The following is a 135,634-nucleotide window of genomic DNA, read 5'->3' on the forward strand; positions in this document are numbered from 1 at the left end:
ATTTCGTCTCTCTTTTGGTAGCATTAGCAACAACACTGCACGTCCAAATTGTACACACTCTCGATCTTAGCTGCACGAAACAAAACAATCTGTCTGGAATTTGCGTAGAAATTTGGCTTCGCGAGTTCTTCCACTACTTTCCCCTATGAACGTCATCGTGACACTCTATCCACATACTCGAAACGAATTTTTCCCTCAATATCACACATATCCATATCCTACCCCAAAACCTTCAGATTCTGACCACGAGTTCTGACATTATCCAACCAATCTCTCGTTACCATATTCCACTGAATTCCACAGAAACACCAGACATCCGTGAAGACACCACCACTACGACAACAGTCACCACAGTCGCTAGCAAGAAAAAACACAAAAAGTCCAAATCAGAAAAAGTCCAACAGAAATCACACAAAGAAATCATCACCGAAACGATACATACAGAAGAAGACGAAAGCATTGCAATTGCAAAACAGAAAACACAAAAACAACTAAAGCCGCTCAAGCCACTGCTACCAAGTGAGGAAGAAATGCTCGACGAAATGGCCGTCGAGTTCCTTCGGTCGCCGACGCGTGAGACCAAGGAACTTCCGATTGGAATTGCGCAGATCATGAACCTACCGTCGTCACTGGACACGGTCACCAACATCGAGCGTAGCGAACCAATGCGCTCCAGTGCTTCGATAGAAATTGTTCCCCAGAAGTCCATGACTACTGAAGAGACTCTGATTTCTGAGAAAGAGTGCGACACCTTGCTACTGGACAGCAGTAAACTGTCCACAGTTCCCAAGTATAATCTGATAGGTCTTAACGAGTCGGTGCAAGTTTCTGAAGTTCTTACCGAAGAGCTTCCTCAAGAGACCCACGAGTCAAAACCAACGGCTCAGTTAGCCAAAACCGAACTTATCCCTACCCAGTCCCTGCAGGTTAGCGAATCGATGACACATGACAGTGCCTCCGAATTGCAGCCATTTTCAAGCGTACCCTCGAGTGCCAAGGTTGAACTGTACACTCATGATGCAAAGATTGTGCAGGAAACCATCAGTAACCAATCGGAAGAGAACTTGACTCTTCCGCAAGCTCCGATAGCCAGCAAAGCTCACGCCCAGGTACTCTCGAAAGAATCTGTCGAGATTACAGAGGTAAATCGCATCGAAAAAGAAGAAACGTTCGACGGTCACATCAAACTTCCCTCAGTTGTGCCCAAGTATCAGTTTTTGCCTTCAGAATCTATTCAAACCAGTGAAACCGTAGCAGAAGACAGTCCCAGTAAGTTCTACCCTGAACTTGCCGTCCCGACCGAAACTGCTCGTAAGGTTTTCGTCGAACAAAAATCCTACACAACTCACGTCCTGAACGCCCCTGAAAAGGAAGATGTTTACGTACCGGGACGTCTTCCGCCTCAACAAAAAGCAGACATTCTTCTGTACACAACCGAACCTCTTCAAATTGCCGAACAGCCAACTCAAGAACACGAAACAGAATTCTCCGCTGCGCTCAAACCTACCACTTGCACCGCTGTTGACACTCTTGCTACCCACGAAAGTCTCACCACTGAGACGATCAACGAAAACTATTGCACCAAACCCTTCGAAAGTGATACGTTTGAAACGAAAACTGCAACCGTTGACTTCCGCGAGCGGACTACGGTTTCGGTCTCGAACATTATCAGCAATGAAACCGAATCCGAACTGGCACCATTTGAGCAGGCATCATCCGCTCGAGCACTGCCATCATTGTCGACCCTCTCGATCGGCCAGTCAGAACTTCCATTTGTGCACGAGAAAGAAACGCAACACCTGGGAGTTCCGCGTCCAAACGAAGCTACAGCAGAATTCTCGTTGGAACCGATAGAGAATCTTGCAGTTACCGAAATTGAAACAGCCGACGCGGCTGGACGCTTCTCACCAGAAGCACAGGAACGTACCGAAACTGCCAGCACAGCTTATGTCCTCCAGCAGTCTCACGTTGTCTCCGCCGTACAGGCCAACGAAAAAGAGTACGAGTTCGAGGGAAAGACCGACCAGAAACCAGCCTTTGCCGAAACACAGCTCGACGTTCAGCATCAGCTCGAAGTGATCTCCCATCAAATCAGCGAACGAGAAACGCTCTTCCAAGCTCCTCAAATGCCTTCCGACCATGTTGCCAAATCAACTCCCACCGACATGTTAAAGACGGTACTCATCGAAGAAACACTGACCAACCTTTCTGCTGCTGAATTTGCGAATCCAATTCAAGATATTTCGGCTGCCCAAGTCAAGACCGACGAGCTTGAAGAGAAAGTTATTTCCGAAACAACGGTCTACGAAGGACTTCAAAGCTACGAAAAGCCGGCAATTCCCGAACAGAAAGTGGCAGACACACTGCTACAGCCAAATACAGAACTGGTTGTAACGGAGATTGTTACCGAACAGAGAGAGCATGAAGGTTATGATGTTCACGAAATTGCAAAAGATTATACCGCGCAAACCGTTCCCACTCATTCGCTCAAGAGTGTGCTTGTGGAGGAAACGATGGTTTCCGACAGTCTGGATCAAGTGAACGAACCTCAGCAAATGCACTCTCTTGCAACTGTCAAAGACGATAAACTCGAGGAAACAATAGTGTCTGAAACACTCGTTTTGGAAGGAACGCAACTGTATGTCAGCCCTGATATACCTGCAGCCAAATCAGTAGATTCGAGCATTGAGCCAAGAGAAGGACTTCTTGTAACGGAAATTGTGCCAGAAGTGAAAGAGCAGGAAGGAATAAAGCAAATGGAAGCTGCCAAAGACTATGTAGTTAGGCCAACTGCCACCGATGCCCTTAAATCTGTACTTATCGAAGAAATACAAGTTTCGAACATCACAGCTGAGCTAGTGAAACCAGATGTACCAACATCAGCAGCAACCGTACATAGCGATGAGCTAGAACAAACCACTGTCTCTGAGGCACTTATTTTAGAAGGAGTCAATCGACTACCAGAAGATGCTAAACCTCAAGAAAAGACTGCCGAAACATTGATAACACCCAACACTGAACTAACCATAATCGAAGTTGTTGCCGAACAAAAGGAACGGGAAGGCTTCGACGTACAAGAAATAGCCAAAGACTACGTTGCTCAGCAAGTTCCTGCACACACGTTAAAATCTGTGATAATCGAAACAACAGAGGCAAATGATTCGACGGCCGACATATCGAAACTGCAAATGAACGAATCGTCGGCTGTGATAAAGACCGATCAGTTTGAAGAGAAAATAATCAGCGAAACTATCATCTACGAAGATATCAAGAAACAAGAACCACATGATTACGATACCCGTCAAGCGGAACGTACCCTGTCACCAATTTCTGAACTGATCGTTACCGAAGTAGTCACCGAGCAGCGCGAAAAGGAAGGTCTTGATGTACAGCAAGTTGCAACTGACCACGTTATCAAAGCGGTTCCTACCCATTCGCTCAAATCAATTCTAGTGCAAGAAACGCTCGCATCGGATTCTGTAGAAGATGTCGTCAGCGAAACTCCACTTACAAATTTGGCCACTGTCAGGAACGATCAATTCGAGCAAACAACCGTTTCTGAAACGGTAGTCTATGAAGGCACCGAACTGGTACCAGAAGATCAAAAACCAGCTGAACGAACAGCAGACAAAATTCTACCACTGGTCAATGAGCTAATCGTTACAGAAATAGCTCCAGAAGAAAAAGAAAACGAAGGATTCTCTGCTGCTGATCTAGCCAAAGATCACGTGGCGAAATCAGTTCCTACTGATACTCTGAAATCGCTAACGATTGAAGAGGTTCTGGCAACGGAAAGCTCGGAAAAGTTTGAGCAAGTCGAAAACATAACGACCACCGCTTCCGTTAAAAGTGACCAGCATGAGCAAACTACAGTATCCGAGACAATGATCTTGGAAGATACAGCACAGTATGAAGCGGCACCAAAACCTGACGCGAAACTGGCCGAACGAGTAGTATCGCCTATTGACGAACTAATTGTGACGGAAGTAAATCCAGAACAAAAGGAACGGGAAGGATACGACGTTGCAGAGCTGGCACGAGAAAATGTTGCGCAAGCAGTTCCGTCGCACACCTTGAAGACCGTTGTCGTGGAGGAAGTTCAGCCCTCGGACAGCTTTGTCAAATTGGAAAAATGCAAAGATGAAAAAACATCCGCAGTTGTGAAAAGTGACGAATTTGAGCAAACTACCATCTCGGAGACAATCGTTTATGAAGCATCTCAACAATTGGTGGATAGTGAAAAACCGGCTTCAAAGAACGCACTTCCGGCATATCTTCCAAATACTGAAATCGTAGTAACCGAAGTCGTTGCTGAACAAAAAGAGAAAGAGGGTTACAGCGTGGAAGATGTAGCCAAAGATCATGTTGCGAAAACGGTCCCGTCTCATACACTTAAGTCCGTGCAGGTGCAGGAAACACTGTCGTCTGAGAATGTTGAAAAGTTTAATGAGGAAGCTGCGACAACTTCATCTGCCATATGTAAGGATGATACATTTGAAGAAACGCAAGTAAGAGAATTGGTTGTGCTTGAGTCCGTTGCCAAATATGACAAAGAGGAAAAACCTGACGAGAAAACAGCAGAACCAATTGTTACCCCAATCAGTGAACTGGTGGTGACAGAAGTAGTTGCTGAGCAAAGAGAAAGGGAAGGTTACAGCGTAGAGGAAATTGCAAAGGATCATACTGCAAAAATTGTATCGGATACAATGAAATCAATCACTGTTGAAGAAGTAATGCTGGCAGATGTTCTTGGAAAGGTTTTGGAAACACAATCTGACACGAAATTGGCTACTATTAGAAAAGATGAAATGGAAGAAACGACTACATCTGAGACGTACATTTTTGAAGGAATTCGCCACTATGTGCAGGAAAAACCTTCGGAAAAGGTGGCCGCTCCAAACGTAGAAGCCATCAGTGAGCTCGTAGTAACGGAGGTTATTACAGAGCAAAAGGAAAGTGAAGGGTACGATGTCAAAGAAATTGCTAGCAATTATGTAGCTAAGGAAGTGCCATCGCACATGCTGCGTTCTGTACAAGTAGAACAAGTACAGCCATCCGACGATGTTCAAGATATCCCGGTTCAAGAAAGTCAATCATTACATGCTAAGCCAATAAGTAGTGAAATTGAACAGAAAATAATCTCGGAAACTACTGTGCTCGAAAATATCGATACAATGGCTGACCAGCTAAAGCCAGAAAGAAAGTCAGCCGAAGCTACCTTCCAACCAAATACCGAACTTGTTGTTACCGAAGTAATCACCGAGCAGAGAGAAAAAGAAGGCTATAGTGTCGAAGACATTGCAAGCCAGCATGTAGCCAAGGCTGTTCCCTCACATTCACTAAAATCGATAATTGTGGAAGAAGTAGTAACTTCTAACACCACGGAAGACGTTACAGTCGCTGAGGATGGTTCAACAACAGCACACATAACGGAAGGTGAATTCGAGCAAACCACAGTTACGCAACAACTTATTTTGGAAAACTTAGGCCAACTAGAGAAGCAGGTGCAACCTGAAGAAAAAGAGGCAGTCCCATCGCTTCTACCCAACCAAGAGTTGGTTATTACAGAAGTAGTTTCCGAGCAAAAAGAAACGGAAGGGTACAGTGTGGATGAAATTTCTAAGAACTATTCAGCCAAACAGGTCCCTTCGCACACCTTAAAATCAATTACAGTGGAAGAAGTTCAGCTTGCCGATGCTACTGAAAACATCGAACAGCAAGAAACTGTAACAAGTTTGGCTGCCATTAGGAAGAATGAGTTCGAACAGACTACGGTTTCTGAAACATTGATATACGAAGGATTGGGTCATCAACCAGAGGGTATTGCACCGGAGCAAAAAATTGCGGATGTTACTTTACAACCAAACACTGAGTTGATTGTAACGGAAATTGTAACCGAGCAGAAAGAAAAAGATGGTTACGATGTACAGGAGATCGCTAAGGATTATGCTGCCAAACCGGTAACCGAAGGTTTGATGCGATCTCTAATTGTAGAAGAAGTTCAACCATCCGACCAGCTAGGCAAAGTAGAGCAGTCAACACTTGAACAGTCTGCAACAGCCAAGAAGGATCAGTATGAACAAACGATCGAAACAGAAACAATTGTATACGAGGGTATTGAAGGGATTCAAGATGCTGTACACCCTGATAAGAAGACTGCCGATGTGCTAGTGCAACCAAATGCTGAGCTTGTAGTTACTCAAGTTATCAGTGAACAACGCGAAAAGGAAGGTTTCAGCGTTGACGAGATTGCTAGAAACTTTGTTGCACAAGTGGCACCTGCCAAGACTTTGAAATCTGTCGTTATAGAAGAGGTTGAAGTAACGGAAGATGTTTCACACTTGGATATCCAAGAGCGAGCGCAACATTCCGCACTTTCTAGTAAAGATACATTCGAACAAACCACAATTACCGAAACATTAACCTACGAAGACGTAACAGATCAAAACCTCCAACAGTCACCGGAACAAAGAATAGCGGAGGCTAGCTTGGAACCTATTTCAGAAGTAACAGTAACAGAGGTAACAACCGAACAAAAAGCCGAAGATGGAATTAATATTACCGAGGCGGAAGCACACACAGCTAAACTTGTCCCAACCCAGGCACTTAAATCACTAAATGTAGAACAAGTACAACCAGTGCATGAAACATCGGAAGTTACGATCGAAAGTTCAAAGACATCCACAGCAACAGTTACAACGGACGAACTTTCGGTTACTTCTGTTTCGGAAACTACAGCATTCGAAGGAATCAAGGAATACACTGATAAAAATAATCTAGAGTTTTTCACTGCAAAACTTATACCAGCAGATGTGTTCAAATCCTTGACAATAGAGCAAATTCAGCCATTCCTTATCACTGGAAATGTGCCAGAAGAAGTTACCAAGCCCCAATCCGTGTCAGTCAGAACGGACGAGCAAGAACAAGTAGTAGCTTCTGAAACAACTGTGTTTGAATGCCTTAAAGACTTCATCGATAAATTGGAACAGGAAGAGCACAGTGCCAAATTAATAACCGGGGACATTCTAAAATCACTCACCATCGAACAAGTTATGCTGCTTCACCAAACAGGCGAGGCGGAGCAATTTATTGCAACCACCACTTCCGCTTTGATGAAAACTGATGAACGTGAAGAAACCACCGTCACCGAAGCCGTCATTTACGAGGCTCTTAAAGAACATCTGGGAACTTTCGTACCCGAAGGACAAACAGCTAAAGAAATCCCCTGCGATGCACTGAAATCGTTGAATGTACAGCAGATTCAACCACTCGATGAACTCAGCTACGTCACGCCCGACAAGCAAACAGTGTCATTAGCTACGCTCAAAACCGACGAACAAGAACAAGTAGTTACTTCGGAAGCTACTGTTTATGAGGCGTTGAAGGATTACGACGAAACCTTGACTATCGAACAACATCTGGCTAAGCGCGTGTTACCTTATGAACAAAAGCCATTATCAGTACAGCAAACCGAAACATTCATTGGAATTGGCGATGTACAAGCCGATGTTTACAAAACGTCGGAAGCAGACATTATCACTGATGAATTTGAACAGAAAACCATTTCGGAGGTTTCTGTTTACGAGGGCATATTCGAGGGTACCAAAATAGTTGAAATAGATGAAAAACACGCATCACCTGCATTTGACGGTTTAAAACTTCCCACAAAATCGGTAGTGGGCACGTCGGACGCTATCGAAGAATTATTATCCAAGCCGACAGTGCAAGCAGAAACTGCGATTGGCGCTTTTATTGAACAAAACATTGTGTCAAGAACAGAAACTGTTGTACACGACTCGTTAGGCCGGCTGAAAGATCAGGACGAAGTAGACACCAAACACGCAATTCCACAAGTATCGGATTTCCATGTGCCAACTCTTCTAGAAACAATTCCGAACGAAGCTCTCAATCAAATAGAGACCCCTGAGGCTGTTGTTGAAAGAAATGCGACAGTTGCGTTTAGCGATTTCATTGCTCCATTACAGTCCCATATCATATCTGCCGACACCACTGCACCTTTCGAAGAAATCATCGAGCCACGTAAGTTTGCCACAAAATCTATACAAGATGGCTTAAGAGCTGCCGAATGTATAGAAGTGTCAAGTAATGAACTAAACGACATCAATGTTCCAACTGAAGCCCCTCATGGACAGGCATCAGTTTCATTTACGACTAATATCATTGCAAATGTAACGGAAACAAGAACACACGAAAATGTAGATAACATAATTGTTACTAAAGAGCCAACAGAGCGGTTCGCAAAATTAACACAATCAATGTTTGATATGTACGAGGAGCTTACTCCGATAGTAAGAGAAGGTAAGTTTTACAAATGCCCAATATCAACCTTAAAAATACATGCCATAAAAAACATTCCAAACTCAATCAAAACAACAGTCAAACTCTAACAAAATAAAAACTTACATAACATTCCATACCATTTTACTCTACAGATGACACAACAACTGCAACACTCACACGAACAACCAAACAAGCACAACACAAAGCAACACAACAAGAACACGAAGAAGAAAAATCAGCAACAGAAACATCAACAAGAACACTACACTTACAAAACCAATGTGAAACACAGAGTGCGGAAGAAACGTGTATAAACTTGACAATAACTAAAACGAAAAAGAAAGAAAACATTAAACAAGAAGTCACAGTCCAGGAGCTTCCAGAGGAAGTCAAGGTGACTGAGATCATCACTGAGGAAGGCAAGCCCAAGAAGCAGATCACCAAGAAACGTGTCATCAAGAAAAAGACCGGAAAGAAGGAACAAGTTACGGAGATCGTCACTGTTCAAGAAGACGACCAGCTACCACAGACGACTGTGACTGTCACTGAATCTGAAGTGCCATTCGAGGAAGCTGTCGAGTTCCAGCCTCACAAGTTCGCTCCTCAAGAAGCCGTAGTCCAAGAGCTTCCAGAGGAAGTCAAGGTGACTGAAATCATCACTGAGGAAGGCCAGCCCAAGAAACAGATCACCAAGAAACGTGTCATCAAGAAAAAGACCGGAAAGAAGGAACAAGTTACGGAGATCGTCACTGTTCAAGAAGACGACCAGCTACCACAGACGACTGTGACTGTCACTGAATCTGATGTACCATTCGAGGAAGCTGTCGAGTTCCAGCCTCACAAGATCACTCCTCAAGAAGCCATAGTCCAAGAGCTTCCAGAGGAAGTCAAGGTGACTGAAATCATCACTGAGGAAGGCCAACCAAAGAAGCAGATCACCAAGAAACGTGTCATCAAGAAAAAGACCGGAAAGAAGGAACAAGTTACGGAGATCGTCACTGTTCAAGAAGACGACCAGCTACCACAGACGACTGTGACTGTCACTGAATCTGAAGTGCCATTCGAGGAAGCTGTCGAGTTCCAGCCTCACAAGTTCGCTCCTCAAGAAGCCGTAGTCCAAGAGCTTCCAGAGGAAGTCAAGGTGACTGAAATCATCACTGAGGAAGGCCAGCCCCAGAAACAGATCACCAAGAAACGTGTCATCAAGAAAAAGACCGGAAAGAAGGAACAAGTTACGGAGATCGTCACTGTTCAAGAAGACGACCAGCTACCACAGACGACTGTGACTGTCACTGAATCTGAAGTGCCATTCGAGGAAGCTGTCGAGTTCCAGCCTCACAAGATCATTCCTCAAGAAGCAGTAGTCCAAGAGCTTCCAGAGGAAGTCAAGGTGACTGAAATCATCACTGAGGAAGGCAAGCCCAAGAAACAGATCACCAAGAAACGTGTCATCAAGAAAAAGACCGGAAAGAAGGAACAAGTTACGGAGATCGTCACTGTTCAAGAAGACGACCAGCTACCACAGACGACTGTGACTGTCACTGAATCTGAAGTGCCATTCGAGGAAGCTGTCGAGTTCCAGCCTCACAAAATCACTCCTCAAGAAGCAGTAGTCCAAGAGCTTCCAGAGGAAGTCAAGGTGACTGAAATCATCACTGAGGAAGGCCGGCCCAAGAAACAGATCACCAAGAAACGTGTCATCAAGAAAAAGACCGGAAAGAAGGAACAAGTTACGGAGATCGTCACTGTTCAAGAAGACGACCAGCTACCACAGACGACTGTGACTGTCACTGAATCTGATGTAACATTCGAGGAAGCTGTCGAGTTCCAGCCTCACAAGATCACTCCTCAAGAAGCCGTAGTCCAAGAGCTTCCAGAGGAAGTCAAGGTGACTGAAATCATCACTGAGGAAGGCAAGCCCAAGAAACAGATCACCAAGAAACGTGTCATCAAGAAAAAGACCGGAAAGAAGGAACAAGTTACGGAGATCGTCACTGTTCAAGAAGACGACCAGCTACCACAGACGACTGTGACTGTCACTGAATCTGAAGTGCCATTCGAGGAAGCTGTCGAGTTCCAGCCTCACAAGTTCGCTCCTCAAGAAGCCGTAGTCCAAGAGCTTCCAGAGGAAGTCAAGGTGAAGGAAATCATAACTGAGGAAGGCAAACCCAAGAAGCAGATCACCAAGAAACGTGTCATCAAGAAAAAGACCGGAAAGAAGGAACAAGTTACGGAGATCGTCACTGTTCAAGAAGACGACCAGCTACCACAGACGACTGTGACTGTTACTGAATCTGATGTACCATTCGAGGAAGCTGTCGAGTTCCTGCCTCACAAAATCACTCCTCAAGAAGCAGTAGTCCAAGAGCTTCCAGAGGAAGTCAAGGTGACTGAAATCATCACTGAGGAAGGCAAGCCCAAGAAACAGATCACCAAGAAACGTGTCATCAAGAAAAAGACCGGAAAGAAGGAACAAGTTACGGAGATCGTCACTGTTCAAGAAGACGACCAGCTACCACAGACGACTGTGACTGTCACTGAATCTGAAGTGCCATTCGAGGAAGCTGTCGAGTTCCAGCCTCACAAGTTCGCTCCTCAAGAAGCCGTAGTCCAAGAGCTTCCAGAGGAAGTCAAGGTGACTGAAATCATCACTGAGGAAGGCAAACCCAAGAAGCAGATCACCAAAAAACGTGTCATCAAGAAAAAGACCGGAAAGAAGGAACAAGTTACGGAGATCGTCACTGTTCAAGAAGACGACCAGCTACCACAGACGACTGTGACTGTCACTGAATCTGAAGTGCCATTCGAGGAAGCTGTCGAGTTCCAGCCTCACAAGTTCGCTCTTCAAGAAGCCGTAGTCCAAGAGCTTCCAGAGGAAGTCAAGGTGACTGAAATCATCACTGAGGAAGGCAAACCCAAGAAGCAGATCACCAAAAAACGTGTCATCAAGAAAAAGACCGGAAAGAAGGAACAAGTTACGGAGATCGTCACTGTTCAAGAAGACGACCAGCTACCACAGACGACTGTGACTGTCACTGAATCTGAAGTGCCATTCGAGGAAGCTGTCGAGTTCCAGCCTCACAAGTTCGCTCCTCAAGAAGCCGTAGTCCAAGAGCTTCCAGAGGAAGTCAAGGTGAAGGAAATCATAACTGAGGAAGGCAAGCCCAAGAAGCAGATCACCAAAAAACGTGTCATCAAGAAAAATACCGGAAAGAAGGAACAAGTTACGGAGATCGTCACTGTTCAAGAAGACGACCAGCTACCACAGACGACTGTGACTGTTACTGAATCTGATGTACCATTCGAGGAAGCTGTCGAGTTCCTGCCTCACAAAATCACTCCTCAAGAAGCAGTAGTCCAAGAGCTTCCAGAGGAAGTCAAGGTGACTGAAATCATCACTGAGGAAGGCAAGCCCAAGAAACAGATCACCAAGAAACGTGTCATCAAGAAAAGACCGGAAAGAAGGAACAAGTTACGGAGATCGTCACTGTTCAAGAAGACGACCAGCTACCACAGACGACTGTGACTGTCACTGAATCTGAAGTGCCATTCGAGGAAGCTGTCGAGTTCCAGCCTCACAAGTTCGCTCCTCAAGAAGCCGTAGTCCAAGAGCTTCCAGAGGAAGTCAAGGTGACTGAAATCATCACTGAGGAAGGCAAACCCAAGAAGCAGATCACCAAAAAACGTGTCATCAAGAAAAAGACCGGAAAGAAGGAACAAGTTACGGAGATCGTCACTGTTCAAGAAGACGACCAGCTACCACAGACGACTGTGACTGTTACTGAATCTGATGTACCATTCGAGGAAGCTGTCGAGTTCCTGCCTCACAAAATCACTCCTCAAGAAGCAGTAGTCCAAGAGCTTCCAGAGGAAGTCAAGGTGACTGAAATCATCACTGAGGAAGGCAAGCCCAAGAAGCAGATCACCAAAAAACGTGTCATCAAGAAAAAGACCGGAAAGAAGGAACAAGTTACGGAGATCGTCACTGTTCAAGAAGACGACCAGCTACCACAGACGACTGTGACTGTTACTGAATCTGATGTACCATTCGAGGAAGCTGTCGAGTTCCTGCCTCACAAAATCACTCCTCAAGAAGCAGTAGTCCAAGAGCTTCCAGAGGAAGTCAAGGTGACTGAAATCATCACTGAGGAAGGCAAGCCCAAGAAACAGATCACCAAGAAACGTGTCATCAAGAAAAAGACCGGAAAGAAGGAACAAGTTACGGAGATCGTCACTGTTCAAGAAGACGACCAGCTACCACAGACGACTGTGACTGTTACTGAATCTGATGTACCATTCGAGGAAGCTGTCGAGTTCCTGCCTCACAAAATCACTCCTCAAGAAGCAGTAGTCCAAGAGCTTCCAGAGGAAGTCAAGGTGACTGAAATCATCACTGAGGAAGGCAAGCCCAAGAAACAGATCACCAAGAAACGTGTCATCAAGAAAAAGACCGGAAAGAAGGAACAAGTTACGGAGATCGTCACTGTTCAAGAAGACGACCAGCTACCACAGACGACTGTGACTGTCACTGAATCTGATGTACCATTCGAGGAAGCTGTCGAGTTCCTGCCTCACAAAATCACTCCTCAAGAAGCAGTAGTCCAAGAGCTTCCAGAGGAAGTCAAGGTGACTGAAATCATCACTGAGGAAGGCAAGCCCAAGAAACAGATCACCAAGAAACGTGTCATCAAGAAAAAGACCGGAAAGAAGGAACAAGTTACGGAGATCGTCACTGTTCAAGAAGACGACCAGCTACCACAGACGACTGTGACTGTCACTGAATCTGATGTACCATTCGAGGAAGCTGTCGAGTTCCTGCCTCACAAAATCACTCCTCAAGAAGCAGTAGTCCAAGAGCTTCCAGAGGAAGTCAAGGTGACTGAAATCATCACTGAGGAAGGCAAGCCCAAGAAACAGATCACCAAGAAACGTGTCATCAAGAAAAAGACCGGAAAGAAGGAACAAGTTACGGAGATCGTCACTGTTCAAGAAGACGACCAGCTACCACAGACGACTGTGACTGTCACTGAATCTGATGTACCATTCGAGGAAGCTGTCGAGTTCCTGCCTCACAAAATCACTCCTCAAGAAGCAGTAGTCCAAGAGCTTCCAGAGGAAGTCAAGGTGACTGAAATCATCACTGAGGAAGGCAAGCCCAAGAAACAGATCACCAAGAAACGTGTCATCAAGAAAAAGACCGGAAAGAAGGAACAAGTTACGGAGATCGTCACTGTTCAAGAAGACGACCAGCTACCACAGACGACTGTGACTGTCACTGAATCTGAAGTGCCATTCGAGGAAGCTGTCGAGTTCCAGCCTCACAAGATCATTCCTCAAGAAGCAGTAGTCCAAGAGCTTCCAGAGGAAGTCAAGGTGACTGAAATCATCACTGAGGAAGGCAAGCCCAAGAAACAGATCACCAAGAAACGTGTCATCAAGAAAAAGACCGGAAAGAAGGAACAAGTTACGGAGATCGTCACTGTTCAAGAAGACGACCAGCTACCACAGACGACCGTGACTGTTACTGAATCTGATGTACCATTCGAGGAAGCTGTCGAGTTCCTGCCTCACAAAATCACTCCTCAAGAAGCAGTAGTCCAAGAGCTTCCAGAGGAAGTCAAGGTGACTGAAATCATCACTGAGGAAGGCCAGCCCAAGAAACAGATCACCAAGAAACGTGTCATCAAGAAAAAGACCGGAAAGAAGGAACAAGTTACGGAGATCGTCACTGTTCAAGAAGACGACCAGCTACCACAGACGACTGTGACTGTCACTGAATCTGATGTACCATTCGAGGAAGCTGTCGAGTTCCTGCCTCACAAAATCACTCCTCAAGAAGCAGTAGTCCAAGAGCTTCCAGAGGAAGTCAAGGTGACTGAAATCATCACTGAGGAAGGCAAGCCCAAGAAGCAGATCACCAAGAAACGTGTCATCAAGAAAAAGACCGGAAAGAAGGAACAAGTTACGGAGATCGTCACTGTTCAAGAAGACGACCAGCTACCACAGACGACTGTGACTGTTACTGAATCTGAAGTGCCATTCGAGGAAGCTGTCGAGTTCCAGCCTCACAAGATCATTCCTCAAGAAGCAGTAGTCCAAGAGCTTCCAGAGGAAGTCAAGGTGACTGAAATCATCACTGAGGAAGGCAAGCCCAAGAAACAGATCACCAAGAAACGTGTCATCAAGAAAAAGACCGGAAAGAAGGAACAAGTTACGGAGATCGTCACTGTTCAAGAAGACGACCAGCTACCACAGACGACCGTGACTGTTACTGAATCTGATGTACCATTCGAGGAAGCTGTCGAGTTCCTGCCTCACAAAATCACTCCTCAAGAAGCAGTAGTCCAAGAGCTTCCAGAGGAAGTCAAGGTGACTGAAATCATCACTGAGGAAGGCCAGCCCAAGAAACAGATCACCAAGAAACGTGTCATCAAGAAAAAGACCGGAAAGAAGGAACAAGTTACGGAGATCGTCACTGTTCAAGAAGACGACCAGCTACCACAGACGACTGTGACTGTCACTGAATCTGATGTACCATTCGAGGAAGCTGTCGATTTCCTGCCTCACAAAATCACTCCTCAAGAAGCAGTAGTCCAAGAGCTTCCAGAGGAAGTCAAGGTGACTGAAATCATCACTGAGGAAGGCCAGCCCAAGAAACAGATCACCAAGAAACGTGTCATCAAGAAAAAGACCGGAAAGAAGGAACAAGTTACGGAGATCGTCACTGTTCAAGAAGACGACCAGCTACCACAGACGACTGTGACTGTCACTGAATCTGAAGTGCCATTCGAGGAAGCTGTCGAGTTCCTGCCTCACAAAATCACTCCTCAAGAAGCAGTAGTCCAAGAGCTTCCAGAGGAAGTCAAGGTGACTGAAATCATCACTGAGGAAGGCCAGCCCAAGAAACAGATCACCAAGAAACGTGTCATCAAGAAAAAGACCGGAAAGAAGGAACAAGTTACGGAGATCGTCACTGTTCAAGAAGACGACCAGCTACCACAGACGACTGTGACTGTCACTGAATCTGAAGTGCCATTCGAGGAAGCTGTCGATTTCCTGCCTCACAAAATCACTCCTCAAGAAGCAGTAGTCCAAGAGCTTCCAGAGGAAGTCAAGGTGACTGAAATCATCACTGAGGAAGGCCAGCCCAAGAAACAGATCACCAAGAAACGTGTCATCAAGAAAAAGACCGGAAAGAAGGAACAAGTTACGGAGATCGTCACTGTTCAAGAAGACGACCAGCTACCACAGACGACTGTGACTGTCACTGAATCTGATGTACCATTCGAGGAAGCTGTCGATTTCCTGCCTCACAAAATCACTCCTCAAGAAGCAGTAGTCCAAGAGCTTCCAGAGGAAGTCAAGGTGACTGAAATCATCACTGAGGAAGGCCAGCCCAAGAAACAGATCACCAAGAAACGTGTCATCAAGAAAAAGACCGGAAAGAAGGAACAAGTTACGGAGATCGTCACTGTTCAAGAAGACGACCAGCTACCACAGACGACTGTGACTGTTACTGAATCTGATGTACCATTCGAGGAAGCTGTCGAGTTCCTGCCTCACAAAATCACTCCTCAAGAAGCAGTAGTCCAAGAGCTTCCAGAGGAAGTCAAGGTGACTGAAATCATCACTGAGGAAGGCAAGCCCAAGAAACAGATCACCAAGAAACGTGTCATCAAGAAAAAGACCGGAAAGAAGGAACAAGTTACGGAGATCGTCACTGTTCAAGAAGACGACCAGCTACCACAGACGACTGTGACTGTCACTGAATCTGAAGTGCCATTCGAGGAAGCTGTCGAGTTCCTGCCTCACAAAATCACTCCTCAAGAAGCAGTAGTCCAAGAGCTTCCAGAGGAAGTCAAGGTGAAGGAAATCATCACTGAGGAAGGCCAGCCCAAGAAACAGATCACCAAGAAACGTGTCATCAAGAAAAAGACCGGAAAGAAGGAACAAGTTACGGAGATCGTCACTGTTCAAGAAGACGACCAGCTACCACAGACGACTGTGACTGTTACTGAATCTGATGTACCATTCGAGGAAGCTGTCGAGTTCCTGCCTCACAAAATCACTCCTCAAGAAGCAGTAGTCCAAGAGCTTCCAGAGGAAGTCAAGGTGACTGAAATCATCACTGAGGAAGGCAAGCCCAAGAAACAGATCACCAAGAAACGTGTCATCAAGAAAAAGACCGGAAAGAAGGAACAAGTTACGGAGATCGTCACTGTTCAAGAAGACGACCAGCTACCACAGACGACTGTGACTGTCACTGAATCTGAAGTGCCATTCGAGGAAGCTGTCGAGTTCCAGCCTCACAAGTTCGCTCCTCAAGAAGCCGTAGTCCAAGAGCTTCCAGAGGAAGTCAAGGTGACTGAAATCATCACTGAGGAAGGCCAACCCAAGAAGCAGATCACCAAGAAACGTGTCATCAAGAAAAAGACCGGAAAGAAGGAACAAGTTACGGAGATCGTCACTGTTCAAGAAGACGACCAGCTACCACAGACGACTGTGACTGTTACTGAATCTGAAGTGCCATTCGAGGAAGCTGTCGAGTTCCAGCCTCACAAGATCATTCCTCAAGAAGCAGTAGTCCAAGAGCTTCCAGAGGAAGTCAAGGTGACTGAAATCATCACTGAGGAAGGCCAACCCAAGAAGCAGATCACCAAGAAACGTGTCATCAAGAAAAAGACCGGAAAGAAGGAACAAGTTACGGAGATCGTCACTGTTCAAGAAGACGACCAGCTACCACAGACGACTGTGACTGTCACTGAATCTGAAGTGCCATTCGAGAAAGCTGTCGAGTTCCAGCCTGACAAATTCGCTCCTCAAGAAGCAGTAGTCCAAGAGCTTCCAGAGGAAGTCAAGGTGACTGAAATCATCACTGAGGAAGGCCAGCCCAAGAAGCAGATCACCAAGAAACGTGTCATCAAGAAAAAGACCGGAAAGAAGGAACAAGTTACGGAGATCGTCACTGTTCAAGAAGACGACCAGCTACCACAGACGACTGTGACTGTCACTGAATCTGAAGTGCCATTCGAGGAAGCTGTCGAGTTCCAGCCTCACAAGATCATTCCTCAAGAAGCAGTAGTCCAAGAGCTTCCAGAGGAAGTCAAGGTGACTGAAATCATCACTGAGGAAGGCCAACCCAAGAAGCAGATCACCAAGAAACGTGTCATCAAGAAAAAGACCGGAAAGAAGGAACAAGTTACGGAGATCGTCACTGTTCAAGAAGACGACCAGCTACCACAGACGACTGTGACTGTCACTGAATCTGAAGTGCCATTCGAGGAAGCTGTCGAGTTCCAGCCTCACAAGTTCGCTCCTCAAGAAGCCGTAGTCCAAGAGCTTCCAGAGGAAGTCAAGGTGACTGAAATCATCACTGAGGAAGGCAAGCCCAAGAAACAGATCACCAAGAAACGTGTCATCAAGAAAAAGACCGGAAAGAAGGAACAAGTTACGGAGATCGTCACTGTTCAAGAAGACGACCAGCTACCACAGACGACTGTGACTGTCACTGAATCTGAAGTGCCATTCGAGAAAGCTGTCGAGTTCCAGCCTGACAAATTCGCTCCTCAAGAAGCAGTAGTCCAAGAGCTTCCAGAGGAAGTCAAGGTGACTGAAATCATCACTGAGGAAGGCCAGCCCAAGAAGCAGATCACCAAGAAACGTGTCATCAAGAAAAAGACCGGAAAGAAGGAACAAGTTACGGAGATCGTCACTGTTCAAGAAGACGACCAGCTACCACAGACGACTGTGACTGTTACTGAATCTGAAGTGCCATTCGAGGAAGCTGTCAAGTTCCAGCCTCACAAGATCATTCCTCAAGAAGCAGTAGTCCAAGAGCTTCCAGAGGAAGTCAAGGTGACTGAAATCATCACTAAGGAAGGCCAACCCAAGAAGCAGATCACCAAGAAACGTGTCATCAAGAAAAAGACCGGAAAGAAGGAACAAGTTACGGAGATCGTCACTGTTCAAGAAGACGACCAGCTACCACAGACGACTGTGACTGTCACTGAATCTGAAGTGCCATTCGAGGAAGCTGTCGAGTTCCAGCCTCACAAGATCATTCCTCAAGAAGCAGTAGTCCAAGAGCTTCCAGAGGAAGTCAAGGTGACTGAAATCATCACTGAGGAAGGCCAGCCCAAGAAGCAGATCACCAAGAAACGTGTCATCAAGAAAAAGACCGGAAAGAAGGAACAAGTTACGGAGATCGTCACTGTTCAAGAAGACGACCAGCTACCACAGACGACTGTGACTGTCACTGAATCTGAAGTGCCATTCGAGGAAGCTGTCGAGTTCCAGCCTCACAAGATCATTCCTCAAGAAGCAGTAGTCCAAGAGCTTCCAGAGGAAGTCAAGGTGACTGAAATCATCACTAAGGAAGGCCAACCCAAGAAGCAGATCACCAAGAAACGTGTCATCAAGAAAAAGACCGGAAAGAAGGAACAAGTTACGGAGATCGTCACTGTTCAAGAAGACGACCAGCTACCACAGACGACTGTGACTGTCACTGAATCTGAAGTGCCATTCGAGGAAGCTGTCGAGTTCCAGCCTCACAAGATCATTCCTCAAGAAGCAGTAGTCCAAGAGCTTCCAGAGGAAGTCAAGGTGACTGAAATCATCACTGAGGAAGGCAAGCCCAAGAAGCAGATCACCAAGAAACGTGTCATCAAGAAAAAGACCGGAAAGAAAGAACAAGTTACGGAGATCGTCACTGTTCAAGAAGACGACCAGCTACCACAGACGACTGTGACTGTCACTGAATCTGAAGTGCCATTCGAGGAAGCTGTCGAGTTCCAGCCTCACAAGATCATTCCTCAAGAAGCAGTAGTCCAAGAGCTTCCAGAGGAAGTTAAGGTGACTGAAATCATCACTGAGGAAGGCCAACCAAAGAAGCAGATCACCAAGAAACGTGTCATCAAGAAAAAGACCGGAAAGAAGGAACAAGTTACGGAGATCGTCACTGTTCAAGAAGACGACCAGCTACCACAGACGACTGTGACTGTCACTGAATCTGAAGTGCCATTCGAGGAAGCTGTCGAGTTCCAGCCTCACAAGTTCGCTCCTCAAGAAGCCGTAGTCCAAGAGCTTCCAGAGGAAGTCAAGGTGACTGAAATCATCACTGAGGAAGGCAAGCCCAAGAAACAGATCACCAAGAAACGTGTCATCAAGAAAAAGACCGGAAAGAAGGAACAAGTTACGGAGATCGTCACTGTTCAAGAAGACGACCAGCTACCACAGACGACTGTGACTGTCACTGAATCTGAAGTGCCATTCGAGAAAGCTGTCGAGTTCCAGCCTGACAAATTCGCTCCTCAAGAAGCAGTAGTCCAAGAGCTTCCAGAGGAAGTCAAGGTGACTGAAATCATCACTGAGGAAGGCAAGCCCAAGAAGCAGATCACCAAGAAACGTGTCATCAAGAAAAAGACCGGAAAGAAGGAACAAGTTACGGAGATCGTCACTGTTCAAGAAGACGACCAGCTACCACAGACGACTGTGACTGTCACTGAATCTGAAGTGCCATTCGAGGAAGCTGTCGAGTTCCAGCCTCACAAGTTCGCTCCTCAAGAAGCCGTAGTCCAAGAGCTTCCAGAGGAAGTCAAGGTGACTGAAATCATCACTGAGGAAGGCAAGCCCAAGAAACAGATCACCAAGAAACGTGTCATCAAGAAAAAGACCGGAAAGAAGGAACAAGTTACGGAGATCGTCACTGTTCAAGAAGACGATCAGCTACCACAAACGACTGTGACTGTCACTGAATCTGAAATTCCGCAAATCGATGACAAATTTTTGAAAGAAATTTCTAATGTTCCCACTCTCAGCTCAACAACACCTACACAAACACCCACACATACACAAAACATTTCAACTGATACATGTGGTAAGATAAGACGCTTTGTAACATTTAACACATTGAATATTTCAATTACATGTAACACCTCAAACAATTTCGTTGTAGATGCTGACACACAAGAACATACAAGTCCCATATTCGTCACTACATTCGAAACATGCACAGACAACAAACAAACATACATCAAGTCAAAAAATAAAAAGGTTGTTAAAACAAAGGGTATGGTTGTGGAAGAAACATTAAGTGACGAGGAAATCACATTGATTCCACAGCCACTATCCGGAATATGTATAGAGGAGGTCGATGAGTCATACATGGAACCAGGTAGGACGACATATATCTTGATATTTATTTGTTTTCTGTTTCAATTTGTATTACTTCTGTTGAATTTGAAACATGTACAACCAATCATCTCACTGAATGTTCTCAATATTCGTACAGACTCTTCAACACCCTACAGTATACAGACAGAACCCGAAGAAACAGCCACGATAAGCCACGAACCTGATACAAAACATAAAAAATCCACGAAGAAACAAACACACACACTCATTCAAGAACAAATCGAAGAGACTCCAATAGAGCAAGTCGAGTCGCTTCAAGAAGATGACACCACCGCAGATGATGTTCAAACCAAAGTTGAGAAAACAAAACGCAGGGTTGTTAAAAAGAAAAAGGTCGACACTAGGGTAGATATTAGCGAAGCTACAACCTTTGATGATGGATTTATCGAGCCGTTGGTAACTGATTTGACTACTGCCGAGGTTGCACATGAATGGGATATTCCGCAAGACAATATTATGGAATCTATCCCAACTATTGTGGAACTTCCAGAACATATTGTAGTTACAGAAAATGATGAGGGTAGAAAAACGGTCACCAAAAAACGTGTTATAAAGAAGAAATCCGCCAACAGAGAAGAACTGGTAGAGGTAGTTACGGTTCAGGAAGAGGACAAAGCTCCTGAAACAACAATCACTGTAACGGAACAGGAAAGACCACAGCAGGAAGCAAGTTCTGAGGACAAACCGAAACTCAAAAAGAAGAAGATTACAAAGACGAAAGTCACAGATGATACAGATGATATCATTGAAAGGCTTCTTAATTTGGAGGTAGAGAAAACACAGTTGGAACAATACGAACGCATGGACTTTGAGTTGACCAAAAGACCAAAAACAACTGAAAAAATAACCATAGAAGAACATCCAGAGGAAATTACCACAGTGCAAACAACAGAAGGGGAAATCACTGTAAGAAAGAAGGTCGCTAAGAAAAAAATCGGCGGCAAAACTGAAATAAGAGAAACGGTTACGACTCATAGAGAACGTGAAGAACCGCAAACTGTTGAAACAATCACGGAAGAGTTCGCAGAGCAATTTGAACCCAACCAGTTTGAGTCAGAAGAAGCTTCAGTCGTAGAAGATGCGCCAGAACATGTCGACATCCAGGAGACAATTACAAGGACTGGGGAAGTTATTAGACGGAAAGTGTCAAAGAAAAAATCTCCAAAGAAGACGCCTGAAACAACCACCATTGTGGATGAAGAAGCTGACGAGCTGCTGTTGATACCGGTGCAGCCAGAGCAACCAGAGCAAATTTTCATCGAAGAGCTACCGGAGAAGGTGGAGGTTGTTGAAACTGTAAGCATCGAGGGAAAACCTAAAAAGCAGGTCACAAAAACAAGGATCATCAAAAAACGTACAGGTGATAAAGTAGAGGAGGTTCAGGTTGTTACCATTCAACAAGACGACAAACCAACAGAGACTACGGTTACATTGTCTGAAGAAACTGTGCCGATTGAACAGATAAGCAATGATGAGGTTCCAAAGTTAAAGCCCAAAAAGAAGAAAATCAAAACCGTGAAGAAAACAGGAGAAGATACAGATGACATTATCGAAAAACTGTTGAATTTGGAAGTGAAGAAGACAGAGCTTGAAAAATATGAAAGAGTAGAAATGGAGTTCAGAAGACCTTCGAAAATTGCAGAAGAATTCACTGTAGATGCAATGCAAGTGCAGCAAGCAATTGTCGAAGATCTGCCAGCAGAACATACAATTAAAATTATACCTGCAATCGAGAAACCAAAAAAGGTTGTTACTAAAAAACAAGTTATCAAGAAAAAGGTTGGCGATCAAGAGCAAACCATTGAAACCGTTACAGTGCAGGAAGAGGATGAAACTCCACAAACTACTGTCACGGAAGCTATGCAGCCTGAGGAATTCGAACCTGTGTATCCAGAAGAAGCAACTATTGAGCAGACATCAGAACTGCATGACGTTGTAGCCAAATCAATTAAAGCTAAGAAGAAGGGAAAGAAACCAGTCGAACAAATTGCCGAACCAGTGCAAGAACTAGAGTCGGAAATTGAACCTCTCCCAACGGAACCAATTCAGGTAGTTTTCGAAGAAATGCCGGAAACGGTTGAGGTAATAGATATAATTACCGAAGCAGGAAAACCGAAAAAGCAAACAAAGAAAACTAAAGTAATCAAGAAAAAGGTCGGTGATGAGGTGGAAGAGATACAAGTCGTTACACTGCAAGAAGATGACAAACCAGCTGAGACGACGATTACTGTTACTGAAGAAATATATGAGCCTGTTCTATCTAAAGAGACTTCATCAGATACACCAAAACTGAGGAAAAAGAAAATTAAAACTGTAAAGAAAAGCACGGATGATACTGATGATATTATCGAAAGATTATTGAATCTAGAGGTAAAGAAAACAGAGTTGGAACAGTACGAAAAAATCGATGTCGAATTTAAGCCACGTCGAAAAGCCATCGAGGAAACATCCGTTGAAGAATTCCCAGAAACTGTGGTAATTCAGCAAACCGAAGAAGGAACTGAAACTAAACAGACAGTTAAGCGAAAAGTGATCAAGAAAAAGATTGGCAAAAAAGAAGAAACAACTGAGGTTATAACAGTACAAACTGGTGAAGAAGCACCAACAACTACTGTAACTGTTACTGAGCAAGATATACCTTTGGAGGAGAGCGAAATATTCTTCAGCGAACCCCAGGAACCGCAGGAAGCCGCTATTATCGAACAATTACCGGAAGAAGTAAAGGTGACGGAAGTTATAACCGAGCAAGGAAAACCGAAAAAGCAGGTGACAAAGAAACGAACACTCAAGAAGAAAATTGGCGATAAGGTCGAAACAGTAGAGGTTACAACCATACAGGAGGATGGCAAAGAACCCGAGACAACGGTCACGATTTCAGAACAAGAAGTGGAACCAGAAATTCCAGATATTCGCGAAGCAGATCAACTCAGCCCAGCACTTGTCAGTAAGTCAGTGGAAAAACCAAAATCTAAAAAGAAAAAGGTTAAAATAATAAAGACTTCAGATACAGCAGATGACATAATCGAAAGATTGCTAAATCTGGAGGTGAAGAAAACAGAGTTAGAACAATATGAAAGAGTTGATGTCGAGTTCAAGAAAAAACCGAAACATGTTAAAGAGGAAACTATTCAGCAACCGCTCTCTGAAACAGCAGAAGTATCAGAAGTTACAATTGCTACATCAAAGATTAAAAAGGTGAAAAAACCTGCCGAAAAGAAGGAAATGCTAGAGCCCAGCGAAAATAAATTGGAAACTCCGAGTCTAGTTGAGATTGAAAAACTTGTTCCGACGGAGGAAGTCGAGGAAGAGAGGCCGGTAATACCATCCGTTGTAGAGGATATCGCTAAACTACTTCCTTCTGATACCGAAACCAAAAAAGTGATAAGTAAGAAAAAGGTTACTAAAAGGAAACCAGCTGACGAACAAGCTCAGTCAACAGAAACAGAAACGCAAGATATTATTTCTGAAGAATCAGTTACATTTGATGAACCCGAAAAGACTCTAGAGGAGCCAGCAGCTGTAGATGTACCGAGTTTCGATGAAACTGTAACAGAAATAACCATTACTGAACCTCAAAAGCAAGAAGCAATTATTGAGGAATACCAAGAAGAACACCTAACCTTCCAAGAGAAATCTATTAAACAGGAAAAGGAGAAAATACAAGCAGAAGAGGCAGTTGAATTGAAGAAAACTCAAAAGAAGATCAAGAAAAAGGTCAAAAAGTCAGAACAAAAAGACGAAGATGAGGAACTGGAGCGTTTGCTTAATCTTGAAATAGAGAAAACTGAGTTAGAAACTTATGAAAAGGTTGAACTAGAAGCTAAACCAAAACCAGAAAAGCAAAAACCAAAATTAGAGCCGATCAAAATTGAGCGTCGAGACCAGAAACCAACTAAACTGCAAATTACTGAACCGATAGAAGCACCGCAAACAGTAAAACTTAGGAAAACAAAACGCCCAGAAAAGAAGGAAATTGAAGAAACTGTAGTTCCAAAAGTTCTCCTGAGAAGCCGTATCATCAGAATAGAATTTCCTCCTGAGATTAGACACCCGGAAATCACAGAGCTGGTAACAAAGAAGGGAGTTGGTGAGCTGGCAAGAGCTGATGAAGAAGAAGAAAAAACCAAATTGAAGAAGATTAAGAAAATTAAAACTTCAAAACACACTGAGCTGGAATTAGAAAAACTAGAAATGCCAGAATTCGATGCCGATAAACCTCAAGTGCAGGACATTCCTGAGGAAAAGGGCACATACCAACGCAAACCAAAGGATAAGGTCGAGGAAGTTCATGAAGAAAAAACGATCAAGTTAGGAAAAGGAAAGGTTAAAATTGACGAGGCGGAAGAAGAAACTGTTAAACTGAAGAAAACACCCAGGAAGCAGAAAGAAGAAACCTCAGAAGATACAGACGCTGTGAAGAAGCCAAAACAAAAACCAGAAACGGTTGATGTTGAAGCAAAGCAGAGGCATATAGAAAAACCAACGTTCGAACCAACTGATATACCGGATGTAACAGTTGAGATCGAAAAGTACCAAAGACCGTCCCCAGAACCGGTGGAACCGGAAGAGGAAACGCCTAAGAAAAAGAAACGTCAAAAGAAGCCCAAAGAGCCGGAAGAGCCCGAAAAGCTCGAGCGACCCCTCGTTATGGGTAAAGGTAAAACTCCTGATGAAGTTCCCGAAGATGATGTGAAGTTCAGAATACCCTCATCTAAGAAACCTGAAGATGAGCCAGAAGAAATAAAACTGAAACCAATTTCTAAGCCAACAAGGGAGCCGACCGACACTGAAAATGAAGCGGATCGTGAGATGGGCCTTCCTACTTTTGCTGAAAAACCAGACGAACCAGAAGTAGAGGGTATAACGCTTGAAACCAAGAGGAAAAAGATTATCAAGAAGAAAACTCCCAAGCAAAAATCAGAAGATGAGCCAGTCGCTGAGCCAACAGTTGAAGAACCTGAAAAACTGGAATCAGTAGAAACAACAGCTCCTCTAGAGAATATTCAAACAGTATCACCTCAACAGGAACCTGAAGACATTTGGCAATCCATTCGAGAAATTCCAACGGAAGTGCAACTACCTGCAGAAGTGATTGTTGAACAGTTACCAATAGAAGAGAAACAACTAACAACTGTTGATGGAAATCAACAAATCATTACCAAGAAGGTTATAAAAAAGAAACAAAAAAATAAGGAAGAAATCATCGAAGTAGTAACTGTTCAGACCGGTGACCAGGCTCCTGAAACTACAGTTACTGTAAGCGAAATATCTCCTGAAGAACCGACCTTTGAAAGAGATCTACCACAACAACCCAAAATACGCGTTAAGAAAGTAAAAGTTCCCAGCAAAAAAGACGACATCGACAAGATTGTCCAAAAGTTGCTCGAACAAGAGATCACAAAAACGGAACTCGAAAAATATGAAAAGTTTGACTTTGAACCTTCGCAAAAGCCCCAAGCCGAACCACAACAAGTCGATACAGTTCAAATTAAAAAGCCCAAGAAAACAAAACAGAAAGAAGTCAAACAACATGAAACTATATCACTAGAAACACCAACAGATACATCAGAAACCCTAGAAATCATGCCGATTGAAACACAAACACCAGACACATTACACACATCCACTACCGAAGCACAACTGAGAATTAGTAAGTATTACAAGTCACATTTGAAAAACAAAAAAAAAAATCACATTAAAATATCGGTCAAATAAAATGTATATTACTAATGTAATCTTTTGTATAGGAAATTGCATGAAAAAAAAACTTTACTTTGATGTGGATTAACACTCATTTTCTCTCAATACAGGCGCCGACACAATCGAAATCAAAGAGGACGTATTTGAGACGAAAGAACTCGTAACGGAAGCACCTGCAGCTGAGGAGGTTGCCCCGGTTGAGATTGCAGAGGCTGCCGCCGAACAATCTGTTGTCCAACAGAAGCCGACGCTAGAGGCCGCCCCTAAAGAAGAGTTGTTTGAACAACTCGTAGAGGAAACATCCGTCGCTCCGGATCTACCGCTCGACAAGGTGGAAATCGAAGCCATCGAAGTTCCCGACGAAATCACTGGCAAGCTTTCGATCCTTGACAAGCCAACATTGACGGCAGCTGCCCGAGAGGAAACTTTCGAGCAACAGGTAGAAGAAACCGATAATGTGCCATCTCTTTCACTGGATGAGATTGTGCCGACAGCTGTTGACGTTGCTGACCAGGCCACCGAGAAGCCCAACATTCAAAGCAAACCACTGTTGGAAGCTGCTCCGGTTGAAGAACTTCTCGATCTTCCCGCCGAGGAAGCTGACGCTGTTGCATCGCTGTCTCTGGATGAGGTCCAGGTAGCGCCGGTCGACATTTTGGACCAGGCCACCGAGAAGCCGTACATTCAAAGCAAACCTCTGTTGGAAGCTGCCCCAGTTGAAGAACTTCTAGATCTTCCAGCCGAGGAAGCTGACACTGTTGCATCACTATCTCTGGATGAGGTCCAGGTAGCACCAGTCGACATTTTGGACCAGGCCACCGAGAAACCTCAGATAAGTCAAAAGCCAACGGTTACCGCAGCACCTGCTGAAGGATTGTTTGAAGCGACAGCAGAAGAAACTGAAGCAGCACCGTCTTTGTCTTTGGACAAAGTACAAGTGGCTCCAGTTGAGGAATCGCTTGCAGCGCCAACCGAGCAAGTTAAGGTAACGCCGGTAGCGGAGGTGCAGGTCGCTCCGGAACCGAAAAAGGTCAAAAAGGTGACCAAGGTGAAAAAGACCAAAAAGTCCCTCGATGATGACGAAGAGCTACAACGATTGCTTAACTTGGAAGTTGAGAAAACCGAGCTGGAGATGTACGAAAAGGTTGACATTGACGCCAAGCCGAAAGTGAAGCCGCAAAAGGGTGAGCTAGAGCATCTAGAACCTATCAAGATAGAACGAAAAGAACAAAAACCAATCAAACTTGAAATCACAGACACACCAGAACCACAAACAGTAAAATTGCGTAAAACCGTGTTGCCAGAGAAGAAAGAAATCGAAGAGGTCACTGTCCCGAAGGTATTACTGAAGAGTAGAATTGAACAGGTTCAGTATCCACCAGAGGCACAGAAGCCTCAAGTCGTCGAACTAGACATCAAGCGTGGCGTGGGCGAGCTCACTAGAACCGAAGAAGAGGAAGACGAACGTGAGGTTAAGAAAATCAAAAAGGTTAAGATTATTAAGAAAGAAAAGACCAAACTCGAAACTCTTGACATCGAGAAATTCGAAAAAGAGCCCACCGAAATTGAAGAGAAGGAAGAAGAGAAACCGAAATATCAACGACAGGTGAAGGAAAAACCAGAGGACGAAACAGACGAGAGAACTCTTGTCCTAGGTAAGGGAAAGCTTAAGAAGGATGAGGAAGAAATCGAGCAAGTTAAACTGAAGAAAATTCCAACAAAACCCAAAGAAGAAGAACAGGTCGAGGAAAAGCCCAAAAAGAAGAAGGAAGACAAGCCGGTTGAAGTCGATGAGGTCAAGAAACAAAGGCATGTAGAAAAACCAACCTTCACTCCTACCGACATTCCTGACGTTGAAACGGAACTCGAGCCATACGAAAAACCGGCTCCCGAGCCTAAAGAAAAGCCTACGAAGGAACCAAAGAAACCAAAGGTACCCAAGGAGCCGAAAGCACCCGAAGTACCAGAAGAGCCTGAACACAAAATTGTGCTAGGTAAAGGAAAACTTCCGGAGCCTGAACCAGAACCAGAGGTTAAGTTCCGTATTCCAGTAGGCAAGAAGCCTGAAGAGGAACCAGAAGAAATCAAACTCAAACCATTCAAGAAACCATCGCCAGAAAAGGAACCAACTGAGCGTGATGCTGATAGAGAAATGGCTTTGCCAGCACCCAAAGAATATCCAGACGAGCCTGAAGCGGATATTACAATCAAAAAGAAGAAAAAGAAGGTTCCAAAAGAACCTGAAGTACCAGCTCCAGTGGAAGAAGTTTCTGAACAGGTTCCAGTAAAGCCCGAAACAGTAAAGCCAGTCGATGTAACTCCGGAGACTCCCAAAGTTGAGGAACCGTTGCCGGAAGAGAAGGTAAAAATAACGAAACCGCTTCCAGTTGAACAACCAACCGAATCGGTTGTCCCGAAACCGGTGGAAGAGATCACTGGCGAGCTCCCAACTCAGATACTACCATCAGAAAAACCGACCGAGCTTGAAGTTGACAAACTGAAAGAAGCTGTAGTTGAACAACCGGAAATACACGAGGTTAAGGAAGAAAAGACCAAGAAGGTCGTCAAGAAGGTGAAAAAGCCCAAAGCTAAGCCTGAAGAAGATGACGCTCTTGAGCGGCTACTCAACCTAGAAATTGAGAAAACCCCACTTGAGGTTTATGAGAAGGTTGATTTGGAGCCTAAGTCGAAGGAAAAGCCTGCTCCAGAAGAAGTCCCAGTTGAAATAGCCAAGCCAGAAGTGGTCGAAGAAAAACCTAAGCCAAAACCAGAGCCCGAAGTCAAAATTGCAGAAATTGTTGAGCCTGAACCGACACCAGTTCTAGTGACAGAGGAAAAGCTCACAGAACAACCGACTACTGAAGAAGCTGTCCCTGCTGAAGTAACGGTGGATTTGGTCAAGGTTGTTGAAATAAAGCCTGTAGAAGTTAAACAGGACATTCCCAAAGAAGAAGAAAAACCGATTCCTTTGGAGCCCGAACAACCTCAAAAGAAACCAAAAGAAAAGAAGATCATAAAGACGGTTGTTAAGAAACCTAAGAAGGCCTCGATTGATGACGATGAACAACTACAGAGACTGCTGAATCTTGAAATTGAGAAAACCGAACTTGAGCAATATGAAAAGATCGACGTTGACTTTGCCAAGAAAACTAAAACCGTCGAAGAAGTGGAAGTTGTACAAAAGCCGCAAAAACCAGAGATTGAAGAAGTTCTTGAAGAAGTCGTGTTGAAACCAAAACCAAAAGAAAAGGTTGTTAAACCAGTCGAAGAAGAGGTAGAAGTTGCTTTCAAGATCCAAAGGAAACCAAAACTCGAAGATGAGCCTCAGGAGGTTGAAGAAAAGATCACTCTTAAACCTACTCCACAAAAACCGGAAGAAACAGTGTCGGTTGAAAGAATCATCAAAATTGAAGTTGAACGTTCCGAGCCAGTTACGATCGAGCCTGTTATTGAGGAAGCGGAAGATATAACAGTTGAGAGAGAAGATATTCCGACTGTTGAACCGCTTGTTGAAGAACCAGTGGATGAGGTTATTGCTCCCGAAGAAGTCGTACCAATACAGCCAATCGAAGAGGAAATTTCAGAAGCAGTACCCATCATCGAGGACGCTGTCATCGAAGTTCCGTCGGAAGAGATTGCACAGGTGGTAGAGTCCGTCCCAATTGAACCAATTGTTGAAGAACCAACACCAGTTGTCCCGGCTCGCAAGAAGTCTATCAAACCAGAACCGGCCCCTGCTCCTGTTGCCGTGGAAGAGAAACCTAAGGAAAAGCCCAAAAAGAAGACCGTGGTCAAAAAGAAGAAGCCAAGTCTGGATGACGATGCAGAACTTCAAAGACTTTTGAATCTAGAGATTGAAAAAACGGAACTGGAGCAATATGAAAAGGTTGATGTTGACTTCCGCAAGCGCGAGAAGGTCCGTGTTGTTGATCAACCGAAACCGCAACAGGGAGTCGAATCCACGGTAGAACCCGAGGAAACAGTTCAACTTAAACCGAGGAAGAAAAGTATTAAGCCTCAAGTAGAGACGATTGAGGAAACAGAAGTCGCGTTTAAATTGAAGCCTAAGAAAAAACCGGAGCCGGAAGAAGCGGTACAGGATGCAACTGTGACTTTGAGGAAAGAAAAACCAAAGGTGGTCGAAGAGACTGCCGTAGAGGAAATAATTACACTTCGACCAGTAGCACCGAAACCAGAAGATGTAGAAGATGTCGAAGAAGTTGTCAGGCTAAAATCTGAACCACAACCAACCACTTACGACGAAGCGGAAGCATCGCTGGAAATAATTCGCGAGGCGCCTCAGGAAGAGGTGAAACCTGTAGAGCCAAAGAAGGTTGAAAAGCCGAAAGTGAAAAAGGTGGTCAAGAAAAAGAAAGAAGATGACGTTGATGAAATCACGAGAAAGTTGTTGGAAATGGACATTCCAAAAACGGAACTTGAGAAATATGAAAAGATCGACATCGACATCACCAAGAAACCCAAAGAATCGGTCGAGGATGTTGTGGTTTCCAAGCGAAAGCCTAAACCAGTAGTTCAGGAAGAGGAGGAAGTAGAAGTTACTCAACAGTTGAAGCTTCGTAAAAAGCCCGAAGTTGCTCCCGAGCCTGAAGAAGCTGAGGCTACCTTCAAGGTTGCAAAGAAACCTGAACCCCAACCTGAGCCGGAGGATGTTGAGGCATCGCTAACTATTACAAAAGAACAGGAAGTTGAAGCTCCGAAAGAAGAAATTTCAGAGCACGTCGTCATTCGTAAGCAGCGTCCTCGGCCTAAGCCAGCCTTCCGTAGGGAAGTTCTGGACGAGGAGGAAGTACGCATCAAGAAGATCAAGAAGGTACGACAGCCACGACCAGTGTTTAAAGATGTCGAACCAGAAACCGTTACCTTCCAACCAAGACGTACCAAACACATTGAGGACATTGAACAGGAGTTTAAGATCCAGCTGGATTCGTATGCCAGGGAGGAGATTTCCATGACCGGTCGGGTGAAACTACCGGCGCCGTACAGTTACGGAGAAGAAACGGGCGAAGCGCACATAACCATCATCAAGGAAGTGGGCGATGACGATGAGGTTGTGTACGAAGTGATCTACAGCGACAGTGAGGTCGACGTTCAAGACGATTATGATAGGTATGACGAAGATTCAGAAAATGTGGTCTTTGAGCTTCGCAAACGCCGAGAAAAGCTTGAGGGTCTCATCGTTCATCATGAGGAGGAAATTTCTATCAACCTGGCGCGTCGCAAATCACAAGTCACACACGAAGAAGAATCATTCACACTGAAACAACAAAAGAAGTCTCTGGCTACATACTCTGAAGGTTTTTATCACTTTGCAGTATATTTTTCCCATTTGGCCTGATCTTCTTTACCAATAACAGATTTTTACAGAGTTTGATTTGGAGAATTAACATAAATGATTACTCTATCTATTTACTATTTCAACGAAAGAAAAAACATGATTTACACCAGTAAAAATCAAAACAAAACTTGACCACAACTACAATATACGCTTAAACACTACCTAAACCTGGCACTTTAACCGGAACCAAACAGGTTCAAAGGCCCAGCGAAGTGAACTTCTATCGCTACTCTATTCTATTACTTCTTTCCTAAAACTTTTCTGCGGATCTTATAACGTTCACTGCTGTAAATATAGGCTAATCTAATATTTTATAGCAACTTTACTTTTAAGCAAATAATCGGAGGATCTACTATTTTTCTTTATTCTCACTATATCCTTCTCAAGTTCTTCTGCACTCTATCTATCTATTCCTCCTGTGTAAATATTTTCCACTGACCTATTTCCGTCTGAACTTCGGTTACTAATGTTCTTCTTATCTTCTCTAACTCAAACTGAGTTTTTTAATTCTTTCTCTAAACAGGAATGATTTTTCACTATCCTAATATGGCCTGCGTTTGACCCTTCTATTTTGAACAAACACTTTTCTATTCTTCTACTATCCACTATCAATTATAACATTTCACCACCTTTCCAGACTATACTAGAAACGAGTTTTGTACACTGCAAATCCGATCACTATTGTACGAAGTATACTAATCTTTCTTTCGTTTTGTTCCATCCGAAAATTATCTTTCGATTCCCACAGAAACTGCTTCACTGAAGATTATTCGAGAAGGTAATGGTTGTATTTTTTATTACGTAAGATATTATTCATTAAAAACGTGTTATTTTTTACAGAAGAGGCAATCGAGATGTACTGTATTCAGTCGGTTGAAGCAGAAAACGAAGAAGCGCTTCATATGGTTGAAGGTGAAAAGGTGTACGTTATTGGTAAGCATCGGATTCGTTTCAGATGTTGGCCATAGTTATTTATCCTGTTTGTTTTTCAACAGATCGTACCAACTCCGAGTGGTGGTTCGTGAAGCGATCCTGGAGCGAGGAACGCGGATTCGTCCGTCGTGAGTTGCTCATGGACGCCGTCACCTATCCGCAGTACGTACAGAAGACCTTGAACGAAAAGATCGACAAGCTGCCCGTTTTCGAGAAGCCCGGACCGAGCGAGAAGCCACAAGCTCCGAAAATCATCGAAAAGCTTCAGCCCATCGGCACTCAGGATGGTTACACGGTTCAGTTCGAATGTAAGGTCGAAGGATATCCGAGACCGCAGATCACCTGGTTCCGACAGACTGCCGTGATCAAGACCTCACAGGACTTCCAGATTTACTACGATGACGACAACGTAGCAACGCTGATTATTCGTGAAGTGTTCCCAGAGGACGCTGGCACGTTCACATGTGTGGCTAAGAACATTGCCGGATTTGCAGCCAGCACTACCGAATTGACGGTTGATTCGCTCACTTCGGATCATGGTTCCGAGGTGGCAACGCTGTCCAGAAAGAGTATGTCCCGCGAATCTTCGTTGGCCGATATTCTGGAAGGTATCCCACCGACCTTCTCTCGTAAACCCAAGGCACAGTATGTTGACGCTGGATCGGATGTTTTGTTGGAATGTCGACTTGTCGCTATTCCCGAGCCCGATATCCAGTGGTTCTACAATGGAACCGAAATCAAGAGCAAAGATAACATGCAAGTTGTGGTTGAGTCCGATATGCACATGTATTGTACCGTGGTTCACATCCAAGGAATTGAGAAACAACAAGAAGGTTCATACCAGGTGATTGCTCGCAATCGTGAGGGTGAATCAGCATTGGACATTACCGTAAAGGTGAAGACCGGCGTGGACGAGCCACCACAAATTTTGGAACCACTCAAGAGTATGAGCATTCGTCAAGGTGAAACGGTCATGCTGACAACGCAGATCGTCGGTAATCCTACGCCCGAAGTTCAGTGGTACAAGAATGGAAAAGCACTCACAACTCCCACGCAGGTCGACAAGAACATGTATACGGTCACACTGCTTTCTCCAACTCACGAGAACGCTGGTGAATACACGGTCAAGGCAAAGAACGCCGCCGGTACTGTTGAAACAACTGCATCCCTCACAGTGGACGAATCCAACCTAGGAAATCCGCAGGCTCCACTGTTTTTGGAACGATTCGAAGAACAGAGTGTTACTCAAGGTGGCATCATCAAACTGCCAGCTAAGGTTTCAGGAAATCCCGTGCCGGAGATTTTGTGGCTGCGTAACAACAACACACTGCTGCCCTCGAAGAAGATCAAACAGGCATACGATGGCAAGAACATTGAGCTTACCATTACGAATGCCGACTCCGAGCAGGACACCGGAAACTACAAGTGTATCGCTTCCAACACGGTTGGCAAGGCTTCACACGGAGCTCGCGTAACCGTTGAAGTCGATAAGGTCACGTTTGTGAAAAAGCTGAAGAAGACGGTCACCGTTGAGGAGAGCAAGCCGGTCACGCTTGAGTGTGAAACATCGCATACGGTGTCCACCAAATGGTTCCACAACGGAAAGGAAATGAGCGGAATGGATCATCGTGTGATCGTTCAGGAAGGAAAGGTCCACAAGTTGGTCATTAAGAATCCGACGATCAAGGACACCGGTGTGTACAAGTGCACCGTGAAGGATCAGACAACGGAATGCAGCCTGACCGTTCTTGAAGCCAAGCCAGAATTCTTGCGCAAGTTGGAAGACGTGGAAACCAAGGAAAAGCAGAACGCCGTACTTGAGGTTGAAATTTCTTCGGAAACTGCCGATGTCACATGGTACAAGGAGGGCAAGAAGATTGTAGAACAGAAGGGCAAGTACGAATTCAGCAAGAAGGGTAAAACTCGTAGCTTGTTTGTGCGCAGTACTTCGGTGCACGATGAAGGCGAATACACTTGCACTCTGGCTGATCAAGAATGTACTGCTGAGGTGGTGGTCATTGAACTCCCACCAGAAATTATTACTCCATTGAAGGATGTAACCGTTGCACGTGGAGAGAATGCCGTCTTCGAGATCGAACTAACGAAAGGAGACGCTTTGGTCCGTTGGTACAGAAATGAAACGGAACTCTCGTTCAACGGTCACTACCAGTTGACCATCGATGGTAAACGACAAACTCTTAAGATTAACAAAACTGTCGATGATGATTCCGGTGTGTACAAGTGCGTTGTCGGCGATCAGCTGGCCACGGCTCGTCTAACTGTTGAAAAGCCACTGGTTGACTTCGTCAAGCGTCTACCGGAGGTAACGATCGCTACCAAAGAAACCGATGCGGTGTTTATCGTTGAGTTGTCTGAGTCTGCCGAAGTGAAATGGTTCAAGAACAACAAGCAGATTAAGGCATCCAGCAAGTACGAGCTGATCAGCGAGCAGAACGTCCGCAAACTGGTTGTGAAAAACGCTACCGAAGATGATGAGGAGGAGTACACGTGCACTATCGCCAACGTTAAGACTTCGTCGAAATTGAAAGTCGAGATCATAAAGGTGGCTCCGACGATCTTCGACGATACCCGTACGTACACGATCCGCAAGGAAGAGGACGTCACGTTCAACGTAAAGTTCAACGCCACACCGAAGCCCGAAGCCGAGTGGTACGTCAACGAGAAGCTGATTATTCCGTCGCCCCGTTACGTGTCCAAGGTGGGTGAAGAGACCGCCAGCTTGACCATCCGAAAGGTTGTCGAAAGCGACGCGGGAGAATATACCGTTCGGCTGGCGAACGAGTGCGGCGATGCGAGCGCGTCCTTCACGCTGATTGTCAAGAGTGAGTATGGGTGAGGGAGTGTGGCTTTGAACAGGGGTTTGAGTAAGGTTTATTGCATTACAGAACAACCAGCTGCTCCAGAAGCTCCGGAAGCTACTCGAATCACCGACGACTCGATCACGCTGTTCTGGAAGTCACCTGAGGATAATGGAAACAGTACAATCACCGAATACATTCTGGAGTATCAAGAAAAGAGCAAGAAGAAGTAAGATTGTAGCTGTAGGTACGCTTGCAACATAATACTGACAATATTTTCATTACAGATGGACCGAGATTACCAACATCACCGAGACAACTACGACAGTCACGAAGCTAACGAAGAATTCCGAATACACATTCCGGGTAACTGCTGTCAACGAAATTGGCAAGGGACCGGCATCGCCGAATTCACCATACTACAAGATTGCCGCCCCTATTCAGAAGGAAGCTCCAGTTGTCAGCGAGCATCTGAAGGACGTTTCCATTGGTTTGGATCAGACGATTACGCTGACCTGCGTCGTCAACGGGGTACCAACTCCTGAAGTGACATGGTATCGCAACGGAACGGTGCTGAAGGAGCGCACTATTACGTACGAGAATGGAGCTGCCAAATACGTCGTTAAGAAAACTACTACTGAGACGAGTGGTACTTACGTGTGTAAGGCTACGAACGAAGTCGGAAGTGTAGAGAGCAGCTGCCGTGTGGTGATCGAGGAGAAGCCTACAATTACCGTCGATAAGAAGCTGATTGTGCAGAAGTTGCGTGTCGGTGACGAGTACACTGTAGTTGCGAACATCACCGGATTCCCTGTGCCGGATATTCTGTGGTATCGCGAGGATGAAATCATTGCTTCTACTGCTGAACATCGCATCGAAACTACGGCGAGCACTTCGACTATCAAGTTTGCGTCGCTGGATCGTACAGATAGTGGAAAATACATTGTCGAAGCGGTAAATTCCGCCGGATCAACCAGTGTGGAATTGCAGCTGAAGGTGATCGACAAACCAAGCAAACCGGAAGGACCGATCGTAGTGAAGGAACTTAGTCCGGAGGCAGTTGTGATCGAGTGGAAACCACCGGCGGACGATGGTGGTCTGGAGATTTCCCAATACTCGATCGAGAAATGTGACGATACTAATAAGAACGCTTGGATTAAGGTTGCCGATGTGCAGAGGAACATCAAGTCGTACTGCATCCAGAAGTTGCTCGACTCAACTCAGTATCACTTCCGTGTGATCGCTCAGAACCCGATCGGTTGTTCGGAGCCACTGGAGAGTGCTACTATTACCGTGCAGGCCGTGATGGAACCTCCATCGCCTCCGCGAGGCCCGATCGAGACTTCGGGAATGACAAGCACGTCGTTCGAACTCATGTGGCAGCCGTCGGAGAACAATGGAGGCAGCAAGATCACCGAGTACATCGTTGAGTTCAAGGAATCGAAGAAGAAGGTTTGGAAGGTCATTGGAACCACCAACGGTAACGAGACCTCACTGCTGATCGAGAACCTGACGGCAAACCGTGCTTACGACTTTAAGATTTACGCCAAGAACAAAATCGGAACAAGCGAGGCGTTGCAGACGGAAGAGTCGATCGTTGCCGGAAGAGAAATCAGTAAGTTCCACATCCGGTGTATGCTACCTGTCGCTAACTTGCTTCTGTCCTGTGCTGAACTAACCCTTGTCGATGTCGAACTCTACTTAACACATACAATCACACTATGCGTTTAACATTCACTATTCTATCTCTCTGCACTATACTCAACTGTCCGAACCTCGGGCAGATCTTAACGTTTCCGACTTTCCAACTTTAAACTAGCAGCCCTGCGCGCGCGCTGTAGATTGTAAAACGTGTCACAAACTCACCTAAATGTAAACTCACAACACCGTATTCCCACCTCCACACTACTAGCACCACCCTCAGCGCCACGTAACCTGCGTATCGTCAACGTGACCAGCAAGAGCGTCAAACTCGAGTGGGAGCAGCCGGAAACGAACGGCGGCTCGGAGGTGACCGGTTACGTGGTCGAAAAACGGCTCACCACTGCCCAGCAGTGGACCAAGATTAAAACACTGGACGCCAACTGTCTCAGTTACAGCGTCGACAACCTGAAGGAAAAGTCTGAACTCGTGTTCCGGGTATTCGCCGAGAACGCGATCGGCCTGAGTTCGCCCGCGACCTCAGACACCGTTACACTGAAAACACATGCCAGTAAGATTCTCGATGTTCCACATAGTTGTTTCTGCTGTATTTTTTGTAGCTTGACCGTGCGAGCACGGAGCGGAGTACTGATTGCGTGTTTGCGTTTCTTTCACAGCGGTACCATCGCCACCCACGGGACCCCTGGAGGTGCGTTACCTGGGTCCCAACATCAACATTGTCGAGTGGGGTATTCCGGAATCCGACGGTGGTGCACCGTTGGAGGGCTACAGTATCGTCATCCGCAACGTTAAGAAGACCATGTGGATGGAGGTTGGCCACGTGGCCGCCGACTGCCAGTCGTTCAACATCAAGGATCTGGCCGAGGAAGAGGAGTATCTGATCCGAATTCTGGCCCACAACGAGGTCGGCGCCAGTGACCCGCTGGAGTCGGACGAGCCGTACAAGGTTCTGCCGGGAGGTGGTAAGTTGATGCCTATTCAGATATACGAACAACTCATTACTAACTATTTTGGTTCCGTAACAGCCCCGGAGGATACCCACGACGAGACGACTCGCGACTTTTCGGAACCGACGGCGACCAACACCTCGTCGTGGCTGAGGGAACACAACATGACCGCGGACATCCACAGCTACGCTCGGCACAAGCTGCTCCGGCGCGGCGAGTACTTCTTCAAGCTGTGGTTCAACGCGAAGAACCTGTTCAAGTAAAACATCCCGCGCGAACAATTCCTAGAACTTCAACTAGCTCAAGAGTTTTTTTTTACTACGTAAATACAAGAGAAGAGAGACAGATGTGTATATCTAGCAGAAAACACGCCAATATTTTAGCCTAATAAGACGATTTTGTACAGAAAAAAAAACACGGTTTGAAATTGTATGTAAATGTTACCCCCATAAATTTCAAGAATCTTCGCACTAAACCCACGCAATGCATACGACTACGATTTGTTTCATGTAACTGTGATACAGAAAGAGATTTTTTAAAATATGTAGAAAAATGTCGATGCCACGCAAGAGCAAGCATTGCAGTCACACAAAACACAACAACGAAAGAGTTTCACAAATCTACGACGAAGTTCGAGCGATTCCTCGGAAAAGCTCGACACCTTACACTAGAGTTCTGCTGAAGTTTCACAGAACCAGCGAATTATTTATACTATGTTTAGTTAGTAATGTTACACTGTTGTTGTACGGAGAAAGGATGAAGAAAACACATGCAAGATTCGTAACAGTTTGGGATTCTGCGGAACGGATCTCTCCGGTCATCGATCGGTCGCAGGTCAACGAAGCTTTCCCGGGGGACAATAAAAATATAGGTGCGTATATTGATCCGTCCCGGGCCCGGCGCGATCGGCTTCCGGAGGGGACGACTGCTGGCAGAAAGTTCCCGCAATCTGAGAGTACTGTTTACGACAAATTTTAATTTATTTGAACTATAGCCAAACGACTTTTTGTTTACCGTAGTGTGTTTTAAAGAAATAAATTGAATGCAAACAAAACATTTCTAAAGGACTGTGATATGATTCGAAGTTCCATAAACACCGACCACTTGAGTTTAAAAAAAGACTTGGAGAATGACTGACCGAGCCGAGTTTTATTGGACTAAAAAGATACGTTACCTCACCCTTTGCACAGTACATCTCTTACCTACGTCATTCACTTGTTGATGCTCTTAGTGTTGAACTTCCATGCAAGAGGAAATTGTTGCGTTGTAGACCACTTCCCTAACCCGGACGGGAACTTCGAGAATCTAAATGGGAATCATCACGTAGAACTTTTCGTTTTTCTGGATTGACACCGCATCAGAAATAGAGCCCTTACGTCAAAGTTCTTTGTCGACATTGACGAACTGTTCACTTACCTCACTAGACGCAATTACGTTGCGTCCGCTCCATCGCCCAACCTTTTCTGGTTCAAGTTCACGCCGCATCGCGCACGTGACAGGTGGCGCGTCGATCGGTCTGAAATCAACGAAAAAAAGTAATTACTCATTAGTACGATCGCATCTGCTCCGAAAATTAAGCTCTTCTTGGCTCATCTGCCCGAAAGCTCTCTCCGATTTCGTAGATCGCTCAGAAGCAGTTCACCTCAGAGTTCATCGCAATGAACTCTGCGCGGACGACCTAGCGTTGCATAAGTCGGTAAAACGAAATAACTATACTTGACAGCATAGCTCTGTGGCAATATGCACCGCGCAGAGAACGTGCAATACCGTCGCACAGACAAGTAGACAGTGACGTAAATTTTTTATCCTTTGAAAGAACGTGAAAATCTTTACAGTACAGTAGAAATGCGCGACAATGATTAATCTGTGCAGCGGTAATGTACCGCATAGCCAGCGAGTCTCATGACTCATAAGAAGAGCAAATTGGGCTCGCCCTAAGAAGAGCAGGTGCATTATGAGTTGTGAGCAGCAGAGTAAGGAGTCGGACGACAACCAGCGACCACGCTTAGTGACCACGATGGCGGCGACGAACGCCTATTAGGTAACACATGTACTGTACTTGTTTTGCTTTTCAAAACTATAACTTTTATTTTCATCGCACAACTGAAGGCATACATGGGGTTCATGGTGATGATGCCAGAAGCCTAAGTGAACACGGTGTAAAAAAGAAGTCGTCAACCAAATGTACAAGAGAATGGTACAAGCAGAGCGTTCGAGACGTTTACTCTAGGGTAGAGTGCTCAGCTCTAATGAGACAGTCAATGGCGTGTTACAAATGACACATTACCCTACACTCCTTTCAAAGTAATTCAGTGCGAGTAGGTTTGCGAGTAGTTCGACAAGCTGTTATTAATGTTGCACCCCTATATAACACCACAATAACGCTTGTTTTGGTTGGCCGGCGAAAGTGTTGAACCGGCCAGACAAGAATTACCGACAGTCTTCTAAGAGAGACACTTGAGTTGGTTTAGCTATAGTTGGAAACTCTGGCATTTAAGAGTTGCAGTGAAGCAGAGAGCGTCCATCGAAATGAGGGCACAGCTTCGATGTATTATTTAATGCAGCGCTTTGCACACATTGAAGAATGATTTACATTTGGATCATTTAATGAAAACATTGGCTGGAATACAATGTTAAGCATTGTTTGGGTGACAACAGATTAAAACATTCAAAATAAAATAGTCATTATTTTATGAATTTTTTTGTAGCATTGTAGGTACTCTGAAACCGAGAAGTCTATCTGATATAATCTGATCAGATTGTAGTATCCGACGATCATTTTACAACGGTTTGATAGCCGTGCGGGCGAGTTCGCAGTCCTTCGTGTTTTGTGGGTTCGAATCCTGCAAAATTGTTTTTTTTTTTTTTGTGTGCAGAAAAATGCACATTCCGCGTGAGATACTTTATGTTTTTGTCTCACAGTGGCGATGTGCATTAGGGTGCGTCACAAATGCAAAAAGTTGAGATAGATCGGATAGGCGGGCAGAAAATCATAGTTGCATATCCCTAGAAGCTCTCCTGAAAATTTCAGCCAATTTGGTTGAGAATTCGAGGTGCCCACTCGATTTCAAATTTGTATTGGATTTTGGACCCGTTAGTATGGGGAAAACGGTACTTTTTACATTTTATTCTCCTAAAAATCCAAATGTGTACCAATTTAAATTCTGAGCGAGGTATTTATAGATTTTTATATGGGGAACAACTTTGTAGAACATTGCGAAACGATCTGAGCGGATCTGGCTTAGTTATAAGTGGTTTAAGCTAAGTTGTATTTCCAGGGTCAACTCCAGGACTAAAGTATAGTCTTTTTATCTAAACGGTCACTATGATCAGACAAAATAAACTGCCTGACAGATGACGAATTTGTTTTTATTTGTTGGCAATTTTTGTGGATTCGGGTTGAAGTCGAGGTGAGTGTTGAAGCTTTTTCGAAGTAGTTCTGGACATTTTAACAACCAGTTCCTTCCTTCCTAGCCAATGTTGCCACCAAAGAAGATTACGGGTACCGGACCGTTACTTGGACCGGCGTGGAAGGAGATTCGAGTGAATCTGACTTGGGCGTAGGTTAGCCAGGACGGACGGTTCCCGAATACCGGTGGAGGCAAGCACAACAAGCCATCACCACAGGATGTGATGCCAAAACGCCAGAATCGAAGAGATTCGTGTGGCGCCAATCTCTGGACTAATCGGACGCAATTAGTGAAAGTTAGTGGCAAGGCGAAATTCAACAAAATATTCAATACGAACCAGAACCCGAATATGATTTTCAATGGCCAATGTTAAAGAAGCTCACGGGAACGGGCCGTGATGGAACGAAGAGACATAGACAGGAGTTCAGATTTTTCTAATTGTTTAAAGATAAATATACTAATTATAAGCTATGAATAAAATCAAACTTAGCAGTGTTTTATTGTGTAACTACATGTTATTGTCGAAAAATCTCTGCTTAAGCGAAGGCGTAACGCTTTGCATTTTGCGAATTTCTCTAGATCAACACATAATTTTTGATTTTTTTTTGGCAACATGGGCCAAAAACAGCGACAAAATACAATTCGTAACGCCTCCGAACAGAAAAAGGGTTATCTGTAGGCTGTTGAAAGTATTTTAAACTGCTTCCCACAATTTTGTCCACCAAGTTCATAATGTAGTCAGAGTGTGGACTTGATGGTGCAGTGAGAATTTGGTTTGTGATTGTGACGAATAATGTTACTTGTGCTTTCGTTATTCTGCAGGTTTTACTGCATCGGCCAAAATTTTATTTTATTTCATTAAATCACACAAAATCTTCAAACAAAACTAAAAAAAAGGAAATCTTGACGTGTTCTGCATTTGATTCTGTGGTGATGGCTTGTTGTGCTTGCCTCCACCGGTATTCGGGAACCGTCCGTCCTGGCTAACCTACGCCCAAGTCAGATTCACTCGAATCTCCTTCCACGCCGGTCCAAGTAACGGTCCGGTACCCGTAATCTTCTTTGGTGGCAACATTGGCTAGGAAGGAAGGAACTGGTTGTTAAAATGTCCAGAACTACTTCGAAAAAGCTTCAACACTCACCTCGACTTCAACTCGAATCCACAAAAATTGCCAACAAATAAAAACAAATTCGTCATCTGTCAGGCAGTTTATTTTGTCTGATCATAGTGACCGTTTAGATAAAAAGACTATACTTTAGTCCTGGAGTTGACCCTGGAAATACAACTTAGCTTAAACCACTTATAACTAAGCCAGATCCGCTCAGATCGTTTCGCAATGTTCTACAAAGTTGTTCCCCATATAAAAATCTATAAATACCTCGCTCAGAATTTAAATTGGTACACATTTGGATTTTTAGGAGAATAAAATGTAAAAAGTACCGTTTTCCCCATACTAACGGGTCCAAAATCCAATACAAATTTGAAATCGAGTGGGCACCTCGAATTCTCAACCAAATTGGCTGAAATTTTCAGGAGAGCTTCTAGAGATATGCAACTATGATTTTCTGCCCGCCTATCCGATCTAGCTCAACTTTTTGCATTTGTGACGCACCCTAATGTGCATGCTTTTGCTGACGATTTTACCATTTGATGAAATTCTTAAAAAAAATTATGAATAATTTTCAGGGTCTGTAATTCAGTATTACAAACAATAATGTCTAAAAAGAATGGATTTAGTAAATTTTCACAATGTTTTTTTATGCCATTTTTATTTTCATCGAAAAATGAATTTAAAAGTTTTGTATGGCAATATGTTCGAACTCCAGTATCAGATTTTTCACCCCAAATCAAGCCCCAAATTCTAGCACAAACAATGCCTTTTTAGATTCCGAAAACAAATAAACAAAATCAACAATTTACTATCAGTGACAAAAAGCCAAATAAAAATATTCACATCATTTTCCGTGTGCCGTAAACCGGGGAGAAATTGATAGGATGTCAATTTATTTTTGGAATATTTTTCAACTGGTAGGGGAACAGCATCTAATTCCAGCGTGCCTCTAATGTTGGCAGGTCAGAACTTTAACATGCAATTAAAGCTAATTAAAAGCGTTTTCAACTGAAATCGAGTGATAAATAGCTCAATAAGAAGTGAGCAAGCAAGTTTCTACCAAAAGTTTTGCAAAATTAGTTGTTTAAATAGTGAAAATCAGCAAATTGGATGGAGTTAGGAGCGAGAGCTTAACCTGCCAAAGATACGAGAATTTCCCCTAAGGTTTTTCTCAAGATTATTATTTTGAAAAACATGTACTGGGGGGTAGGCCATTAGGGTGTAATAAAAAAATCGATTTTCTAGCACAGCAATTTTTCAGTTCCTTTTGAGGTCCTAAACAACTCCCCAAAGTTTGAGAACGATTGGATTAGTCCTCACTTTGCGCAAAGCGATTCAATTTTCCATATAAATTTGTATGGGAAAAATCATTTTTTTTTGAATTTTGATACTAAAAAATCCACGTTTCACGCTTTCGCGCTATTCTAGAGCATACGAATATGAATGCGGTTTTGATATAGCGTGAAACGTGGATTTTTGAAAACTCAAAGTCCAAATAAATTGTTTTCTCCATACTAATTTCCATACAAAATTTAATCTCTTTGCGCAAAGTGGGGACTTAACCAATCGTTCCCAAAATTTGGGGTGTTGTTTAGGACCCCAAAGGAAAAGTTGCTGTGCTCACTAAATTTGGACAACTTTATTTTTGCCTTCCTCACCTTACTGAGGAAAGGCTATAAAATCACTCGAAAAATGAACTTCTTAATTTGACCTCGTAGACCCACCTTCACGTATACCTATCGACTCAGAATCAAATTCTGAGCAAATGTCTGTGTGTGTGTGTGTATAGGGATGTGGGTCTGTGCACCAAAAAATATGCACTCGATTATCTCAGCACTGGCTTAACCGATTTGGACCGTTTTGGTCTCATTCGATTCGTCTTGGGGTCCCATAAGTCCCTATTGAAAATTATGAAGTTTAGTAAAGTACTTCAAAAGTTATGCTAAAAAAACGATTTTGGCGTATGTCCGGAAGATTGTAAAAAGGGTGGTTTTTGTAAGAAACCCTGTCATGTTATACATTTTCAGAAAGGAATTAAAAAGACCTTTCCAATGAGCCTAAAACATCAAGGATCTGACAATCCTATCAAAAGTTATTAGCACTTAAGTGTTATTTATACACTTTTTGGAGGCCGGATCTCAGATATTTCAATGACAATGATGTCCGGGTCCATCATGCGACCCATCGTTAGTTAGATAATCGAAAGACCTTTCAAATGAGCCTAAAACATCAAGGATCTGACAATCCTATCAAAAGTTATTGGCACTTAAGTGTTATTTATACACTTTTGGAGGCCGGATCTCAGATATTTCAGTAAAATGATGTCCGGGTCTATCATGCGACCCATCGTTAGTTAGATAATCGAAAGACCTTTCAAATGAGCCTAAAACATCAAGGATCTGACAATCCTATCAAAAGTTATTAGCACTTAAGTGTTATTTATACACTTTTTGGAGGCCGGATCTCAGATATTTCAATGACAATGATGTCCGGGTCCATCATGCGACCCATCGTTAGTTAGATAATCGAAAGACCTTTCAAATGAGCCTAAAACATCAAGGATCTGACAACCCTATTAAAAGTTATTGGCACTTAAGTGTTATTTATACACTTTTTAGAGGTTTGATTTCAGATATTGTGATAAAAGTATTGTCTGAATCTTCCATGCGAACTATCGTTGGATAAGTTTTTTTTATCAGACCTTGCCGATGAGCCAGAAATATTGATGGTCTGCGAACCATATCAAAAGAAATGAGTAATAAAGTTGATTGGGAATGTTGCTATTTTTACTGAATGTATTGACTTTATGAATATGAGGAAGGCACCAACCACCTAAAGGTGGATTAAGTAACGTTTTTTCCATATAACCATATTACACCCTAGTAGGCCATACAAAGTCCATCCACTATTTTCGAAAAAAAAAGTTTTTTCAACAGTGTTAAAAAAGTGATTACGTAAAAAAAAATCTTAGTTTGAATTCCGGGGTGACTTTGACAGTCATAGTTTTTCTTGTTAACATCAGATTCAAGATGTTCTAACTTTATTTTACGTCAAATGTACCATCACTTGATGATATGGTTTTTAAGAAAAAAAAATCAATGTTTTTATTTAGTTAACTAAGTATAGAAGCTTTATAACAAAATATATACTTAAATTTTTGGTTAAATTGTGACAAAGTCAGAATTTTTCCTGGAAGTTGTTCAAATCTAGTTTTGTTTATAAATGGTCGATTTATATCTACACCCAAAATTCAGAATCGAGATAATCGTTCTCTCAAAATTTATTGAGGGCTCATTGCCAAAATCGATAGAATAATGGTACCAACTCACACCATCATAACAAATGAGTTCATTCGTTAGTTGAATCAATAAATCTCCAACAAGTGTCATACATCGACTTCTGACTTCTCCATGGTCACCAAGCTGTGGTGGCCGAGGCAGCTGAGTCATTGGATTGGTTTGTCAAAGGTCTCTGGTTCGATTCCCGTTGTCGACACTTTTGGTTTTTTGTTTGACGGATGAACTTTTTTTGCAAATGAACCTCGAGAGAATAGTTCTATCGCCCATCTCGAGCTGTGTTCTCTGCGTCCGTGAATGGTACCACTATTCTCTCGACTCGAGACCATCATTCTCTCGGACTAGCGCTGCCAGTTTTGGGTGTAAATTCGAAGCACGAATCAAATGTTTTCACATTTTATATGTTCAACTGAAAATGCCTATAAATTTGGATTTATTATTTCTCGAGCTTGGGAAGATTAAAATAACGCTATTCATCAACATATTCTTGATTAAAGTTAGCTAAAATTTTAAACTATTCAAAATGTTATGAAAAGTTCTTCTTAAGGTACTTTGAACACTTCTATACCACGGTCAGTGTGACTCCTTATAAGTCCGTACGTATTTAATTTGTGCTCTTCATTTTGCGGAAAAATCTCAAATTTATCACCCCGAGAGAAAAAATGCTCTTATCGATATGGTGTCTTCCGCAAAATTGTAGATTTTGGTTAGGCCTTTTCAAAAAAAAACTTTGAACAAATTTACCATTTTTTTATTTGACTTTCAGATCAAAAATAGAATTGCGCAAAATAATCGTGTTTAAATAAATCCCCATTTTTAGGAATGTTTAAAGTGACAAAAAGGTATGGCACAAGTTGGCCAAAATTCATTTGGCACAGCTTTTCAAAAAAAAAACTCATGTTTTTTTAAAAACATAGCAAAAGTCGATTTTTACGTGATTTCGAATGTATAAAATTTAAGAATCAAAAAGTAGTTTACATAAAATTTAAAAACCGAAAATCTTGTTGCTTACGTGACTTTAAATCACCTGTAGAAAGCATGACATCTCTGAAAATATTTTTTTCGGAAAAAATTGGCAATATAATTTAAATTATTTTTCAAATAAAAATGTTTTAAAAATGTTCAGATCAGCCTCAACATTTGAAAATGCCCGAAAATCTTTTTTTTTAAACCATATCAAAAGTTAGGGTTGACTAGAAAATTTGAAAATATTTTTATTAAAAAAGATCGAAAAATTTCAGGGTTGTTTCATTTTTTGACATTGAAAATCGGAAGCATATTCTGAGTTATCGTCTCTTAAAAATTTGACACTATTTTGATGATGTAGGGAAAATCTCGTTTTTTCTGTTTGCTTTTCCTTCAGAGGCTGTATCTCATCAATAGGGTTAGTGAAATTTCACGATTTCACGGACAGCGTGAAATCCGCGAAATTTGGCTTTTTCCGCGAAATTCCTTGAAATGTTATGTTTGTGCGAAAATGTAACGATTTTTCTCAAAATAATTAATCAAACTCAAAAAGGAATAAAAATAATTTTATGAACTACTGTAGAATTAAGCGAGTGAATATTCTGGTTTAATAGAGCACCGGATTTGAGTGATAGAAATGACAGTTCTCCCATAAGTAGAGTTAGTGAAATTTCACGATTTCGCGGACAGCGTGAAATTCGTGAAATTTGGGTTTTTCCGCGGAATCCCGTGAAATTTTATGTTCAATTGCTTATATAGGGTTAGTGAATTTTGACGATTCTGCGGAAGGGTGAAACATTCTTCAAATTTATCAATTTTCTCAAATCACTTTTTTTTTCAAATTACTTCATAATAAATATTTCAACCATAAAGACTATTTAATTAAATTTTATTAGTCTTCGTTTGATAAGCTTGATATGAACCATTTGAAGAATTATTAAAATTTTCAGTTTCTATAGAAACTAACTAAATTTAGTAATATTTTAATTCGCTGTAGTACAAATTTTACTGCTACACCCAAAGTTAAAGAGCGAGGGGATAGTCCTCACGAAAAGAAACGTGAGGAAAGTGCTATATTGCGAGAGTATAGTCCTCTCGCGTGTTTATTCGTTCATTGGAACAGTTCATCTTATGAGTGGCTTATATGGACAAACGACCGCCACTTAGTCACCGAACCATGGTGGCCCATACGGCAAAGGCACGGTTCAATATGCCGAAGGTCTTGGGTGCGAGTCTCGGTACCGGTACTTTTTTTTTTTGATAGATGAACTTTTTTGGAAAATGAACCATGAGTAAAGTACTCTCGGTAATTTCGGGATTTATCCTCTCCGTCCGCACACAGTACCATTTTACTACCGAATCGTGCTCTTTATCCTCTCGTATGCCGATGCCCAGTTCTGGGTGTATTTTATTTAAAATTTATGATTTCAAAAGAAATTGAAAAAATCAAGCTTTGTTTTGTTTAAAATAAAATGAAGAGTATTTTTAATCCTTGAACTCACCTTTTTTAAAACATTCAGATTTTTTTCTGAGTCCTGTTTTACATTTTTTTGTTTTCTGTTCTTATTTCTAATCTAATCTAATCTAATCAGACCCTAGTGCAGCCAATCTTTCGAAGGGATCCTGAAGAGTGCCTTAGGTTAGATGACGCCTAGCACTCTTCTTTTCATTTATTAACATTTGTAGTGCGCCATTGCATTAGAATGCATTGAAACATCACAAGCGTTAAAGCGGCCAGGCCTACTGCGTAAAGCCGTATCGCAGAGATGATTCGTAATTGGGTTGAGTTTGAGCACTGAGTGTTCGAGCAACAACACAATTCTGAATCGACAGGGGAGGAAGAAGCGTGGGAACACACCACCATACGCTCCGAGATTTGGTTGTATTCGTTGGGAGCACCATGCTAAGAAGGTTTGTTACTCCGGGCCCTCTGGGAAGGGACATTGTATTTCCACGAATGCCCTGGACACTATTTGCCGTGGTTATAGCGCCACAACTCGCTCATTTTTTGTTTTCTGTTCTTATTTTGAATAAAACTTTCGATTTCGTAACAATTTATAATATTTTTGCCTATGGATTTTAAATTTAGTTTTTTTAAAAAGAGAGATGAAAACCTTAAAAATTATTTTGAATGGTCTAAATGTTGAAGAAAATTTAAACTAATTTACATATTTTTGATGGACAAGATTGTTGAATCTTGCTTTGATATGAAATTCAATAAAATTCTAACTGATAAAATAGAAGCAAATCAGCCAAAACTTTTTAACCTTTTTTAGTTGAATATTAAAAAAGCAATTCAATAAATGAGAATACGCATGCTTTACATTTTGTTTCAAAATATAAATTGAGCCCATCCGTAAACCAAACGTTTTTTTTATAATCAGGACATTTTTTTTGTCACGTCCATGTCAGTTTATTGAAGAATAATATATAATGAAGCATAAAAAGTAGTTTCTGTGATTTAAACATAAGATTTTCAGAGTTATTTTAACGTTTTTCACGTTTCGCGAAATTTGGAAATTGAGGTCTCCGTGAAATTTGCTATTTTCGAGCGTGAAAAATCACTAAGCCTGCTCATCAACAATCGGTCCAATCTTCAATGTCTTTGAGTTAAATTTATCGGAAATTTTCTGATCTTTCCGAAGAAAATATTTACAGCTTTGTCATGACGTTAACACGTAAAAAATCGCGTTATCAACAAAAAACTTTATTTTTTTAAGTGGATATGATCCGAAAACAGTGCACGATATAAAATTCAAGGTTAAATACTTTTTGGCTGCAAATATAATTTTGCATCTACAAATCACTTCAAAATATGTTTTTAGAGTTATTTTCGACGCTTTTAAAAATCACGACCATTCTGAAAATTGGCAACACTACCAAATAAATTTTGACCAACTTTTGTCATAGCTTAAAACATGGCATTTTGTCAACTTAAAAATATCCAAAAATGAGATTTTTCAAAAATGGTTAGTTTACGCGAACCAACTTTATGAGCGAAAAGCCGATTTGTTTTTCAGAGTGTAACTATTTTTTCTGAGATTTCCTAAGATCTACACCTTCACCGAAGACATAAAATTAATCAAAAAATCAGATCTTAATCCGATCTTGGGTTGCAAATGTGTTTATGTTTGGACATGAAAGAAATGTATTAAGGACTCCTTACGCTAAGTTTTTTTTTTAAATTGTATTTCAAAGTTTCTTGAAAGTGTAATGCAAACCCAAGACTAACCTTGGCTCTTTCGTACCATTCACTGTAGTTGACTTACAACCCGCATGACAGATTATACCACTCACATCAACTTAGCGAATCAAGTATGCATGTAACTAATCTAAACACATACTAGCCCCAGCTACCAGAGTTCTTTAGCGTGCCACCTCGTACCACACCTTCTTTCTTGCAGTCAGGTCGATTACAGCGCAATACTCAACTCTGCTGCTGCTGTCCAACAAGCTCTAGAAGCTTTTGCGTCGACTCGACGCACACATCACCTCGCCAAGAGACCTGCTCGCGAGTGAAGCAACCAACCAGCCGGCTACTACTAAGCCAAACCGTCGTCGACTTGGTCATAACAACAAGTGAACCTCCAGCACGCCACCGCACCGCACTGCACAGCAGGTTCTCTCTCTCTCTGCTACAGCCCCGGCGGTTCGAGTCGACTCAGGTCCCACACCCCACGAACTTCAGTCAGTCTTGGTCCAGCATTCGAACAACAAACCACGCGACTTTAGGCTGGTCATCGATTTTCGGGTGTGTGTGTGTGTGTCTGTTTGTGATTTTTGATCCGCGAATAAGCAAGTTATGTAAGGGCTCGTCGATCGTCGTCCAGCGGACTTCAAGGAGACGAGACTCATTTGCGCGAAATCAACAATCGACGATTTGCGCGCGCGCGCCATCGCGATCGCGTACATTGAAATTAAGTAATCGCGGGTCTTACCCGAGGGTGTACGCTACCTGCTCCCTCCCCCTTCTTAAGTTGGCCAAGGTAGCAGTACCGCCTCGAGGTTCCACGGGAGCTTGGACGCAGCAGTACCCAACAAACGAGTTCCAGCTGCTCCAGGCGGCAGTGCGTTCGCAACAGCCGAAAAGTCGTAGCCCAGTAGACACCCTGCCCGCGGTGCTAGTTCTGGCGACCTCCGCAAAGTGTGATAGTGCAAAAAAAAGTTACGAAAGTTAAGATTAAGTGATCATCCGAACAAAAAAAAATGAAACCGTTGAGCCTGGTTCCGACGGCGGTTCTGATGGTGTTTGCCCTGCTGTCCAGCACCGACCACAGCGGGTCCTCGGTGAGGGCGCAGGAGCCACTGTTTGAGCTGCCGGTGCAGCTGATTGGCTTTCCCGTGATTATCCTGTCCGTGCGGTTGGCGAACTTTGCCAAGAAGCTCGCGTACTCGCTGAATCCAAGTAAGTTTAAGGGGGAATGGGGGAGCTTGACGATCGGTCGTAAGGGATCATCCACAAAAATTGAAAATTTTGTATGGAGAAAAAAGCCATTGAAGGAAGGAAGGGGTTACACATTTATAATTTAATACTAAGTGTTTAAGGGCAATCTCAAAAGACCTGGAAATTTTGGATTTTTTAGATCTAACAGAAATAGTATTCAGTCAAAGTAAAACAGCAAGGATTGATTTCGCGTTTTTGTATCTTAATGTTTGTAATACTTTAAATTTTAATTATTTAAAGAACGTTAAGAGCACAGTGGTTCTCTTTGATTTCGCAAATCAACTTTTCTCTTTTTTTTTATTTGGATTTGAGCGTTCAATTTCCCGTCCCGGGAATTCCCGGGATTTCCCGAAAAAAATATTTCCCGTTTCCCGAGAAATTTGTGAATTTTCGGGATTTCCCGTAATTTTTAAGCAAAAGTATAGATTTTCTCAACTTTTTGCATTTTTTTTTTAATTTTTTAAAAAAATATATATGAAGGAACTCAATTTTATTTTATTTTATTTCATTCAATTTACTGTTCACATTGAACTTATCAGTTCGTCTGAAAATTTCATATTAATTTATTTGCTGGGCAACACCAATTACGATTTTTTGGAATGATATATTTTTGGTATGTTTTTAAACGAATTTTATTAATTGATGTTATATCATTTGAAAATATGGTATCCCTTCCAGCCAAGATCAAAATTGAGATTTTTGTACGTTTTTGTTTACTATGACCACATTACATGAAAATTGAATTGAATTGTAGGGGATCCAACGCATCTTCTGTAACTTGAATTTCACTTAATCAGTTTATTTTTGGCTGCCGTTGCGAAAATAGAATTACGATGAACACTAAAACCCATTTTTCTCGGATATTATCCGCATTTTCAATATTGGTCAGTAGAGCTACCAAGGGCGTAAGAGGTTTAAATATGAAACTAATTAACTACTTTTTTGACTTTTCTTTTAATCAGAGTAATTTATTAGGCTGAATCATAAAAAAAAACTCATTAAAAAAACTACTTCGTATGATAAGGTACCAAAAAAAAAGCAAACATATTTCAAAACTCGCTGAAAATATTTGAAAACTTTGGGTTTAATTTGCATTAAAATGTCATTTCAAGTGAAAAGGCAGATTTTCAAGGTAAAATCAATGTGCATCTATTTATTCATGACCCAATATTTGTCATGAAAATCATATTTTCTGCATTATTTTTTCATTTAGACTTATTTATCAATATTATTCTTTGTCATATTCTCTCAAACTAGTCACAGAGACAAATTAAGAAACAATTTTGTGGTTTTGGAGCATGGGTTTATTTTATTCACTGTCCAAACAATGTGATTGAAAAAATAATACTTCCTATAAAAAAAACAATACTTGTTTGATATTTTGAAAGACAGCCTATTAATTTAGTAAATTTATGTATTTTCTTGAAGTTATATATATTTTTTATAAGAAGTACAAGGTATTAATTTACAACCAAGACTAACATTTCAAATGGGCCAAACATTCAATATTAGGCCCATTTAAAATGTAAGTCTTGGTTTGAAAAAGTTCAAAATATTTTTTTTTCGAAAAGATCGTCAAATTTCACGAATGTTTCATATTTTAACATTAAAAATCGGACCATGAGTTGCTGAGATATCGACATTAGAAAATAGTGGATTGTTTGGGAGAGACTTGGAAAACATCAATTTTCCTGTTTTTTAACCTTTGCATGGCAATATCTCAGCAACTAAGGGTCGTATCAACAAAGTTCAAAAAAGCAAAATATAGAGAATTTTACCAGCTTTTCAAAAATATTTTTTTCAAAAGTAGGCAAATATGTGCACTAATTTAAAAGATTAAAAACTGTGACTATTTTCAAAAAAGTCACCTAAAAATGGTTTTAATTTGAAAACGGTGCACTTAATAAAAATTTCACTAAAGTACTTTTTGATTGCAAATTTGATTTTACATCGAAAAATGAAGTTAATTTTTTTTAAAACAAATATTGATTCAAAAATTCATAACTCGGTCAAAGATTTTTTGCACATCCTAGAAATTTCTGAAAAGTTGGCATTTGATGTCCTCTAAAACATATAAAAAATAATATAGTGTTTTTCTGCAAATCAAGTTTTAGTGACAAAAAGTTAAATTAAAAATCAGCAAACAAAATTTTACCGTGTATCATTTTATTCCAGTGTAGTCTGTATCCATACCTAAAACTTTGCTGAAGACATCAAATCGATCAAAAAATCCTTCAAAAGATACAGGTTTTTGAATTTTCATACATCAGTTTTATATGGACAGCTGCCAAATTTGTATGGAAAATTATATGGACACAAACTTATGATAAAAAATGGCTTCTTTGGGCATACCGATGGCACCAAAAAAGTTTCAGCCGGATTAACAAATACAAAAATTAAAATTTAAGAAAAAAGACCGATTTCATAGAGGATTGCTCATTACTGTTTTTTTTCTTTTGTTAAGAATACAAACACTAAAGTTTATTATATTTAACTGAAACTTCATAGGTCTGTTAGGCTTTTATGTTGTTTTCAGCCATATTTGTTGAAAGCAAAATCCCTCTTTCATTATTTCGAGCCTAACATTTCATTAGGGAACAAAACCAAAAAGAGAAAATCGCTTGCAAAAAGTGGACAACTTGTTTCAATTCCTATTTAAAAAAGAAGCTTGACTGATAGTATTTTAACAAATGATACGATAAAACACACCATTATCCTCAACTCTGCTTGAATGCTTGATTTTCGCAATAAAACTCATAATTTAAAAAAAATCTCGTTATTGAGCCCTTTTAAATTTCCAACTGTTGTTCATAATGGGCCCTTTCTGAATGCAATTTCGAAGAGAACTAAAAGGGCACTAAAGCGCTGTCACCCGATTGTTGTTTTGAATGATGTTCATGGGCCCTTTTGTTTAGTTAGAAATAATGAGGAATCCAGCGGAAATTTTGATAATTGGTGAAGTTTTGTGATCGAATGGTGTAGATAAGGTATGTGAAACATAAAAATTCTTCAAAAGTGTACAGAACAGCAGCCGCGGGACCGTAACAAATAATGTATTTCGACGAAGTTTTTTCTGCAGAAATCCTTGGTGAAACGTAAATCAAACTTTGTTTTGAAGTGAATTAGTGTACTAGTGAAGTGAACAACTACGGAAAACTAACGAAAAAAAGGGCACAATTGAACTTTTTGTCTAGTTTGGAGTGAACATTGTTATGTGCCCTTTAGTGTTTGTGATTTTTTTCAATAGGAAATTGTTTGCTATCAATCTGAATCTAAGAGGGCATGTAGAGAATGTACAAATGAATGGAATAGTTGAACAATCCCGAATGTTTACGTTTTGGTTTTGTGCCCTAATGAAATGTTTTGCTCGATTTATATTTATCATTAGACTCACACCATGCATCAAAACCTAGACAAAAGTGGTGGAATGTCTATAATAAAAAAATGCCACAAAAAAAAACAAATATCAGTTCAGTTTGATATAAAAATAACAGTTTTCCTATGGTAAACCCGAGTCCACAATCGGATTATGGAGGCGGTTCACTTGAGGATTAGACAAAAATAAACTTTATTTTCAAAAGGCTTTTTTTCTGCATAAAAACAATTAATTGATGAAAACTATTCATAATTGTTCAAAAGACTTCCGATTTCATTATTCTGTACAAAGGGTTATGAAATGTTGCTTAACATATTGAAAACTTATGAAAAGTGCTCGTCGGCTCTACTAGGGTGTCCAGTAAAGGTTAAAATACCCTACCTCACTTTTTTTTATAAAATGCACCGTTTTTAAGTTAAAGCTATTTTTAGGTATACATTTCTGATTTAGTTTCGTTTTTTTAATACTTCTTGAAAGAAAAAAATATTTTTGAAATGCTGAGAAAAATTTATTTTTTTTTTTTCTCTGGAACTTTAAATATCGGGTAGTTAGTTTCTGAGATACAACCTCACAAAGAATTCGAATCGATGAAAATTATTTTTTAAATGTCTGCTAGCCTGTTATTTTAAACTGACGATATCTCGAAACTATTGGTCCGATTTTCTATAATGAAAAATAAACTTTTGCGAAATTCTCTGATCCTCTAAATAAAATGTTCCCTCATGCTCATGTTCATTCTCTGATTTTTTCAATAAACATAATTTTAAAATCAAGCTTTGCTTTTGAAACGTCTTCAAACAGATAAATTTCCAAATATCAAAGTTAAGCCCAAATTATGATTAGGCCGTTGCAAATATTTTTCAAAGTTTATGTCGCCCCCCCCCCCCCCCCTTCTTCAAAATTGGTTCGAAAAATCAGGGGTCAAAAAATATTTTTTCAAAAAAAATATCAAAATTTCAAGGGAAATAGAAGTCTAATCAACTGAGAACTGTTTGGACTATTTAAAAATATTTTGAACTTTTATGAAATTACATTGTACAGCACCGCAAAAACTTTTTTTCTCGCAAAAATAAAATTTTCATCAGTATTTAGAAATTTTGGAAATCAATGATTGCAAAACAACTAGACAGGTATATGATGCATTTTAAAACACTTTTTTCATTCAAATTTTGACACCGTGACCTGTAATTTATTTTTTTAGCTTTTTTTAATTTTTAAAATCTTAATCTGTTAAGGGACTACTTTTATTAGAGTGTAACAAAAATGACTTTTTGGCGGGCATTCAAGAGTTTGTTCCGGTGGGCTTACTAAGCCCAAATCCAAAATATGAGCTTGATTGGACGTAACAGGAGCTAGCTCTCCGCCCTTCAATTTTAAATGGGATTTAACCCGTAAGAAAGATTTTTTCAAAAATGTAACTTTTTGAGGCATTTTGGCCACTGAAGCGTTTATTTTCAACATCATTGGCGTGTAGGCCCAATCCTTGCGCATCTTTTGGTATATATAACATTGAAATTTGGAGCACCCTGAAGCTCGGTAAAGGCCTTCAAAGTTTGGCATTTTTTTTTTTTTGGAAAAATCGGCCCCGGCAAAATCAAATGGCGTCTAGGGCGTTACCAAAAGATGCGCAAGGATTGGGCCTACACGCCAATGATATTGAAAATAAACGCTTCAGTGGCCAAAATGCCTCAAAAAGTGACATCTTTGGAAAAATCTTTTTTTTACGAGTTAAATCCCATTTAAAATTGAAAGGGGGAGCGCCAGCTCCTGTTACGTCCAATCAAGCTCATATTTTGGATTTGGGCATAGTATGCCCACCGGAACAAACCCTTGAATGCCCGCCAAAAAGTCATTTTTGTTACATCCTAATTTTTATTTAAGTGAAATCATGGAAAATATGTTGGAAAGTGTCCATGTGGTTTATAAATTTTCCAGAATAGTTCTATCTCCAACCTAACACTTGACAGTCGACAAGTAAGGTGTTACTTCACGCATTGTTAACGCTACCAATAACCGGTACAAATTACCTACGATGGTCATAATATACCCTACACACAACGAGAAGAAGGAAAAAAAACTGCTACAATTGGGCCAAGGTGCCATGAAACCGAAAAATTCGTTGTCACTCTGGTGATCACGCCGCAAAGTCAACGAACGGCGCACCACCTTTCAGTTTCAGCCTCTTCAAGGTGGCGGAATCACGTACCCCTGGCCGTACTAACCCAAATTTCGTCCGTCGTTAAAAAAAAAACCTGTGCAAGGGAGGGTTCGAACGGCGAAAAGTGACCTCGTGCCACTTGCGAAAGTAAACAAGTTTTTTTTTAAAGCATCGTGCGGAGGCTGGACGAAGTGACGCGTTCCGTGGTGGAAAAGAAGCGACGAACCCCCTCCGCCCGCGCGTGCCGTTTCGAGCTCAATGTTAAACGTTCGTTGCATTTTCAACGGCTCAAAGAGCGCCAAATTGGCCTATAGAGGCGACGACGACGACGAGGATTATCTAACCACTCTCCGGTTCAGGTGAAACACCTCTTGGCGAGGCCAACCGGCGAAAAGTGCAGCAGCGTTGGAACAACGCGCGCAGATCACGTACGCCCCCCCAACTGTGGCGCGGAGTGGCCGCGTGCCGGGGTATGACGAAAAATCTGACGATCACGGTGACGAATGGATTTTCGAAGGGACGGAGGATTGTAGTGGGTCGCACACGTGGGGAATTTTTTATTGTGGTTTGAAGAGAACCAGTTGCAAGTCATAGTTTTTTTTAAGTTGTTTCAAATATTTTACATAGAGTTTACCAAGGGCAAAAACACGTAGAAATATTTTTTATTAAAAAGTTCAACTTATTTTTTTCAGATTTAACATTTTTCTGTATTAAGAGCGAGTCCATGAGCAAAGCATACCTATCTCGCATCGACCTCACCAATCTGCCTGAAATTTTCAGGTGTTGTTTGTACATATAAAACTAGCATCTGGCCAAAATATGAGCACTCTAAGTCAACGGGAAGTGGGGCAAATCGGGACACAAAGTTTGAAGGTTCAAAAACGTCAAAAATCTTTAAACGGCTATAACATAGGCAAAATTCAATTTATTTTCAAAATTCAAAATGCATCTGAAAGGGCTTGAAAAATGCAAATAAATGCAGGGTAGAGCATCCCAATTGGTTGAATGTAAAGGGAGTTATTGACATTTTAGTGAAAAAATAGTATAATTTTCAAACTCAAATAAAAAAGTGTTTCATCCAGCTATCAACTCGGTTCGACCTGCAACTTGTAGGGGACATCTGGGACTAACATCTGAGACTGAGAACGCTTTGGGTAAGGCAGTTTAGCATATTAAATAGACACTTTTACTTTTAGTGAATTTTTTGGTTGTATATTTTTGCTCGGGGACCCCTTAGATCCCATTTTCTGGTGCTAATTATATCATATTCGTGTTCCTGAGACAATTTCACAATAGAAACATGCATGAAAATGTATATTTTCATCCATTTTAGCCCTTTAAAAAACAAAAGTTAAAAAATGAAAATTTCAGACAGATTGGTGAGGTCCAAACGACATCCCATACAAAGGGGTATGCCCTGTTCGTGGACTCGCTCTTAAAGCATTGGACGGGGTTTAAACATAAAGTTACTGAATGTGAAGATTCAGGGTCCAGAAATAGTAAATGCTTCCTCGAATAACACAAAAAAAAATTGCTTTGATTGATACATTCCGAATCATGATTTGAACGTTTTTCTAAAACAAACATGGCCACCAAATGGCCGATCGGGAATGATGCCTTTCAGTGCCTAAAATGGAGGCATTTTTTAGAGCGCTTTTCTGAGACTTCAAATAACATTTTTCCTTCCTCACCTCAATGAGGAAAGGCTATAAAATCACTCGAAAAATGAACATTTTTATTCGACCTCGTAGGTCCACCTTCACGTACACCTATCGACTCAGAATCAAATTTTGAACAAATGTCTGTGCGTGTGTCTGGATGTGAGTCCGTGCACCGAAAAATATGCACACGATTATCTCCGGAATGGCTGAACCGATTTGGACCGTGTTGGTCCCATTCGATCCGTCTCGGTGTCCCACAAGACCTTAGTTAATATTATGAAGTTTAGGAAAGTACTTCAAAAGCTATGCTAAAAAAACGATTTTAACAAAAGTCCGGAATATTGTAAAAAGGGTGGTTTTTGTAAGAAACCCCGTCATGTTATACATTTTTAGAAAGGTATTTAAAAGATCTTTCCAATGAGCTTTAAACATAGAAGATCTGATAACCCTATCAAAAGTTATTAGCACTTAAATATTATTTATACACTTTTCAGAGGCTGGATCTCAGATATTTCGATTAAAATGATGTCCGGGTCCATCATGCGACCCACCGTCAGTTAGATAATTAAAAGACCTTTCAAATGAGCCTAAAACATCAAAGTTCTGATCAATGCTTGAAAAGGGATCTATCACTGAACGGGACTGCTCTATATTCGATAGAACTTTCTGTCAGCGATCATTTCCCAAAACGATTTTTGATCGCTGACACACAACGCCTATCATGACCGTCATTGCTTGGCGACGGTCGATGAACGTAAACACGAAGACAAAACGAACGAAAAATGAGCACCACTCAAGCAGCCGCCCGAACGAGACAACTTGCTCTTTCTCTTTCTCTCGTTTTTGTCTCTCTCTCTTCCTAGTGTATGCTACGTGGTGACAGGAGTCATATGATTGCTATCATTGGAGAGATGATCGGAATCTCGGTAGAATGTCAAACGACCGCTCTCTAGGCGATTTTTCTCCTGGAGGGAAGTCAATGATTGTGTGAGTGACTTTGCGTAGCACTCATTCCTTTGTGTGTGAAACGAACGAAAGCAGAATGTAAAAATCAGGTTGTCGTGGTGAAGACGATTGGAGTGCTCTGTCAGCTATCACAAAAAAAAGTCGAAATTTCGTAAGCCCTGGTTCTGATAACCATAAAAAAGTTATATGAGCAATTCCATGTCAAATAAGGAATCGGTTGTACCCGACCCTCTCCTATTTCAATGAAACTTTGTAGACATGTTATCCTACGCTTATATAAGCCATTTTTGTGTATATGGAGCCAGTTACACTCGAAAATCACATTTGAGACGGGCGTAAGTGTTTTAAATATTTTTGTATTTCGTAATTTAAATATTGCTGTATCTCAAAGCCGTTGCATCGAATCAAAAAGTGGTCAGAGACAAACTTGTAGGAAATTTGACGGGCTTTCCGAAAAAAATACACTGAAAGAAAAAAACACTCCACTTTTATGAGATTTTTTGATTTTTAAGTTTAAAAGTCAAATTTAAAGGTGAGCCCACGATTTTTTTTCGTTCAAAATTTTTATGAAAATAGCTTAGATGTTACAAAAAGATTCACGAAAAATTCAGGATGGAACAAATCATCTAAAAAAATACAAAAATCATTTACTGAAACTGTTTTTTTCGAAAGTGCTCTAAACGTCAAAATTTTCAAAAGTCAAATACGGGAATCGATTCTCCAGACAATTTTACATAAAAGTCTCCATATTGATCTATGTCCAATCCTTGTGAAGTTACAGCGATTTTAAAAACAAAAATGCTGAAAAAATAGGTTTTTTGATGGTTTTTGGCAAATTCTATATGACAGACTTGATTTTTCAGTCTCGAAAATATTTTTACCGGAAAGCTCGTCCAATTTCCCATAAGTTTGTCTTTGACCACATTTCAATTGGATGTTTGGGCTTGCAGATATAAGCTAATTACATTGCTCATAACTGAAAACATATTTTTTCAGTGTAGTATAGTAACCTGGATATTAAATTAGACGCACTTTTGAGAAAAAAAACATTTTCAGCAAATGATTTTTGTATTTTTTTAGGTGAGTTGCTCCCTTTTGCATTTTGTGAGTTTTTTGTAACATCTTAGGCTATTTTCACAAAAAATTTGAACGAAAAAAAATCGTGGGCTCACCTTTAAATTTGACTTTTAAACTTAAAAACCAAAAAATCTTATACAAGTGGAGTGTTTTTTTCTTTCAGTGTATTTTTTTTCGAAAAGCCCGTCAAATTTTGTCTCTGACCACTTTTTGATACGATGCAACGGCTTCGAGATACAGCAATATTTAAATTACGAAATACACAAATATTTAAAACACTTACGCCCGTCTCAAATGTCATTATCGCGTGTAACTGGCTCCATCTACACAAAAATGGCTTATATATGTCTAGAATAACATGTTTACAAAGTTTCATTGAAATAGGAGAGGGTCGAGAAAAAAGTACCTAAAAAATTCCTGTTTTGGGCTGGAATTGCTCATAATATGCACTTAGTGTTGTTTATACACTTTTTAGAGGCAAAATTCCAGATACTATTGTTGGATAAGTTATCAAAAGACCTTACCGACGAGCCAAAAGGATTGAAGATCTGAAACCCCTATAGAAAGAAATGAGTATTGAAGCTTAATTTTTTAAACATGTTAAGGGGGAATGATGTAATTCTGGATGAAGATATTCACAATATGAATGAGAGGAAGGCACCAATCACCTAAAGGTGGATTAATCAATGTTTTTTGTAATTTAAGTCTGACTAAAACTTTGTTGATACATTTTGCTTCAAATATTCGCCCATACAAGTATTCAATATTACCTAAAACTTTGCAAAAGACACAAAATCTATCAGACAATCACTTCCCAAGATACAGAGTTCTGAAAATTTAACTAGCATTTTTAGACAACTGCCAAAAGGTCTGTATTTTTAAATAGGATTATCTGATTGGTCGTCTTTAAAAAAATGTTAGCTCCGAGAAAAAATAAATTCAAAAAAAATCATTCTTATTTATTGCAGATAAAAAAAAATGCAAATAAGACAAAGTTTAACCTTAAGATTTATCGGCATTTCATCACTCTTCATTGCACGCAGTGCAATTATCGACCACGAAAATAAACTTGCAAATCGATAGGCAATCGGTACAAAACGGTTGACTAACAACAATTGCAAATGCAGCGCACATCACTACGGAATCCTTGACCGCGTGCGCAAATTGCAACACACTAAACAAGCGTGCGCGCGCAAAGAAATTCCCGCGGTGTGCATTTTTCTCACACAACAAAAAGCTTGACGCGTCGCGCTGCTCATCGACAACAACACCACCACAACAACAAAGCCCGAGTTTTTGACCCACATTTCGATCTCCTCTTCACTTTTTTTTCATTTTCGTTTTCGCATCTTTGGCTGACATTCGCGCGGATCATGACGAAAAGCGCGCGAAACGCGAAACGTGATTGCACACAAAACGCGTGGCAAGAAACAGCTGATTCGAGACGTGAATTACATTTTTGGCAACGGTTGATCGGTAGACGCCATTGGCGGTAATTGATTAATCAATCACGATCGATCGGGGTGGTGAAGGAGGATCCCAAACTACAGAGCATTTACCTCGGAGTTTTTGGTGGACCCCTTGTAGTTGAAGCAACAAAAGAAATAGAGGTGATTGAACCGATTGGAATAATAGATTCTCAGTAATTACAAATGTTTTAAAGTAATACATGAAAATAAAATCACAAAATCACATTAACCCTCTACTGCCCAGGTCATTTTGAGCCACTTTTGTTCTACGAAAAACTTTACTTCTATTGTTTAAAAATTTTCTTGTTTTATTTTTAGTATTTTAGTTTGCATTTATCTTGTTTAGTCTATGTTTATTTTTGGTAGTGTTTTGCCTATTCTACCACCTAATATAATTACATTTTTCAAAACTTATTTTCCCTAAAAATTTGCCAATCTAATTTTTTACAGTATTTTTTTTATTTTTGCTTGTTTTTTTTACATTTTCTGCTATAGAATGGCACCATCATGATATAAATTGTTAAAAATGCGTAGAGACATAGTCTGGGACACTACAAAAATTACTGCATACTTCTTTTTACTTAAAATATAGGAAATGTTAATAAAAACACAGCCAAAGTTAACCCCTAAAAAATTACATTTTTAAAAACATTGGCAAAGTCACATAAAATAAGTTAAACTTCCAACGCTAAAATTTTCTACAATTTTAAGAGTTCTTCTTTCCAATGCTTTTTAAAGATCAAAAATTGGTTGAAAAATTGGTATTTGGCGATTTTTTAGATCGAAGCCCGTCTAAAGGCGGGGTTAGGTTGTAGAGGGTTAACATGTGTTTTGGAATTTTTCCAAATGCCGATGAAAATATTTTTTTAAGTTTATGTTCCTTGATACTGACCGAAATCGAGGGAGGGAATTAAGGAAATGAAAAATTTAGATAATAAGCTATGGTTTCAATAATTCAATAAAACATGTAAAAAATCTCATAATTCCGTATAACAGAATATTTAATAAATCCATTATAAAGGTGATTTCCAATCCCTACTGCTCACTACTTTGTCATTAGTATATTTCAAGATTAAAGTGAGTAACAGACAATTTAGCTTGAAATTTTTCCATGCGCAAAGTGAACTGTCAAACTTTCTGAGCATTTTTCTCGGAACAACGAGTTGATTTACGGATGCCACGATATCTCGAGATTGGATAGACCAAATTGGCTGTCAAGATTTTAAAGACATATCCCGTGTGCATGACGAAGCCCGATTTCAAAATTTTGCTTTTAAAAAAAATACAAATATAAAGAACTGTTTTTTTTTTTAAATCTAATCTAATCAAATTGAACACAAGCGCAGCCACTCCGAAGAATGCATCCTGCAAGAACATATGTTCGACATCGCCAATTTTATATAATGTTATGTGAAATTTTCCGAGGAATCCGCTAAAAATATTTTCAGACATAGGCTCTTTGGTCCAGACACGGTCAAAACGCCAATTTAAGTTTTCATACAACTTTTTCAAATGTTAAGCTAGATTTTTGAAACTTCTTACTATTTTTCTCAAATAGCCAAACTAATCACCTTTCTTTTGCGTCTAAGACAGCTGAGCAATTCTCTACGAAATCGGTCTTTTTTCTTAAATTTTAATTTTCGTATTTTTTAATCCGACTGAAACTTTTTTGGTGCCTTCGGTATGCGGGGTATGCCCAAAGAAGCCATTTTGCATCATTAGTTTGTCCATATAATTTTCCATACAAATTTGACAGCTGGCCATACAAAAATGATGTATGAAAATTCAAAAATCTGTATCTTTTTGAAGGAATTTTTTGATCGGTTTGGTGTCTTCGGCAAAGTTGTAGGTATGGATATGGACTACACTGAAAAAGCTGAGAAAAATTCTCTATATTTTGCATTTTGAACTTTGTTGATACGACCCTTCGTTACTGAGATATTGCCATGCTAAGGTTTAAAAACAGGAAAATTGATGTTTTCTAAGTCCCACCCAAACAACACACCATTTTTCAATGTCGATATCTCAGCAACTAATGGTCCGATTTTCAATGTTAAAATATGAAACATTCGTGAAATTCGCGTAATATTGAATGTTTGGCCCTTTTAAAATGTTAGTCTTAGTTTAAAAATTTTGAAAATATTTTTTTCGAAAAGATCGGAAAATTTCACGAATATATTATGTATTATCATTGAAAATCGGACCATTAGTTGCTGAAATATCGACATTAGAAAATGGTGTGTTGTATGGGTGGGACTTAGAAAACATCAATTTTCCTGTTTTTAATCCTTTGCATGGCAATATCTCAGCAACTAAGGGTCGTATCAACAAAGTTCAAAAATGCAAACTAAAGAGAATTTTCTCAGCTTTTCAAAAATATTTTTTTCAAAAGTGGGCAAACATGTGCACTAATTTAAAAAAAGAAAAACTGCGACTATTTTCAAAAAAGTCACCCAAAAATGGATTTAACTTGAAAACGGTGCACTTTATCAAAATTTCACTTGAGTACTTTTTGATTGCAAATTTGATTTTACATCGAAAAATGAAGTTGAAAAATTTTTGCGACCATTTTTTCATTTTTTTTTTTAAATCAGTTTTGATTCAAAAATTCATAAGGGACCATCCATAAACCACGTGGACACTTTAGGGGGTATGGCGATTGTCCACGATCCATACAAAAAAGTTTTTTTTGTATGGACAATTGTCCACGAGGGGGGGGGGAAACAGATTACCAAAAAAGTGTCCACGTGGTTTATGGATAGTCCCTAACTCGTTCAAAGATTTTTTGCACAACCTGGAAATTTCTGAAAAGTTGGCATTTGATGTCCTCTAAAACATATAAAAAAATAAAAAAAAAATAGTGTTTTTTTTTGCAAATCAAGTTTTAGTGATAGAAAGTTAAATAAAAATCACCAAAAATTTTTTACCATGCATCATTTTTTTTCAGTGTAGTCCATATCCATACCTACAACTTTGCCCAAGACACCAAATCGATCAAAAAATTCCTTCAAAAGATACAGATTTTTGAATTTTCATACATCATTTTTGTATGGCCAGCTGCCAAATTTGAATGGAAAATTATATGGACAAACTAATGATGCAAAATGGCTTCTTTGGGCATACCGAAGGCACCGAAAAAGTTTCAGTCGGATTAAAAAATACAAAAAAAAAATCGAATGACCGAAATCTGAGAGAATTGCTCAGCTAAAATCGGATGAAATGACGCGGAGATATGATTTTTGAAAAAAGAGGATTTTGCGAAAAATGACGAAAAATGCAATTTCTCGAACCACCCTAGAACGATGTAGGTCACCCTAATGGGTAAACAAAAAATACGGGTCTAATTATTTTAGCCAAGGAACCCCCAGACAAATTTTGAGCCCGATCGGAGAACTTTTTTTCGGTTTAGGCTCTTTTCAAATGGAATTGCTGTATAATTAGTTTATTGACCGCATTACAATCAATCAACTCGCTTTTCATTTGTTCTTTCTAACTATTTCAAACCTATTTGTTTGAACGCACTTTAAAATATCGGCCCCCAAGAATTTTTGTTCTCCTCATGCCCAATAGTGCTCAGGTGCACCATTTTGAAAACGCCGTAAAAATATCAAACAAGTTATAATTTCAAATTCAACGTTCAAGGGCTTTTTAGAAGGGTCCAAACGACTCGTGGACATTTTTTCATCATAAAATGTCACAAATGAGTGATTTTTTGACATTCAAAATCAGACCGTTTCAGAAATATCGACATTTAAAAATTCGTGCTTTCCATTTCATTAGGGCACAAAACTTTTTTAAACAAGAGTGTACCCTCTCACACCTTATGCAAACTGTCATTCGAGTGAAAGGGATACACTATTGTTTACAAAAGTTTTGTGCCCTTTTGAAATGTTAGCCTCCAATTAAGTGCAGTTTGAGTAATACTTAGACAACTTTAAATCAAATGTTTCTTTAATTGAGAGGCTGTAATTTCACAGATATACAAAATATTTGTATGCTGTTTCAAATTATGTTAAAATTGATTACACTGACCCACACAAATTGACAAAAATGACTGCGCATTCTCAACTCGAAGACGAGCATGAACTTTAGGGTCCCCATAGAAAAACCATTCGGCCCTGTCTGAATATTTTTGAAAATTCAACGTGCACCCTTTTGATTTTTCGAGTAAATATTGGAAAAAACCATAAATAAAATTTGCAATACACGGAGAAAAAAGAGTTCTGAAAATCTTGAACAAACATTCATGATAATGGGAATCACGAACAAAGTGTTGTTTTTGAAAAACGTACTATAAAATTTGATCACTTTGTTCGTGGTTTCCGAATTCGTGAACACTTGTTCACGATTTTGGGAACTCATTTTTTTCTCCGTGTTTTGCAAATTTTATTTAAAGTTTTTGCACATACGTTTTGCTTGAAAAAAATGAAAGTTGTGCTTGAAATAAGATTTTTGTTGCCACTGAGACACAAAATGTGTGTGATTTTTTCCAGATGGCGTATTTTCTTTTCCTTATTGTAATTATTGTAAATTAAACGGATTCAAATGATTTCCGCCCTATCGCCAAAGGAGACTTCGCAAACAATCACCAAGGAAGGGGATCCTCTTCCGGCTTTTTACAAAAAGAGGGGACCCCCGTTGCGAAAGAAAAATTGATTTCAGCCAGGGACGTCAAACAAATTACATTTCAATTTAGTCACGGTGATTGATCGACTACCAGTCTGCGCCACCTTGAGGGGAGCACTAGATTAGCAGCAAGAAAGCAATAGCAAAAATAGTATCGCAGAGGTGCTCAGCACACCAGCAGCTGTTGCGCAACCCTCCCGCGGGGGGACGACGACGACAATGGGATTGAGTACTTGAGGCGTAAAGAAGTTAAATTTTGCGCGAACGCGCGCGAAAAGCTGCTCATTTTCAATGTTGTTGCTGCTGGTGCTGCTGCGGTCCGATGCAAATTTAGCCAGGTTGTGTCTTTTGGGTTTGGCGATTTTTATGCAATTTGTTGTTTATGTTTATTAAGCTTCGTTTCGTAAAACGAGTGGCATTTTTATGGACTTTGATATGTTTGGTCTTGCGCGCCTGGACCATGACAATGTTACGTTGTTGATGGTTTTAGCCCACAGTTATTATGGTGATGTGACTGTTATGAAACGGATTATCCAGTTTGTCGTTTAATTGGTGACGGTGACCTAAATTTCATTAAGGAACATTTAAAAAATAGCTAAAATATAGCACAGGTCTATATTAATCTACTTATTTTAAACGATTCGTCACCAATCGAAAAATCGTCACTAGCGCGGCAAAAACCTAAAAAAACACCCATCACGCATTCTTCATTAGTTATAAAATTCAGTTCAAGACCGTGATGGTCACCGAAATTTAAATTTGCGTTTGCTTACGTGACTGCGACATTTCGTCAGTTGGTCTTTCCACCGCATGCCAGCACCTGCATCGAATCATCATCAGCTGGCCACGCCGCCGCCGCACCGGAACTTCAAGGTCAACCAGGTGGGCACTACGACGGCTTTTTTTTTCTTCATTCAACTTCAGTCCAGTCCAGAAACTGGCTGGGAGCAGCGAGAGAGAAGTGAAACGAAAGTGAAATTTATCACGTTTCCTCGACGTTTAGTTTTTTTCAAGTAGCTGTTTAGATGGTCTCGAACTCTCGAACTGTGCGTGGTCACGATTATGTCTGGGAAACTGGTTTTGACGGCGAAGGGTCATAATTGATTGGTAAATATTTGGGTGGCATTTGGAATAGGATGCGGTCATTAGGGATCTCTGTTGCGTTGCAACGAAAATATGCCCGAAAAGGAAAGAAATGATAAGAAATGAATTTAGCTGCATGGTGCTCAAAATACTGGTAATTTTGAAAAAAGAAGAAGTATCGACACAACGAAACGAAATATGTTTAAATCAGAATGTTGGCAATCAAATATGTTAAATTTGGTTTGTCCATACAAATTTGACAACTTACATACAAACATGATATCTAAATATTCTAGAAACTGACAAATTGTCAAAAATTGCAAGTTTGTTTGTAATAGTCTAATACCTCATTGAGAACGGAATTTCACAATCAAGTCCAATATTTGAAAATGTCCAAAATACGCATTTTAAACCTTTTCAAAAAGTTACTCATGTCTCTAAAAAATAAAAAATAAAAAGCAGAAAATTTCCAAGATTGTTAATCGATACATTTATCGTGGATAATATTATCGATATCGTCGAGACGATAACGATAATCTATTGTTATCGTTATCGTTATTTCGATAATTCTATCGGCCATAAGATTACGGACGAGAACTCATTTTTAAAATCTTTCTTCAATTGATTATTAAAATTATTATTATTAAAAAAAAAATACTTACAAAGAGGAAGTTTGAAAATTCAACATAATTTGGTTGACTTTGGCAATTTTAAAAGTATATTAAATATAAGTTATCGTCCTTTATCGTCGAAAAAACTATCGCAGTTATAATTATCGGAATAACGATAAAGATAGATTATCGTTATCGTCCCGAAGATAACGATAGAACTATCGTTATCGTTATCGAACCTCGATGATTTTATCGTTAACAACCTTGAAAATTTCACAAAAGTTTTACTTTTTTTAAATCGAAAATCTGATCAATAGATTCCGAAATATCGCATCGTCGTCGATTCTTGCACCTTTGCACCTTTGGAAAAAATTATCGCAGATATAATTATCGGAATAACGATAAAGATAGATTATCGTTATCGTCCCGAAGATAACGATAGAACTATCGTTATCGTTATCGAACCTCGATGATTTTATCGTTAACAACCTTGAAAATTTCACAAAAGTTTTACTTTTTTTAAATCGAAAATCTAATCAATAGATTCAGAAATATCGCATCGTCGTCGATTCTTGCACCTTTGGACCCAATTCTTCCTCCCATTTGCACTTTGTTTCGAACTGACTTCGCCAAACTTCAACCACTTCTGACGAAGATCTTTGTCACCGGAAGAGACCTTTTAATCCGACCGCCGTTTGGTGTTTGTTCAGAAACTGGCGAAACACTTCATACTAAACCGAAAATTTAAAGAAATTCGCACAACAGATTTCTAAACAAATTATTCAAGTGCAAGGAGAAAGTCACGCTTGTGCTTGCACCACCTCGTACTTTCTTGATGTAAACAAAGTGAGATCATTCGAAAATCACGTTACGCATTCCCTTTTTTCGCTTTTTTCACCCCCCAGATCATAACCTACAACTTTGCCGAAGACACCAAATCGATCAGAACAAACCCTTCTCAAGAAACAAGTTTTCTTATATTCACATAACTAAACATTTCGGAACCCTCCGCAAACGTCAAACCTGTACAAATTTGCTGCCGGATCTTTTTCCGGATTTCTTCTGGAAAATATTTGGCAACAAATTTATAACGTTTGACTTTGCGGAGGGTGCTGAAAAATAAAAACAAATCACTAAGTGCACTGGCCAATATAGAAAGTATGAACAATTTTTTATTTGAAACTAAAAACACAAAAAAAATCGATATTCGAAAACGTAGAGAAATAAATACTCAGCTGTGATTTGACGTGTAATACGGAGTAATTTGTACTTTATTTTAAATATTTTCGAACAAATTTTAAGATTATAAGGCCATTATCAGTAAATCGCAAAGGGACCATCCACAAACCACGTGGACACTTTTTTGGAAATTTCAACCCCCCCCCCCCTCGTGGACAATTGTTCATACAAAAAAAAACTTTTTTGTATGGAGCGTGGACAATCGCCATACCCCCAAAGTGTCCACGTGGTTTATGGATGGTCCCAAAGCGTAAGCTCTACGATTTTGGAAAAATAAGTATTGTATGAAAACATTGTTCCTGTATTGTATGAAGTATTGTATCAAAACATTGTTCCTGGCACCAAAATCTATCAAATTCTAGGTCGAATGCCGTAGGTTCTTATTTTATTTACATAAACTTTCAAAAGTTGAATCAGCGATCAGCAGAAAAACACCTTTTCACAATTTTCATTTTTGGACATGTTTTAAGAGCTAAAAGAAAACAATACATTTCAGCAGTGCCAGATTTTTTTCGGTGTTTTTTTCATCAAGGCAATACAATTTTTAACTTCAACATTTATAAAAATTAGACAGAAAGAATAAAACATTATTTTTTAATATTTGCTCTAATTTTAGGACAACAAAAACATAAGGTTAAGCCCTCTTCAAAAGCAAAGTCTTTAATTTTAAATTTTGATAACATTAACAGTCTAGGCTTGCAAAAAAAAATCAATTTATGCAATTAGTTTTTTTGGTGATGACCATAAATTCTCTTTTACCCTTATTTTTTTTTTGTTTAGAATTTTCCAGTTGAATATTAAATTTTAAAAAAAATCCCGCATTCTTTCCACGCCCCCATTTCCAGAGACCTACCAGTCCCGCAGCCGGCGTGAGACCCTGGCCAGCGGAGGAGGAGCAGCTCCCACCGAGGAGGAGATCTCGCGGATGGCCGTGGACGTGGCCCAAGCGGAGCGCAAGATCCAGCACGAGTTTGGCCCGAAGGCCTGCATCGAAGAGGAACCGTGCCGGTTGCACGCCGTCCGGACGAACCGCAGCGACGACTACCAGCCGGACTGGAACGAAATCTTGAAGTTGATCAAACCGCCACGAATTGGCCACCGGAACAGTTGGGGGAAAACTAACAAGCGAATCGTTTTTTTTTTCGGTCTTTTTTCTATCTCCTTCCAGGGACTACAAGGTTCGGGCCACCGGAATGAAGCAGTGGTACCTGCTGTCGGTGTTCATCGGAGACTACATCCGGGACGTGCAGTTCTGCAAGCAGCTGGCCAAACGGCTGGCCTGTGACCGGAACCAGAAGGAGTTCGTGCGGGACTAGAAATGCCATCCGGTGGATAGGGAAGGAGGTGGACAGCTCCAGGAGAGGGTCCATTTGAGTTACTTTAAGCGTGCAATAGGTTTAGCTTGCAGGTTTTCGAAAGACTTAATTTTATGTAAATAGGAATCTTTTCAGTGTATTTTATAAGTTTACCAAAAATGCCGAAATAAACGAAAACGAGATGTAAAAATTAAAAATAATACTTGGCTTACCTTTATGGGTATGCAGGAGATGTTCACATTATTTCAATATCACACTAAAACTTTCAAAATTTCCATAAAATTATCAATTTTTCAAAAACACTAACACTAAAGCTTTTAAGGCATATGGGAAATCACTTAAGTTGATGAATTAGTTCACTTAATAAGAAACATTGATCCCAAAACAACAGGATACAACAAGAAATATTTCCTAGAGAAAGCTCATAAGCACTAAGTTAATTTAATTAAGACAACCATTTAAAAAACAACTTGTTTTTAAAATTGCGCGCGCAAAATTTGGCAGAGCAAAACAGACTGACACGGAGAGAAAAAAACTTTTTCGTTTGATGATTTTTGTTTGACCTCGTTGGTTTGACAAAGTTACTTTTTATTTACACAGGACTCACATTTACTAAAAATCAAAGGTTTGGGAGTAAGTGTGAACTTTGTATCGAGAAATTAAAAGTGAGAGTGTGTGCGTGCAACATGGAGTTAAACTTTCCGAAGTGCCATGGTAAACTTCACAGCAATTTCACAGAAAGTGTATGTTTCAGATTTGACAGCTCGATTGTCTTTTGCAAGCAGAACATCAATAGAGGAGAAAAGCAACTCGCGACAAAGATTTGAGGCTAGGAATTTCGACAGGTATGATTTTCATAAAGTATTCGCCTCCTTTTCTCTCCCACAGAAAACCTGGGAACGAGGTAGCTGTCAAACTAGGCCAAAACGTTAAAGCCACTCACAAAATGAACTTTGAGTGACTTGAGTTCATTTCTGACGTCACGGTTTTCTCCTCTATAGAGGAGAAAAGCAACTCGCGACAAAATTTTGAGGCTAGGAATTTTAACAAGTATGATATTCATAAAGTATTCGCCTCCTTTTCTCTCCCACAGAAAACTGGGGGACAATTTAGCTATCAAACTAGGCCAAACTGTTAAAGTCACTCACAAAATGAACTTTAAGTGATTTGAGTTCATTTCTGACGTCACGATTTTTCTCCTCTATACAAATTGCTGCTGGATCTGTTTCCGGATTTTCAATTGAATCCTAAAATGAAGCTTAGATTGCTGATATTATTGTTTACAGCGATAAAGCTTATTTTTCTGAGTACAATGACCCTTTGTACGAGAACAAAGAGTTTAAAATGGATTTTTAAATCAATTTTGAAAAATTAACCTCGCGGTCCTTCTTGACAGAAAAGCTCCTACTTGACAGCTCGTTCCAAGGGGACCATAGTTGATCCATCGAAAAAATGTTGTCTTGTAAAAAAAAAATTTTGCATTAATATGAAAAATGTGATCAGAAATGGTTTTTAATCGTGTTTTTTTACTTTAGTACCCAATTCAATTTTTCACAATTAAACCATAGTTGATCCATCGAAAAAATGTTGTCTTGTCAATTTATTTTTTTGCATACACGCAGAAAAATATTTTATAGAATCAGCCTGTACGAGGTTCGATTCAACAAATTTTTTGTTGAATATAATCAACGCCGATTTTGCGTTGAAACAAACCTTGATTTTCTTAATTCCACAAAAAGCTTTTGTTGTTTTGAAAAAGTTCCTTGACTATTAGCGTTGATTCAACAAAAGTCTTGATTTTCAAATCAACAAATTGTTTTGTTGATTCAAATAAAAATCTTTGGTACAACATAAGGCTTTCTAGTCAGAAATTTACCAACACATGCAAAGTATGTTCACATGACAGCTGGACGTTTGTTTGCATCAGGTTTCCTATCTCTTTCTAGCAAAAGTTTTTTGTCAGGCGACTTCTAGCTAGTTTTTTTGACTGACTGCCCGATATGTCAGCCAACATACTTCGCAGGGCTGTGACAGCTACAGCTCGATCATTGTTTGCATCAGGACACTGTGACGAGGAGTTCGTCATTTTTGAGTTAAATTATATTTTTTTCACTGGGCCTAGAAAGCCTTATTAATGAAGTAATCATTTTAGAAGAATAACAATTAAAACTGATTTTTTCAAAAGCAAAATTTTGAATTTTAAAGAGCCTTGTAGGAAAAATAACACAGAAATCGAGATTCATTTGAAGTTTGTGTGCAATGTGCATCCTCCTTCTTCAGCATTCTTTGTAACTTGAAATATTAAGGATAAAAATTGAGTAAGATTTATTTAAAAATGTAATCATCTGTTTTTCGTCAACGAAAACTATCCGGCCCGCCAACGCTTTTGAAACAACAAATTTGGCCCGCAGGGCCAAAAGGTTGGGCACCCCTGGTCTAGGAGGTCAAAATTAAGAATTTCGTTTTTCGAGTGCCCCGGAAAAATTTCTTTGGGTGTTATATTTTTTTTGAATGAAAACCTCAACTTTCCTACCCCCTGACATTTAATGTTTGCCGCCGGGCGGCTCAAATTAAAAACAGCCGCCCTCGCTGTCGAACTGTCAAATCCGCATGTTTTCGGCTGACCGTCCGTGATCATCGCCGAGAGAGTTTCGCGTAATTTCTTTTGACCGTCGTAACAAATCCTCCGATGGTTCTGGACTCCGTTGTCCAGTAAGTGCGTGGTCCGGTGTTGAAAACCGTAGGAATCAAGTGTCGCGTATCTTCTTTTTGCTTAAATTAAAATGAACACCCGAGGCTTGCTGCAGCGAAGTCTAAAATTCCTCACCGGCAAGCAGATTCTCGCAAGGCCAGCTAGCAGTTTGGCCGGGTCCGGTGGCCAGGGCCGATGTTCACACTGTCGCGGGCTTAGTGGGACGGACGGGATCTTTAGCCAGAGCCGAACAGCGGGACTGTTGGCCGCCGACAAGAGCCAGGGTGAGTTTAGTTTTGGGTGGCCGCAAAGGGGAGGTGAAAGTTGCCTCCAGATTACATCATCACCTGCCACAGCAAAACTAGGGTTAGGGAATCCGCGACTAACGGCATCCTTCTTCGTGTCCGCAGATGTGATCCAGGTGCGGCAAATCAGCACCGGCCGGGTGTTGCAGAAGAAGGACTACTACAGCATTCTGGGGGTGGCGAAGAATTCTTCGCCGAAGGAAATCAAAAAGTCGTACTATCAGCTGGCGAAAAAGTACCACCCGGACACCAACAAGGACGATCCGGACGCGAGCCGGAAGTTCCAGGAGGTGTCGGAGGCGTACGAGGTGAGGACGGGGACGAGAGGGTGGATTATGTAACGGGATGGAAGCTGAACAGGACTAGCCGGTTTGTGGCTTTGTTTGGCCTTATCTTGAAAGTTTTGTTGTTGGTGTTGTTGTTGTGCTCAAAATTCTTGAAATTCTTCGGAGAAAACATGAACAGATTGGAATATTAATAAAAAAAAAGTCAAAATGTAAAAATTCTAAATTTTTTTACTCAAATTCAGAAATTCAAAAATTACAAAATCGAAAATTCTTAAATTCTTAGTCCAAACTTGATTATTCAAAGTTTGACTAGGTCAAGGTTTGTATGGGATTTCGGGTAATCAAAACACTCAAAACAATCGATTCTGGACTGACAAATTTTGAGGTAAATTAAAATTTCGTAATTCGATTATCCGGATTTGAACAGTTTTTTTTTGCTTGCGCTTAATCAATTTAAATGTACTGAATTTTTTTCATCCAATGATTGTATCTGAAATATTTTGTAGCTGTCGGGATTTGCAAAACTCTGCATTTTGTCATTAGTTAAGCAAATTGCTACATGATTACTACTACAAATAAACATGAATTGAATTCCCCTGGGCCTTGTAAAGTCAAGGGGCATGATTTGATCCTAGTGCATTAGTTAAAATTTGGGTATACATTCTTTTTTATAAGCACTATGGACACCACTTCATGCTATGAGAACTCGCTTTGTCGCAGCCCCAGGGCTTAAGCGTTGACCGATAAGCTGTCTTCGTGAACTAGGTTGTTCTCCGGTAGTAAAAATATCACAATTGCACAAGACACCGCTGCTTCTTTGACTTTTTCACTATCACAATGTGGGATTTAGGTTGGGACTTCAGGATAGTACAATTGATTGGTTGCTTAGCATTAGTATTTAAAATAAATCTGTATCCTTTCCAAATCTATTTGATGTTTAAGTTAGTTGCAATTATTAAGTAGGAGTAATGCTGTCAATAAACTTTGATTTTATAGAATACTAGGCGTTTTTTTATGTCAAATTGTCCATAGAGTCTCGATCAATCAATAATGAAATGATATCGGACAAAATTCGTTAATCTGTTGAACTAACGGTTTTCGGATTATGGTTGTATCGACCATTGTTGCGAATCGAGGAACTACGGATCCTTTGACGTAAATGGTCACTACTGACTACTGACGGACGTGAGAGGACGAGGGCCCAGTTTAGAGGTTTCAACATCAACGATGTGCGTCTGGACCACCCTCCCAAAAAAAAAAAAAAAAAAAAAAAAATTTAATTCAAATAAAGGATGACCCGGATTGTAATTTTGACGAGGACTTCGAAAAATCGAGTATTACCAGTGTTTTTATTTTTTGTAAACCTTTTGATATTTTTAATTTAAAAATTTCCTGATTTTTTATTTTCTAGATTCTTAAATTATTGTGTTCAATTTTGTTTTTTTTTATTTTTAATTCCTCAATTTTTTAATTATTTGTATTTTCAAACTTCGGAAAGAATTTCTTGAATCCTTGATAATTTAAAAAAAAAATAAATCCATGAAATTTTAAGCTTGAATGTTAAAATCTTCGAGTTTTTTTTAATTTTGTTTAAGACCGTCGCAATTATTTTTTGAAGTTTATGTTCCTCGACTCTGACCAAAGTCGAGGGGCCCTGATTTAACAAAAATATTTTTTTGGCCCCTGATTTTTCGGACCAATTTTAAAGAAGGGAGGGGGGGGGGGGCGAGTAGATTTTTTTATTTTTAAATATTTATATTTTTGAGCTTGAAATTAAAAATCTTTAATTTATACTTTTATAACTTCTGAATTATATATTTTTTTAATTTTCTGAAGCCTTATTTTTTCAACTAAATGTTATAAATCCTTGCATTTTTGAGTTTCCGAATGAAAATTTTAAGATTTCTGATTTTTAATTTTTCTAAATTATAATTTCAAAATTTTAATGTTATGATTTTCAAATTTTTCGATTTTTTTTTATTTTAAATATATTTTTATATTTGATCCCCAAATTTTTGACTAGCTTTGAAGATTTAAAATTTTCCAATTTTTTAATTTTCGAACTTTTTAATTTTGGTAGTCTTAAATTTATTGAATACTTAATTTATAAAAAAAAACCTTGCATTTTTCCTTGGGCATGAGTAAGGACCTCGACGCCGTTAGCAATGTTGGCTTTAAAATAAAATTTCGTGATAATATCACTTCCCCCCAGCCAACATTTTTGCCATGCGAAGCGGGCCTCGACGCTGTGTCTAGGTTTAATTCCTAGCTAGGAGCCATCAGTGTCTTAAGAGGTGGTCCCAAGGCCGAGTAGGAGTTCATGAAGCAAATTAGTCGTCTCCCACCCCTTTTAAATTGAAAAATGAACTCTGAAACCAGCGCTTACTCACAACAGAAACAGAGGCCTCTTCTAGGCATTGTAGGATAGAATAGATTTTGAAATTTATTTAAAAAAAATATTATTACGTAGCATTTTGATATGTCAAAATTTCCATAGAGTCTCGGTTGTATCGACCATTGTTGCGAATCGAGGGTCTACTGGAGCCTTGACGATCAAATGGAGCCTAACATTTCAAAAGGGCGCATGGGTTTTGTGAACAGGAGTGTGTCTCCTTCACTCAAATGACAGTTTACATAAGGTATAATAGAGACGCACTCTTGTTTGCAAAGCTCTATGCCCTAATGAAATGAATGGCATGAAATAGTCGTCTTAATTACTAGTGTTCAACTTATGAACTGTTCATTTATGTTTATTGGTTTTTGGAAGCGGCAAGACTGGTTTAAAAACAAGATCCTTTACCTTATTTGGCGTTATAATAAAACATTCGGGGATTTGAGATTAAATTTACTTTCAGACAGTTTAGTTTAGGTTGTTGATTAAAGTTAGATAGTTTTCCGTAGATGAATAATTGGACTTAAATGATTAGTTGATTTGAACGAAGTGTAACATTTCATTGGCAGATCTGTTTCTAGTTGTAATGTACGACAAGACTATTGACGGACGTGACAGGTCGGCAGTTAGTTTTCATCTTTTTTCTCTAGTATTTTTATTTCCTTTAAATTTGGAATACATCATAGGTTTCTTTTGTATAGATCTCCGATTAGTTACATTTTCTTATTTAATTAACTAATAATTTAATTTATGCCGGGCCTTCTTACTTTGAATCACAATTTCAGATTTTCTTTATTCAGTGTTAAACTTAGATTACCGTAACTGCTCAAATCATCCAAGTTCTTACTACTCACATCAACACTAATTTTCTTTCACCTCCCCCCTCCCGATCCCCTATATCTTCCGGTGGTGTTCATTTGGTATGCAATACTAGTTCGGCCACTACCCTTTTTTCCACAAGAAACCGGACTTGGACTGACTTGAGGCCGCGTCCCCCACCTTGCTCCGTAAAACGAAAACGAAACGAAAAAAAAAACCTTGCATTTTTGAATTGAAAAATTTGAGAATTTAAGAATTTAAGAATTTAAGAATTTAAGAATTTAAGAATTTAAGAATTGAAGAATTGAAGAATTGAAGAATTTAAGAATTTAAGAATTTAAGAATTTAAGAATTTAAGAATTTAAGAATTTAAGAATTTAAGAATTTAAGAATTTAAGAATTTAAGAATTTAAGAATTTAAGAATTTAAGAATTTAAGAATTTAAGAATTTAAGAATTTAAGAATTTAAGAATTTAAGAATTTAAGAATTTAAGAATTTAAGAATTTAAGAATTTAAGAATTTAAGAATTTAAGAATTTAAGAATTTAAGAATTTAAGAATTTAAGAATTTAAGAATTTAAGAATTTAAGAATTTAAGAATTTAAGAATTTAAGAATTTAAGAATTTAAGAATTTAAGAATTTAAGAATTTAAGAATTTAAGAATTTAAGAATTTAAGAATTTAAGAATTTAAGAATTTAAGAATTTAAGAATTTAAGAATTTAAGAATTTAAGAATTTAAGAATTTAAGAATTTAAGAATTTAAGAATTTAAGAATTTAAGAATTTAAGAATTTAAGAATTTAAGAATTTAAGAATTTAAGAATTTAAGAATTTAAGAATTTAAGAATTTAAGAATTTAAGAATTTAAGAATTTAAGAATTTAAGAATTTAAGAATTTAAGAATTTAAGAATTTAAGAATTTAAGAATTTAAGAATTTAAGAATTTAAGAATTTAAGAATTTAAGAATTTAAGAATTTAAGAATTTAAGAATTTAAGAATTTAAGAATTTAAGAATTTAAGAATTTAAGAATTTAAGAATTTAAGAATTTAAGAATTTAAGAATTTAAGAATTTAAGAATTTAAGAATTTAAGAATTTAAGAATTTAAGAATTTAAGAATTTAAGAATTTAAGAATTTAAGAATTTAAGAATTTAAGAATTTAAGAATTTAAGAATTTAAGAATTTAAGAATTTAAGAATTTAAGAATTTAAGAATTTAAGAATTTAAGAATTTAAGAATTTAAGAATTTAAGAATTTAAGAATTTAAGAATTTAAGAATTTAAGAATTTAAGAATTTAAGAATTTAAGAATTTAAGAATTTAAGAATTTAAGAATTTAAGAATTTAAGAATTTAAGAATTTAAGAATTTAAGAATTTAAGAATTTAAGAATTTAAGAATTTAAGAATTTAAGAATTTAAGAATTTAAGAATTTAAGAATTTAAGAATTTAAGAATTTAAGAATTTAAGAATTTAAGAATATTAGAATTTTAGAATTTTAGAATTTAAGAATTTAAGAATTTAAGAATTTAAGAATTTAAGAATTTAAGAATTTAAGAATTTAAGAATTTAAGAATTTTAGAATTTCAGAATTTAAGAATTTAAGAATTTAAGAATTTCAGAATTTAAGAGTTATTTATTATTTATTTAATTCCCCCAGGTCCTGAGCGATGACACCAAACGGCGCGAGTACGACACGTTCGGCCAAACGTCGGAACAGATGGGCCGCGCCGGCGGCGGTGGCCATCCGGGCGCTGGTCGCGGTCCACAGGGCTTCTCCCAGAACTGGCAGTTCCGCAGCACCATCGATCCGGAGGAGCTATTCCGGAAGATTTTCGGCGACGGTGGCTTCAAGGCCGGTGGCTTCGACGACTTTAGCGATTCGCGGTTCGGTTTTGGCGGCGCCCAGGAGGTGATGATGAACCTGACCTTTGCGCAGGCGGCGCGCGGCGTGAACAAAGACATCGACGTGAACGTGGTGGACACGTGCCCGAAGTGCACCGGGTCGAGGTGCGAGCCGGGCACGAAGCCGGGCAAGTGTCAGTACTGCAACGGGACGGGCATGGAGACGATTTCGACGGGGCCGTTTGTGATGCGTTCGACGTGTCGGTACTGCCAGGGCACGCGGATGTACATCAAGTATCCGTGCTTGGAGTGTGGCGGCAAGGGGCAGACGGTGCAGCGGAAGCGGGTCACGGTGCCGGTGCCGGCGGGGGTCGAGGACGGACAGACGGTGCGGATGGCCGTGGGTAACAAGGAGCTGTTTATCACGTTCAAGTGAGTAGATTTTGAGGTGGTTTTTGAAAGGTTGTTGACCTTTCTGACTCTTTTCAGCGTTGAGAAGAGTCGCTACTTCCGGCGGGACGGCTCGGACGTGCACACCGAGGCCAACATCAGCCTGTCGCAGGCGCTGCTCGGGGGAACGATCCGCGTGCAGGGCGTGTACGAAGACCAGACGATCCAGGTCGTGCCGGGAACGTCGTCACATACGCGCATCACCCTCAAGGGCAAGGGACTGAAGCGGGTCAACAGTTACGGGTCGGGCGATCATTACGTGCACCTCAAGATACAGATTCCGACCAAGCTGAGCAGTCAGCAGAAGGCGCTGGTGCAGGTCAGCTTGAACCACGTAGTTTGTCACCTGTGTACTAACATCCTCTTTCCTTTTCCAGGCTTACGCTGAACTCGAGGAGGACACTCCGGGCCAGATCATGGGCGTGACCCACAAAACGGACGGTAAGTACTCGGCTGGTGCCGCCGGCGCAGCTGCAGCAGGTTCGTCAGGCTCTGGCGGCTCTGGTCCCTCGTCCTCGTCGTGGTCCTCCAATTCCAGTTCCGGGTCACAGCGCGGCAAATCGTCGGCTGAACCTCCCATCCAGGGCGCCCGCGAGGACGACAGCTTCCGGGGGTACAAGTCGCACGACCAGTCGTCGGTTCCGCGCGACACGCTCGGAGGTTCACGGTTCTACTTTGGCCTCGGCGTGCTGCTCGTGTTCGGGTTCTACGTGTACTACAGTATCGCTCAGATTCCGACCCAGCTGGAGCTGGAACGGGACGCGGCGCTGGAGCGGCAGAGGCGAGCCCAGGCCGGAGCTGGAGGGCCAGCGCAGCGGAGCCCGTTTGACGATGCCTAGACGAGATAGAAATAAGATGACGATTGTTAAGTTGTTTTGTTGGTTGAAAATTGTACCGGACACAGATTACGAAAATAAAGACGCGATAGAACGCTGTGAGATTAGGTAAAACAACTTAACAATCGTTGTTTTATTTGATGAAGTGCACGAAAGAAACCCTCACACCTCTTTCCCTCGGTTGCAGGAACGAAAATGTGCTACGCCGAACCGCAGGACCTAACCGACATTGTCCGGGAGGCCATCAAGGAGCGCCAGCAAATCAAGGAGCCCGGCAGTAAAGCGACGGAAGAGGAGACAGGCAGCGCAGATGATGGGGGAAATAGTGGTGCAGGAGTAGAAGGTGGATCGGATCCAGCGGAGAAGAAGGAACGAAGCAGTAATTGAGCGCAGTGAGGGCGGCAAAATGTTCGTGGTAGTCGTTGTGTACAACAAACAAACAAACCAATTCGTAGCTGAATATGAAAAGGATGGAAAAAATAACCAAAATTTGTGTTGCATCGTTATTAAGTGGAAGGAATGCATGATGACGAGTGGTTGGAGAAAAGAAGGAAAGGTGAGTCAACTGCCGTTCTACGCATAATTGTTGGTTTAACAAAGTCAAACAAAGTGACGAACTGTCACTTTTTACACGGGAATCACATTTACTTTCAAATCAAACGATTGATAGTAAGTGTCAAACTAAAAAGTGACCCCGTTCGTTTGACAACAATTGGTGTCAATCCAACGAAGTTTCAGTGTAATTGAAAACTTCAAATAATCTTTTTTTTATTTCGAAATTCAAAGCGTGTACCACATCAATTTCTCATTACTGAATTCAGTTAAATTTACTGAAATCGGCTATACTGAAATTTTCAGTAAACTTGCTGAAATTTCAGCAAACTTTAACAAATTTTAAATGAAGATCAGCGAAAAACTAACTGAAAATTTCAGTAGTGCAGTTTTCAGTAAATATTGACTGAAAACGAACATCAGAATTTGCTGTGAGCTTTAAATGAAAAAAACAAAAAAAAATCCATACCATAAGTTTCAAAGCATGAATACTTTGATGAATACTCGAAAAATTTAAGAAAATAACGTATTTTTTCGGAAAAAAAAACTTAACCTAGCATAAAAAATTAACTTAGCATAATATACCCAAGTTTCGAAATATAAAAAAACTTCATTATTTTAAATATGGGTATCAAACGTGCAAAAACTGGTATGTATTTAAAATAGTTTTTTTTTTTTTGTAAAACACTATATTTTTTTCAAAATCCCGTGTTGGGTTTTTTTTCCAAAAATGAGGTATTTTGATAAAATTTTAGTATTATATAAAAAACAAAACAAAAAAAAATCTGGAGCAAAACTTGAAAAGGGCGCAAACGCATTTTGACAGCTGGAACTGTTTTGCAAATGCATCAATTTTCTCACCGCAAAAAACAGGGTGCCACAATGTATAAGGCTTTCTACACTGAAAACCCAACCATGCCCCACATTAACTCAGTGCGGACGTTACGCATCGGCGGCCGTTACTGATCGTGTGGTCCGCCCTAGAACCGCCCTGGCGAACCGAGGGCGGGCCGCCTGGGCGGTTGAAATTTGACATTTGAAATTTTTCAATTTCGTCCGCCCTCCATCCGCCTTGGCGTGCCATGGGCGCATCGCCTGGGCGGTTCAAACTGATCGCTGAAATGTTTCAATATCGTTCGCCCATCAACCGCCGCGGCGAGCCAAAGGCTGATTGCCGTGGCGGTTTGCATCTGAAGGAATTTATTTCGAATTTGACATTTCAGTCAGTTTTCAACGAGCTTCGGTGGGTGTTGTTTTTAATCGGCGGCTGCTGATTTTCATTGTTAAGTTTGTGTTGGGAGAAGTGTTGTGTTGTTTAGATTGTTTACTTATGTAAACAAACAGTTGAAGTGCGTTTGAAATAGTGGTTGAAGGTTGTTTTGCAAGAATAATCGTTATTGTTGGTGTAATTTATGTGACACCCCTTATAAATATTGTTGGCTGATGTGCAAACATTTGGAATACTTAGAATTTGATATGTTTCATTGTTGTTATGATTTGATTTGTTCTTATTTGTATGTTTGTATGGAAATTTGGTGTACATTTTGGTAAAAAGTATATCTTTCCCAGGGAAACCTCTTGAAGAGTATCGAGGTGGCATTTACAAAGCGGATTTTGTGCCAATGTTTACTCAATTAATGTTAATGTTTTTTTGTGTGAATGTTAACACTCCAAAGGTTGCGGGTTCAGTGCCAGCAGTGGAGGCAATTAGTGGTGCAGCAGCGATTTTTGTCTTTCTTTTGTTTGAAGTTTTTTTGGTGTGCATGATGCAGGACATGGGTAGGAAGTCATTTCAATTATTTTCAATTATCAGTTCAGCGGCAACAATATCATTAAAAATTTTGTTTTATTTTTTATACAGCTTCCTGGATCATTTATAAATGAACTGCTTATATGTATTTATCTATTCTTCATTTGATTTATTTGGATGTTTATATCATTCCTATTCCTTGTCCTTTTTTCTACCATTCCTCCATACCATATATGATCAAATTTCATGGACTAACGACAGTTACTGAAATAGCAATGGAACCATCTGAAGAATTTGTCTTTAAAATATAATTATCTTTCTTCCAGCTTCCGGGAATCTTCTTCAATTTTAATGCCTACATTTATCTATTCACTAGATGATTTATTTAAATGTTTATATCCTTCCTTATCCTATTCCTTTTCTTTCAGCAATGGAACCATCTGGAGCATTTGTCTTTTTAATTAAAGTTGTTTGTTTTGCAGCTTCCCGGAATCATCTTTAAATTTACTGTATTTATCTTTTCACTGTAAGATTTATTTTTATATTCATATCTACCATTCCCCCATACAATATATGATCAAATTGAATGACAAGAAAGAACATGGGGTGTAATCTACTAGGATACTTTCTTCGGATTAGCTGCGCTTGTGTTTTATTAGATTAGAGTATGAATTGTTAACATTCAATACGTTGACTGTTTATATGTAAGTACCAATAATACATGAACATTTTAAATAATTTAGTTTTTAAGAATTAGTTAAAGAATTATTTTTATTTGCAGGAAATGGAAAATCTTCGCAACAAGTTTGCTTATCAATATATTATTTTGTTTCTTTATTTTTTTCATCATTTCACCTAAGTGAACTAACAACGCACGTAAGATGTATTGAGAACAATTTTTTTTTGAAAATTATGTTTTTTTTCATATTTTTGTTTTATTTCTAAATTTTAGCACACAAGAATCTACAAAGATCTGCATTTCTATATAAGGCACTTTATGTTTTTTTCAGTTTTAGATGAACTTGAAAAAACACTATCAGAATCCTGAAGACACCTGAACGGGTATTCTGCGTGGGCGGATGAAATATGTATGAAAGGCGAATCGAGGGCGGGCCAAGGCGGTTGGGGCATTTTGGGTGGATGAACTTTATATGGGGAGCGTATCAAGGGCGACCCGCTGGCGAACCAACCTACAGGGGCGGCTGAACCGTATATGAGAGGCGCATCAAGGGCGAGCCAAGGCGGTTGGGGCTTTTTGGGCGGATGAACTTTATATAGTGGGCGGATCGGGGGCGATCCGCTAGCGGACCATCTTACAGGGGCGGTTGTACCGTATATGAAAGGCGCATCAAGGACGAGCCAAGGCGGTTGGGGCTTTTTGGGCGGATGAATTTTATATGGGGGGCGTATCAAGGGCGACTCGCTGGTGAACCAACCTACAGGAGCGGCTGTATCGTATATTAAAGGCGCATCAAGGGCGAGCCAAGGCGGTTGGGGCTTTTTGGGCGGATGAACTTTATATAGGGGGCGGATCGGGGGCGACCCGCTGGCGGACCATCTTACAGGGGCGGATGAACCGTATATGAAAGGCGGGTTGAGGGCGAGCCACGGCGGTTGGGGCTTTTTAGGCGGATGAACTTTCTATGGGAGGCGTATCGAGGGCGACTCGCTGGCGGACCATCCTATAGGGGCGGCTGTACCGTATATGAAAGGCGCATCAAGGGCGAGTCAAGGCGGTGGGGCTTTTTTGCGGATGAATCTAATATGGGGGGCGTATCAAGGGCGACTCGCTGGCGAACCAACCTACAGGGGCGGCTGTACCGTATATGAATGGCGCATCAAGGGCGAGCCAAGGCGGTTGGGGCTTTTTGGGCGGATGAACTTTATATAGGGGGCGGATCGGGGGCGAGCCACTGGCGGACCATCTTACAGGGGCGGACGAACCGTATATGAAAGGCGGGTCGAGGGCGAGCCGCGGCGGTTGGGGCTTTTTAGGCGGATGAACTTTCTATGGGAGGCGTATCGAGGGCGACTTGCTGGCGGACCATCCTATAGGGGCGGTTGAACCATACAAAACGGCGTATGTGGGGCGGATGAACGGCGGGTGAAACATTTCAAGGCAAACCTGGGCGACCCCGGGGCGAGTCGCTGGCGGACCAACGTCACGATAAAAAAACTGATCGTGCGCCAAATTGTTGCAAATTTTATCCGCCAGCGGGTCGCCCGTGGTCCGCCAAATCAAACGCAGGCGGATCGCCAGAGCGGTTTGGCGGTCCACCAGCGAACCGCCGGCGGGCTGCCCAGTCAATGTGAGTAGAAGTCGCCTGACAAAAAACTTTTGCTAGAAAGAGATAGGAAACCTGATGCCATGGCTTTCTACCTAAGGTACTCGCGATTGAGTGTGTAGTAGTGCGGTTGTCAAAATCGCTATCTCTGACTCTCTCACTCCACTGACATTGACATTGTTTATGTTTTGGTTTTCCTGGCACGGTCCTTTGTTCTTTTGTTAGTGTTTTGGTTTTAGTGGCACGGAGTCATGCACTCACACTAATGCAAAGCAAGATGACGAGTACCTTTGATATACAGCCTTGACCTGATGCAAACAAACGTCCAGCTATCATGTAAACATACTTTCAATGTGTTGGTAAATTTGTGACTAGAAAGCCTTATGCATTTTTGAATATCGAAAATTGTATTAAAAAAGTGTTTTAAGCAAGTTCTCATAGTTCGAAAACAGATTGATATTTTTAAATTATTTTACAGTAGCACAGCTGTAACAATCTATAGTTATTGAAAGTTTTTTGAATAGATAGTTTTCTTTTAAAAATTAGGTTTGAAATCAGTTTTTTTTATTTCTGTTTCATGCCAGAATTATGTGCCAAATATTAACGCAAGGCTTCTTCAAAATATTAGAAGTATTTTAATCCTCTTCAACACTTTGAATGTTTCAACATGTTTCTTATTTATTCAAATTTAAAATACAATAGCTGATAATTGTTGTTTTATTTTTCTTCTGTATTTCACTTTTTCAGTTATTGCCATTTTTGAGAATGTTAGGCGACAACCCAAAGATTTTCCACTATTTTAAAATCTTGGATAACATTTAACAAGAGCTAAGAATAAGATTTTTCGACTTAAATACAAAAGTTCAATAAAATCATTTGAAGGGCTCGACAACTCGCACTTTTTTTTTTAATTAACGGTGCACATCAACCAGAGCTTTTGCACCCAGATTTTTGTTACAGACACTTAAGTATCTTCAAAACTACGGGTACTGTCCACAAAGTAATTAACAACAAAGTTTGACCAATTTTACAATCCCGTTGTTGCAGGATTGGGTCCATAATTTTGACAATTTTGGAATAAGAAGATAACAACTTCCTTCGTTGCTATGCACCCTTAGTTTCATTTGTTGGAAATTTGGTCTATTTCTGCGCAATACCTACTACTATCTACCTACTAAAAAATGTGTTGTTTTTTCAGGATTTTTTGGCGCAGTCAAACAACGGTAATTTGGAAATTGATTATTAAGCTAAGAACAAGATAGTCCGTTCGACGCAGTGGTGAACGCAGAACGCTGTGCCAGTTCGATTTTTCCATCAACTGTCAGTCGAACAATCTGCAGGGGTTGCTTTGTTCAATGGTCGATGACTGGCAGGCTATGATGACAGGCGCAAAATTTTGCGTTTGCGTTCAGGCCTGACGGACAATCTTGTTCTTACCTTTACTACATACTAGAGGGGAGAAACTTCGGATAGAATCAAACATCGTGCTTCAACTAGTTGTTACATTTAGGAAAGAAAACTTATATTGAATAAACAGTTTTAATGCTAAACTTACAAAATATGCACTGAGAAATGTTCACCGGTGACGAAAAACAAAAGAATATCAAAAATAAACAGAAAAAACGCAATTACATCTTCTCGTACGTTTCTTGATGTCCGCAGGATTCACACTTCCGGGTGTACGTGTCCTCCTCTTCATTGTAAACTTCGTCCTCGTCCCAGGCGTGCGTGTGTGCCTTACTGGTCTCCCGCTTATCGTACAGACTGCTTCGCATGTCCATCCGCAGTTCCTTCAGCCGCTTGTTGTACTTCTTGACCTTGGTGACCTCCCGCTTCTCGTCCCTCAGTTCCTTCTCTTTGACCAGATTCTCCTCCGAGCCCCAAACCTGCAGCGCCCGTTCTTCGATCTGGATGTGTAGGTAAAGTTTCATCTCGCCCCAGCGCACGTTGTGCGGATTCTTGCGGCTGATAAACTTCAGCACCGGTTCGCGCTTGTCCAGGTCGCAATCCTTCAGCAGATACTCCTGCTTGGCTTCCGTCCGCGTAATTAACGAATGCTTCCCATCGTTGTCCCGGCAGGCATCGCAAACCTTGTACCCGAACGTGGCCATCAGCCACGAATCGGCGAACCGGTCGCCGCACTCCAAGCACTCGTCAAATTCCACCGGCAGCGGAACCGAGTCCACTTCCGGTTCCTTTTCGTCCACGCTTGGTTCCTCCTCCTTGGAACCGCCCGTTCGTTGCTCGATCAGGAAACCTCCCCCGCTGTCGATGAACTTGGAACCGGACACTTTGATGACGTTGACGCCGTGACTTTTGACCGCCACGGCCGTTTCCGGCGGCCGGGATTTGGCCGCGCCGTACGGATGAGCCGTTAGGCGGGCCAGCCGCAGATTCAGGGCTCGCTGGCGGTTTGCCTCGATGCGGAGGCGGTCCTTGTCCGAGAGGTCGGACGTGGAAGATGGTTGATCGCTCATGGTTCCGTGGTTTGCCGTAGAAATTTACCGGAATTTTAACTGTTTGGGCGCGGAACACGAAAACACAAAACACTCTTAAGAGTCGCCGAAATCACGATTTCATAACATAAACAAATTGGAAGTGTTTCCAAGTTACGCAAGTTACAGATGCTGCTGCAGACTTTTCAGTTGCTCTCTACAGAAATATGAAAAGGGGAAGGAAGCCAAGGAAGCGATTTTTTTAAATAAACGCAAATTTTCGATTAAAAAAATTAATTTAGACAGCTGCAAATATAAAAAAAAATTGTTGAACTTTATGTGAGTTTTGACGAAAATTAAATTATTTTCATGGAAATTTTGAAGTTTTTGGAAACATTTTTTTTTTTGCGAGTCTCCTAGGAGAGCTACGTTTGGCGAAGACTCGAAAGGCGAAATCACAAAAGGCGAAAATTCATTAGGCAAAATGTTTCAAAAGGCGAAAACCAAATAAGGTGAAAACCACATTTGGCGAAAAAATACCCATATTAATGAAATAAAATCCATATTGTGATTTTATAATTTTATAATTTTATAATTTTATAATTTTATAATTTTATAATTTTATAATTTTATAATTTTATAATTTTATAATTTTATAATTTTATAATTTTATAATTTTATAATTTTATAATTTTATAATTTTATAATTTTATAATTTTACAATTTTATAATTTTATAATTTTATAATTTTATAATTTTATAATTTTATAATTTTATAATTTTATAATTTTATAATTTTATAATTTTATAATTTTATAATTTTATAATTTTATAATTTTATAATTTTATAATTTTATAATTTTATAATTTTATAATTTTATAATTTTATAATTTTATAATTTTATAATTTTATAATTTTATAATTTTATAATTTTATAATTTTATAATTTTATAATTTTATAATTTTATAATTTTAAAATTTTATAATTTTATAATTTTATAATTTTATAATTTTATAATTTTATAATTTTATAATTTTATAATTTTATAATTGCGTGACGTAATACATGACCTATGTCAGTTCTCGGAACGGCGCACAGATGGCGCGTCGAGCAAGCATTTTTGACAGTTCTTTTTTGCGTCATTTTCCTTTCATTCACAAAATCTCATCATCTCTCGCGCTCGAGTTTCAGTTCGAGAGAACCTTCCAAACGGGTCGGATCGGATCGGTGTCCGCCTCGTTGTCGTCGTCGGTTCCTGTCCCTTTTCGCGCGAGGGTGTGAGGTGAGAGTCACGGCGGCGACGGCGATTCTGGCTGCTGTACCGTTCTTTCGCACGTCGTCAGCCACGGAAGAATCATTTTTGATCCCTTTCATTCTCTCGGCCTTTTTGATGATTCTATTTTTTTTGTGTGTGTGTGAAAGAGTTGTGTTTATGTGGTCAATGGTTGCTTTGTGAGGGAGGTCGATTCCTTATGGGTTTATGATTCGGAGATTCTGGTTTAGCAAAATCTTATGAGAAAGAATAGTGACGATTACGTAAATTTAGTACTATGTAAATGGCCGAGAGTTTGTTGAGGGAGAAAAAAATACACCTCTTGTTGCTTCCCTTCCCCTGACATGGCAGCGACCTGTTCCACTTCTTGCTCCGGTTGAAAGAAGAACAAGAAGATGAACAATGGTCCAGTCGGAGGGAGGGGCAGTTCCGGATGGTGGACCTAAATCTGTGTCTTTCCAATTCCCCTAGCTTAGAAGTTAAGTGATCGAAAAGTGTCCCCAAATTGGGAGTCTGCTGAAGGGCAGCAGAGATTCGCCCAGCCCCCGGAACACGGTTCCAGACGGGGTTGTGTGTCAGTGCCAAAAAGGAAGAGAAGCAAAACATTCCCCCCTCCCCCCTTGGAGCAAGTGTCCAGAGCGGAGGAGGAGGAGGAGGAGGTCAAGTCGGCGGCAGGGCCCCACCCCGCCCTTTCGGATTATAGATTGCTACGAGTGAACCGGAACAATTCCCCGTGCTGGAACCATGGAGCAGCAAATCGAGAACATTGTGGGCTCGAACGCCTACTACGATGGGAGCCGGGTTTTTGCTTGGCTCGCGAATCTGTGCGGATTATCCGTTGATTTGGTAAGTTGATGGCCGATTTCAATCCGCGCGGGAGATCGATTTTTTTTTTGTTACCTCCCAGTTGGAGGTGTTTCTCCTTTGTGGACTGTTCTGTCACAGCATCCCTCCGCTCCCTGTTTCGTTTGGGTGGGTTTGGACTTGTTGAGAATGGATTTCCCTTTCGTTTCGGTGCTGTCCTCGGTCGTGACCTAGCTGGCAGGTGATTGGGTTGGTTTTGGGACTGGAAGAAGGACACAGTTTGTGGATGGTTTCAGTGGAGATTGTTTCGTTCTTATTAGGAAACCATTTTATTCTTGTTTCTTTCTTGTTTATTCGGTTTGCTGTGCAGATCGATGCATTTTTTTTATTTGATTGCAAGCTTATTGCAACAAAATCTTGTTAGCACATGGGCCATTCCACCTCAAACATATAAGCACTTGAATCATTTATTTCTGATCAAGCTCAAATAAATGTTCCATATCGAGAGTTTTTTAAGGTCCTATAAACAAAATTTAGATTTTTTTCTTTTTGGGTGTTTTTAAAACCGTTTTGAGCCGGGGGCATAAAATCTAAACATTTAAAAAAAAACTCTTCTAGATATCGATGCTTCAGTGCTCTCGTGTTATATGCTTGCAGGGATTCCTATCCAGTTAGAATGAGGGAGCACAGAGGCATCGATATGCAAAAAATGGCAAACTGAGAAAAACGCATGGTCAGTTTGTCCAACACAAAAGGCCACAGGCTAACTTTTAACGAAAAAAAAAAACTAGATTTCTTGAGCAAATTTAAAAAATCAATGAAATATTTAAAATTTACAAGTTCAAATAAAAATAAAAAAATCATAACTAAAAAAAAAAAATAAAAAAATAACCAGTGTTGAGATTTTTAGAATCATACCCTAAAGAAGGTGTAAAATTTGAAAATCTTATTGTTGAGTTTTAGTATGACCTATACAATACTCTAAAGGGATTAAGAATTTTTAAAGCCAAGATGGCGGCCAAAATTGTCAAATTTGACTGAAAAATTATCCATATGCGTTCACAAGATTTACAGAATTTAATATACTTTTTGTTTGGACAGCTGCCAAAATTTGAATGAAAACTTGTATGGACTCAAATACAAAAGTTAAATTTCCATCAAATTTGATGATTCCTGGGAGAACTGCTCCTATGTTGTTTATGCCTTTCTCACAACTCGACGGCAACATTTCAAAAGGCATCATGTACATTTTGACAGTTTCTGGGTTATTGCATATTCTAATAGGCTACCTCTCCACCACAAATGAGCAAAAGTTACTTCAGTGAAGTCCGTTTAATAATGATTTAAAATAAATTAACACAAACAAAATCTCTGGCATCATCAGTGCACTGCAGTGCCTGACTACAAAACCTCGTGGCGAAAAAAAATCATCATGAAAAAGACGCCATGTACATTTGCCGAAGAAAAACAAATCATAACAAAGCTTCCCCGAATGACACCAGGGTCATCGCAGGGTGGCCACTCAAGTCGGGAAATCGGGAAAGTCGGGAAAAAGTCGGGAATTCGCCAAAAATCGGGAAAAAGTCGGGATTTTTGATTTTTTGTCAAAAAGTCGGGAATTATAAGCATGCTTGATTGAAATTTATTTTTATAACTCTTGAATAATTTTGTAATATTTTGTACAATCCTCAAATTGAATTCACTCAATTCTGCTTTAATAACTTACTTTAAATTTAAGGTTCTTTTCACTATTTTAATATATTTGAGTATGGAAAAGCTGTTTAAGACATTCAAAATCTTAATTAATATTGGAGTCTTTGACACAGATTTTCATAATATTTTTCATGAATCATATGATCTCTATAAATTTTTGTTTATCATACAAGAGGTAAAGTTAATGAAAAACTAATATAAAAATAGAGCCTAATGGCCAGCTAAGAGTTATGATTCTATTTCATTTTGTCACATAGATTGAATGTTTGAAAACAGATTCCAACTTGAGTTTGGCAATGGTTTTTTGGTAAATATTTTTAATTGTTTAACTAAATTCTTTAAGTAATTAAAATATGTTTTTTTTAAATGTTACCGTTAAACTTTTTTTGTGAGTATGGTTAAATTACTACTATACATAAAGCTTGATTTTTAGTTTTCGGAAAACTTAAATATCGAATAAAATCCAAAATTTAAAAACTTTTTTGACCGATTCTTCGGCTCCTTTTCAAAAAAGAAAAATCCAAGTTTTTTTCAGCGTTTTGGCTGTAGTGGCAAAATAAAAGAAGAAACCCCCCAATGTTATAACATATTTGGAAAGATAATTGATTTTCCTAAAAAGAAATATCATGCAGAATTAACCATATAGTACCTGTGCTTCTACTGAAATAAAAATGTAGCGTGACGGGACAACATCGTAAAACTGGACTTTTAAAAGGAACACTACAAAAATCGCTACAGTTTTGCCAGTTTGATTTTTAAAAACTTTTGCTCTTCTACACATTATCACAAATTAAAAAAACGAATCTTTTGCTCCTTGAACTGAAAGAATTGGTTGTAATTTGAGTTTTTGCCAGCCATTTCTTTTCTTGATGGGACAACGAAAGGAGCAGATTTATAAAAAACTTCTCTCCCGTTCAATGGCTTGCAGACCAAATTTGGTCAATATTCTTGGCTTTTAAGGTAAGAAAACGCATTTAAAGCACATTGCAATTATTGCATCATAAGCATCATAATAAAAATGATTTTTATCATATTAAAAATCACATTGAAAATTGAAAAATGTGACATTTTGGTGTAGCTTCGCTAAGAATCGGTCTTTTACGTTTTGAAAACATAAAGAAAATTTTGAAATTGCAAAAAAAAAATAATTCAAGCAATTTAGAGTTATTGCAAGACTGTTTAAAAAATTGTCTCTTCAAACATTTTGCTTAAAATAAGTGGTAAACCATAAAATCATATCTAACTGAATGTTCATTGAAAAACAAAACAGTTAAATACTGACCACTAGATAAATTAACATTGATTTAAAAAAAAATATCAAAAAATACAAAATTAAAAAGGGAACCAGGCAAATTTTTTGTATGAATTTCTTGACATTTTCCTAAATCCTTTGAATCTGCAATTATGTTTTAATCATTCTTTGATTTAAAATGATGATGAAGTTTAAAAAAAATAGGAACGAAATTTTAAATTCAGTTATCTTTAACTTTTTGTCATTTCCAGTTGAAACTAAGTATCAAAAACTATACTTTTGCCAATTTAAAAAATAACATGAATGTTATAAGTATGTTAGTTAATATTGACTTTTCTTATAGAAAGTTTTTTGTTTGAAATCATTCTTTAGATAAGAAATGCGTATTATTTGAGCATTCTGGAAAAGGCTGGAAAAAGTCGGGAAAAAGTCGGGAATTTGAAAATAGGATTTGAGTGGTCACCCTGTCATCGTTTGTTATCATTAGAACACCTTCTTTTGAGCAATTCTCTACCAAAATCGGAAATAGATTTTATTTGTATTTTTTAATTTAGCTCAAACTTTATGGGGGCCTTCCCTATGACCAAAGAAGCTATTTTGTGTCATTGGTTCACCCATACAAGTCTCCATACAATTTTGGCAGCTGTCCATACAAAAATGGTACGTAAATATTCGAATATCTGTAACTTTTGAATGAATTTTCTGATCAATGTTGTAGGTATTGTTGAAAAAATTATTAAAAAATTTTCCACAAAAACTCAATTTCCCAAAACACGTATTTTTTTGATTTTCAAGATTTTTTGATACAATTAAGGTGACAAAAACCCGCAACTTTTGAGCCATAGAGAAACATGGTCAAAAAATCTGCCGCCGAGTTATGAATTTTTGAAAAAATAGTGATTTTTGGAAAAAACATCGAAATTTCATGCAAAAACAAATTTGACGTAATTTTTAATTGTAAAATTTAATTTCCAATCAAAAAGTACTTAATAGATTTTTTGATAAAAGGCTCTGTTTTCAAGATAAAGCCACCGAATGTATGATTTCAGCGAAATATTTGCAGTTTTTAAATTTTTAAAAATAGTGACCATAAGTGACCATTTCTAAATTTTTTTTTTTTTGAAAGGTTTGCTATAAAATTGTTTAAGAGACATTGAAGATTGGATCTCTGGTTGCTGAAATACTGCGTTCTAAGTCTCACCCAAACAGTCCACCATTTTCTAATGTCGATATCTCAGCAACTTATGGTCCGATTTTCAATGTTAAAACATGAAACTTTCGTGAAATTTTCCGTTTTTTTCTAAAAAAAGTATTTTGATTTTTTTAATCATGACTAACATTTTAAAAGGGCCAAACATTGAATATTACGCCCATTTAAAATGTTAGTCTTGATTATTTTTTTTAAAAACATTTTTTTCGAAAAGATCGGAAAATTTCACGAATTTTTCATGTATTAAAATTGAAAATCGGACCATTATTTGCTGAGATATGGTCATTAGAAAATGTCGGGTTGTTTTGGTGAGATTAGGAAAACTTCAATTTTCGTGTTTCTTTTTCTTAAAGCGGCTCTATCTCAGCAACCCGAGGTCCAATCTTCAATGTCTCTTAGACAATTTTATAGCAAACTTTTCAAAAAAAAAATTTTTAGAAATGGTCACTCATGGTCACAGTTTTTTAAAATCGAAAAACTGCAAATATTTCGCTATAATCAAACTTTCGGTGGCTATATCTTGAAAACAGAGCCTTTTATCAAAAAATCTGTAAAGTACCTTTCGATTGGAAATTCAATTTTACATTTAAAAATTGCGTCAAATTTGTTTTTGCATGAAATTTCGGTTTTTTCCCAAAAATCACTATTTTTTCAAAAAATCATAACTCGGCGGCAGATTTTTTGACCATGTTTTACTATGGCTCAAAAGTTGCGGGTTTTTGTCCCCTATAACTTTCGGGTCAAAACAAAATGAATAAGGCTATTTTTGATCCAAAATGAACGTATAATATCACCATCAAAACGAATTATCTGTTTGCATGTTCCCAATGTACAAAACGAAGCCAAATCCCGAATAAAAAAAAATCACGCGACGGTTCCGGGGGGGTGACCGTGAGAAATTTTGCGGTCATCGTCGGGCGGGTAACCTTACCGCGGTGGTGAAATTTTGAATGTCGAAAAACGCAATGTAAACAAAAGACCGACCCGACAGTGTTTGACTTTCTGCCGGTTGTCTTACAGCCCCGAAAGTGCCCCACAACTGCGCACTTCTTCGCACTCAAACTTCGCTCCGATGATGGCGATGATGGTGGTGTAATTTTATACTTTGTTTTCTTTTCGAGTGTGTGTGTCATCGGATCACGCCGTGTGACTCACATTCCGCCGAGGCCACGTCGCGCACGTGTTAGACACAGTGACAAAACAGTACTACTGTTTGAGATTCGCACAGGTGGATTTCGCCGGTTCCATGAACAGTTGCGTTGTTGATATCCCTAAAAACTGACTAAAATGTTTCTAGAGCATGAACTTGACAATGATTACCTCGTTAAGTACCCACTAAAAATGCTGTTAATGAACTTCTAACATTTCCAGCTTGCCACAAATTGCATCAACCCATCAGCAAAACCCGTTAAAAGTAAATAAACCAAACGCTATAAGAGAGAGAGAAAAAACTGAAGGTTAAGTGATGCAACAAGTCGAGTATAGTTTGTTCAGTATGGCAGCAGCAGTGCAGTGCAATTCACATGACCACCATAACTGGCACTATTGCGAATGGCAATACCGTTTGACGGTCTGTGCCCCAACTTTGGGGCGAAACACCTCCAAAAAATGTTGGCCGACGAATCTCCCTCTCTTTCTGTGATTTTTTATTGTATTGTTTTGCAATACTTTATTTCGCCTTTACTGAACTACGCCAAAATAACAACTTCACCTTTTACAGATTTGTCGTCGCGCAACCTTTGGCGAATCATGTTATACTTCTTGAAAACAGCTGATGCCAAGGGTTAGCTGTCTTTACGCAAGAAACCGTCAAGAAATTCTCAAGAGTAATGCCCCACACAACAGTCGTACAGCGCAGATGAAAAGGTGATTCAGCACAGCAAACGCCGCGTAGAAGTCTCTCAGGGAAGGCAATAAACTCAACCTTGTGGTGTTTTTTTTTTTTTGCTGTATTTCGTCGCAAAAGTTGTTGGTGGTGAATGTTGCTGGGAATCGACTCCAGAGCACTACTGCTCCGAAACGACTGATGGCGTTCTGTGTACTTGAAGTCTGGCTGCATATGGAGCTGAGCTTCATCTTGTATGAGGCGATTTGCAGCGAAGAATCGTGTTTATTGCAGTTATTGCAACGAGATTTAAGTGTTCATGGTCTAGAAATGTTGCACTTTTATGAAATTATTTAGACGAAATGCAATGTTTCGAATCGTTACAAATAATATTAAATATCTTTTTATAAAAATTGCATTTTTTCCAATAAAAAAAAGTAAATCTTTCCCTGTTCCTGAGGGGAACACCCTTCAAGAGTATCGGGGCCGGCATTTACAAAGCGGATTCAGTGGCAGTTTCATTCTCAACTTAATGTTAACATGTTAAGGTTAATGTTAACATTCCATAGGTTGCCTCCCTAAGGTGTCGTGATAAGGTCCAGTTTGTGACGATACACTACCTTCCCTTTACTAAGCAATCGATTCCAGAAGGGAAAAGATCACCAATGCAATTGTTAAATTTGTAAACCCAAATATTATTTAAACGGCTAAACTTGTCTCAAAATTTATAATTTTTAAACATGTACGAGGGTAGGCCACACAATGTCCATTAGGGTGGTCAAAATTTGGGTACTCCCTGAAATTAAAGATTAACCCATAACTAGGTTAAATTTCAAATTTGAGCTCCTTCTGACCACGAGAATGTGTTGATGTTTCACTTTTTAAGGGGATAAGGGAAAGTCTCTACGGTGTCCCTAGGTACAAAACATTTCTATACGTTTGTGCATATTGTTTGTATTTTTTATTTGGATGAAACAAGCCATTTTGCATAGTTGAACCAGCAGCCGGCTGAAAAACTCTATAACTAAGACTAAAAAGCCATTTTGCATAAATAGTATATACTGAATATTCGAAAATCTGTTCTCGAGAAGTGTTTTTTGGTCAATTTGGTTATGAAGAAGAGTGATTGTTTCATGATTTTTTATCTCACTATTTCGGTCTTTTTTTCAATTTTAATTTTTGTACTTTTCAATCCGACTGAAACTTTTTTGGTGCCTTTGGTATGCCCAAAGAAGCCATTTTGCATCATTAGTTTGTCCATATAATTTTCCATACAAATTTGGCAACTGTCCATACAAAAATGATGCATGAAAATTCAAAAATCTGTATCTTTTGAAGGAATTTTTGATCGATTTGGTGTCTTCGACAAAGTTGTAGGTATTAATAAGGACTACATTGGAAAAAATAATACACATTATAAAAATTTGCTGTTTTTTCATTTAACTTTTTGTTACTGAAACTTGGTATGCAAAAAACTCTTAATTATTTTTTTCATTTTTTGATATGTTTTAGAGGCCATCAAATGCCAACTTTTCAGAAATTTCCAGGTTGTGCAAAAAATCTTGGACCGGATTATAAATTTTTGATTAAAAAAAATCAAAATATTGGTCGCAAAAATGTTTCAACTTCATTTTTCGATGTAAAATCGAATTTGCAATCAAAAAGTACTTTGGTGAATTTGTGATGAAGTGTACCGTTTTCAAGTCAAAGCCATTTTCAGGTAACTTTTTTGAAAATAGTAGCAGTTTTTCATTTTTTTAAATTAGTTAGTTATTTAGTGTTTTGCCCACTTTCGAAAAAATACGTTTGAAAAGCTGAGAAAATTTTCTTTATTTTGCTTTTTTGAACTTTATTTCTAAGTTTTAGTGACAAAAAGTTAAATTGAAAATCACAATTTTTTACCCTGTATTTTTTTTTTCAATGTAATCCTTATCCATACCTACACATTTGCCGAAGACACCAAATCGATCAAAAATTCCTTCAAAAGTTCCGTTTTTTTTCATGCATAATTTTTGTATGGACAGCTGCCAAATCTGTATGGAAAATGATATGGACAAACTAATGATGCAAAATAGCTTCTTTCGGCACACCAAAAGCACAAAGAAAGTTTCAGTCGGATAAAAAAAAAATACAAAAAAAAATCGAATGATCAAAATCTCAGAGAATTGCTCATAACAGATTGTCTTTCATATGTTTATAGAACCTTTACAAATAACTCTAGGTATCCAACATGGCGGTCAAAATGGCGGTAATGACATATTGAAAATCGAACTTCGAGTAACCGAGTCTGGACTCTAATTTGAAATAATTTTATTGATAATATTTACTACTAAATTGCATAAAAACGGCAAGTTTCTGTGAAGTCATCGATAAATGGAATCTGTGTTCAAATTATAATGCATAGCCCAATTTTTGCCTCCATCCTAAATGCCAAAATTGATAAAAAATGGCTTAAATATAAAAAGTCAAAATTTGAACAAAAAAAATACAATTTGAAAATTTTAGGTACCGTAAAACGGGGTGACTTTAATAGGTTTGCGATTTTTCCGCAAAATGAAGAGTACAATTAAAATACGTAAGGAATGGTTCAGAAAAATACTGACCGTGGTAGAGAAGTGTTCAAAGTACCTCAAGAAGAACTTTTCATAAAATTTTGACAAGTTTAAAAAGTTAGTTAACTATAGTTAAGAAAATGTTGATGAAAGCCATTATTTTAAACTTCTCAAAGTGTCATGATTTTCTCAATGAACATGATTTTTAATCGGAAAACGGAATGCATTTTCGGATTCTTTGAACAATTTTCCACTAGGAGAAGGTTAAAAAAGTTTGTAAAAAATGAATAATATGTGTTTTTGAAACACAATTATAAAAACTCTCTTAATTTATAGGCAATTTCAGTTGAAAAAATTTCATGTAAAATGTGAAAACTTGTGATTTGTGCTTCGAATTCAGTATAAAATGCAATATAAATCGATAATTTTATAAACAAAACTAGTTTTAACAAATTTCAGGCAAAATTCCGACTTTTTAACAATTTTACCTAAAATTTCTATGTATTTTGCTTAAAAGCTTATACACTTAGTTAACTAAATATAAACATTGATTTTTTTTCTTAAAAACTATATCAGCTACTTAAGTGATGGTACATTTAACGTACAAATGAAGTTTGAACATCTTAAATATGTCACCCCGGAATTCAAGCTAAGAATTTTTAACGTAACTATTTTTCTAAACGTTATTGAAAAAACTTTTTTTCCGAAATAGTGCATGGACTTTGTGTGGTCTACCCAAGTACATGTTTTAAAAATAATAATCTTGAGAAAAACCTAACCTGTTGGAAAATATTCTAAAAACAAATTGAAATCCTATCAAAGTCACCCCGGTTTACGGTAATTTATAATCATGCTTTCCAATACGTTTTCGTGTTTGACCTTGAATAAACATAAACTAGAGAACCCTAATGTAAACAATAATAGACACCTTTTGTATGATTGACCATTCTGCGCACTGTCCCGAAGTTTGGCTGAATTAAGTTTGCAGAGTTTCGAGTGATAATTATAAATATTTATGATAGTCGGGCATGCACGTGTGTCAAACGAGTTTTGACGTAAAATCCCTTTGACAAGTTGTCACGCTTACAGCAATTTGCAGGGTGTAAAAAGATAGCACGACAGGATATAAAGTTCTATCATAGAGTAATGAGTTATATTGCACAAAATGGCATTCTTAACTCAATTTGGCCCAAAATGCAAGTTCGACAAAATAGCTCTCTTGTACGGTACATGATAAGGTCCAACACAAATTGCCATAGATTAATTTTGTGTGCCAGGAACAAAAGTTTGATAAGCTGATTTAGGTGTTTATATTCCATGAAAAAAATACCATACACACGCCTGTGGTTTATGTTTGTCGTCAACTTTTTTTCAGCTTTGATATTATTTGAATACCTAACAACAACACTAGCTTTATGTTATCAAGTGATGTCAACCTTGCAACCTTCAGCAACGTTGGCGTCGAAAAAGGTCACAAAATTAGTAACACGCGATTTAAAGTTAACGTTCCCATTAACATTGACACAAGCACTGTTACAGAAGTCACCGTGACAGCTGCGGCTTGTGTTTTGCGTGTGTCTGAAAACCATGTTGATTATAAACACATTTTACGACTGTAGTACTTGTGTGGTTGGGGTTAAAAAGGGCAAGCTATTAAACCGACCAAGTAATCTGCCACTGCTGGATATTTATTCTGGTGCAGAAAAGGTTAGAATTAACGTCATTTGGTTCAAGTAGAATCTTGTTTAGGGATACTTTCAATTTACAGCTATATTTTAAACAAATTATGAGCAAGTTATCAAAATCATACCTTGAAACCTTTTTTGTCATCCCGCGGTGACCAATTTCTAAACCAGTTTGAAAGAAAAGTGAACCGATTCAAACAGGCCAACAACCGGCTGCTACAGAGTGGTGTGAAAAGAGCCGGCTCAAAAACAAGTTGCCTTGTGTCGCATAGTGAAATGAGGCCAACATAACGACCAACAGCAAACATTCAAGTGCACCAGATATGTGGCTAGTCTGGTGCACACTTCAAGGCCGTTGCGTCGTCGTCCCCCTGTTAGAGCGTGGCGGCAGGGAAAGTAACTTGACCACCAGCGCGGCGCCCCGATGCCGGCCGGTCTCGTGTTTGTTTGTAAGTTATGTAACAGCGCAGATAGGCCTCTTCTGTTGGCCTGCGCGCGGTGACAACGACACCAGATCAGGACCAGTTGGGAGCAGGCTCTGGTTGTGGTGTAATGACCGGTGTGGTCTTCCCCGAACTCGTTAAACTTAGAGAGCCTGGATCTTACTAGAGAACGGACATCTCAAACCAAAAGTACCAATCGAAGCACGAGAACTGTCAAACGGAGGTACCAATCGAGCAAAATCCTTTGTCTTATGCTCGTTTGGTACCTCCGTTTGACAGTTCTCGTGCTTCGATTGGTACTTTTGGTTTGAGATGTCCGTTCTCTAATAAGATCCAGGCTCTCTAGTTAAACTGTAAACAAATCGTTGACCTGTTACGCTTTGTTTTGCATGAACGGCCGATGAACCCTTTTGGTCAAGATGGAGGCCTTTTTGTTTACAATTGGGAAGCTTGATTATGAATTTACCCAAATGTTGTAAAATGTATATGGCACATCCTGCCATGACTGTACCACAGTTTGAAATTCACTTGCGTCACATGTAAAAAAGTAAATATTTCCCAGTTCTTGAGGAGAATACCCCTGAAGAGTATCGGGGCCGGCATTTACAAAGCGGATTCAGTGGCAGTTTTTTTTACTCAGCTAATGTTGACCCCTACACAATCCCCCTTCCCTTCCCACGCCTTGTCTTTTAACATCTAACCTCGAGTAGGCCGCGGGTAATCGGCTCCCCTCCCACTATCATTTACGAAAAATGTAATTACAAAAGCCGACGCGGTCCTAACCAGGTCCCAGTACCAAAAAGGACCTAATAAAAATAATTTTATGAAAAAAAAAAAATGTTAACATGTTACACAGCAAAAAAAAACGATGGTAAAATCCCATGCAAATGCATGCACATTACCTTTGTGGGCAAAAGCATGTAATATTGTGTGAGAAAACGTGTACACGAAAAGCATGTACCGATAAAAAAATCAAGTCTGCTCACCCCAAAAATAACATCAATCAGGCGAAAGTCATATTGAGATTACCAAATCCGCGCCCCAACCCGCTCGGCTATCTATATCGCCATCTATAAACCTGTAAATATTTTTACCTGGAAAGCTCGTCCAATTACCCATAAGATTATCTTTGACCATTTTTCGAAATAACTCGGGTTTTTGATGATTTAAGCTAATTTACTATCCAGGTTACTACCATCCACTGAACACTTAAAAAAATCAGCTAGGCCGGAACCGCAAAATCTTTTTTTTTCTCGCAGAAATAAAGTTTTCATCGGTATTTTGAAATTTTGGAAATCAATGATTGCCAAACAACTGGACAGGTGTGCAGACATGCCTCGGTTTAGCACCGCATATGGGGGATGCAAAACCGAGGCACATAGCTTATGGGATTTTGGCTATATTGGAGACATTGGCTATAATCGTATGAAAATTCATGCAAACATCAACAAATTATAATGTTTTGGAATCGGGATGATGTCAGCTATCCATTAAAATAATAATTATGGTTATGCAATATGGGTATCAAATGATTAGTTTTTTCATACATTTCGAATGTCAAATTTATTATTTGAAAACACTCAAAATTTTCACAAAACTACGTATTTTTACAAAACTACGTATTTTCGAAAAAAATACTCAAAAATTCCGTTTTTACAATGTGGGTATAAAACGATCGGGATTTTTTCATACATTTCAATTGTAATAACAACATTTTTTTTGTGGCAGTGCGTGGCCGAATGGTTACGCTGTCCGCTTTGTAAGCAGATGATTCTGGGTTCGATTCCCATCTGCTGCAACCTTCCATCGGATGAGGAAGTAAAATGTCGGTCCCGGTCTTGGTTGTTAGGCCGTTAAGTCATTCCAGGTGTAGGAGTTGTCTCCATGCCATAAGTACAAACAACACACCAAACCAAGCCTACTCCGGTGGGATCGCTGGCGGCAGTTGGACTCGCAATCCAAAGGTCGTCAGTTCAAACACTGGGGTGGAAGGTTCCTTGGAGTAAAAAGAGGTTTGGGTGCTCTCCCCATTCAAGCCTTCGGACTCCTAGGTTCGAGCAGTAACTTGCAATAGAGACCACAAAAGACCCGGGGGTCGTTAATGTGGATGGTTTGATTTTTGAACAACATTTTTTGAAAATAGTCAAAATTTTCACAAAACTACGTATTTTCGAAAAAAAACTCAAAATTTTCATTTTTACAATGTGGGTATCAAACGTTCGGTATTTTTTCATACATTTCGACAGTTATTAGAATATGGGTATCAAACGATCGGGATTTTACATACATTTGTAATAAGTAATGTAAAAATTTTGAGTATTTCCAAAAACTGTTGTTATTACATTCGAAATGTATGAAAATATCCCGATCGTTTGATACCCATATTGTAAAAACTGAAACTTTGAGTATTTTTTCGAAAATACGTAGGTTAATAATTTTTTGAGTATTTTCATAAAATGTTGTTATTACTATCGAAATGTATGAAAAAATCCTGATCGTTTGATACCCATATTGTGAAACTGAAATCTTGAGTGTTTTTTTTTTCGAAAATACGTAGTTTTGTGAAAATTGTGAGTGTTTTCAAAATATGTTGTTATTACACTCGAAATGTATGAAAAAATCCCGATCATTTGATACCCATATTGTAAAAACTGAAATTTTGAGTATTTTTTCAAAAATACGTAGTTTTGTGAAAAATTTTAGTGCTTTAAAAAAAATGATTTTACATTCAAAATGTACGACAAAAAATCCAATCATTTGATACCCTTATTGCAATAACAAAATTTTTGAGTATTTTTTCGAGAAACATTGCATTTTCAAAATACAGGAAAATACGTATTTTTGTGAAAATTTTCATAAAATTATAATTCCCTGGGCATGAGTAGAGATCTCAACGCCGTTAGCAATGTTGGCTTAAAAATAAAATTCACTGGATAATATCACCCTCCCCCCAGCCAACATTTTTGCCATGCGAAGCGGGCCTCTAACACTGTGTCTAGGTAACACCTAGCTAGGAGCGATCATAAGCATAAGCATAAGCATAGGTGCCCACCCGCAGTTGCTACTCCGTTATTGACCAGGACCTTCAGAAGTTACATCCACGAGCCGTGGAAGATAAGTGGGTGCTATCTTTCCTCGCTTCGCAACTTCTCAAAGGCCCCTATCATGCTGATCAATACCGGCGCCGGCCACGACCAGTGGTAGGGTCACGGGGAAGTGGATGGGAATGTTAGTCCGATACTTGAGTGATAGAGACCGCCCAATCGACTGCTTCTCCGACAAAGTATCACATGAGTTTTGAGGGGTTAGTAGATGGGTATGAGGTCAGGATTCACGAGTGGCAGTGATGTGACCATGAGCATTTTGTTTATCGGTTGAAATTTTAAATCTTAGGCAGCCGGCTGCGGAAAGATAAATAATTGATTATTTGAAAAGTTTGTTTTCATCGAACGCGTGCCAACCGAGCGGCAGTGCTATGGGCTGGACTTATCAGTATATTTTTACTGTTGGTACAATTAAGATAACGCGAGCAAATGTCAAAAATAGTAGATGAGTTAATACTAAAGCTGCCAGTTGGAATAAATTATTACGATCAACGAATATAAACGAAAAGAAAACAGGACACCACGTAACCGATTGTAATGAAATTAAAACAATAACTTAAACGAACTTAACCGGCGGCGTGCCTTCCTATCAACAATGATAAAAGAAGGACTTATAAATTTAAAATATAAAAAGGCTCCAAAAAATACGTTGCATAGTAACCGCGAAGTCTCGCTACTCACAATCGAATCCGAAAGATAGCTATCTAGAATTTTAAATATAGTATTAATTCGACCGCGATCCTCCAGAAAATCTTCGTCGGCGTGCCTTCCGATCAACGGTGATGTAAGAAGGGCTTTATTCATTAAAATGATTTTATATCATAAGCCTTAAAACATATTCGTCGGCGTGCCTTCCGATCATCGATGATATAGAAAGGACTTAATCCAGCAATACGACTTGCTTGTCTCGAAAAAAGAATTCAGATCGTTTCTATCGAAAACTATGTAAAGAGAACAAAAATAAACTCATTGGCCAACGAACGCGCGAACTAAAAATAAAGAAAAAAGAAGAAGAAGAAGAAGAAGACCAATCACCCCATGCACACAAACAACGACACAAAAGAGATGAAAACAACACGAATCAGAAGAAATCCAATCACCCCATGTACACAAATAGCGACATAAAAGAGACGGAAAATAACACGAAAAAACAGGACTGAGCGTCCACACAGGCACTGCACTACTGATGCCATTATTTAATTATAATGACCAATCACCCCATGCACTCGAACAGCGACATAAAAGAGACGGAAAATAACACGAAAAAACAGGACTGAGCGTCCACACAGGCACCGCACTACTGATGCCATTATTTAATTATAATGACCAATCACCCCATGCACTCGAACAGCGACATAAAAGAGACGGAAAATAACACGAAAAAACAGGACTGAGCGTCCACACAGGCACCGCACTACTGATGCCATTATTTAATTATAATGACCAATCACCCCATGCACTCGAACAACGACACAAAAGAGACGGAAAATAACACGAAAAAACAGGACTGAGCGTCCACACAGGCACCGCACTACTGATGCCATTATTTAATTATAATGACCAATCACCCCATGCACTCGAACAGCGACACAAAAGAGACGGAAAATAACACGAAAAAACAGGACTGAGCGTCCACACAGGCACCGCACTCTAACACCTAGCTAGGAGCGATCAGTGGACAAACACAAGAGGTGATCCCAGGGTCGATTAGGAGTTCATGAAGAAAATTAGTCGTCTCCCACCCCTTTTAAATTGAAAAATGAACTCTGAAACCAGCGTCTACTCACAACAGAAATCGAGGCCTCTTCTAGGCATTGTAGGGTCTAAATTACTGTTTGCCATACAATTTTGAAATCAATGATTAGAGTATTTAGGATAATTATTTTCAACATTACAATATTATGTACATACAATATATCTGTTTGGTTTTTGAAAAATACTTTCTGTTGTTACCTAAGCCTTTTGCTTGTTCAACAGACAATTTAGAAATGTTAGGTGTTAAGCGGAATTAAGCTAGACCATTTAGAAATTTAAAAGTGCATTTAGGTTAAGGCACACTTATTTTGACCATGAGCTTCAGTTTTATTTTTATTATTATTTAGAGAAGATTTGTAGGGTTTATTCTTCCTAATGAGTTTTACGTTCCTTAGAAATTAGGAGAAAAAAGATACTGTTCGCTAGGGTTCCTTGGAGTCAGTTCTGTGGGGTTTAACAGTCTCGACAGTTGAAACCTATAGCGCTGATTTTGGGAAGCTCGTGCGAACGGGGTTTTTAATGAACATTGGGGGCAGCGATTGAGCACGAAGTTTCGATTTAGTTTAAGTTAGTTGCAATTGTTAAGTTATAGTAATACTGTCAATAAACTTTGATTGATGTAGAATACTAGGCATTCTTTTATGTCAAATTGTCCATAGAGTCTCGATCAATCACTAATGTAATGATATCGGACAAAATTCGTTGATCTGTTGAACTAACGGTTTTCGGATTATGGTTGTATCGACCATTGTTGCGAATCGAGGAACTACGGATCTTTTGACGTAAATGGTCATTTCTTTTTCAAATCGCGATTCTATCAGTTCATACATTTTTATTGTTTTTGATAAAAGTAGTACTAAAACAGTTAAAGGAATGTTTAGTTTTGAATATTAAGTTTAGAGGATTTTAGATTAAAGTTTAGATTTTTAATCCAAAGTAGTTAGCAAATGAATAGTTGGACTTAAATGAATAGTTGAATAAGTTGGACTTATGAATAACACACAACTGTGCATTTATTCTAGAGTCAGATCCATACAGCGTCAGTGTTTATTTGGTCGAAGTGTACTAATTCATTGGCAGATCTGATTCTAGTTGTAATATACGACAAGACTACTGACAGACGTGACAGGACGAGGGCCCAGTTTAGAGGTTTCAACATCAACGATGTGCGGCTGGACCACCCTCCCAAAAAAAAATGTCATCCAAGTTCTTACTACTCACACCTACACTAATTTTCTTTCACCTTCCCCCTCCCGATCCCCTATATCTTCCGGTGGTGTTCATTTGGTATGCAATACTAGTTCGGCCACTACCCTTTTTTCCACAAGAAACCGGACTTGGACTGACTTGAGGCCGCGTCCCCCACCTTGCTCCGTAAAACGAAAACGAAACGAAACGAATTTTCATAAAATTATAATTTTAAACGATAGTTGACATCAACCCGATTCCAAAACACTAGAATTTTTTGATGTTTGCATGATTTTTCATACGATTAAAGCCAATGTCTCCCATATAGCCAAAATCCCATAAGCTCTGTGCTTCAGTTAACTGGACCGTGCTTAACTGAGGCAGCTGAACGAATCAAAACCGGGGCAGTGCAAAACCGAGGCATGTCTGTATCATGCATTTTAATATACTTTTTTCATACAAAATTTGACACCGTGGCTTGTAATTGTCCTCCCGATTTTTTTCGACATTTTATTTTTAAAACCGCTGTAACTTCACAAGGAGGTGGTCAGTATGGAGACTTTTATGTAAAATTGTCTGGGGAATCGATTCCCGTATTCGGTTTTTGAAAATGTTGACGTTTAGAGCACTCAGTTTCAGTAAATGATTTTTGTATTTTTTTAGGTGAGTTGCTCCATCCTGCATTTTCCGTGAGTCTTTTTGTTACATATCAGGCTATTTTCACAAAGAAATTGAACGAATAAAAAAATCGTGGGCTCACCTTCAAAATTGGCTTTTAAACTTAAAAATCTCATAGCAGTGGCGTGTTTTTTTCTCTCAGTGTATTTCCTACAAGTTTGCCTTTGACCACTTTTTGATACGATGCATTGGCTTCGAGATAAAGAAATATTTAAATTCCGAATTACAAAAATATTTAAAACGCTTACGCCCTTCTCAAATGCCATTATCGAGTGAAACTGGCTCCATCTACACAAAAATGGCTTATATAAGCATGGGATAACATGTCTACAAAGTTTCATTGATATTGGAGAGGGTCGAGAAAAAGTACCTAAAAATTCCTGTTTTGGGCTGGAATTAATTATTCAAATCGAATTAAGTGCAACTCAAGATGATTTCAATTTCAAACAACTCAATTGTAGTTAAAATGTGACGAACGACTCTCTAGGTTAAAGTCACATTAATAAAATAAACACCAACATTTGTAGTTAAAAGGTATCTTACGCAACCCATTGCCATCAACGTCCAGCTTGCGTCCAGTTTAAAATTCAGCAACGTCGTCAGCACGCTGAACCTCGAGCAACCTTGGCCCAACTGGTGTGGGTCACATTTTGCCTTTCTAATGAAATGAAAGCGTCGAAACAAGTGACAGACGGTTTTTTTTTTCACTTTCATTGCACTTGAGTTTTAACAGGAATTTTCGGTTTATTTGCCTCCCAAATTCAGGCTGTCGATCCAGAGCATTTCCCAAGAATGAATATTTTTAATCAAAACAAACAAGCCGCACGGTAGAAAGGTGTTCTAAGAATCTCGTTCGCAACGGTTAAACGTGGCGATATTAACAGCTTGATCTTTTCGACCTTTTTTTCCTCGGCATTTTCTTGTTTTGACCGGTTTCGAAAACGAACGGGACAAAAATAAATAAACAAATATGGAAAAATGTATATATTTTGGAGTGGCGAATTTTGAACCAACTAGTTTGCTTGCCACACTTTTGGCGCTATGACATTTGGGTTTTAAGGTGTGTGTGTGCTGCGGAAAGTGCTGACTCAGGTGCGGTCACTTGAGTGAAGTTGGTCTTTTTGATGAGAATTTTCAGTGTTGCATGAAATCGTATACGATATAGTTTCTGTCAAATGATGTCAGAGCTTTTTCAGTCATACTTTGTTATTCCCTTCACTTGAACATGATTGAGTTCAGAGCGCAACAACTCTTCTTATTTTTGTGCTGCACTTTAGCTCAATCAGACTCACTCAAAACTGAATAAACTGTAAAGTGCAATTTTCTAATTTATTCTTCATTCTCGTGTGTCTTTTTAGGTAAGTTCCCGCCAGCCCCAGGGTGACACAATCGTTTGGCCCCGTTCTCCAAGATGGCAAACAACCCAATCAAGTAATTGATGCCGTCGTTGACGTTGGTTGGTCGACACAATTGCAATTGCACTCTCTCTCTGCTCCTCCCGTTCAATTGTTTATTTATTTGGTTCGATTTCGATTGAAAGAGCGAGAGACGACATTCGAATGCTGTCCGCGTGCCATCGGCGCTGTTGGGTCGAGCTGGAACATGACTTGTTCAAAGAAACGAAAATTGACGGAAGTTTGAAACGCAGGAAGTCGAGCCCAGCTGGAAGCGCTTAAGCAGCTGATTAGTGCAAACTAAAACGCAACCGTCTGACCTCTACCGACTCTACACCTTATTTGACTGCCGCGTGTTTGTTGTTCTACTCCGCTATAAAAGTATTCGTGAGGCCAAAAAGTGAGCTCACCACCCAGCTAGCCTAACAACAACACGACGATCGGAACTAAGCAAAAGTTAAGCAGCCGAGCAGCACTAACTAGTTTGACGCGTGACGCCTTCGCGAACGGGTTTGCAAATTTGCCCGCGCGCGCTGGAATCTGGCGGCCTGTGACTTCGTTCAGTCGGTTAGTCGTGATTGGTGCTTCGTGCTAATTAAATATCCGATTTGTGTGGTTGTGTGTTTGCGTACGAAGAGCATCCTAATCAACAACCAAACTGTGATCAAGCTGATAATAGGCAGTATTGACCTGAATGAGATTGCTTGGCGTCACGTACTAGCTATTTTGATAGGACAGGTGTGCTGGGCACCGATTTTCAATCAATTGCATCATCATGTGACGATGAGGGAGTGGCGCAAATCAAATCGCGATGAAGATATCAACTCATGGCTGAACGATTTCAATTGCGGTGTTGACCGCGAATCGTTTTGAAAGCGTTAAATAAAGCTATGTCAAAAAAACAATACGGTCACTGCTGCTCTAACGACATCAAATCGTTGAGTTGCGCTCCAAAAGCAGTACGCAGTATTTGTGACCCACCCACCGTGGAGTGGGACCGTATTTTGGAACTCTTGATTCGATCACTCACACGCGTTCGCAGCACACGTTGCTGATGTTGAGACGACCCTCGCCGGCGTAGAGGGGTTTGTTTTTATTTTGCTAACTCTTGCCAAAGCATTCATAACACAGCGTAACAAAATATTTTTTTTATTTTTTGGCATCACGAAAAAAAATGCTCCTCTAGGGTTCGGCTTCCCGAACAAAATGCAACCTGGCGCATATTTTTATTGTTATCCTAACTCGAGATATTCAATGCAGAAGTTTTGCATATGAATCACCCCCGTCGGAAAATATTTTTTATTTTGTTTTCTCTGTAACTTCTGATCAATTAGGTCTTTTTGGACGCTTCCGGTGTCATTCGACGGTAAATTGTTAGAAAAACTCAAGATTTGGTCCCATTGGCCGGTTCCCGTAACCGGTTTCGGAGGAAATCCGGAATATTGGCCAAAACTGTGCAAAAACTTCAAAATTTTTAAGTTTTTGCTCTTAATGCGAAGTGAACGCACTATAGCATAAAACAATCTATACAAACTAAAAAATGTTGGTCCCAGCATGTTTGAAGGTGTTTAATTGAAAAGGTGGCCATTGAGAACCGGTTCCGGTCAATCCGGATCCGGAAACTCCGGAAAAAAATAAGCAATATTTTCACAATTCCAATGTGTCAGACAGATATAAATAAAAGTGTTGTTGAAGCATTCTTTGCTACTTCATATTCATATGACCACAAAAACATGGCCAAGTGGCCAACGGGAACCTGCTCTGAATGTTCCGGATCAGGGAACCTGTGGAAATTATATTTTTTTATTAATTTTATGAAGCAGTTTTTATTAAGACATTTTCAATGTATCTGGAAAAATCTGAATTGATTCAAAATCAAAATCAGAAATGTGGCCAAGTGGCCAACGGTAACCCGTTCTGAATGTTCCGGATCATGGAACCAGTGGACACTTGACTTTTTTTAATTTTAAAGGCAGTTTTTATTAAGAAATTTTCAAGGTTTCTGGAAAAATATGAATTAATCCGAAATCAGAATCAGAAATGTGGCCAAGTGGCCAACGGGAACCCGTTCTGAATATTCCGGATCAGGGAACCAGTGGTCACTTGAAATGTGCATTAATTTAAAATAGCATAATTTAATTAGGAAATTTTCTAGTTTTCTAGAAAAATCAGAATTAATTAAAATCAGAATCATAAATACGGCCAGGTAACCAACAGGAACCCGTTTTATATGTTCTGGATTAGGGAACCAGTGAACATTTGAAGTTTTTATCAAGTTTTCAAAAAACATATTTAGATTAATGAAATTTAAAAATTCCTGTAAAAATTAAGAACATATTCGATATCAGAATTAGAAATATTGCCAAGTGGCCTACGGGAACTCGTTCTGAATGTTTCGGATCATGTTACCAGAGGAAACTTGAATTTTTAATTAATTTTAAAAATGCATATTTTAATTAATGAAATTTTTAAATCCCTGGAAAAATCTGAATGTATTTAAAATAAGAAATAAAAATGTTGCCAAGTGGCCGACTGTTCCGGATCAGGGAGCCAGTGGTCACTTGGCATATTTTAATTAAGAAATTTTCTAGATTTCTAGAAAAATCTGAATTTATTTGAAATCAGAATTCAAAATGTTGTCAAGTGGCCAACGAGAACCTGTTCTGACTGATCCGGATCAGGGAACCAGAAATCACATAAAAAGTTTATTAATTAAAAAAAAACATTTTTTAATTAAGAATATTTCTAGATTTCTAGAAAAATCATTTTAAATCATAATTAAAAATGTTGCCAAGTGGCCAACGAGAACCTGTTCTGACTGGTCAAAATTTTTATTAATTTAAAAAATATATATTTATTTTACTGATTTTTTTAAAGTTTTGGAAAAAATCACAGTTTATTTAAAATCAGATTTTGAAATATTGCCAAGTGGCCAACGGAAACCCATTCTGAATGTTCCGGTTCAGGGAACCAGTGGTTACTTGAAATGTTTATTAATTGAAAAAAGCATATTTTAATAAGGAAATTTTCTAGTTTTCTAGAAAAAATCTGAATTTATTCAAAATCAGAATCAGAAATGTGGCCAGGAACCCACTTTCCCGAGCAGGGGTAAATAACACGGGAATACCAAATTTTGGTATTACTTGGGCAAATAACAGCGACCAAAATGTGCCCTTGGTTGCCCAGTAATAGATGGTAAAATACCATGAAATCATACCAAAATCATGTATGTGAAAGACCACAGAAATACCAAAATATGATTTTCCAAGGGCGCGGGAATACCTAAAAATAAAACCATGGTAATACCAAGTTTTGGTATTCAAGCAATGTTCAAAAATCCAGAAGACCTCAACTTGGTATTGAAATGGTTCTATTTTGAGGTATTATTTTACCCTTGGAATAACATGGTTTGGTATTGTTGTGCCCTTCCACATACAAGATTTTGGTATGATTTCATGGTATTTTACCATCTATTACTGGGCAACCAAGAGCACATTATGGTCGCTGGTATTTGAACAAGTAATACCAAAATTTGGTATTTTCATACCATTTTTAGTGCAGCAGTTGCAGTTAGTGAAAAAACGGAAATTATTCATATGCAACAGCCAAATCTACTCACCTGATGATTCCATGTTGTTATTAGTGATATTCTTCACCACACCGAATGCATTTGTCATTGGTGAACGGCTTGTGCTTGAAGTTCTTGAAGCTTCTGAAAAATAACAAGATTGAAAAATAAGTATTATTAAAATGAAACTGAATTGAAATTCACCAAAATTCATTAATTTGTCGATTGACTCGTTTTTCAAAGTATTTGGTTATCCCGACTTAGAGATATTTCAACGTTTTTGAAAAAAATATTAGTGGGTTTATCACACTAATTTTTAAAATCATCTTTAACATTTTTGGGTTTCAAGTCATTTTAGCGCAAAATTAATTAACTCGTAAATTTTTTTTAACAAATTTCCCATAGTTTCAGAGAAAATTGATGAAACCTTTCAATATTTAAATAATACCAAAATGTGCCATCCTGACTTAGAAAATTTTCCACAATTTCAAGTCATTTCTATAGGAGGTATATCAAAAATGTTTAAAATCAAGTTTGAAATTTCCGGTTTTGAATGAAAGCATTCGCTTTGAGACATGATTTTAGCGCAAAATTAATTATTTTGTCAAAATTGGTCAAAATTTTCCCATAGTTTCAGAGGAATTTGATAAAACACTTAAATACCAAAATAATACCAAAATGTGCCATCCTGACTTAGAAAATTTTCCACAATTTCAAGTCATTTCTATAGGAGGTATATCAAAAATGTTTAAAATAAAGTTTGAAATTTCCGGTTTTGAATGGAAGCATTCGCTTTGAGACATAATTTTTGCGCAAAATTAATTATTTTGTCAAAATTGGTCAAAATTTTCCCATAGTTGCAGAGGAATCTGATAAAATACTGTAATACCAAAAGAATACCAAAATGTGGTGTTCAACCGTTGACAAATTCTGCAATTTTGCAATATCAAAACAATACCTTAAATTGGTATGATACCACATTTTGCTCTTGCATAATCCTTAAGACAAATTTTAAAGGGTCCAGGAATACCAAAATTTGGTATTGATACCAGAGAAAGGTATTATTACGCATTTCCCTTGTTATTTACCCATGCTCGGGTTAAATAATCCGGATTAGGGAACCAGTAAACATTTGAAATTTTTATCAAGTTTTCAAAAACATATTTTGATTAATGAAATTTTAAAATTCCTGTAAAAATTAGAATATATTTAAAATTAGAAATCAAAATGTTGCCAAGTGGCCAACTGTTCCGGTTCAGGGAACCAGTGTTCAATTGACTTTTTATTTGTTTATTTTATAAAGTATATTTCAATTATGAAATTTTCTAGATTTCTTGGAAAATCTAAATTTATTTGAAATCAGAATTGAAAATGTTGTCAAGTGGCCAACGAGAACCTGTTCTGACTTGTCATAATTTTTATTATTTAAAAAAAATATATTTATTTTACTGTTTTTTTTTATTTATTTTTTTGGAAAAAATCACAATTTATTTGAAAACAGAATTAGAAATGTTTTCCAAGTGTCACTTGAAATGTTTATTGATTTTAAAAAAAGCATATTTTAATTAGGAAATTTTCTAGTTTTCTAGAAATAGCAGAATTAATTCAAAATTAGAATCAGAAATGTGGCCAGGTGACCAACAAAAATCCGTATGAAATGTTCTGGATTAGGGAACCAGTCCCAGAACATTTTTTTTTATTAATTTTAATAAAGCATATTTTAATTTTTTAAATTGCTGGAAAATCTGAATTTATTTAAAATTAGAAATATAAATAATGTCAAGTGGCCAACGAGAACCTGTTCTGACAGGTCACAATTTATATTAATTAAAAAAATACTGATTTTTTTATTAATTTTGGAAAAAAAATCACAATTTATTTGAAATCAGAATCAGAAATGTGGCCAGGTGACCAACAGGAACCCGTTTTGAATCTTCTGGATTCGGGAACCAGTGAACATCTGAAATTACTATCAAGTTTTCAAAAAACATATTTTGATTAATGAAATTGTAAAATTCCTGTTAAAATTCAGAACATATTCGAAATCAGAATTAAAAATGTTGCCAAGTAGCCAACGAGATCCTGTTCCAATGTTTATTAATTTAATATATAGAATTACTTTTAAGTTATTAAGAAAAATATTATCAAGAATTACGAGAATTTGTTTTTTCCATTGATTGCAATGTAAATTTCTCATTAATAGTTTTTTCTTTTTCTGAAAATGTTTGTATTTTCTTAATACGAACCGTCGAAAAATTAAGATGAAGATTATGTAGAGATTATTTTTTAAATTCTCAAATAAAATTAGTACTACACTTAACTCATTTTTTAATATGTCCGCCTCTGAATATGTAATTTCTTATGAGTTTTGAGTAATGTTTTTTTCTAAATTTAATCATTTTTTGGCGAAAAATAAAAAGATCAGAACATTCAAAAATTAATGCTCCATTATTCAAAATTCAAATTTCATCAATTCGAAACTTTTTTTAATATTTTAATAGTTTTTCTAAACAATTTTTTTTAAATTCAGATTAATTTTTTTTCGAATTTCTAAAATTGTAATTAAAATTGGATTATATCTAAATTCAGAATTTTAAAAATCTCCAAAAAACTTAAAAATCAAAAATTCAAAATTTATAGAAAAATTCAAATTAAAAAAAAATCAAAATTGAAAAAAAAATCACTATTTGAAAACTAAAAAATATAAAATTTAAAACAATTTTGCAAACAAAAAAAACAAAAATCTCAAAAATCGCAAAAAAAATAAATTCTTAGATTTTAAAATTCTTAAATTGTTAAATTGTTAAATTCTTAAATTCTTAAATTCTTAAATTCTTAAATTCTTAAATTCTTAAATTCTTAAATTCTTAAATTCTTAAATTCTTAAATTCTTAAATTCTTAAATTCTTAAATTCTTAAATTCTTAAATTCTTAAATTCTTAAATTCTTAAATTCTTAAATTCTTAAATTCTTAAATTCTTAAATTCTTAAATTCTTAAATTCTTAGATTTTAAAATTCTTAAATTCTTAAATTGTTAAATTCTTAAATTCTTAAATTCTTAAATTCTTAAATTCTTAAATTCTTAAATTCTTAAATTCTTAAATTCTTAAATTCTTAAATTCTTAAATTCTTAAATTCTTAAATTCTTAAATTCTTAAATTCTTAAATTCTTAAATTCTTAAATTCTTAAATTCTTAAATTCTTAAATTCTTAAATTCTTAAATTCTTAAATTTTAAATTCTTAAATTCTTAAATTCTTAAATTCTTAAATTCTTAAATTCTTAAATTCTTAAATTCTTAAATTCTTAAATTCTTAAATTCTTAAATTCTTAAATTCTTAAATTCTTAAATTCTTAAATTCTTAAATTCTTAAATTCTTAAATTCTTAAATTCTTAAATTCTTAAATTCTTAAATTCTTAAATTCTTAAATTCTTAAATTCTTAAATTCTTAAATTCTTAAATTCTTAAATTCTTAAATTCTTAAATTCTTAAATTCTTAAATTCTTAAATTCTTAAATTCTTAAATTCTTAAATTCTTAAATTCTTAAATTCTTAAATTCTTAAATTCTTAAATTCTTAAATTCTTAAATTCTTAAATTCTTAAATTCTTAAATTCTTAAATTCTTAAATTCTTAAATTCTTAAATTCTTAAATTCTTAAATTCTTAAATTCTTAAATTCTTAAATTCTTAAATTCTTAAATTCTTAAATTCTTAAATTCTTAAATTCTTAAATTCTTAAATTCTTAAATTCTTAAATTCTTAAATTCTTAAATTCTTAAATTCTTAAATTCTTAAATTCTTAAATTCTTAAATTCTTAAATTCTTAAATTCTTAAATTCTTAAATTCTTAAATTCTTAAATTCTTAAATTCTTAAATTCTTAAATTCTTAAATTCTTAAATTCTTAAATTCTTAAATTCTTAAATTCTTAAATTCTTTAATTCTTTAATTCTTTAATTCTTTAATTCTTTAATTCTTTAATTCTTTAATTCTTAAATTCTTAAATTCTTAAATTCTTAAATTCTTAAATTCTTAAATTCTTAAATTCTTAAATTCTTAAATTCTTAAATTCTTAAATTCTTAAATTCTTAAATTCTTAAATTCTTAAATTCTTAAATTCTTAAATTCTTAAATTCTTAAATTCTTAAATTCTTAAATTCTTAAATTCTTAAATTCTTAAATTCTTAAATTCTTAAATTCTTAAATTCTTAAATTCTTAAATTCTTAAATTCTTAAATTCTTAAATTCTTAAATTCTTAAATTCTTAAATTCTTAAATTCTTAAATTCTTAAATTCTTAAATTCTTAAATTCTTAAATTCTTAAATTCTTAAATTCTTAAATTCTTAAATTCTTAAATTCTTAAATTCTTAAATTCTTAAATTCTTAAATTCTTAAATTCTTAAATTCTTTAATTCTTAAATTCTTAAATTCTTAAATTCTTAAATTCTTAAATTCTTAAATTCTTAAATTCTTAAATTCTTCAATTCTTTAATTGTTAAATTGTTAAATTCTTAAATTCTTAAATTCTTAAATTCTTAAATTCTTAAATTCTTAAATTCTTAAATTCTTAAATTCTTAAATTCTTAAATTCTTAAATTCTTCAATTCTTAAATTCTTAAATTATTAAATTCTTAAATTCTTAAATTCTTAAATTCTTAAATTCTTAAATTCTTAAATTCTTAAATTCTTAAATTCTTAAATTCTTAAATTCTTAAATTCTTAAATTCTTAAATTCTTAAATTCTTAAATTCTTAAATTCTTAAATTCTTAATTCTTAAATTCTTAAATTCTTAAATTCTTAAATTCTTAAATTCTTAAATTCTTAAATTCTTAAATTCTTAAATTCTTAAATTCTTAAATTCTTAAATTCTTAAATTCTTAAATTCTTAAATTCTTAAATTCTTAAATTCTTAAATTCTTAAATTCTTAAATTCTTAAATTCTTAAATTCTTAAATTCTTAAATTCTTAAATTCTTAAATTCTTAAATTCTTAAATTCTTAAATTCTTAAATTCTTAAATTCTTAAATTCTTAAATTCTTAAATTCTTAAATTCTTAAATTCTTAAATTCTTAAATTCTTAAATTCTTAAATTCTTAAATTCTTAAATTCTTAAATTCTTAAATTCTTAAATTCTTAAATTCTTAAATTCTTAAATTCTTAAATTCTTAAATTCTTAAATTCTTAAATTCTTAAATTCTTAAATTCTTAAATTCTTAAATTCTTAAATTCTTAAATTCTTAAATTCTTAAATTCTTAAATTCCTAAAATCTTTAATTTTTGGAAGAAAATATTTCAAATATTGGAAATGCAATTTGTTTCGGAATTATTCGAAATTAAGTGTGGAATATGGAATATAATCTGTATTAAAATTCATAGATTTTGAAGTTTTAGAATTTCTAAATCTAAAATTCAATTATATTCAAATTTTAGATTTTGTTTTTTGAGCTCATATTTTGAAGTTAAATTTCATTTAATAGATTTTTAAATTTTGTTTATATTGGTTTATAATTTTCTATTTCGTTTATATTGGTCAAAATTATTGTAGTGTCCCTCTGATTCGCAAAAGAATTTTTGGTGACACTTTTCTTGACGACTCTTTAGGTATTTTTAAAATGATTTTTGCTATCACTCCTTCAAACATAAAACGAGTTAAATTTTTTATCAAATACTTTCTTTATTAGTTTTTCTTTGGAAATAATGTTTCTTGAATGTTTGTCGCGATTTTTTTATATGGCGTGAATTTCGCGCGGATTGAGGTTTCGGTCAGCGCGGAATTGGCGCGGATTTTCTTTCGACTTTCCCGTAACAACCCTGCATGTCCACTGGTACCCTGATCCGGAACATTCAGAATGGGTTCCCGTTGGCCACTTGGAAATATTTTTAATTCTGATTTCAAATTAACTGTGTTTTTTTCCAAAATTTAAAAAAATCAGTAAAATAAATATATTTATTTCAATAATAAAAATTGTGACTAGTCAGAACAGGTTCTCGTTGGCCACATTTTCAATTCTGATTTCAAATAAATTTAGATTTTTCTAGAAATCTAGAAAATTTCATAATTAGAATATGCTTTATAAAATAAAAAAAAGTCAAGTGAACACTGGTTCCCTGATCCGGAACAGTTGGCCACTTGGCAACATTTTTATGTCTAATTTTAAATATATTCAAAAATTTTCAGGAATTTAAAAATTTCATTTATTAAAATATGCTTTTTTAAAGTTAATAAAAAAAATTCAAGCGTCCTCTGGTTCCCTGATCCAAATCATTCAAAACGGATTCCGTCGGCCACTTGCCTAATTCTGATTTCAAATATGTTCTGAATTTTTAAAGGAATTTTACAATTTTAAATATTTTAAGTGGAATTATTGAATGTCATTTATTGAAATATGCTTTATTAATAATAATAAAAAAAATCAAGTGTCTTCTGGTTCCCTGATCCAGATCAGTCTGAACGGGTTCCAGTTGACCACTTAGCAACATATTTAATTCTGATTTTAAATAAATTCTGAATTTTTACAGGAATTTTAAAAATTCATTAATCATAATATGTTTTTGAAAACTTGATAAAAATTTCAAATATTCACTTGTTCCCTAATCCGGATCAATTAAAACGGGTTCCTGTTTGTCACCTGGCCACATTTCTGATTCTGATTTTGAATTAATTCTGCTATTTCTAGAAAACTAGAAAATTTCCTAATTAAAATATGCTTTTTTTAATTAATAAACATTTCAAGTGACTACTGGTTCCCTGATCCGGAACTTTCAAAATGGGTTTCCATTGGCCACTTGGAAACATTTCTAATGCTGTTTTCAAATAAATTGTGATTTTTTCAAAAAAATTAATAAAAAATCAGTAAGATAAATATATTTTTTTAAATAATAAAAATTGTGACTTGTCAGAACAGGTTCTCGTTGGCCACTTGACAACATTTTGAATTCTGATTTCAAATTAATTCAGATTTTTCTAGAAATCTAGAAAATTTCTTAATTAAAATATGCCAAGTGACCACTGGCTCCCTGATCCGGAACAGTCGGCCACTTGGCAACATTTTTATTTCTTATTTTAAATACATTCAGATTTTTCCAGGGATTTAAAAATTTCATTAATTAAAATATGCATTTTTAAAATTAATTAAAAATTCAAGTTTCCTCTGGTAACATGATCCGAAACATTCAGAACGAGTTCCCGTAGGCCACTTGGCAATATTTCTAATTCTGATATCGAATATGTTCTTAATTTTTACAGGAATTTTTAAATTTCATTAATCTAAATATGTTTTTTGAAAACTTGATAAAAACTTCAAATGTTCACTGGTTCCCTAATCCAGAACATATAAAACGGGTTCCTGTTGGTTACCTGGCCGTATTTATGATTCTGATTTTAATTAATTCTGATTTTTCTAGAAAACTAGAAAATTTCCTAATTAAATTATGCTATTTTAAATTAATGCACATTTCAAGTGACCACTGGTTCCCTGATCCGGAATATTCAGAACGGGTTCCCGTTGGCCACTTGGCCACATTTCTGATTCTGATTTCGGATTAATTCATATTTTTCCCAGAAACCTTGAAAATTTCTTAATAAAAAACTGCCTTTAAAATTAAAAAAAAAAGTCAAGTGTCCACTGGTTCCATGATCCGGAACATTCAGAACGGGTTACCGTTGGCCACTTGGCCACATTTCTGATTTTGATTTTGAATCAATTCAGATTTTTCCAGATACATTGAAAATGTCTTAATAAAAACTGCTTCATAAAATTAATAAAAAAAATATAATTTCCACAGGTTCCCTGATCCGGAACATTCAGAGCAGGTTCCCGTTGGCCACTTGGCCATGTTTTTGTGGTCATATGAATATGAAGTAGCAAAGAATGCTTCAACAACACTTTTATTTATATCTGTCTGACACATTGGAATTGTGAAAATATTGCTTATTTTTGTCCGGAGTTTCCGGATCCGGATTGACCGGAACCGGTTCTCAATGGCCACCTTTTCAATTAAACACCTTCAAACATGCTGGGACCAACATTTTTTAGTTTGTATAGATTGTTTTATGCTATAGTGCGTTCACTTCGCATTAAGAGCAAAAAACTTCAAAATTTTGAAGTTTTTGCACAGTTTTGGCCAATATTCCGGATTTCCTCCGGAACCGGTTACGGAACCGGCCAATGGGACCAAATCTTGAGTTTTTCTAACAATTTACCGTCGAATGACACCGGAAGCGTCCAAAAAGACCTAATTGATCAGAAGTTACAGAGAAAACAAAATAAAAAATATTTTCCGACGGGGGGTGATTCATATGCAAAACTTCTGCATTGAATATCTCGAGTTAGGATAACAATAAAAATATGCGCCAGGTTGCATTTTGTTCGGGAAGCCGAACCCTAGAGGAGCATTTTTTTTCGTGATGCCAAAAAATAAAAAAAATATTTTGTTACGCTGTGTAATTTGTGTTGTGAAAATATTGGCCCCCGGGGGTCGGGATGTAAACTGTTGAAGATTTTTTTTGTTTATTGCCGCGGTCACCACTGTAATTCACCGGTATCAAAAATAACTGTTTTTTCTTGCTTTGAAATAAATCCCAGTTATCACTAAGATAAATCAAAATTTTATTCTGAGGTTTGGGTCATTCTCCACCAGGAGTGTAGCCAGAATTTCGGTTCGGGGGGCTGGAAGAAGAAATTTTCTTCTTCTTTTCAGGCTACGGGCCTGTTCTCCACCAAATCACACATAAGTTGGCCCGACCTCTCTTCGATTTCCTTGAACGATTGCTTTAAATGGTAATTTTGGCCCTGATCACGAATCCGAGGTACATTTTTTGATATCTCATGATGGAAGGGCGGTATGGCCATCAATAATTGCTGCCTGATTTGGAAAATTGGTTTCAAAGGGAATTTTTATGTAAAATGGACGCCCGATTTGGCGCATTCAAATTTCCGAAAAAAAATCATCAAAAAAGGTAAAATAGTTTAAAAATTGATACTATTTCCCGTTTCTCAATTGTAAAAAATTTGGAGACATTTTAGGCCGATGCAAATATTTAAAAAAGTTTTTGTCCCTCGGCCCTGGCCGAGGTCAAGGGGGCAAAAAATAAAAATATAATAATTTAAATAACAAGCCATAGTCTTCACATTTAAATGAAAAAGTGTTTTAAAATGCATTTTACACTAGTTCAGTTGTTTTGCAATCATTAGTTTTCAAAATCTATGATCTGACAAAAACAAAAATTGTATCGAAAAAAGATTTTGCATCGAAAATTTTCAAAAAATCTTAAGATTTTTTAAGAAACCCAAACATGCTAAAAATGATTTTAAACGCAGGAGAATGTATTTTAATTTGATTTCAGTTGGTTGCACTTGAATTTTCATTGAAATTTTGAAGTTTATTGTAAAAATATTTTTTTGAAATTTGAAATTTTGAAGTTTATTGTAAAAATATTTTGGGGGTGACAAAACTTTTAAAAATATTTGTACCAGCCTTATGGAAAATTTAATGTATTTTTCGAATTTGAAATAACCCAGATCGGTATTTTTTTCACATTTTAGAATTTACCATTGTTTTACAAAGATGTTGAGAAGATATTTAAATACATTTTTTTTAAACATGTGTAAGATGTTTACGTAAAAGTTTTGTTGAAAAAGTGATGGTTTGACCATGTTGGGTCGTGCACTGCTTGATGGTGGTGATTTTTTTGATGAAACAAACCAGATACTGCCGTTTATCAAAAAACTATTTTTTTAAGAAAAAAAATGAATTGCTGAAAGTTTCAAAAAATCTTTCAAAAGCATAAAATGAAGTTTTCGTAGTTTAGTAAAAAAAAGGTAAAAATCATCACTTTTTCAAAAAATATTATTTTTTTCGTAAACATCTAATATTTTGTCGAGAATATATGAAAACCACTTATGTTTACACATAAAAAAGGTTTTGTTTGCTCTACAACTTTATACAACAATGATGCACTCTAAAATGAAACCCTGCAAAAGTTAGGAAAAAAACACGTAATTTTAAAATAAAACATTTAGGCCGTTGCACATATTTTTCAAAGTTAATGTTTTCAAAAAACTTCAAAATTTTAAAGGAAATTGAAGTCTAACCAACTGAAACCAATTAGAGATGGATTTTCTTGATAACAAATATTTTCAATTTTTGTTAAATTCCAATGCACAGCAGCAAAAAATGTTTTTTTTTCGGCAAAAAAAATCTCTTCAATATTTGGATATTTTGAAAAACAAAAAAAAACAAAAATAAAAACCCGCAACTTTTGAGCCATTGAGAAGTATGGTAAAAAAATCTGCTGCCGAGCTATAATTTTTTGAAAAATAGTGATTTTTGAAAAAAAAAATCGAAAGGAGAATGGGCAAATTTATATGGGAGCTGGTCCAAGGATGTACACGAACGGGACCAACTTTTTTCAAAGATCTCGCCGAGACATGAAAAAAAGTCTTCTGGACCAACTCTCCAAACCCCGGGGTTCAAAAGTTACAAGTTGTTGAAGTTTGAGCATTTTGGGTTAAAATGTACAAAAAATCGTATTTTTGCTATTTCTAAAATCATTCATAAAATCTCTGTTTCATTATGGATTTCGATTTTCTTGACTTCATTCGACGCGTATCAGCAAAAACTATGAGTTCTGATATGTCTTAGGGGAACAGCATCTAATACCAGCGTGCCTCTAATGTTGGCAGGTCAGAACTTTGACATTCAATTATAGCTAATTAAAAGCGTTTTCAACTGAAATCGAGTGATAAATAGCTCAGTAAGAAGTGAGCAAGCAAGATTATATCAAAAGTTTTGCAAAATTAGTTGTTTAAATAGTGAAAATCAGCAAATTGGATGGAGTTAGGAGCAAAAGCTTAACCTGCCAAACATACGAGAATTTCCCCTAGCATGATTGAAACATGATTTCTCTTGTTTTTATCCGTTTGAACCGTTTGTGCAAGAGGCATCCCATAGAAACAAGTCGAAACTTCAAGGTTTTGAAACCGGATCCGACCCAGACTGCTTCAGTGAGTATGGAAGGCGTCAGTGCAATGTTGTAACAACTTATTGGGATGGTCTGAGTCATCCGAGAACTCCTTGGAGTTAAGACCGGTGAGTCTACCGCCGTAACAAGCAAGATGTCGGCGGTTTTGACCACGGATCATACCCGCATGGCTTCAGTGAGTATGGTAGACTACTATGCTGATGTGTTGGAGTGTCCTGGGTTCTCCTAGGACTCCCTGGAGTTAAGATCTGTGGGTCTACTACCGTAACAAGCAAAATGTCGACCGGTTTTGACAACGGAACATACCCGCATAGCTTCAGTGAGTGTGGTAGACTACTTTGCTAATGTGTTAGGATGTCTTGGGTCATCCAAGGACTCCCTGGAGTTATGATCTGTGGAGCTACAGCCGTAACAAGCAAGAGGTCGACGATTTTTGACCCCGGAACATACACGTATAGCTTCAGACAGTATGGTAGACTGCTAGGACTCCCTGGAGTTTAGATATTTGGGTCACTGTAACAAGAAAATGGTCGATGATTTTTAGCCGCGCATCATAACCGCAAAGATTCAGTGAGTATGGCAGACTGTATTGCTGTTAGGTTGAGATGTTCTGGACCATTCAAGGGAGTCCTTGTAACAGCCGTAGACCTACAGATCATAACTCCGGGGAGTCCTTGGATGACCCAGGACATCCTAACACATTAGCAAAGTAGTCTACCACACTCACTGAAGCTATGCGGGTATGTTCCGTTGTCAAAACCGGTCGACATTTTGCTTGTTACGGTAGTAGACCCACAGATCTTAACTCCAGGGAGTCCTAGGAGAACCCAGGACACTCCAACACATCAGCATAGTAGTCTACCATACTCACTGAAGCCATGCGGGTATGATCCGTGGTCAAAACCGCCGACATCTTGCTTGTTACGGCGGTAGACTCACCGGTCTTAACTCCAAGGAGTTCTCGGATGACTCAGACCATCCCAATAAGTTGTTACAACATTGCACTGAAGCCTTCCATACTCACTGAAGCAGTCTGGGTCGGATCCGGTTTCAAAACCTTGAAGTTTCGACTTGTTTCTATGGGATGCCTCTTGCACAAACGGATCAAACGGATAAAAACAAGAGAAATCATGTTTCAATCATGCTAAGACATATCAGAACTCATAGTTTTTGCTGATACGCGTCGAATGAAGTCAAGAAAGTCGAAATCCATAATGAAACAGAGATTTTATGCATGATTTTAGAAATAGCAAAAATACGATTTTTTGTACATTTTAACCCAAAATGCTCAAACTTCAACAACTTGTAACTTTTGAACCCCGGGGTTTGGAGAGTTGGTCCAGAAGACTTTTTTTCATGTCTCGGCGAGATCTTTCGAAAAAAGTTGGTCCCGTTCGTGTACATCCTTGGACCAAATTTGCCCATTCTCCTTTACACTAAAAATAATTTGGCTTAATTTTTCAATGTAAAATTGAATTCGCAATCGAAAAGACTTTTACATATTTTTTGATGAAAAGCTCCGTTTTCAAGAAACTTTATTTTAGCGTTTTTTTTTTTATTTTTTTAAATAGTGACCATGAGTGACCATCCCGGAATTTTTTTTAAAGGTTCAGAAAATTTTCTATGAAATTTTTCAAGAGACATTGGTTGCTGAGATAAGAAACATGTAAATTGAAGTTTTCTAAGTCTCACCCAAACAACCCAACCTTTTCCAATGTCGATATCTCAGCAGCTAATGATCCGATTTTCAAGGTAAAAATATGAAACATTCGTGAATTTTTCCGATCTTTTCGAAAACAATATTTAAAAAAAAAAAATCAAAACTGACAATCCAAAATGGCGTAAAATTGATTTTTAACCCTTTTGAAGTGTAAGTCTTGTTCAAAAATTTTGAACTTTTCAAAAAAAGAATGTAGGAAATGGTCACTCATGGGCACTATTTAAAAAAATCGAAAAACGGCAAGTATTTCGCTAAAATCAAACTTTCGGTGGCTATATCTTGAAAACGGAGCTCTTTATCAAAAAATCTGTAAGGGTCTTTTCGATTGCAAATTCAATTTTACAATAAAAAAAATTAAGTCAAATAGTTTTTTGCATGAAGTTTCGATTTATTTCAAAAATCACTATTTTTCCAAAAAATCATAACCTGGTGGCAGATTTTTTGACCATACTTCTCTATGGCACAAAAGTTGCGGGTTTTTGTCTCATAAAACATATCAAAAAATCTCAAAAATAAAAAAAAAATAGGTATTTTGAGAATTTCGTAAAAAAAAATCCGTGTACCTATTTTTTCTCAACAGTCCTCAACAATACCTACAACTTTGCCGAAGACACCAAACTGAACAGAACATTCATTCAAAAGCTACAGATTTTAGAATATTTACGTAAAATTTTTGTACGGACAGCAACCAAAATTGTATGGAGACTTGTATGGGTGAACCAATGACACCAAATAGCTTCTTTGGTCATAGAGAAGACCCAAATAAAAAAATACAAATAAAATCCATTTCCGGTTTTGGCAGCGAATTGCTCAGGGGTCGTATCGCTCCAACGTCACGAGATATCGAAAAATGGACCTCGACCTGGATTACGCTTTAGAGCAAAGTTTGTAGAAAATCGGAAAGGGGTCGAGGTAATTTTTTTCCAATTTCGTGTGAGTTACACGAATTTACATTATTTTTGAGGTCATATTTAAGCTGCACTACTCAAAACAGGTCATCTAAAAAAAATCGTGTTTTGATTTTCCGAAAATTTGCCAATCCGATGTACAAATTTCCGAGGAGAATTTCGATGTTCGTTTAATTATTATTGTTATTTATGAAAGTTGAGATTTTCACAATATAGGGACAGTTCAGACTCGATTATCCGAAGTTCGATTACCCGAAGGTTTAGTGATTGAAAGTCCTTGTAGTTAAAAGGAAGACACTAGTGGTTGGTACTAGCAATGGTGGCCGACAGATATAAAGTCAACTTCGTCACATCTTTTATGTCAGAAAAAGTGTGTAATTTTACCACTTTTCTGCTATAATGTAACTTTTTCAATCTAAATTGAGGTAAAATATTGTGAGAAATCTGCAAGATATAAAAAAAAAAGATAAATTCTCAACACACCCCCCTGCAAAAAAATTAACCAGCTCTTTATCAAAATTGGTTCATGAAAATTGTCCTCAACGCCAAAATTGCGACTCCTCATTGGAGATTCACCGCGCAAAATTAAAAAAAAATCTAGCACAAATTTCAAACCAAACAAAAGCGTGAATTTCGTCGGTTTGTCTCCGCAATTGACGTCCAATTAAGCCGACAAAACAATCAAACGCCAACGGGCTCTGATGTGATGCTGCTTCCCCCTCAAAAAAGCAACACGAAAGGGAAATTAAGCACGATAAATGGCTTTCCGATCGGCGCCGATTATCGCACTTTGCAGAGCAGCAAGCCCTGATTGATGGCCAATTCCGGCGGCTAGTCAGCACCGACCGATAGTTCATGCAGGAGAAAGGTCAAGCGCCTGTTGTTTGGCTTGGTGTGGGGATGGTCAATTTTTGCTGCAGGAAAATTCTAAAGCTCCGCTATTTTCCAATTTTAGATCGCACCAGAAGAGATTCAAGCCCCTCTCGATGGAAGGCTGCTGCAGTTGAGCGTCGTCGTCACACTTTAAGTGGATGAATTTCAATTTCCCCTTTCTTCTATGGTGGGGTCGTTCGAGAGCGTTTTTTTTTTGCCGATTTGTCCTCTTCTGGTAGCCTCAGACTGAAGCAAGGATAATAGCTTTCGGTCCAACCCCAGGGCCAGGACGACGCCGTTGATGATGTGCACTCTCGTTCTATACACACGTTGCTATAGAGGGCCCCAGCACTCGTTCTGGAATGGCCATCATGGCGCAACTGCACCGGACCGGACGTGTGGCCACCTGGCGGGTGTGGGTGTCCAGACTGTGGCGAGGAGCGAGCGCGGGAAAATTCCCCTTGATTCCACTCACCATCTAGTTTGCTGCTAGGTGCTTTGTCCGAGCAAAGAGCGAAAACAGAGGACCGAGAAATGGACGGGAATCGATTGACCTATTTTGTTAATCGATTATGTGTGCGATTCCGGTGCAACTGCACGGACGTTGCGTTCTGAATCGGATGTCGGTCCAGCAGATCCGGTTCGGTTCATGCGAAACTTTCGATGATGGGTTTATCATGGATTCGTAAAAGAAGGAGAGCCATTCCGAAACGTAATCCTCTCTGCTCTGCACAAGTAAGATTAACGTCCAAAAGTTATTGCGATGCCTGCCAGAACAACTAAAGCTCCTGACTGAGATATTCCCTTTGATACTTAGCCCCGGAGCCCGCATCCAGGGAAAGTTCGCTTCGAAACACAGCATGATTAATCAATCAAACTAATCTACCGGCGACCCCGAAGTGGCTCTCTATTAATATCGTACCGCACTATTAGTGGCTGACCGGTCAGTGGCAATTCCCATTCGGAATTAGTTTGTGTTTCAAGACATGAAAAGCCTGATGAGTTCCATCAAATTTCTTCTTCTTCATCGTAGATTCGGCTTGAACTTAATTTTTCTGAAGTTCGATTGAATATAGCACAAAAATCGTTTTGCTATTAACTAGATTCGAACCCGAGCACTTTATACAGACTTATCTTCTTTAATCCGAATTGTTACAATTCTTTACCCAACTGGTGCACGGAATATAATAAATTTTATTTTCCTACGTTAAGATTCATCAAATATTGATGAATCGTTTATTTTTTAGTAGTTCCTTCCTATTCTCATAACATTTTTTACAAGCGTGTCAAATTCATTGTTAAAATTTTCCTACAGTTTTTTTTAATAATTGAAATCACACCAAGAAAAAAAACATCGGATTTATCCATCATTAAATTCGTTTCTAAAAATGGCTTGATCGCAATTTCTAAATAGGGGAAATATACAATTTTTCAGCCTTTTTTCATTATCGACCTATCAGCACTCTGATAATGTATTACAGCTTTCATAAAGGGTTTTTGACTGTTCCTAAGTAGGGGAGCTGGGGGTAAGACGGCCAGGCGGGGTAAGACGGCCACCCCACTGTTTTAATAAGTATACTAATGAATATTACTAAAATGTTCAGCAATACTGTTCCTCATGCTAAATAATGCATATGGAGTCACCTTTGCCAGAAATATTGTTTGAAATAGTATAAAAATAGCTCAAAATAAACAAATAATGTTTGAACTTGAAACTGGATGTAATTTTCATTAATTACAACTTAGGCATTTTTGTTAAATAACAATATGTTTTTCTGTCTTCAAATATTTTTTCATGCTAAATTGAAGTTTTCCCTAGATTATGTCCCTCGAAAAAGTTCAAAAAATGCGATGAACTGTTTACAAAAAATGTTTAAAAAAATAATTTATTTGGGGGCAAGACGGCCACCCGTAATTTGTAGATTTTATTTGATATAGGTCATATTTTTGACGGTTTTGCCTTCCTCACGTTACTGAGGAAAGGCTATAAAATCACTCGAAAAATGAACTTCTCAATTAGACCTCCTAAACCCACCTTCATGTATACCTATCGACTCAGAATCAAATTCTGAGCAAATGTCTGTGTGTGTGGTGGGATGTTGATCAAAAAATTGTCACTCGATTATCTCAACATTGGCTAAACCGATTTTGTCCGTTTTGGCGTCATTCGATCCGTCTTGAGGTCCCATAAGTCGCTATTAAAAATTATGCAGTTTAGTTAAGTACTTTAAAAGTTATGCTAAAAAACGATTTTAATAAAAGTCCGGATGATTGTAAAAAGGGTGGCTTTTGTAAGAAAACCCGTCATGCTATACATTTTCAGAAAGGTATTTAAAAGACCTTTCCAACGCGTCCAAGACATTGAAGATCTAACCATCCTATCAAAAGTTATAAGCACTTAAGTGTTATTTATACGCTTTTTGGAGGCCGGATCTCAGATATTTTGATGAAAATGCTGTCCGGATCTCTCATGCGACCTATCGTTGGATAGGTATTCAAAAGACCTTTCCAACGCGTCCAAAACATTGAAGATCTGACAACCCTATCAAAAGTTATAAGCACTTAAGTGTTATTTACGCGCTTTTTGCATTTTGGATAGCACCCTTTAAATGTGAGGAAGGCGCCAACCACCTAAGGGTGGATTAAGTAACGTTTTTGACTATTAAGACATATTTGTAGATAAAGGAAAAGCATTTTCAATAAAAACTATCAATTTTTAATCATAATGCTGTTAACTACCGTTTCGACAACATTCTTTACTGTGATATAGCAAAACTCATTGAATAGTATGAAATCCTATCAAACTTTCATAAAAATTGGCTAATTTAATATTGTTTACATAATTTTGATTTACTTATTCTAATCGAAATACACAAACTATTTTTTTTTTGTATCAAGTTGTGTTTGTTTTGTAGTAAAAATTCATAGTTTTTCGTAAAATATGGTCGCAATAATATGAAATTCACTGAGCCAAAATATGACATTTTTTAAACAGCATTTTTCTTCACATTTGAAACCTGATTTTTTTCAACCAAAATAGGTATGATGTTCAGAGAAGTCTGTTGAACCAACCATGTAGGTGTTTGGGTGGATTTAGCAAAGTTATTAAGTTAATTTATAGCATTGGCCGTCTTACCCCACATGGGTGGTCGTCTTACCCCGCGTATTTCATATATATACGATTTCAATTTTTTTTTAAATTGCTGAAAAGTATTGAAATGTCATTTCTATAATGGACTAGTAGTAGAACAATATGTACGTAATTTGAGATCGAAATAATCTGTTGTGTAAATTTTATTAGACTTCTCCCTAAGGGTGGCCGTCTTACCCCCTTCTCCCCTAACAAATAGCTCAAATAAAAGTGAGCAAGCAACTCTCCATTGTTGATGTATCCAAAAGTGTTGATTAAATAGCGGAAAACTGCAAAAGTGATGAGAATTGGTCGAACGGCTTAGAGTGATTAAAATGGGTATATTTCCCCTACTGATCGAGTTTTTAAGTTCTGAAATATTGTATTCAAGGAGATGAAAAATTTTCCAATAAGTTTATTATTTGAAAATATTATCAAAAGTATTCTTGACATTGTATGTCAATTGAGAAATGAGGACTGATTAGGTTGCAATTGGAAACATTTGTTTTAAACTTTCATAAATTTTAATACCACCAGACAAAAAAAAAAATCTGGACATTGAAATATGCAAATATGCAACGGCCTTCCCTAAAAATGTTCATAACCCAAACACTGTGTACTTTATTGAAATTTCACTTCTCGATTGCAAATTAAGTTTTTAAAAATCCTTCATGTGCGTGAATTTGAGATGGTGGAGTTCTTAAAAGCCAAGTTTTATTGATGAAAAAAAACCAAATTAAAACAAAATTTTTCCGTGACTACACTAAATTCCCAAAATTATTATTTTTTTACGGCTTTGTATACATCGAAAATTCATTAAAATTCTAAATAATTTTTAAATAACCCATACAAGCTCAAAATGATTCTTTTTTGTATTTTTTAATCCGGGTAATATTAACTTTTATGGTGCTTTCGGTATGCCCAAAGTACCCATTTTGCATCATTAGTTTGTCCATATAATTTTTCTTACAAATTTGACAGCTGTCCATACAAAAATTATGTATGAAAATTCAAAAATCTGTATCTTTTGAAAGAATTTTTTGATTGATTTGGTGTCTTCGGCAAAGTTGTAGGTATGGATAAGAACTACACTGAAAAATTTGATACATGGTTAAAAAAGTGAATTTTACTACAACTTGATTTGCAAAAAAAACACTTTTTTATTTTTTTTTTTATTTTTGATATGTTTTAGAGGACATCCAAATTTGTATAAGCCGCAACTTGTCACAAATTTTCAGGTTGTGCAAAAAATCTTTGACCGAGTTATGAATTCTTAGTCCATACTGATTTTTTTCAAAAAATCGAAATTTCCCTCGCAAAAAGTATTAATTTTATTTTTCGATGTAAAAATTAAATTTGCAATCTAAAAGTACTTAAGGGCCCACCGGAGAGGAAAACTGGATGATTTTTATTTTTATTGGAACCACTGCCAGAGAGGGGAAATTTCATTGCTACTATGATGACTTTAACGAAAAACATCAGTTCGCACCAAGGCGCGTGCATCGAGCCAACCACGTGGCCCAAAATCATAGCCTACCTAAAATCCTTGCATACGGCACATAACACGTGGCGAGGTAGTGTTTTCATGTATTCACGCTGTTCAAGTTATAACGAAATATTTCAAATGGCAAATGGTAAAAAGCAGAAAAAGTCAAAAGTTGGTACTATGCATTCCTGTTTTTGCAATAACAGACATGTAAGAATATAATTAGGCAATTCCCGTAATTGTAGAATTCTGCAATTCTGCACACAATCGGAAGCAGAGTGTTCAAATAGTTTTCTGCAACAAAAGTTACTTCTTTCTCGTGCAGAACACCAGCAGAAAAAGAAGCTACAGAAACATGCAGGAGCGCGTTCCCGGTCATATTCGTGGATAGGATTTTCTACCACTTCAAAACCAGTTTTTTTTTTGAAAATTGCTTTTCTAGCTTTGTTGGTCTTTTACAAAACTTCTGGAGTTACTAGGTCTATTTTCGGACAAACAGAATTGCTGAATTATGTCCAAATGGCACATCTGATCTGATTAGTTTCGTAAAGCGTTTTCTAACGGTCATTGCTGTTTTGAAAAACATTGAGTTTGAATCGTAGCATGGCGTAAAAAAGTCCGAACATCTTCCGGATAAAATAAAAAAAAATTGAGTCGTCGTAAATTCTTTTGAAATATTGAATCTGTATTTCTTACGGAAATCCTACACTCATTCACCTGTTAACGTATCAACTGAGATTCTCGTTACAATTTAGTTGATACGTCACCAAGAATTGATTTGCTTCTTATTTCAGTGACATAGCATTTTTTATAAGAGTTTCCTAACCTCGAAAAACAAGGGATTATCCGCTCAACCGTTGTTCTAGTCGATTCAGCTTTGTATCCAGATAAGCTTACAGGAGTTATATCCGTGTATAGAAAAACCTCTTGGTCAGCTACTTTTTTTTTGTTCAGGGATTTTCCATATAAGACGTAGTTTTCGAAACGATCATATTATTGTCCAAACTTTCCCGAGTAGCTTGACACGTTAGTGGTCTGCTATTTTATGTAGTATGACAATGGCCTTCTTGTTTCCTGCTTTATCACCTTCAACCAGGATGGCTTTCTGAATATATCTTGAGTTTTTTTTTGAAAAGGTCCAATAAACCGAATTTCCAGTTTTTGCTTTTTGGGTGTTTTTAAAACCGCCTTGAGTCAGGGGTATTGAAAAACACCCAAAAAGCAAAAACTGAAAATTTGGTTTATTGGTCCTTTTAAAAAAAAAACTCCAGATATAAGCAACCCAAAATGTGTTGGGAATATGCCAAAAAATTCCACCAGATTTTTGTATTTTGTTTGTTTGTTTGTAGGGAAAATTGCCTACTAAATATTTAAAGAAAGTTAAAATAAATTGATAATAGAAACCGTTAAGCTAAGAACAAGATTGTCCGTTTGACGCAGACGCAAACGCAGAACTTTGCGCCAGTTCGAATTTTCCATGATCTGTCAGTCGAACATTCTACAGGGGTTGCTTTGTTCAATGTTTGATGACAGGCGGGCTATGATGACAGGCGCAAATTTTTGCGTTTGCGTCTGGGCCGAACGGACAATCTTGTTCATACCTTTATGGAATAAAACCTTTTTGCCATTCCGTTATCACTCCTCCGTCCAAGCCTCCGAAACCGTTGCTTCGCTAATTTCAACTCGCTCACATTTGGCCCCATTTCAACCAATCTTGATCGTTCTTGCAGCATTCGAACCGGTAGGATTTCAAGATTCATCTAAAATAAGAACGAACCTGATCCGACTTACCTGCTAGTCACACCGACTAAATTCGTCGAAGCAACTCTTTTTAGGCGCTTGTTTTAGGGAACACACCATGGCCAAATCAACAAGAAAGCATTAAAATTTGAAATCAACCATTCAAATTTAACTAATTTGGGGTCGCTGAACACGAATATGACAATTAGAATATTCCAAAGAATTCAGAAATCCAGAAATCCAAGATGGCGGCCAATATGGCGCCTGTAGTATATTGGGAACATCTATTTGAGGGTGTAATAGTGATTCAACCACTCAAATCTAACTAATTTGAGGTCGCTGAACAAGAATATGACACTTAGAAAATCCCAAAGTATTCAGAAATCCAGAAATCCAAGATGGCGGCCAATATGGCGCCTGTAGTATATTGGGAATATTTTTTTGAGGTTGTAATAGTGATTCAACCACTCAAATGTAACTAATTTGGGGTCGTCGAACACGAATATGACACTAAGAATATCCCAAAGTATTCCGATGTCAAGAATTTCAATATGGCGGCAAATATGACGCCTGTAAAATATTGGGAATATTTATTTGATGGTGTAATAGCCATTCAACCACTCAAATCCAACTAATTTGGGGTCGCTGAACACGAATATGACACTTTGTATATTCCAAAGTATTCTGAAATTCAGAAATCCAAGATGGCGGCCAATATGGCGCCTGTAGAATTTTGGGAATATTTATTTGAGGGTGTAATAGCCATTCAACCACTCAAATCTAACTAATTTGGGGTCGCTGAACACGAATATGACACTTGGTATATTCCAAAGAATTCAGAAATCCAGAAATCCAAGATGGCGGCCAATACGGCGCCTGTAGTATATTGGGAATATTTATTTGAGGTTGTAATAGTGATTCAACCACTCAAATCCAACTAATTTGAGGTCTCTGAACACGAATATGACACTAAGAATATTCCAAAGTATTCAGAAATCCAGAAATCCAAGCTGGCGGCCTATATGGCACCTGTAGAATTTTGGGAATATTTATATGAGAGTGTTAAAGCCATTCAACCACTGAAATCTTTCTTATTTGGGGTCGCTGAACATGAATATGACACTTGGTATATTCCAAAGTATTCTGAAATTCAGAAATCCAAGATGGCGGCCAATATGGCGCCTGAAGTATATTGGAAATATTTATTTGAGGTTGTAATAGTGATTCAACCACTCAAATGTAACTAATTTGGTGTCGCTGAACACGAATATGACACTTAGAATATCCCATAGTATTCAGAATTCCAGAAAAAAAATAAAAATCATTCCCAACATACTACAGAAGCCATTTTGGCAGCCATCTTAAATTTCTGGATTTCTGAATACTTTGGGATATTCTAAGTGTCATATTCGTGTTCAGCGACCCCAAATCAGTTACATTTGAGTGGTTGAATCACTATTACAACCTCAAATAAATATTCCCAATATACTACAGGCGCCATTTAAGCCGCCATATTGGATTTCTGAATTTCTGAATATTTTGAAATAAACCAAGTGTCATATTCGTGTTCAGCGACCCCAAATTAGTTATACTTGAGTGGTTGAATGGCTATTACACTCTCAAATAAATATTCCCAAAATTCTACAGGCGCCATATTGGCAACCATCTTGGATTTCTGGATTTCTGAATACTTTGGGATATTCTAAGTGTCATATTCTTGTTCCGCGACCCCAAATTAGTTACATTTGAGTGGTTGAATGGCTATTACACCCTCAAATAAATATTCCCAATATACTACAGGCGCCATTTAAGCCGCCATATTGGATTTCTGAATTTCTGAATATTTTGAAATAAACCAAGTGTCATATTCGTGTTCAGCGACCCCAAATTAGTTATACTTGAGTGGTTGAATGGCTATTACACTCTCAAATAAATATTCCCAAAATTCTACAGGCGCCATATTGGCAACCATCTTGGATTTCTGGATTTCTGAATACTTTGGGATATTCTTAGTGTCATATTCTTGTTCCGCGACCCCAAATTAGTTACATTTGAGTGGTTGAATGGCTATTACACCCTCATATAAATATTCCCAATATACAACAGGCATCATATTGGCCGCCATCTTGGATTTCTGGATTTCTGAATACTTTGGGATTTTCTAAGTGTCATATTCTTGGTTGAATCACTATTACACCCTCAAATATATGTTCCCAATATACTACAGGCGCCATATTGGTCGCCATCTTGGATTTCTGGATTTCTGAATACTTTGGAATATACAAAGTGTCATATTCGTGTTCAGCGACCCCAAATTAGTTACATTTGAGTGGTTGAATGGCTATTACACCCTCATATAAATATTCCCAATATACTACAGGCGCCATATTGGCCGCCATCTTGGATTTCTGGATTTCTGAATACTTTGGGATTTTCTAAGTGTCATATTCTTGTTCAGCGACCTCAATTAGTTAGATTTGAGTGGTTGAATCACTATTACACCCTCAAATATATGTTCCCAATATACTACAGGCGCCATATTGGTCGCCATCTTGGATTTCTGGATTTCTGAATACTTTGGGATTTTCTAAGTGTCATATTCTTGTTCAGCGACCTCAAATTAGTTAGATTTGAGTGGTTGAATCACTATTACATCCTCAAATATATGTTCCCAATATACTACAGGCGCCATATTGGTCGCCATCTTGGATTTCTGGATTTCTGAATACTTTGGAATATTCTTAGTGTCATATTCGTGTTCAGCGACCCCAAATTAGTTACATTTGAGTGGTTGAATAACTATTACAACCTCAAAAAAATATTCCCAATATACTACAGGCGTCATATTTGCCGCCATATTGAAATTCTTGACATCGGAATACTTTGGGATATTCTTAGTGTCATATTCGTGTTCGACGACCCCAAATTAGTTACATTTGAGTGGTTGAATCACTATTACAACCTCAAAAAAATAT

At 38.2% G+C, this 135,634-nt stretch overlaps 5 protein-coding genes and 2 long non-coding RNA genes across 11 annotated transcripts in view; 4 read left to right on the forward strand and 3 right to left on the reverse strand.

The window, feature by feature from the left end:
• Positions 1-8,046: 8,046 nt before the first annotated feature.
• Positions 8,047-38,964, forward strand: LOC6039275 (titin). The gene is given in 13 exon segments (XM_038258756.1): positions 8,047-8,319; positions 8,454-11,750; positions 11,753-20,176; positions 20,255-20,473; positions 20,591-26,143; positions 26,304-31,508; positions 32,298-32,327; positions 32,390-32,482; positions 32,545-35,325; positions 35,389-35,530; positions 35,589-36,916; positions 37,214-37,513; positions 37,620-38,964. Coding segments are annotated over 13 exon segments (27,969 nt in total). The 5' UTR covers positions 8,047-8,276; the 3' UTR covers positions 38,174-38,964.
• A 50-nt stretch (positions 38,965-39,014) lies between these two features.
• On the reverse strand, positions 39,015-71,116 carry LOC119768613. 2 transcript variants are annotated; one of them, XR_005278103.1, is made up of 3 exons: positions 70,933-71,116; positions 39,327-39,426; positions 39,015-39,251 (listed from the first exon to the last, which is right to left on the reverse strand). It is a non-coding gene; the product is annotated as an uncharacterized LOC119768613 (long non-coding RNA). The 2 variants fall into 2 exon arrangements; XR_005278104.1 differs by lacking the exon at positions 70,933-71,116 and adding an exon at positions 50,127-50,250.
• LOC119768614 lies at positions 42,127-42,492 on the reverse strand. Its single transcript, XR_005278105.1, has 2 exons — positions 42,463-42,492; positions 42,127-42,398 (listed from the first exon to the last, which is right to left on the reverse strand). It is a non-coding gene; the product is annotated as an uncharacterized LOC119768614 (long non-coding RNA).
• LOC6039274 lies at positions 50,383-70,917 on the forward strand. Its single transcript, XM_038258771.1, has 3 exons — positions 50,383-51,099; positions 70,250-70,475; positions 70,573-70,917. Exons 1-3 carry the CDS (start codon positions 50,901-50,903, stop codon positions 70,718-70,720), a joined length of 573 nt encoding a protein of 190 aa, XP_038114699.1. The 5' UTR covers positions 50,383-50,900; the 3' UTR covers positions 70,721-70,917.
• Positions 71,117-73,310: 2,194 nt separating the features above from the next.
• Positions 73,311-86,484, forward strand: LOC6039273 (protein tumorous imaginal discs, mitochondrial). 2 transcript variants are annotated; one of them, XR_005278410.1, is made up of 7 exons: positions 73,311-73,696; positions 73,823-74,025; positions 78,876-79,492; positions 79,550-79,829; positions 79,888-79,951; positions 80,534-80,902; positions 86,132-86,484. XR_005278410.1 is itself a non-coding variant. In XM_038262398.1 (5 exons), exons 1-5 carry the CDS (start codon positions 73,504-73,506, stop codon positions 80,347-80,349), a joined length of 1,755 nt encoding a protein of 584 aa, XP_038118326.1. In that variant the 5' UTR covers positions 73,311-73,503; the 3' UTR covers positions 80,350-80,468. The 2 variants fall into 2 exon arrangements, 1 of the variants encoding a protein (XP_038118326.1); XM_038262398.1 differs by lacking the exons at positions 80,534-80,902; positions 86,132-86,484 and having other exon boundaries at positions 79,888-80,468.
• On the reverse strand, positions 86,422-87,518 carry LOC6039271 (DNA repair protein complementing XP-A cells homolog). Its single transcript, XM_001848855.2, has one exon. It carries the CDS (start codon positions 87,408-87,410, stop codon positions 86,562-86,564), a length of 849 nt encoding a protein of 282 aa, XP_001848907.2. The 5' UTR covers positions 87,411-87,518; the 3' UTR covers positions 86,422-86,561.
• A 1,013-nt stretch (positions 87,519-88,531) lies between these two features.
• Positions 88,532-135,634, forward strand: part of LOC6039267 (lysophospholipid acyltransferase 1) — a 110,522-nt gene continuing 63,419 nt past the window's right edge. Inside the window, exons 1-2 of one of the 3 annotated variants that reach the window (XM_038259198.1) lie at positions 88,532-88,652; positions 89,115-89,489. In XM_038259198.1, coding sequence (XP_038115126.1) covers positions 89,388-89,489 — 102 coding nt within the window. In that variant the 5' untranslated portion in view covers positions 88,532-88,652; positions 89,115-89,387. Of the gene's footprint in view, positions 88,653-89,114; positions 89,490-108,668; positions 108,814-135,634 lie in introns of those variants that run through there. The other 2 variants (XM_038259199.1, XM_038259197.1) reach the window with 2 other exon arrangements.

Source organism: Culex quinquefasciatus, chromosome 3 (genome assembly GCF_015732765.1).
Source record: "Culex quinquefasciatus strain JHB chromosome 3, VPISU_Cqui_1.0_pri_paternal, whole genome shotgun sequence".
In the NCBI taxonomy this organism is placed as follows: domain Eukaryota; kingdom Metazoa; phylum Arthropoda; class Insecta; order Diptera; family Culicidae; genus Culex; species Culex quinquefasciatus.

Bases quoted from the DNA above. Each gene is read 5' to 3' on its own strand.
- LOC6039274 (XM_038258771.1), top strand. From the start codon at position 50,901: ATGAAACCGTTGAGCCTGGTTCCGACGGCGGTTCTGATGGTGTTTGCC. The intron at 51,100-70,249 runs GTAAGTTTAAGG...CCCCATTTCCAG, and splicing joins CGCGTACTCGCTGAATCCAA to AGACCTACCAGTCCCGCAGC. The intron at 70,476-70,572 runs GTTGATCAAACC...ATCTCCTTCCAG, and splicing joins GACTGGAACGAAATCTTGAA to GGACTACAAGGTTCGGGCCA.
- LOC6039273 (XM_038262398.1), top strand. From the start codon at position 73,504: ATGAACACCCGAGGCTTGCTGCAGCGAAGTCTAAAATTCCTCACCGGC. The intron at 79,493-79,549 runs GTGAGTAGATTT...GACTCTTTTCAG, and splicing joins GAGCTGTTTATCACGTTCAA to CGTTGAGAAGAGTCGCTACT. The intron at 79,830-79,887 runs GTCAGCTTGAAC...TTCCTTTTCCAG, and splicing joins AGCAGAAGGCGCTGGTGCAG to GCTTACGCTGAACTCGAGGA.
- LOC6039271 (XM_001848855.2), bottom strand. From the start codon at position 87,410: ATGAGCGATCAACCATCTTCCACGTCCGACCTCTCGGACAAGGACCGC.